General features: G+C 47.8%; 4 protein-coding genes and 1 pseudogene across 4 annotated transcripts; 2 read left to right on the forward strand and 3 right to left on the reverse strand.

The window, feature by feature from the left end:
• Positions 1 to 29,794: 29,794 nt before the first annotated feature.
• LOC147412670 (acrosin-like) lies at positions 29,795 to 33,324 on the reverse strand. The gene is made up of 5 exons (XM_086481140.1): positions 33,143 to 33,324; positions 31,694 to 31,894; positions 31,075 to 31,355; positions 30,657 to 30,796; positions 29,795 to 30,171 (listed from the first exon to the last, which is right to left on the reverse strand). Exons 1-5 carry the CDS (start codon positions 33,322 to 33,324, stop codon positions 29,824 to 29,826), a joined length of 1,152 nt encoding a protein of 383 aa, XP_086337266.1. The 3' UTR covers positions 29,795 to 29,823.
• A 133-nt stretch (positions 33,325 to 33,457) lies between these two features.
• LOC147412671 (DNA polymerase zeta catalytic subunit-like) lies at positions 33,458 to 71,316 on the forward strand (annotated as a pseudogene).
• A 258-nt stretch (positions 71,317 to 71,574) lies between these two features.
• On the reverse strand, positions 71,575 to 76,291 carry LOC147412672 (ubiquitin recognition factor in ER-associated degradation protein 1-like). Its single transcript, XM_086481141.1, has 12 exons — positions 76,246 to 76,291; positions 76,035 to 76,048; positions 75,825 to 75,858; positions 75,603 to 75,724; positions 75,174 to 75,304; positions 74,743 to 74,815; positions 74,135 to 74,203; positions 73,549 to 73,614; positions 73,187 to 73,234; positions 72,729 to 72,811; positions 72,047 to 72,128; positions 71,575 to 71,649 (listed from the first exon to the last, which is right to left on the reverse strand). The coding sequence occupies exons 1-12, from the start codon at positions 76,289 to 76,291 to the stop codon at positions 71,575 to 71,577; spliced, it is 843 nt and encodes a 280-aa protein (XP_086337267.1).
• Positions 76,292 to 76,402: 111 nt separating this feature from the next.
• LOC147412673 (ubiquitin recognition factor in ER-associated degradation protein 1-like) lies at positions 76,403 to 84,475 on the forward strand. Its single transcript, XM_086481143.1, has 14 exons — positions 76,403 to 76,415; positions 76,517 to 76,625; positions 77,640 to 77,773; positions 78,799 to 78,899; positions 78,963 to 79,155; positions 79,906 to 79,938; positions 80,693 to 80,814; positions 81,113 to 81,243; positions 81,602 to 81,674; positions 82,214 to 82,282; positions 82,803 to 82,868; positions 83,183 to 83,230; positions 83,626 to 83,708; positions 84,309 to 84,475. Exons 1-14 carry the CDS (start codon positions 76,403 to 76,405, stop codon positions 84,436 to 84,438), a joined length of 1,305 nt encoding a protein of 434 aa, XP_086337269.1. The 3' UTR covers positions 84,439 to 84,475.
• Positions 84,476 to 104,521: 20,046 nt separating this feature from the next.
• On the reverse strand, positions 104,522 to 109,543 carry LOC147412674 (acrosin-like). Its single transcript, XM_086481144.1, has 5 exons — positions 109,524 to 109,543; positions 106,421 to 106,621; positions 105,802 to 106,082; positions 105,384 to 105,523; positions 104,522 to 104,898 (listed from the first exon to the last, which is right to left on the reverse strand). The coding sequence occupies exons 1-5, from the start codon at positions 109,541 to 109,543 to the stop codon at positions 104,551 to 104,553; spliced, it is 990 nt and encodes a 329-aa protein (XP_086337270.1). The 3' UTR covers positions 104,522 to 104,550.
• Between the last annotated feature and the right edge of the window lie 31,090 nt (positions 109,544 to 140,633).

Consider the following 140,633-nt stretch of genomic DNA (forward strand, 5'->3'; position numbering starts at 1 on the left):
CGTTGGCTTTGCAATACGCAGCACCATGGACTCCACACGATACTGCACAACAGGGTGGATATAGTCACTGTAATTTCAGAAATGCAGAGTAAACACGGCTGTATCCAACTGTGCGAGTACACACTCCCATTTCCTGAATTTAAAGTACGGACAACCAGTTTTCCAAAATAAACAGCCATACTCTCACTTTTAAGGTACATTTTCTGTCCCATAGAGTGGAAACTTTCCATGGGTTTCCTCATCATTTGGCCCTAATAACTGAAAATCAAGTACTTCTAATTTTTACCTATGGAAAAATAAACACCCAACAGGCTGCAACAACATATACGGATGGCCATGCTGCAGTCAGGGAACAAGCGTTTACTGAACTCTATTTTTGTTGGACTTGCAGAATACTGAAGAAAACAAAGTCCAACATGCAGCTGGTGCCCATTTTCCCGGTCACCATTCCAGGAACGAGGCACTGCATTATTATTTCAACATCTGGGAAAACAGAGAAATGACATGAGAGCTGTGTAGGCTGGTAATTGTGCCTCCAAGCTTTTAACCATGAGGAGTAACTAGAACGTGCTTTGCAGCAAGAGAAGTAGGGGAAGAATCTAAGTTAGCCCATTTCAAAAGTCTGCTGTTTTGCTCTGGGTACCGTGCTTTCTCCCTGAGGATGCCACAAGTAGTATAGGAAGCATAAAAACCCCAAAAGTTTAAGAACTTTCACCTTGTTCGAGACATCACAAAATATTGCGTGTGGAGGTAGCAACATGAGACAAAACCAGCCCTATTTATTTATTATTCAATGCTTTAGTAAGGCTTTAAAAGCATTGATAGCCAGGTATTCACTGTGTCCATTCACAATAAAAAACAAAATAGCTGAAAATTACACACATGGGTGGCAAAGGACTGAAAATTCCAAATTTTCAAAGAACAACCCCATATAATCCTAAGATTCTGTTCTTTGTAAGCAATTAAATCCCTGCTGAAAGCCCTCTGCCTGACGCACTACATAGTCAAGTAGTGTACTGAACAGCTTCGGTGTAATTTCTTCAACTTTGACATTATCAATGAACTCAGAGAACCAACAGCTTTAACAAGACCCTGCTGCCTCACAAACAGGTTGGGGTTTGAAAGTGTAGCTCTGCATCAGCATAAGCTGCTGCTGCTGCCTTGCACTAATTTGTGTCCAGTGCTGAGCTCAGGTGCTCAGGGACTGGATCTGGCAAGAGCTAGGGGTTTGGGTTGGTTTTCTTTTGTCTTTTCTAGTTTTCAGCAAGTTCTTCAATCATCTGACCAAAAATCCGTATGTCTATGATCATCTCCCTGTTAGATTTGTTTAGTCTACTATGGAATAGTCAAGATAGCTTAATAAAATAAAAGAGAAGAGACGTTTAAAAAAGGTCTTGTAAAACTTAATAAGAGATACAAAACTATGGAAAAAATAAAATACCTGAAATCTGTTCTTAGTGCTATTCCGTTTAACCTCTTTTCCAGCTAAGGAGAAAAGGAGTATCTACATAAATGGCAGTGATGATTCTTCTGAGAGAAAAAAAAATTATCTGTGGTGACTGGGAACTGCTGCAACTGCTATTGTTGTGATCTGGAAAGGTTGAGTGGGAACAAAACCTAAGTGCACAGAAGGAAAGAGAAAAGAGCAGTCAGGACAGAACATGCAGCCTGTTTCTGCGCTCACCCCCACGCACGGCCATCTGAGAAAATGACAGGCAGGACAGGCTCTGCGGGCTGCAGCCGTGACCGCTCAAGCACACCTACACCAGCAGCATGCCAGCCCCCCCTCCCTGTCCCTAACTCTGCGTTTCTCCTCCCTCGCTCCAACAGCGGCACTCTTTGGGGATCGTGGTGAACCGGATCAGGGAGCTGAACTGGCAAATACCAACTGAACACCACCGGGGTTCTGCTGCCAGCGCCGCCCCCCGCCCAAAACACAGGGCCAGCACCAGCAAGACCGACAAGAACCTGCACTGGGTCACGAGGTGTCCCAGGCAACTGCAAAGGAGAAAGATGGTCACACTCTTGAATTGGGTTGGAGTGTTAAGGAACGGCAGCTTCAGACACTCCCGCTTCGGGCTGGCTCGAGACAATGCTGATCTGCTCAGGACAGCAGTTTCCAAGTTGTCTTTTTGTCCACGGAAGTTGGCAAAATGATCACTCCTGGTCAGCTCAGCTACAGTCTGTTACAACAGAAAGCAGAAGGAGGGTAGGAAAGAAAAAGGAGGGTAGGAAAGAAGATGACAACAGCAGCGCAGACCACATGAGTGAGAGCAGTTATCTCTCGTATCAGGTGCTGTTCAGGGCTCATGAGAAGCCATGAAAACATTCTAGTTGGTCCAGTCCCTCAGAATCCGGGCAAGGAAAGCCTTTGGTATTGCTGGAAACTGCTGGGGTCTCAAAGAAAGAGCAGTGTAAGTATCACTCTGTCCGCTCCCGCTCCCTCTCATGCTGCTATTGAAATAACAGAACCACACACGACTTCCATGACACAAGTCCCTAATAAAGCCAGAGCCCTTCTTGTCTTACCATCAGATCTCACCCAGAGGTCTGCTTCATAGCAAATGTCGCTCAGAACACACTCGATGCAGCTTTGCCTGCCCTGGAGGAAAATCATCCCCTCTTTCTAAGACGTTCTCAACTTACTGGTTATGGTTTTAAAAAGCATTCATTCTCAGACTCAGTCAGTAGAAGAGACTCACTGGCGTGATTACCTCTGGGGCGCTCACTCTTAAAAATAAACAGCTATTTTTAATCTCTGAGACTAACCATTCAGTCCATTATTACTGCTTTTGAATGGCCTTCCTCTACATTTCATGTCATGCAAAACAGTTTTCTGTGACCTCATGAAAACACACACACTAACTGAAAAGATACTGGAGAATGATAAATAAAGATAAATACATATTATATTTATATATATATATAAAAAATATAAAAATAAAAATAAATAAATTAATTAATTAATTAAAATAAAGACTGTTTTGCTTTTGTGAAGTGTAAGGAAAACCAGATCTTACCTGGGAGCCTCTTGTTCATACGTGTAAGAACCGAATGCCAGAAAGTCTCGCCGTCTCACGCATTCCATCAATCCAATCCAGTTTGTCTGACAACTGGAGATTCCCACGGACCCAGCTGACAGAATGAGCCACCGTTTTCCACGTGTGAAAGGCAAAGCCTCGTTATAAACAATCGGGAGAGCGTTCCTCTTTCTACTAATAACAACGTATTTTTATGACAGCTTGTTACAAACCAGCAAACAAAACTTCCCCCGGGACATTCTCATACGACTCTTTCAAAAACGTGGCACACACAAATATACACTTATGTATTCTAAAGACAGACACAGAACGTGCTACAGCAAACTGCTGTTAAGGCCCATCTCAACGACATACTTTGTACTATTTTCCCCACTCCCCCAAAGGACTACTGAAACAGAAACTCCAGTTTCTCTTCACCTGTTTACATGGGTTTTAAACTGAGTGGACTTTGGTAGAACAAAACCCTTCAATAATAACAATCAATACAACTGTTAATATAACACCTTCTGTATTAACAACACCTATCTCAGCTGGACACAGATTTAGAACTTCAGCACTAAACCAAGTTTCCACCTAGCTGGAAAGTATTTAAGTTGAACAGAAATCATCTGTATGTCATGAATGACGCTCAGCTCAGTACTCAGCTTTATGAGCTGTTCATGCCACACAACTCCAAACCACTCTAATGAAGAGTGAAGCCCGGTGTGATACGTGTCATTTAAAGGCTGTTTCTAAGCCGCTGTAGTTACGGTCTTAACATCTTGCACACGGTTTTGTTCTCCTTTTAAGCCGAGCTTCGTTGGCATGCACCGTGAAGTAAAACAGAAACCTGGCAGTTCATTAAAAGTCTTTCTGATGAATAGTACATACAAACTAAAAACCTTCCAGAACTTCAAAATGGTCCATCTATTCAGATACGTTGGAACTGGGACTGAGCATTTGTTTTGGTTTTGTGTACTTTAAACAGAAAAATACATGGCGATGAAATATTGAGAGTACAACTACACAACAGAGCACAGCACAACAGCAGAGTAAATAAACTCATGTTGCTGCATACAGACTGTTCCAGCACCTGAGCTAAATTGATTATTTCTCCCTATGCTGACTGTAGCTCACCCCTATTCCCATGTTAAGAATCTGGCCTTAAAAAGAATAAACAAACCGGATCAATAGATCCACCCATAGACATCTGCCTTATTATCAAACCAATCAGACAGCACTTGGAAAGTAAATAAAGGAAAACGTTGATGAGGAACATGAAAGCCCACGTTTTCAAAAGGGTAATTCATTAGATTCACCTAGAAAAACACAGAGGCTGCGTTAACCTGCGTGATGTCTTTCATAGTCACAGAAATCCCTACTTTTTAAACACCCTGACAACTCAATTAACTTTGTATTAGGATTCTTTGCTAAAAAAGTAAACATACATACGTATTTACAAACTATTTACAAGTCAGGAAAGAATATCCCTCATCAGTTGAAAAGAATAGGTGAAATTAAGTAAATCACAAAGGTCAGGTCTGAATTTGGTCAGAACAAGACTTCTAAGGACTCAATCATCTGAGTATCAAATGTATGGTCTTAAACAGCAAAGCAATGAGTAATTCTGACAGCTTAAAGTAAGTTCAAGTAGTTAATTTAGTAAAAGCGTCACACTTGACAAGTTGTGAAAACAGGTAACTTGTTCTCAAAAACCCTAAAGGAGTGAAAAGGAACATCACGTAACATGACTGAAAGGTAAGGGCTTCAGTATTTTACATTCCAGCGACACGCAAAATCCAGTCTCACCCAGTGGCAGAATGCTCTATTTGAAAAGGTGTACAAACAGAGAACAAACAGTTACAGAAGGTACATGAACTGTTCAACAAAGCCTACAATCATCAAAACCCCCCCAGTCAGTAAATACATTAACCTTTTAAAACTTTACCTCATTTCTCATCGTTCTCCAAACACTTAAAATATTTCGCCCAACAATATTCATTTCACTCATTGTATCTGACCCAAATTCATCCAGCTCAGCTGCAAATCGGTTCTTTTTCTTTTCATCTAAAGACATTAAAAGAGAACAGATTTAGACAAGTTACAGGACAGTCAAGGCCAGACCGAGCTATCCCTCTTCCAATTTGAGCTCTCTAGAAAAATAAGAATTCCTAAAGACTGTCACCGATTGCACAAGATTGTGTATTTACCAGTCTTCCACACGATCTCTAAATAACACTCCCCCAGGTTGTTCTGCTCTCGCACGTCCAAGACAACACGTACTTCAATTTCACTGAAGTGGTGTCCATGGCAAAGTGTTTTCCGTACCAAATATACTGGTTAAGCAATGCCCAACGTTACTTCAGAGCTAGCTGCATGCACATCAGTGCACAACATTAAAAAAAAAAAAAAAAAAAAAAAAAAGGTATTTCTGCCCTGTAGCATTTATAACTCAAGGCTTTGCTTGTAACGATCTTACCTAGTCGGAACGAGGCCAACAGAGAAGCAACAGAGAAGAGGTCCATCTGTAGAAACACTCTGCATTAATTTTTTCACTTTATTACAGGGCAACACCATTGGAGTGGTGCTGCAAAGCTAGTGAGCTCTCCTAAGAGCTCCAAGAGACAGAAAGCACAACCCTCCCCACGGACTCTACCTAAATCCCCAGTACTTGGGGTCAGCTATTTGCATACAGCTCAGACCAGCACAAGTCAGTAAGCTCTGAGATGACACAAGGAGCCTAACAGGGAACTGGTACTCAAATCTTTCTACTTCACAAGTAGGGTCAGTGCTCCGCGCTGCTGAGACTGAGCTAGAAGCAGCACTTCCCACCCAGACATTACCCCGCACTGATACAGAACCGAATCAGATTGATGCCGTGGATTGATATTTAATGTCCTTGGGTTTTTTAGGTTACGGGGGAAGATCTGATCAATTTACCTGCCCTCCAGGATGTTACAGACCTAGAGGTTAACCTGGTCGTCCAGTAGCTCACATGACCAAAGCAGTCATTCTAGAAAGATCCATGGCTGGCTGTAGGAGGAGGCTACCACTTTAACAGGCACTTCAGAACCACTTCAGATCCCCTCTCTAACACTCTTCTTTGCTTAGATATTTGTGTGAGCTGTTGTTTATTCTTTCCACGGTTTTCTTCAGTAGACTACAACTTCTCAGTACTTCTTCACAAGCTCCAAACACAACCTAACAAAAATATATCTTATCATCCCCCAGAGGAGCAAAGCACATCTTTGAGTCTCTTCTGAGCCTTCTCTGTTTTTTCAAAATAGTTTAAAATACATTGGAGCAGGAGTCGGGCACACTGCTTATCCCAGCTGTTTCACTTGTGTTGAAGTATTCCCAGTTTAGAATTCTCTGGTGCTCACTGCAATCACCAGACCTGACAAACGTAAACCTGCTGAAGGGCTACTCTGCATGCTAAGTGAGCTGTGAAATGCCCATAATAAAACGTAACTTCATCTGAACTATGCAAATTTTACTAAGTGTTGCCTGTTTCCCTTTGTTCTATGGCTGAAGATTCTTTAATCACTTACTGACTTAATAGTATGTCTCTCCTCAGACTCAGACAGAAGTCTGTAATGCCTGAGGGCAGCAGCTGCAGTCCATCAGCAGGAGCAACCAGAGTGCAGCTCTGTCAGCTGTACTGAATTTCACCCAGGTAAAATCCCGGTCCTTTATCCAAACAGTTAACTGTCACCATTTCACCCTCAAAAAATGGATACCAAAAAACCTTCAGCAACTGAACATCACAAAACGATTAAAACTTTTTGACAGGGTCCTATTAGGGGAGAGCCATAAACCTAAATTGTTTCCACTTCAGCAACTTGCAAACAAACCCTTTCCTTTTAAAGTAAACCTCTTAATGATCCAATTTGAATGTGTAACAACTTACACTGAGGTTTATGTTTGCTGTAAGCCATTAACATTTTTCCAATTAAATGCTTTTAAATGTTAAGGAAAGCATGTCTAACACAAACCTTTGTAAAATCAAACCATGGAAATGGAAAAGTAAGCAGCCTAGAATTCCAGAGCTTTTCTAAATCCAGCTTGTGACAGAGACCATCTCCCCAAGCAGGTGTGCAGAACAAGTAACTTCACTTTGGTTTTCTCAAACAGATCAATGATAGTCATTCAACACTGAGGAAGAGCTGAAAACTTGGTTTTAGTTTTGATTCCATTAATTTCTACTACATAGAAATGACTCAGGTATTCTTTCTTTTAATTGAGAACAACAGAATGAGTTAAAATATTTCCACAAAACAAGGAACAAAATCGGAAATACAAACTACTGGCTAAACCTATGTTAATGCAGGTTTATTAAATGCAATTCTTCTGTCACAGAACAGATTGACAGAACAGTCGAGGTCGGAAGGAACTTCTGGAGACCATCTAGTCCAACCTCCCTGCTCAAAGCCTACGACCTCTTCTAGTCTTTCAGCTGGCTTTGGATTTTTTTTCTTTGACTCCAGTTTCTACACAAACGTATTCTGACAAACGTTCAGGCCATCCAATCACAGCTAAACTTAAGCCCAACAACAAAGAAGCAGAAGAAAAATCAGTGAATGTAGGTTTTCTTCAAGGACATAAATATTATTAGCCTCACCAATTAACACGTGTACGCCCTGCAACTGAAGCATCCTGAATTGACAATAATTATAGCAGAAAGTCTAAAGTTTTACATTACTTACCTCAAAAAAGCAATTCCAAATCTAAGACTTTGCAGCTGTTTGGTTTAATATCCACGTACATCTGTTCTTTTACTCATTTTATGGACTCTATCAGCCTGGTTGGGCTCTACATTTTTCAGAATGCAAGATGTGTATAGACATGGTCCTGCTTTCTATCTCAATGAACAGTGAAACAGTAAAGGACTCGGACATTTCAGATCATCACTCTAAGGCGGGTTAAAAAGCGGCTGGGACGGCCAAGCACAGAGAGTGGTGGTGAAGGGAGTTCAATCCAGCCGGTGTCCCCCAGGGCTCAGGACTGGGACCCCTCTGGTGTAATATCTTTAGGGATGAGCTGGATAAGCTAAAAACTTAAGCCCATACACAACTCACAAATGAGACCGTGGGTTCTGCTGCTTCTCTCTGACAAATAAGTAACTCTCCTTGACAATTGTGCCTTAGAAAAACACAGGACTCCAATTATTGTTTCTAACATTTGCAGCACATTTATATAAAACAAACAAACAAAAAAAAAATTAAGGGTGGAACTCCTGCAGGTAGCCAGACATACACTGATTTTATAGGAATTGTGAGCATTCTGTATTTTTGAAAAACCAAGTTCTTGATGTTATGGAGCCAGACCAGCCAGATCATCTCCTGACAAACTTCCTTGCACCCAGCTGAAGGATTGCCCCTTGAAATTTTCATCCTGTCTCAAGGATTAAGAAACTGTTTTAAAACAAAGAAAAATCTAAGACATGATTTCCTACAACAACGGCAAGTTAACAAAAATATTTAAATGTGACATTTTTGACACATTAATCCTGTTATTGTGGCTGCTACTGGTCAATCGCTAGGGATCAAGGTCTCTGTTAACCCAGACAATTCCAGAACAGAAATATTTGTCTTCCCACTGGAAAAAGTGCAACCTCTTTCTAAAGAGATATTAATTATCATCATAATCTTCTACTGCATTTCTCACTTTTTTCGCCTTTCACTTAATGGAAAGGATGAGTTTTAACCGCATCCACAATTCCTTTTGTATCAGTTTATTTCACTTTTGGAAAAGATCACTCTACTTTCATCACATTCTTTACTAACACTAAAAAATGTTTGATTTTTTTTTTTTTTTTTAACAGATTTCTTAACTGCTTGAGCAAATTCTAATACAAAACTACAACCATGTCAACGGTTACAAACCCTCTCTGGAGTGAAGCCTTCTGTCTATGATTGGGCCTAAGCAGAAATACCACTGAGCCTCACGAGAGACCATTTCCAGAAGCCTTTTGAAAGCTAAATAGTCCAACATACAGGTTGGCAAGGAGAGACAATGATGCCCAGTGGCAACTGAGCTTACTTTAAATGTGACTGAAGCTCCTGAATGGAAAAAGAGCTCCTGACCTGACTGTGCAACCACAGAAAGCCAAAGAGCAGCAATTCTCCCTGCAGATGTGACCCACGCTTCAAGAATCCAGAGCTAAACTTGAACTAACTCACAACAGCAGAAACCACCTCAGATCAGATTTACTTCTGACTTAGGGACGCGTGTGCACAGCAGCTGCGTGCCAGAAAAACACCCCTTCATGCAGTTGGCGCCTTGTCCTGTCACACGGCTAGCCTCCAGCCTGAACCTGGAGATTTCCTTGCTCCAAACGCTGGCAGCTGCTAGAACATCGGCTGACGAACAATACTTTTCTCCTTGTAAAATACGTATTGTATCACGGTGATGCATTTTGTTGGTCAACTGAAAAGTCATCAAAAATAGAAAAAAAACCCCAACCCAACAGGTTAAAAAAAAAAGCAGTGCTTCCTTACATACAAAACACTCATACTTTTTCCATTTTGATCCTAGCTTGCAAATAATATCAGAGAATAAAAAGTTCCTTTATACTATGTATTAATAATCATGACAGACTAAACACTCAAATTACAGACTGCTTAAAACACAGTACTTTGGAAAAAAACATCATTGTAATCAGACGCTGTAAAACAGCTTCTGTCCTTTGGCACATGTAATCTTGTTTTCTTTTCATAACGGGATTTTTTAAGACATTACATAGAACTACATTTAGGTCTCACATTTCTGTTAAAACGGAGAGAACACCAGCACTACAAGGAGGAAAGACAAAGAACACCAACCACTTTTAAATGTACGGTAACAGTAATCACAACTAGGATTTGTGTCGAAGCTCACTAGAAGTCATTCCTTTTGTATAGATGACACTATCGCCCTTAATTACAAGTTTATTCCTTTAATTGGTTTTTTAAACAAGATTTCCCCAAACATTTTAACATCCCGTAACAAACCCACACCAATGAATGAAACACACACCTCAAAGTATAACCACAAGAGACTGCACTCACACCCAGTCACTTCACATAAAGAATATCAATACAAAAGTTGCAGAATTTTCCAATTATGACTTAATTGAAAAAAAAAAAAAGAAAAATTAGAGTTACATTAAATTTTAACATCCAAGATTTTGTTGAAAACTGGATCACAAGATTTGTAACAGCTATACTAGGGTGTATTCTGTCAAAAAGACTCCGGTTCTGAGTATGCATTTAAATATCCAATTTACAGATATTGAAGAGCAGGGCTGATATCCAGTACAGCAGAGCACATCTAACTCCATCACTTCCAGTTACTTTAAGGAATGGCTGGGATCTGTAACAGATCACCACGTAGTTGAAGAAATTAAGAAACCTTTGTAATAATGCATAGACGGAAAAAAGCTGACACTCCTTTATGAATGCAGATGAAACAAACTTCTAATTCCACCAGTTGGGTTTTTGCCTCTTTTCCTTTTCATGTATGTCTCTTCCCGTAATCCTCACATGAATACACTGCCTCTAGTACTAGCAGTACCCAGGTTTGATGAGCTGAAACAGCACAATTCTTCTGCAGAGCTTCAGTGTGTGCAGTATTTCAGGACACACAACTGGTAGAAAAATCCCCTGCCCTTCTTTAGTCACTCATCACAGCATCCATAGGCAGCTCACAAAATACTCTGAAACAGTAAACTGCTTTCAGCTCTAGAACAGCTCAAACCTCCATTAACGCTAAAAAAGAACCCTGTTATTTGAGGACAACAGACTGAGTCGACCTCCAGAAGAAAAAACCCCAACCAAAACACCACCCCAGCCCTCCTCAGCTCAGCAAATAAATCACATCAGGCTTCCCCCTCTGCTTCCCCCTTCCCTGCAATTCTAAGTGACTTTCTAGCACAAAGGCACTCACAAATAGCCACACTGTGCATTTGTCCAAACAAGCCCAATGAAATCACAACGGCTTCTGAAAGCAACATTTATGCCATCTGACGGCTGCTGCATCAAACCCTCGCCCTCGGAAACTCCTGTTCGCTATTGCACACCATGAAACATCTAGGATTATAAACATAAAAGAAAAAAATGCAAGCTACTGGATTTGAAAACTCATCCATCCACCTTCGAGGCAGGTGCAGATTCAACTGTATGATCAAGCTTCCAGTTTCAGCTGATGCTGCAAAGCAGCTGTAAAAATGGCCAAAATTTTGTACTACTCAGTTTTAAACATTACTTGTGCTTCTCCTGACCCTTCTATACCAAATTATCTCTCTTCAGATAATAAAAGCATTACGCTGCAATCTTAGTCACCAAGGTTTCTCCTAAACCCACTTCTTGCTGAAGGGTCTTTGGCCAACGCCACTCTGATTTACTGTTACTTTTCCATCACCATTTTGTCTCCACAACTTCATTGTCAAATGAATAAGCTTCGGCCTCTCGCCGTCAATGTTCTGCCATCAAAATACCAAGTCCCTGGTCATGAGGGTACTACAAGTAGAAAAATGGAACCGCTCAACCTTTAGAAACCACAGAATTCAAAACTTCGGCGACATTAAATGGTTTACTAGGAGACAGACGACTACTGACAGAAACCAGATTATTAACAAAACTAAAACATCGCATTGCTAGTGGTTTCCATAAGAGAATGACATTCTGAGAAAGCCAAAGACTAACTTGGCAAGAATCAGATGTTGCTAAGGTTTGCTTTCAACAAATCAAGCTCACGCAAAACAAGTAAGGTATTTATGGAAGCAACTGAAGAACACGGCAAACAAACAGGCTACAGAAAGCCCCCTGACACTAAAGAAGAGATGATCAGTTGAAGAAGTGACCTGTTTCTCACTCTGTTTGGGTTTCGCTCTGTTTTTCAAATCTGCCACGTAGGCACCTACATTAGGCAGCTCCACCTACCTTTCTCTGCCACCAAAAGTATTTTCTTGTGCACGCATCACCCTGCAGTCAGGCTTGAAGTCTGGCTGGTTTTAGTTTCTTTCTACGGATACACGGGGAAGATGAACACTAGATAGTTGGAATTCATTTTATTTACATTTCCACATCCCTTAACCTAAAAACAACCACACAAATTTTGACGAAAGCAGGCCACACAAAACGTGCTCACAAACCACAGCGCTCACGAGAACACTGTAGTTCTCCGCTCTGCTCAACACCCCTTGGACAGTTCTCAGCCAGGGGGACTTGTCCTCCTCCTCTCTTCTCCCACTGCACAGAGCAATAAACCTCACCTAACACTTCACCTGCTTCCACAAGTCTGGAGATAAGAAATTCCAGGGGATGAGTCAGCCCCGTGAACCAAAGCAAGCGAAACCAAAAGGGAGCAGCCTTAGATCACTGGTCCCTGTTGTTGCAACTCCCATGTCAGTATTTTCTGCAGCCCTGGCTCTCAGCACTCTCTTCCTCCAGCCACCCCCACCCTCCCCCTCAGCTCACCTCACATGCTCTACATCTCCCTTTCCGCTCCCAGCCTTCCTTTCAACACATCCTCCCCTCCTCCTGTTTGTCCACTCGGGCAATCCCTCCTACAAAATCCCACTTCAAAATAAGGACTAACAATATTGCCATGCCATCTGTTTCCATAACATATCACTCTTCCTACACCTTTTAACTCCTCCTTTTACAGAGAACAGAACTTTTTGGAGTGAGGACTATCCACCATTACACTGCCTAAAACAACTGGTTTCTGTTCTTAACTCTTTCATCTTTAATACAGCCGTGGTTAAAAATGACTATTTTTTTCCTTGATTAGGTTTCCAACTGCTGGTATAAGAACACAAGCTCACCAAAACCTGACATGCTGGCACAATCTGTAAATGCTTAGCAGAGCTTTATCCTGTTCTGCCCATCTATCCTATGGTGCGGGGTTTTGTTGGTGGGTTTGGGGTTTGTTATTTTTTTAAATGCATCAGACTCAAAACAGAAATCCCGACTGGAAAGGTACTAAATCCATCTCTGCATGGGAATCACAGGTTCACAAACATACATGTGAATGCACAAATTCCTTAAGAACCATACATTAAAAAAACATAATAAAGAATGACCTGAGTTACCATGGCAAGTTAAATTACTTTATGGACAACATATGCCACTTTTCTGAAGTAAAGAAAACATGGGACAATTTAAAACTGTATTTCTGATACAGAACACCTTCTTAGTCAAATGACGACTTACATTCAGTTATTTTAGATCATTCCTGTTTTCTGTTCAGGTAATACATACCATCAAAAATCAGAAAATACAGACCCAGGATTTATTACTTTTACTTTAGTCATCCCGTACCCAAGATATCTACATACAAGTTTTCTAAAAGCTACAAAACAAGCCTTGCTGTAATCAGAAATGAAATGGAGCGCCTACACGCTCAGCCCAGAGAACGGCATGTTAAAAAAGGAAGCGGTAACAACAAAACACACCCTGGAGAGCTCTAAACCGGATTTGACTGTTATGCAGCAGAGAGAGAAATGAAACTGAAGTGAGGAGAAGCAGCCTTGTGGTAATGCAACACAGAGGCCAGTCACTAGTGGTGCTCCAGAGGGCAATACTGAGGCCAATATTGTTAAACACCTTCATTAACGGCCTGGACAGCGAACAGGTGTACCCTCAGCAAGTCTGCAGATGACAAAATTAGGAGGAGTGCCTTACACACCAGAGGGTTGTGCTGACATTCAGCAGGACCTTGGCAGGCCGGAGAAATGGGCAGAGGGGAATCTCCTGAAGCCCTACAAGGGGAAATGCAAAGTCCTCAGCCGCGGAGGAATAACCCCAGCCCTCACTGCGGGCTGGAGGCAGACTGTCTGGAAAGCAGCTCTGCAGAACGGGACCCGGGGTCCTGGATGAACCAGCCAGCAACGCGCCTCGGCCACAAAGGCGGCCAACAGTGTCCCGGGCTGCATTAGGAAGAGCTCCAGCAGGTCGAGGGACGTGACCCTTCCCTCTGCTCAGCACTGGTGAGACACATCTGGAGTGCTGGGCCCAGGTCTAGGCTCCCCAGTACAAGGCAAACACGGACATACTGGAGCCCGATTAAGGGCTTGGAGCGTCGGACATACAAGGGAAGGCTGTGTGAGCCAGGATTTTGTAGCCTTAAGAAGAACTGGGGGCGGCGGGAAAGAATCTTATCAATGCCTTTAAAAACCCGATGGGAAGCAGTAAAAAAGAGTGGGTCTGACTCACCCAAGTGGTGCCCAGTGAATGGACAAGAGGCAACAGGCACAACTGGAAACACAAGAAACTTAAAAAGTAAGTTTTGGGTGGGTTTGGTTTCTTTCTTTCCTTTTTTTTTTTTTTTTTTTTTTTTTTTTTTTTCCCCCCTTTTCCTCTTGCTGTTTCTTTTGTTTTTCTGTGAGGGTGGTCAAACACTGGAACTTACCCAGACAGGTTGTGGCGTTTCTATCCCTGGAGCTGGTCTAGGTCACCCTGATGTGAGCAGGGTGCTTGGACTAACTAAACGACCTCTAGAGGTCCCTTCCAACCTGAACATTCATCTGAGGGTACAAAACCCACTTCTGTTGCAGGAAACAAACAGATAACACTCACAGCTGAACTGGGTTGGTTTTCCTGCTGCTATTTACATCTAACAGTAAAGGTAGTTAAGCCTCAGTACTACAAAGGTAATTCAAATAGCCCAAAAATCAAAATATTTGATACCAAGTATTTATAAAAACAGCTTAGTTTTACCTCAATATAAGAAACTGCCTTAATCTCTCTCGGTTTCCTACAGACAGTACACCAGGTTTCACTGCTTACAAATGTGAAGGCCACAAACTTGAATGTGTGTGTCCTCACAAAAGGCTACTCTTAATGAAAGATGGTTTTGGACCCTATATATAAGGGTTTGGACTCTAACCGTGAGGCTTTGGACCTTCAGAATCAGACTTTGGGCCTTAAAAATGATGCTCTGGGCCCTAGAAACAAGTTTTTGGACCTTAAAAGGGGGCTTTGGAACTTAGAAAGGAGGGTTTGTATCCTAGAAATGAGGCTTTGGGACCTAAAAAGGTGGCTTTGGGCCCTAAACCGTAGGTTTGGACCACAAAAATGAGAGTTTGGACACTTAAAGATACGACTTGGCCCTTCAGAAGGACTGGCAGGATCCTAAAAATGCTGCTTTGGAGCTCGAAAACGAGGCTTTGGAAATTAAAAATGCAGTTTGGCCTCTAAAAAGGAGAGTCTGCAACCTGAAACAGAGACTTTGGGTCATAAAAATGAGGTTTTGGTGTCCAAAAAGAGGATCTGGACCCTAAAATGAGGCTTTGATCCCTAGAAGCAAGGCTTCAAGTCGTAAAAAACAGTGTTTGGACCCTAAAAATGAGGCTGTGGGTACTCAAGAGGAGGGGCTGGACCTTCAAAGGAGCATTTGGCCCATAAACCAAGGGCTTGGATCCTACAGCTGAGGCTTTGGGCCCTGAAAAAGGGAATCTGGGCTCTGTCATCAGTTTTGGAAACTGAGACTTTGGACCCTAGAGAGTAGGGGTTGGACTCTAAAGGTACAGGTTTGGAATGTAAAGATGAGGCTTTCTACCCTAAAAGAGCGATTAAAACCCTACAAGTGAGTCAGTGGAGCCTAAAATGCAGCGATGAGCCCTAGAAGTGAAGGTCTGGACCCTAACAGTGAAGCTTTGGACCCTAAAAAAGAGGCTTTGAACCACAGAAATGAGGCTTTGGCATCTAAAAACAAGGCTTGGGGCCCTAACCGGGTTTGGACCCTCCCGATGAGGGTTTGGGCTTTAAATGTTCCCAGCCCGGTACGCCTGGTTCCTTTCTCCTTGCAGGTTGTATTCAGAGCTTTAATGCTATTTCTAAAAACAGCGACAGCAACCAGCAAACAGAAAACCAGCTGGGCAATTCCGCCCCCCAACGGGTTTTCTCCCCCGGGCCCTGGCCACCCTGCCAGGCGACATTCACCACCACCATCGGGGTGCAGGAGCGGGCCCGGGGCAAGGGCTTTCACAGGCCGCCCCTATTTTGAGGCTCCTGGCCGTGCAGCTCCTGGGCAGGGCTCAAGCAATGGCAGCAGTGCCCACAGCCGGTATTTCTGGTCTTTCTCCCTTTCTCTCAGGCTCTGGCTCCCTGGTTTCCAGCTGTTCCCTTTCTGCCCTGAAGCCTGTTGTGCCGCTTCTCTTCCTCTTCCTCACTCTGCCTCCTCGTCTCCATCTTTTCTAGCCTCCTCCCTGCCTGCCCCGGCCCCTCGTGCTCCCCCTGCTCCCCCAGCCCGGAGGCCATCGCTGCTCGGTCCCTCTCTGCCGCCCTGCCCCACACCTCCCCTCCCGCTGGCCCTCAGGCTCTGGGGGCTGTTTCCCGCCCTGCTCTCGGCCTGCGCAGGGGCAGGCAGCAGGCAAGGGGCGCCGGGGCATGCTGGGAGCTGTAGTCCTAGGGTAGGGGCTGCCGGGCGGCCATGTTTGTTCCCGGAGCATATTGGGAGTTGCAGGTCTGGGGCAGGAGCTGCCGGTGGCCATGTTGGTTCCCGGAGCATGCCGGGAGCTGTAGTTCTGGGGCAGGGGCTGCCGGGCGTCCATGTTGGTGCCGGGAGGTGCAGGCTCTGCTCCAGCCGTGGCCCAGCTGAGGTGAGTGCTGGGGCTGCCCCTGAGACGAGCGAGGCCCTTGGGCGGGCGAGGGGGTGTCTCCTGCCCGCTGGCTGCCCGGGGGTGGTGGGTGGGAGCTCCAAGCCGGAGTCGGAATCGGGCCGGCTGGGGCATGCCCAGGGGTGACCTGAGAGCTGGGAAGGGGAAGGAGAAGGGAGACAGACCCCCCATCACAGGCACTGGGCACCCCGACTCCCAGAGCCCCCCTGAGCCGCCCCAGCCCCGCTCCCCCCCTGCAGCTGCCCCGTCCCCAGCCCCTCCCCTGAGGCCAGTCCCGCAGCCCCAGGCTGCCCCACGGCCTGTCCTGGCAGCGGCGAGCGGGGCCTCGGGCAGGCCCAGGGCTCTGTTAACCCAGGGGCCTTCAGCAGCCGTGCGGGGAAGGAGCGGGGTCTGCAGGAGCTGCTGCAGCAGGAGGGGCTCCGGCCTGGGGCCGGCTGTGACAGTCAGGGTTCTTTCCCTCTGCCAGAGGCCGTGCCAGGGGCTCGGTTGTCTGTTCCTGCCCTGGGGATGTCGTCAGCTGCATCCAGCTCAGGCTGAAGCTGAGGAGATGGGCAAAAGGAAAAGCGGCTGGAGAAGGACACGAAGGGGATCCGGCTGCAAGCTGCCCCCAGCTGCAGACAAGAGACAGCGGGCCTCTCGGCGTGAGGAAGGGTCCCTGTGAGTAGTCCTCAGCAGAGCTGGTCACCAACATGCACCGCGGGGTCTGTGTGCGTAGCCAAAGCACGGTACAGCCGTGGAGTGTGTGTGTGTGTGTGTGCGCACGTGAGGCTGTGTATCTAGGAAGCTTCGTATTGTAAGAGCTGAGAGAGGCAGAGACAGAAGTATCTGAACAGTAAAATCCTCCCAGCAGCACCAAGAGCGGGAGCTGCAGTGAGTCCTGGGCCCTTGGGGCTGTGTCACCCTTCTTCTGCGTGCAGGTCCCTCCCTGTGCCTGTGCCTTCCCACCTTCCATCACTGACGTCACTGTTTTTCTTCCCTGTACCTTTCTTCTTCTGTCTATTCTTGTACCCTGCTCCCTGTTCATCCCTCTCTGGTTTCCAAGCCCCTCTCTTGTTCTGCTATTCTACCTGCCCCTTTGGTTTTTCTTGCTCTCCATCTGTCCTGCTCCCTGCCCGGCTTTTTTCCTTCCTGTGTCTCTGTCCTGCAGCGCACGGCTGTTTTTTCGGTTGCTGCCTCTTTGTCCCAATCTGCATCCCTCCTTGTTCACAATCTCTCTGGCTTCTTGCCTGAGCTGCTTTTTCTCTCTCTGCCTGTAAGTCCCAATCCTACCCCTGTCCTCCTCTTTCTCTCTCCCCTTCACAGAATCATAGAATGTGTTGGGCTGGAAGGGACCTCTGAAGGCCATCTAGTCCAACCCCCCTACAACAAGCAGGGACATCTCGAACGAGGTCAGGTTGCTCAGAGCCCCGTCAAGCCTGACCTTGGATGTCTCCAGGGATGGGGCTTCCACTCCCTCTCTGGGCAACCTGTCCCAGTGATCCACCACCCTCATATTAAAGAACTTTTTCCTAATGTCCAACCTAAATCTACCCTTTTCTAGCTCAAAACCATTACCCTTGTCCTATCGCGACAAACGCTTGTGAATTGTTCTTCTCCTGCCGCCTTCTAGGCCCCTTGCAGGTATAAGGTCCTCCCAGAGCCTTGTCTTCCCCAGGCTGAACAACCCCAACTCTCTCAGCCTGTCTTCATAGGAGAGGTGCTCCAGCCCCCTGATCATTTTCGTGGCCCTCCTCTGGACACGCTCCGACAGGTCCACGTCCTTCTTGTGCTGGGGGCTCCCGAGCTGGACGCAGCCCAGCAGGTGAGGTCTCCCCAGGGCAGAGCAGAGGGGCAGAATCCCCTCTCTCGATCTGCTGGCCACACTGCTTTTGATGCAGCCTGGGGTGCGATTGGCCCTCTGGGCTGCAGTTGCGCCCTGGTGGCTCACGTCCAGCTTCTCATCCACCAGCACCCCAAGTCCTGTTCCACAGGGCTGCTCTCTGGCCTGTCTTCTCCCAGCCTGTGTTGATAGCAGCAGTTGCCTCGGCCCAGGTGCAGGACCCTGCCCTTGGCCTTGTTGAACCTCCTGAGGTTCGCCTGGGCCCACCTCTCCAGCCTGTCCAGGCCCCTCTGGATGGCCTCCCGTCCCTCTGGCATATCGACTGCACCACCCGGCTCGGTGTCATCAGCAAACTTGCTGAGGGTGCACTCAGTGCCACTGTCAATATCATTGATGAAGACCTTAAACAACACTGGTCCCGGTACGGACCCCTGAGGGACACCACTTGTCACCGTTTTCCATCTGGACATTGAGCCATTGGCCACTACTCTCTGGATGCGTCCATCCAGCCAATTCCTTATCCACTGAACCGTCCACCCATCGAATCTGTATCTGCCCAACGTAGGGTGAAGGATGTTGGGGGGGACTGTGTCAAAGGCCTCGCACAAGTCCAGACAGACGACACCCGTAGCTCTTCCCTTGCCCACTGATGCAGTCACTCCGTTGTAGAAAGCCACTGGGTTGGTCAGGCAGGACTTGCCCCTGGCGAAGCCACGCTGGCTGTCTTGAATCACCTCCCTGTCCTCCATGGGCCTCAGCATAGCTTCTCGGAGGATCTGTTCCATGATCTTCCCGGGCACAGAGGGGAGGCTGACAGGTCGGTAGTTCCCAGGGTCCTCCTTTCTACCCTTTGTCAAAATGGGCGTCATGTTTCCCTTTCTCCAGTCACCAGGGACTTCACCTGACTGCCGTGACTTTTCAAATATCACGGAGAGTGGCTTGGCAACTGCATCAGCCAATTCCCTCAGGGTTCTGGGATGCATCTCGTCAGGTCCCGTGGACTTGTGTATGTTCAGGTTCCTCAGACGGTCACGAACCTTGTCTTCACTTACTGTGGGAGGGACTTGGTCTCCCTGGTGGCTGTCTTGTGGGCCATTAGCTTGAGAGCTGTGAGGAGAGGGGTTGCCAGTGAAAACTGTGGCAGAAAAGTTGCTGAGAACCTCAGCCTTCTCCTTGTCTGTTGTTACTGTTGTTACTGTTGCTGCTCATCGGGGGCTACACTTTCTTTGACCTTCCTTCTCTTTCTCTCTCTCTCCCTCTGTCCTGCTCACTGTCTCTGGGTGGGTTTTTTTCATTCTGTATCCCACTGTCCCTGTCCTTCTTCCTGTCCATCTCTTACTCATGCTGCCCCTCTCTGCTGCTCCCTGACCCCCTTTCTTTTTTTTTTTTTCTTCCTCATCTCTCCACAGGGCTCCTGATCCCTCTTGTTCTTTCTCCATCCCTCGGTGAGGCTCAAACTCCCTTGTCTTTCTCTCTGTTGTTTTTCTTGTCTGTCACTTTGTCTTGCTCCCTGTCCCATTGTTTCTTGCTTTGTCCCTCTGTCCTGCTCCCTGACCCTATTGCTTTTTCACTCGCTCTCTGTTCTGGTGCCTACCCCAGATTATTTCTCCATCTCTCTCCTTCTCCCTGCCCTTATTTTTCTTTCTCTGCCCTGCTCCCTCTTCCTGCCTCTCTTTATTTCTTAGTCCTTATTTTCTCTGTCCTGTTCACTGTCCTCTTTTTCGCTCTGTCTGTAAGTCCTATTCCCTGTCCCCGTCTTTCTCTGTCCCGTCTTCCTTCTTCCCACCCTCTTCCCTATCCCTCTGTGCTGCTCCCCGACCCTACTTTTTCTTCCTTCATCTCTCTGCAAGACTCCCTGTCCCTATTTTTCTTGATTTCTCTGTCTCTCTGGGCTTTTCCCTGCACCTTTCTTTCTCTCTTGGCTCCTCAGGCTTTTCCCTCATCTTATTTTTCTCTTTCTAGCCCTTCACCCCATCAGCTTAACTGGCCTGACCAGGTATCCCCGTGCTCTGGTATTTACCTAGCACTGTCCTAGGGGAGATCCGTGTCTTTAGGGCTAGGGATCATTTAGGAGCTGATCTCCTTAAGCAGATGGCAGAGGTAGGCGTAGTTAAAGCAGAGGTTGTTCCCAAGCTTGTGCTCTGTGCACCTCGTTGAAAGAGCAGGCTGTGGGCCTTATTTTTAAGGAAGGTTTCTTGTGTGATGGTTATTGCTCCTAGGGAGGCTGCAGAGGAGCGGTGTTGGGGTCTGCAGGGACGGGTGGGACCTGCTGTGATTCCTCATAAATGTGACCTGGACTTGTCTTAATGCACTTAAATGAAACCAGACCGACTGCCTGTGGGTTTCTTCCTCAGCTCCAATTCCAACCCGTGTGCTCAGCGCTAATAAAAAAGAGACCCGGAGCCATTTTCCGGATGCCGGTGGCTGCATGTCAGTGGAGAACGTTGCTTACTCAGGCAACGGTGCAGTTAGTCTGTGATCAGGTACTTGCGTGATGGGGCTTCCATCAATGTTCTCTGCTCTTGCCACTTAAGCCCTTCCTGTTCCCGGCAGTTTTTAAGATGTATTTCTTATTCTGGGCTTCAGCCTGGAGTTAGACTTAATGTTGAATGGCTGTTATAATGGGCTCTGGCAGATGTGAGAGGGAACCCTGCTTTGCTGCTGTTGTTTTCTAGCACACTCTGAACTTTGGCAAGCAAAAGGAAGAGGGGTTGGAAGAGCCTGTTCTTTGAGAGTAACGTGTTCCTGTAGCGTGCCCATCTCTGTACGGTGAAGGTTTCCTCCCTGCAGTGTGATTTGGCTGGGCTGTGAGGCTGCATTGGGGTAGCAGAGGTAAGAAGCGCCATCTTCAAAGGTAACGAGGCTGTAGCAAAGCACGTAGGAAAAGCTGGTTTCTTCCTAGAACGGTGCCTGACAAAAATAGTACCAGGTAAAGGCACCTGCAGTTGGCTTTGTTATGCAGTCTTCATACAGAGCTTCTGATCCTGATTGATTTCTGGGAAGCAAGAGAGCAGTGAGGAAAGAAAACTGGGCTTGTCTAAATGGCTTCTTCATCGTAGGCCGGGTTTGAGCCTTTGCACTAGAACAGGTCTTTGCTACAGTCTGTGAACACAGAAAAGGAGGTGTCTGTAAGGGAAGTTTCAGCAGAAGCGAGGCTCAATTTGCGCAATTGGGTCCTCTGTATGTGCTGCAAATCAGAGATGACTTGGCAGTGTTGCCGTCTCAAGCACGTGCTGGTGTGTTAATGCAGGCCATCGAGGGCTGTTCAGGGGCACTTCTGGACTGCAGGTCGCGTGCCTGAGGGGTACCGAGTCCCAGGATGAGCCAGCTCCTGCCAATGGGTTAAGCTGAGAGGGTTCCACAGAACGGAAACCATCTTTGTTGTGGACCCCACACGTCAGAGGTGCGGACATGTTGCTGATGTCCCCCAGCCTGGAGATGTGGGGAGTTTTGCCAGCAGTCCAGTAAGGATTCTGTTTTCTGCTGGAATGGGTTTCCAGATGGGTTTAACAAGTGTTTTCCTCTCCACTTGCTGTGGCTGTCTGCAGAAGGGCCCTCCTCTTTGTTTGGCTTTACCAGTGTAAGGGCTCTGGAGGAGAACTGCCTAAACCAGCTTTCTCTTCATGGAGATCACTAGCATTTGTGTAGAAAAATAGAGGTTCAGTCAGTCGAGCTTACAGCATAGTGCTGTGCTCAGGCCATGGAGCTCTGCCTGCTGGAGATCCATTTCATTTGGACTCACTCTTTTCTCAGCTGAGTCTGTCTGAGTCTTGCGGACTTGAGCCCCTTGGGATGGTGACGCTGTAGTTCGAGTGCTGAAGTGGCCGTGTTTGGTTTGCCGTCGCCTTGCCACAGCAAAGCCCCTTGCAGGATAATGGTCCCACAGAGAACTGGGGCCTGCAATCTTCTCAGTAGTCTCCTGTAGCCTTCACGCTGCCAGGGTGTTGATGCTGTTTCCTCTGCAGTAAAATTCACCCTGCTCCTGGGATCTTTCCTGCCCTCTCTGGACAGAGTAATCCCTGGTCATTCATGAACTGATCATGCTATAGCTTCCATATTAAAAGGTTCCACATTAACATAAGGTGGAACTTTTTCACTGTGAGGGTGGCGGAGCACTGGAACAGGCTGCCCAGAGAGGTTGTGGGGTCTCCTTCCCTGGAGACATTCAAACCCGCCTGGACACGTTCCTGTGTGACCTGCTCTAGGTGGTCCTGCTCTGGCAGGGGGGTTGGACTAGGTGATCTTTTGAGGTCCCTTCCAACCCCTGGCATTCTGTGGTTCTGTGATACCTCAACCTAGGCAGGTTATTTTCCTTCATTCCCATCTTTTTCTAAAGTGAACCTCACAGTTGTGATAATCATGAAAGAGCTGGATTTTTTTGCCCTTACACAAACAGGACTTTCTAGAATAGCCTCTTCATTTCCCTATTCTGTGTTGGCAGCTCTGAGCGTTTAATCCGATCTGCCCGAGTCTCGGGAGCCCCGAAGCAGTGTTCTGAAGCAGCCCTTGTTAGGGATTCCTTCAGAGGTGTTAAAATACAAGCTGCTCGCTCTGCTGTAAATCGGAGTGACGGAAAAGGCCACGCTGCTTTTGAGTCCTTTTTTCCCTTCACTTTTTGTATCACTCGGGTACACATGCGGCCTCACCGGAGGCCGACTGGAGCCGGTCCTCCTGGGAGCAGCAGGGCTGCAGTCGGGGACTCTCCCCTGGGGTCGGGACTTTGCCTTAGGAAACTCCCTGGGATTGAGAGCCCTAGGAAAACCTAGCAGGCGATGCAAAACCAAGGGGATCTCCCAAATCAGAGCTGCAGGAACATGGCCATGTCAGGACCTTGGTACAGCTCTTTTGTGGAATATCACTGTTCCTCAGACAGGATGAGTGTTTTGGTTTAGTAATCAGGCCACCTTCGGCAAGGTTGTGGGTGTCCCTTGCCACGTGGGGAAGGGAGCAGCTTGATGGGAGCCAGGGCCTCTCCGCTCTGCCTTTGGGGCTCGGTGCAGAAGAGATGGCACCTCTTCACAAGGGGCGGTGATGGGGGATGGGAAAGAAGGGCCCACGCAACCCTTGACAATTAACAAAAGTACTGTTTATTGGTGGGAGAGGTGGCAGGTGAGCCTGTGGAAGTGCCTAGCGTTTGTGTTCAGTTAAACAGGGCTTTGCCCTTGTGAACCCATTTTGGCTATGGCCAACGAGTGCCTTGTCTCTCAAGTGTTTTTCAGTAACTCCCAGAATGACCCCCATAATTTTACCTGACGCTGAAGTGAGACTGATAATTTGGAAACAAGCAATTCGTAGTGTTCAGTGCCTTCATTAGGATACTTTTAGTCCGTTAAAAAAAAACCCACCTAGTATCAAATTGGTGATGTAACAGCCTAAAAGCCCCAGGATGTAAGGCACCGCCAAAGCACGAAGGTGGGCATGGAAACGTCAAGTTTCCCAAAAGAGCCCCTTACTTGATGACAGAGACGAGGACGGGTGACAGGAGTGTAGATGCAGTCACCAAAGTGCCAAATAAGAGAGGCTGAAAGCACTTTTATTCTTTTGTCGTTGTTTGTCGTCCCGTGGTGAAGGGGCAGAGGCTGGGCCGCTGGTGGGGAGCCGTCCGGGCGCTCCTGCGACGCTGTTGGCAGCATGTCATGCAAAGGAGCCCGGGTGGCTGGGGTACTGCCAGGTGATGGCTGTGGCAGGTGCACCCACTGCCATGGTTCTTCTGGAGGTGGATCTACCTCCATGGCTCCAGCGTCGTCCTTTGGTGGGCTGCCATACCTGGGCCTCGTACCATGCCTTCAGCAGATAGACATGCCGGGGCCCCACGCTGTTCCCCTGTGTGCCCACTGCGGTGCACTGGACGATGATGCTTGTGTGAGCACGGGCGACGGCTCTCGTGGCATGAGAGGTGGTGGTGTTCCTCCTTCTCCTCCTCCTCCTCTGCCGATTGTCCTTCTTCAGGCTCCTGAGAGGTGTCTTCCTCTCTGGCCATTGCGGGAACCGTCTCTGTGCTGTCCCACGTGAAGGTGGGCAGCCACCCGCCTCGCCGCTCCGGCTGCTCCCTGGCAGGGAGGCCTGTCTGGGCTCCACGCCGTTCCCTGGTGGGCCTATGGACAGGCGCTGCATGGCCTCAACCAGGGAATCGATGTCGCTGGCGCTGACGGCAGGAGGGGTGATTTTGTTGTTGTTGTTCCTCCTCCGCTGCCTCTGCTTCTTCCTCTGGGGTTGCGGGAAGCCGCTCTGTGGCGTCCCATGGCAAGGTGGGCAGCCATCCGCCTCGCCGCTCCAGCTCCCCTTCCTTCCAAGCATGCTTGGCGTCCGAGGGCTGGCAGCGAAGTGTGGGCCAGCTGCAGGGGCCCCTGTCTTTATAGGGCCCGGAACAGGAGGCAGTGAGGTGGCCATTGTGACGTCAAGTGTGGCCATGGTGATGTCAGTTGTGACGCTGGCTGATGGGTGTGGCCAAATATGGTGGGCTTAGGCATGGGGGGCCCATGGCCTGAAAGGTGCCCAAGGACAGGAGAAGGAGGAGGGTGGTGGTGAGGGCTGAGGGCCCCTTTCCTGGGGCTCGCTCCAACATGCCCCAGGGAAAGGCTGCCCCTTGGGCCCAGGGACCGCCCTCCACCTCCCCTCATGGGCCGTGGGCCCCAGCCCCCTCCTCGTCCCGTGCCTGGGGGCAGACGATACGCAAGCGATGTGCCTGCAGAGAGGGGCTCCGCCAGGCAGCAAGACGTCACCCTTGAGGCACACTTTAGGGACTGACGCCCCTCTGTTGACAGGGGGACGAGAAGAAATAGGTCCATGGCCAAGAGCAGGGCTGGGGGAGGCTGGAGTCGTGTGCTGGGTCTTTTAGCCAGGGCCTGTGTCCTTGTTTTCCCCTCAGGCCATTCTGCTGGATGAGGGGTCTGGAGGAAGCACAGGGGTGGAGTCAACAGCAGGTCGTGGCTTGTCCCCATTTTTTCCCTGAGCTATCTGTGGTGGTGATCCTGAGAGCTGCAATGGGGAGGATGCAGCCAAAGCGCTTCTGTTTGCAGAGGGATCGTAACCACATGTTGGGAGGATCTGCTGCGTGCTGCAAGAGAGAAAGCCAAAGACAACAACTAAAGTGAGGAGAGAAGGCCTGTGGGAGAAGGGTGTGGAGTGTAAGGCATTCATGCTAGAGAGGGCAGATAGACAGAGTAGAAATTGAGGAAGAGGGAGAGGGAAATGTCAAAGTTATCGATGGCTATAGAATGCCCGAGACTTGGGCTCCCAGCGAGAGGCAGAGGGGCAGCAGTAGGGGCATCCTCGTGTCCTTTTACGAGTTCCTTGGGGCAAACATACTACTGGTATATGTCCAGGTTGGGAAAGGCTTTGCCTGTGTGGCCAAGTGATAGAACGGCTGTAGCTTTATACTAAAAACAAATAAAATATTTGCCATTCAACTTTCCTGCTTCAGGCGATGCTTAGAAAGAGACCAGAAGTACGATTTTGTCCACGCAGTATAAAATACAGTCTTCAAGGAGGAAGATGAAGTGATGAAGTTTGCCTTAAGGTGCTGTTTTGGTTTGGTCTGTCTGGTGGGGATGAGTAATTTCTTGGATGGGAAATGACTTTAACTTAAAAAATGGCACGTTAGCCCGTCAAAAAAGGAAAAGCCTAACAAGCCTCTTTTGCGTGCCAGTAAGGAGTAAAGTGCAACTACATTAGAGAGGTGGTGGTGTAGTTGGTGTGGTCACTGGTGATGTTCACAAACCACTGGGAGTGCAGTCTCGGTGCTGGTCTGGAAGCATGGGGCGTTCAACCCAAAGAAGCATCAGACAAAAAATCGGAGAAGGGATTAAGAAAAGGAGTACAAAGAAGGTGAAATAGTAATGCCTGATGATGTATGGAAAGCCAGCTGCAGATTTTCTTTCTTAATATTAGAAAAAAATGAGCAAACGTGAGACATTTGAAAGTAGAAGAAAAATATTGTCGTACACCATGTGTGGTGAACCTGTGAAAGGGCTCGGTCTGAATTACACAATTAAAGGCAAAGGGTATTCTTTGTAGAAGATGCTCTTCATTCCGAAACGGTTTTCTCTGAAAAATGAAAATGTTCATGTTTATTCTTGGTAAATATCTATTCCAGAACGTTTTGCCTTGTATTGCTTTTGTGTTGCCTTGTCACCTCTTCCCCGGGACTGGCAGTTCCCCGAGTCCCTGCTAGATGGCATGGCAAGCCACCACAATAATAATGATGGGATAAGGCAGATGTGCTGGTAAGTTCTGCACGGTAGCCGAGTCAGCTGCTCAGCCAACATTATTCCCTTCCCTTTTTCTTCCTATTTTTCATCATGTTTTCTCACTGACATGTGGGAGATCACAGCCAGCCTTCGAGTTTCTTAACAATTAAAGCAACGATAAGCAGAGGTGAAGTTTGTCTTTCTCCTCTGGGGATGAAAGGAGATGAAATAAATAGTGCTTGTAGCTGTATTTCAGAAAGCACCCTTGAGTTCTGATAGATGTTCCACCGCTTTTCCCCTCCTTCCCGCTGCAGAAACACTGCGATCCAAGCTCTAGCAGTGTGCCATTCCCTCCTTCAGACCCAACTGCAGGCGAAACTTTCTCCTGGGTCCCGTAAGAGCTTGTGAATCTATATCCACCGCCCTGCTGCACACCGCTCTGGCTTCACAAAGACCCTGCTGGGATGACGGCGTGACGTTTGAGTGCTGGCACGAACAACTGTAGATAGTTAGGGTCTGGCGGCCGGAAGATATCGCGCTGTACGGAAACATAGGGCCCCCCCTCCCGATAGCCAGTAGTGCCTGGTTTATAATGTAAGCAGATGGAAATGAGGTCATAAACCTAAGCTATATAACGCCGCATCACCCAGCAATAAACGCCATTTGCCGTCGACCACATTGGTGTCAGCGAGCTAATGGCCCGAGCGGCCCGGGGAAGGCCGCCGTGCCGTTCCTGAGCCAGGTCGCCACGCCATCAAAGGCAACAAGTGGTGCCGAAACCCAGGAACACTCGCCTGGAATCGGGTGAACGGCGGCCAGAGCGGCAGGGCCAGCCCGGCGGGGAGGACGCTCCCGGACCAACAAGGAGGATGGAAGCCCTTGTGAAGGTCGTATCACAATTACATAAGCAGTGGGGTGTTGATTGTAAACCTAAAGATTTTACCCTCGTGGTTGCGAGGCTTTTGCAAATTGGGGTCATTGACCAGCCGGTGGATATTCTCCACCCTGAAGTGTGGGATAAATGTACTAAAGCGTTAGCTGAGGAGACGATGTCTTCGGGTCGAGGGAAAAATCTTAAGTCGTGGGGGAAAGTTGTAAAAGCCCTGCAGAAGGCCATACAAGAGCAGGAGACCTGGAGGGCAGCAAAGAACTGTTTGTGGGCCACCCCAAAATTGGGAGTTGGGGCAGCCACACAGACTTTGCACCCCCCAGACGATGACTGTTCTGCTAAGCCTAAAAATCTGCAAGAGGGCGACACGTCCCCTCAATCCCCAAACCCCGACCCGCTTACTGAGGGACAAGAACGAGCTAAATCCTTCTGGGGTAGACTAGCCGAAGAGGCCAGAGGCGCCACGGAGAGATCGGGGTCTAATGAAGTCTGGGCTAAAGCACCGCCCTACGCGCCCCAAGATGGCGCCGAGCAAAGCGGGGAGGACGAGGTGAAGATGCCCATGGCGGGAACGGGGAAGAAGCGCTAGCACTAACAAGCGCACACAATAGGGAGGGGGAGGAGAACGACAGGGGAAGAGGGGGCTGGGGGCGACTGGAAAGAGGAGGGGGGCGTGAGTGACGGGCAGAAAGCCAATCAGGGCGGTCGCTGGAAAGAATGCCCTTATAGGGCAAACACCCCGCCGAGCAGAGGGAGGGGCGAGCCTAGAGGGAGGGAACGGCCCGCCCGCAAGGGAAGTGGGCGGGGCCGAAGCCTGACAAAAAGGCACTGCAAACCGGAAGTAACCAGTCAGTCGAGCTCCGACTCCGGGTCAGACACTAGCTGGGACGAGCGGCTCGTAACTGATTCAAACTCAGAGGAAGAAGAAATGAGAGTAGCTGCAGTTGAATGCCAAAACATCCCCATCCAAAGTAAAGAGTGATCGCGAAGGGAAAAAATTCTTCTTACTAATTGGAGGAAAATTAGGAACGCTAGCGTTCCCGGTCCGGGTGCCGGACGGGGGGCAGAGGGTCCACTCGCCAGTAAACCCTAAGGATATACAAGCGATTGTTAAGGCAATGGCGGATAAAGGGCTTAATTCTGCCATGGTCTCCACCCTCATAGATGGCGTTTTCGGGGGAGACGATATGCTCCCGTTCGACATAAAACAAACTTGTAGATTGATCTTTGATGGGGCAGGGCTGATCGTTTTTAAACAAGAATGGGAGGACAACTGTGCGAGGAAACTAGCCCAAGTAACCGGGGCGGATCACCCGCTCCATGGCTCCAGCCTGCAGCGGCTGATAGGTACAGACCCAACAATGATTACCCCCCAGGCGCAGGCCCAGGGCCTGCGGGCCCACGAAGTTCTGACAACTACTCGTGCGGCCAGAGAAGCCATTCGCACGGCCTCTAGAGTTATTGTCAAGCCATCGCCATGGTCCATGATAAAGCAAAATGAGCGTGAGAGTTTTACACAATTTGTGGATCGCCTCCAGGCAGCGGTCGATTCCTCGACCCTGCCTGCGGAAGCGAAAGGCCCGGTTGTTGCAGATCGTTTACGTCAGCAGTGTAATTCGGCAACCAAAGAAATCTTACAATCACTGCCAGTGGGGTCAAGTATCGCAGACATGATTAAGCATGTCGCAAAGGAAGAGCATCTAGCCCCGATTCAGGCGGCCGTTCGTACCGCAATAGCTAATGTGATGGCATGTTTTAAATGTTGAGGACGGGGAGAGCGATAGAGCGGCTTCGGTGGGCACCTGCCACCTAAGCAGGGTCAAACCACCCCAGCCAGGCCCTAAGCATGGGCTTGCGTGCCTTAACGCGTGCCCCCACGGCTGTCTGCGTGGCACGTCGTTGTCTCCTGTCCTCTTGTGAGCCTCGGGGGCCCGTCTTCTCCACCCCATGGGGGCTCCCAGCACCCTCCCCTCTGTCCAGGCACAGTTTCAGCCCTTTGGTGTGACGCTTCCCCTTTGGGCCCGACTTGTCTGCCCGCAGCCTCCTGCCACAGGGGCCTGCCGTGGAAGTCCTTGCCTTGCACAGGAGACTGAACTGGACTGAAGCATGGTCAGCTGTGACAACTGGTGACTTTAATTCAAGAACTAAGTCGAGCGCAGCAAGTGCGTGTCCGGAGAGGAGCATGGGCAGGACAGAGCAGGCCTCTGGCACTGAGGCTGCCTTTGCATCTCAGCAGGCATTGCCCCAGGAGGAAAGGGTGGTGCTACCCTGCAGGCTGCACTGGCTCCTGTTCCTCCTGCTGCTCAAGCCTTGATCCCCCTTAGGACCTGCAGGAGCTCCTGCAGCAGGTTAAAGAATTCCAGCAGCTTCTGCCGTGGAAACTGACAGGGCCTAAACCTGCCCGACTGGGTTGGGATTGGCCTTGGCCTCTGCACGGGGGTTGAGGTGAAGACTGGCTGTGGCGTTGGAGCAGCCGTTCCTGCTGGGCGCAGTCCCATCTGTGCCAGGATCCAATCGTAGAAGTGCTGCGTGGAGGTGTAGACTCCGGGCCGCTTGGCTCTGGCGCAGCCTTTCCCCCAGCTGGTCACCCCCACGAGCCAGAAGTAGTCAGCGTGGTTGTCTTGGCAGACAAGAGGACCACCGCTGTCACCCTGCAGCGGAGCGGAGGAGAGAGAGAGGGTTCCGGTGGTGTTGGGTGGCCCCGGGAGCACTGTGGCGGGCTCCTTCTCTCTCCCGGCACCTGCCAGAGCCGTACCCACTGCCCAGAAAGGCTCTGCTCAGGTGCTGGAGCCTGCAGGGCCTTGTCTGGAAGGGGCTGGTGGGCCTGCAAGGTCGGGCGCTCTCTCCTCTCTGCCCCAGTGGATAGTGGAGGTGGGATCGTGCCAGGGCTGGGATCCGGAGCTCTGGGCTGGGGCAAGAGCACTGGGTGGCCTTTCTGGGCAGAGTGCCGGGGCTCTGGGACAAGGCGGGCACTGGGCAAGGGCCTGCAGACGGGGAAGGGAGGCGAGCCCCGACAGCGGTGGGGACCCAGCGGCGGGAGGGCGACTTGCCGGGCGCAGCCCGCGCCGGGGGACGTTTGGGCGCTGGCGACAGGGCTGCCTGTGCTGCTGGGGGCTGGCGTGGAGCACGCTCCTACCTGGCAGGTGTCGATGCCGCCCCGGGGATAGCCGGCACACACGTTGTGGGGGTGGATGGCCCCTCTGTACCACTGGCTGCTGTTGCAGAGCTTGACATCGATGAGGCGGACCTGGGCTTCCTGCAGGACAGCGGTCGATCCTCCAGCTGTGAGCACAGAAAGGAGTTATCCGGCAGCAGCCCTTCTGTTCCCAGTTCTCCTCCCCTGTCTGGCTGAAGCCCTTCCCTAGGGCTTGCCTTTGCCCCTGCAGAGGCCTTGTGCCGGGCTTGCCCTTCCGTCTCGCCTTGGCTAACGGCTCGGGCGCCTCTCTTCGTGGCCGTACGTCCCCACAGCCCGACTCTGGCTTTTGCCGCCGTTGCTGCCATAAGCCCAGCCCGCCCTCCCCAGCGCGCCGAGCTTGCCCTCGGGACACGAGCACTGTTTGGGAACTCACATCTTGCCATGGTGGCACCCCAACCGCTGACATAGCAGTTCGTCAGCCCTGACACTCTCAGCGAGGTGTCCGGCACGCAGGCGAGCTGTACGTAGTAGCCGCACTGGACAGGCTGGTCCAGTTCCAGCAAGGCGATGTCGTTCCTCTCCGTGCCGTTACGGTAGTGTTCGTGAACCACCAGCCGCTGAATGTTGCGCACTTGGGTCTCAGGGCCTGGCTGAGCCAAGTGGGTGGCCCCGATCACCACGCGCCACATGGCCACATTCCTGGAAGGCAGGTGGAGAGAGGGCTCAGAGGGAGCGGAGCCCCGTGCTGCAGTAGCCTCCCAGTTCCCTGCCTTCTGCTTCCCAAGGCAGGGAGGAAAGCAGCGCTGCGGAGGGTGCCAGTGCCCCAGCACACCTTGGGCACCAGGAACATGGAACTGGAGGCTGCTAGGAAGCGGTGGCACGAGCCCAGCCTTCTGCGGAGCAGTCTCTCAGTTGGGCTCGCCAGTGCCCCGGCACCGAGCGCACTGCAAGGCACCGGGATGGCAGGAGCTCGTGGTGCTGCGGACAGGGCACCTGCTGGTGCTGTGGGGATAGCCCCCTTCCCTGGTCCTCCTTACCTGGCCCCGACGAAGCAGTGGGCTGCTGTGAGGACCCACTGCGGGCTGATGAGGGACCCTCCGCACACGTGGCCCGTGCCCGTTTTCCAGGGGTTCTGGATGCTGACGATCCAAGGCCAGGCCCCTGGCTGGGCACCCGTACCACCCACGACACGCGACATGCCATAGTGAGCCGCCATGGGCCGGAGCCCGCAGGTCCCGCTGTAAGAAGAAACTCATGAGTGTGCTGCTGGACGGCTGTGCTGCTGTTGAGGCTGAAGGTCAGCCGTCTTCCCTCCCCCCGAGGGGCTGCATGGACGGCAGGGCCAGGGAACCCCGTGGCTGTGCCTCCAGCCCTCTGTCCGCTTCAGCCCCGTAGATGGGTTGTGCCAGCGGCCTGGGTGCTGGAAAGGAGCTGAGGCTCCCACAGGGGGTTCGGGAAGCTGTGGGGTGGCCACGGGGCACAGGCGGGCCCCCTCCAGTGAAGCCCAGGAAGGGCTGCCCGAGCTCCCTCCCAGAGCCTCGGCCCACTTACCCACAGCTGGCCCACATGCCGTGCGCAGGCCGGCACACGGCCAGCAGGACGAGGAGGGCGAGCAATTTCATCGCTGCCGGCGGCACGTGTCAGCTGCAAGAACGAGGTCTTGTTGCCTCCAGCGCAGCCGCCGACGTACTGCCCGCAGCAGTCACGTTGCCTGAGGTGTCCTTGGCCCTGGGGCTGATGTCACAGAGCCGCCGTTTCTGGGTGTGGGGCACGGTGGTCTCTCGGAGGGGTTGGAGGTGGGGGTGTCAGCAACATGGGGGGTTTCCAAGCAGGAGGGGAGGCAGAAGCCGGGATCAGACTCCCCTGACTGACCCCTGCTGAACGAGGGCGCGCAGGCCCCATGGCAGGCAGCGGCGCCTGCCTCCGAGCGCTGCCTGCTCACAGCCAGCAGGAAAAGAACAAGCGTGGCATGACGGCCTCTTTGGGAAGTTCACTGCCACCCTGCTCTCCACAGCCGTTTGCCTCCAGGTCCTGCCCAAAACACGAACACCGGGGAAGATCACCGCTACAGGCAGTATGCGCCTGTTTGGGGGTGGAAGAGCCAACCCGGTCTCAGCCGTGGCCGGCAAGCAGCCATGTGCGACGGGGACGAGTCCCGCAGACCTGGATGCCTCCAGCGGCTGACGGCCAGAGAGCTTTTGACCAAACCCGGCGCAGAGCAGCCCCCTCGGAAAGCTTTGGCTCTCCCCAAGGGCCGCTGCTGCAGCCGGAGCGCACGGCAGCGTGGGCAGCTCTGGCCCGCCCGGCCTCCAGAGGGGGCGCCTGCAGACGGGGCCGCCCCGCGCAGCTCACGTACGGCAAGCGAAGAAAGCGTTTTTCCTTCTTTTTCTCTCTTTAGTGATGGAGGTTTTCTTTCCTTTTCTTTCCCCAGTCTGGCCCTGGTGTTTGGCTTTGGTTTTCGGCCTCGTTTTTCACAAAATTCTCACAGGATTTCCAAACCTTGAGTTCTTTCAGCCTTGTTTTTCCCAAGATTCAGGGCCTCTTGTTTTGTCTGATGGACCAAGGGGACTGTCAGCAAGAGTTCCTTTCTCAAAGCTTGGTCCTGTTTTTCCAGACCCCAGTCTTGTTTTTTCCCAAGATTCAGGGTCTGCTTCATCCGCCGGACCATGTGGTCTATCAGCAATGCACACCTTTCTAAGTGACTGTTCCTTTGAACAAGAAGAAAACCGCCAGACTGGTGAAAGGGAAACCTCCTGCCCCGGAAAGTACCACCAGAGCGTCTTGCTTGGTTAGACTAAGAGATGGGCAAGAACAAATCAGTCAGTGAAAACATGGTTTTGAGGAAAAGATCCAAAGAAATTGCGGCTTTCGGGGGCCAAGGTGAGGCAAAAGAATGCATCTTTCAGACCTAATACTGTGAACCATTCATAGGTTTCTTTTAAACTAGTCAATAAGGTGTATGGGTTTTGCCACTACTGGCTGGAAATCTTCAGCTATCTGATTTATTGCCCGCAGGTCTTGTACCAACCCTCAGGCTTCTTGACAGGCAGAATAGGAGTGTTATACTCTGAGGAGCATTCAGTTAATAACCCAAATGTTATAAATTCGCCTATAATACTTTGCACTCCTTGTCTGTCTGCCAATTTCAAAGGATATTGTTTTACCCTGACGGGTCATGCTCTTTCTTTCAGTTTAACAACAACCAATTCTGCATTTTTAGCCTTTCCAGGTATTCCCAAGGCCCATACTCCTGGGTATACCTGGTCTTTTATTTCTTGTACAATTTCTTCTTCTCTGATCTGGGGTACAGTGAGGGCCAAAGTTAAGATTTCAGTGTGGTTTTCCTTTGGTACTGTAAATTCAATTTCTCCATTGTTAACATTTATTTTGACATTCAATTGCTCTAGGAAGTTCCTTCTCAAAAGTGGTTTAGGGGCTTCAGGCAGGCAGAGGAATTGATGCACCCCTACACTTTTCCCAATTTTGAATTTTAATGGTTTCCGAAAGAAAGCCTTCTCAACCTGCCCAGTTGCTCCCATAATATTAACAGTTTGCCTACTCACAGGTAATAAAGTCTGATTTAACACTGAAAATGTGGCACGTGTACCTATTAAAAATTCTACAGGTTTCTCTTCTTTCCCTAGCTGAACTTTTACCAAGGGTTCCGCTAGGGAGGATTCCCCTGGTCCCAGTCAATCTTCTTCCATGTTGGCAGCTGTCACTGATTTGCCCAGTCTCGGCCATTCCTTTTCCAATGCCCCATTTGCTTACAACAAGCACACTGTTCCTTTAAGAGGGGTTGACTGCCTCTAGGTGGGGGCACTTGCACCACTTCTTACAACTCTCAGCCTTATTCAGAGGGGTTTCTGACCTCCTGCCCTGCGCAAAGCACCTGCTGTAGCACCAGCAAGTGTTTTGCCCATTATTCTCTCTTTCTGACTGTCTCTATTCCGATATACTCGCCAAGCAGTCTCCAGCAATACCGCACTAATCAATTCCTGGCTCCTGTTTGGTTGGGGTCCCAGCCGGGATTGGTAACTGGAACGTGATTATCCGCTGTTCCAGCAGAGTCCCAGCCAAGGTTAGAGCCTGTACTTGAGCTCTAGCTGCCCTCACAAGCATCTGTTTCTCCGACTCACTAAAACACCACATCCAACATCGCATCCACATCCTCCCAGTCAAGGTCCTGAGGTTTTTTACAATCTCTTCTCTGACCCCTGCCTCTGGTTCTTCGCCCCCTACAGCGCCACAGTCTCCTCCCTATCACCTTCTTTTTCGGTCGGAAGCAAATAATCCTCCAGCCTTTCATTCTGCAAGCCAATTTTGAAACCTCTCTGTCCAGTGCTACATACCGAACACCATCATTTTAATTTCTCTTCTTGCTTATTTTTATCTCTTTCTGTCACCAGAACCATAGGATCCTGGGACGCTGGGTTGATTCCACATTCCTTTTCGGTGTAGAAATAACATGAGTTGCAACAAAGTGTTATCTTTCAAAGTTCCGTTAAAAGGCCATTTTCCCCATCAACCAGTACATAAAGGGGCCTCCATTGGTTACAATATTTGCTCAGGGTCTTCTTATTTACCAACCCCCCAGTGGGCCCCCAATTTCCTCCCAATGCACTAATACGCACCCAAGGGGGCTTTTCTTTAAAATCCCCCCCATCCTCTAATTTTCCAATCTATTTTATCAGGGCTTATTGAGCCCTCACGATACTGAAAGAGTTCAACCCCTGACAATCCCTGACTAAGATACAGAAAAACTTTACTCGCATCTTTCCTGAGTTTTTCTTCCCCTGCAAGGATGGCTTTAGCTATTTGCTGAGCAAAGCTGATAAATAGGTAACATCTTGCCTGACATCAAGGAGACAAAGCTCCAGCCATCAAGGAGACACCTCTAGTACACAACTGCTTGTTACAAAAGGTTGCATCAGAAAAGGGGCCCGGGCTTGTGCTCCAGAAGGAGGATTCAACTAGAGGACAGCTGAGGAAGACTATGAACGCTGGGAACTCATCACCATAAGACTGCCCTTCTCAGGAAATCTGAGGGATATGTATGATTTTTGTGTACAGGGACTGATGTGTTTTGCTAGCCCGTTGGAGCACGGATGGAAGGAACCATCCCTCGTGCTGCCCGGCGCCGTAATACAGAAGCCCTGCTTAACAACACTGAAGTCGTTAGTGAGTTTTCTTGGATTCAGTTACATCACTGCTTCAGCAAATGCTTCCCAGGCTCTGGAGGTGAAGTGGCCTCACTAAAAACTCAGTTTGGGTAAACATCAAGATTTTAACTACGCAGAGGCAAATTAAGCTTCAAAACACACATTTAAAGAGATATACAGATGCACAATTCAGCAGAGCCTGTGATTCTGTGACTTTTCTGGACACAAATGGCACTAAAAACACGACTAAAACTTTCTTAAAACACACACTTAAAACAAAAAAATGGTCCAAGTTTCAGATGCTCCAATGCCTACAACTTCTACAGCCTAAACTTAAGAACATAATGGATGTAGAACAAGGCTTCAATTTTCCAAATTTGCCAGAAGTAGGGAGGCACAGAGAAGCTACTATAAGCTGTCTTAAAACAAGAATTTTCACCATAGTGAAAAAAAACCACTGAAACTCAAAATCCAAAACAGTCTGGGTTTTTGTATGGGTGTTTTTTGGTTTTTGGTTTTTTTTTGGTTGGCTGTTTTTGGTTGTGGTTTTTGGGTTTGGTTTGTTTGTTGGCTGGATTTTTAAATGACAGTCGAGGACATCAATATCAAGCACAATAAAACCCCCGCAAACCACTCCCTCTCCCATAGGGAGAAGTAGGATGAGTTAACGTCCTTTTGTTATCCCACAAATCTAACTCTTCTACAATCCTTTCCTCCATGTATCTAAAGTACAAAACGAGCTTGATCTTGTTTAAAAAGCAGTGACCATCAAGACAGAACACAAAGGCTTACAGCACCGTCAAGACTAAATGGTTTAAACTGTTTCCTCGGTTTCAAGTCGTGCCATTACCTTACAACTATGTACTGCACAGAAACAGTGCTTTCCACTTCTCTCACAGAGGAAAATAAGCTTTAGATTGGAAGGTAAAAAAGAAAGGGGGGCGGGGGGGGTGGGGTGGGTGTTTGAAGGGGGTAAGCAGAAGCCTCCGCTCTGACCACGGAGGCGAACATGAGGTTTATTACTCCTGACGCTGCTCCTGGATCCCACACTGCCACCAGGAAGGAGAACTGACCTGGGCAAGTCGAGTTTCAGATTGATTTCTGTCCGAGGGAAGGAACCGCAGGGAGATCCTGCCTACGTCAGCTCCCCAGCCACATCCCCCACGGCGCCACACGAGCCTCCCCAGCTCGCGCTCTCCGTTTTGAGATGAAAAACAGCTGAAAAGGAGCTACAAGGCGCTGGCCCAAGGGCACCTCCCACCTGTCATCTCTGCAGCCGCGTCAGAGGTTGGGGTCAGGCCCCAACCCCCGGCGGTGGCTGACGACCCTGTGCCTGATTGCGGCTTTGTCTGGGAGCCGCGCGTGCCTCCCGCCCGCTGCCCCGCGAGAGCGTTCATCGCCGCAGCGGGGACCGAACGCAGAAGCCGCCGGCGGGACGCTCGCAGCCCCGGGCCCGTTTTCCCGCAGGCGCCGTCACGGCGGGAGACGCGGCCCGGACGCGCCCGCCCTCCCCCCGGCAGCGGAGGGGCCGCCCCGACCCCCCCCGCCCCGGGCCGCCCTCGCCGCGCCGCGCCGGCGCCTGCGCTCTTGCGCCGCTCGCACTTGCGGTGAGAGGCCGGGGGAAGAGGCGCTGCCGGGGCCGCCTCGCCGTCCGGCGGCGGGGCCGGCGCTGCGGCTGCGCGACACCAGCCCCGGCCCGGGCCGAGGGAGCTGCAGCCCCGCGGGCGGGAGGCCTCTCCCGGCGGGAGCGCCGCTGCGGGGCCCCGGAGGGGAGCGAGGTAACGCGGCGTCCGCCTGCGGGGCCTCCGGTCCTGCTCTCTGCGTCCCTGCCGCCGGGACCGCTCCCCTTCCCTGGCCGCCCCGTGCCTTCGGAGAGCCGCCTGCCGGGGGCGGCCGCGACGGGGTGGAGGTGAGAGGGTTTCATCTCGGCGCTGCCGGGGAGGGAGGGAGGGAGGGAGGGAGGGAAGTGCTTGACGGCCGTAACTGCAGACCGTGGGGGCTGGGAGCTGAACTGGGAAGCCGCAGCTTTCGGGACTTGTCACCTTGGCGGTGGCGCCGTACTTCAGGTGACCTCGCCGGGAAGCGAGTGAGGGCAGAGCTGAATCGTTGGACTCGGAGATGCGGTTGTGTTTAACTGAAGCAAAATGACAGTAAATGTCCCTGATTGTGCTTTCTTGCAGCACACAGCGGGTCTTCCTTAGGAGAACTGTGGCTGTTGAAAGCTGTGGGAACGCAGCCAACAGTTTTGACTTCAGGTGGGCTCTTAAGTGGCAAATAAATGTGTTCCATGGCAAGACAATGTTCTAGCTTTTGGCTTTGTCGCTGAGGTAAAAATTTCAGCTGTTGAGTTGCAGCAGGCACAGTTCTCTGTAGCTTCAGTAATGCCAGTGTCAATAACACTTGCTGCTTGCTGTTGTGGGTTTTGAGGGGTGCTGGTGGTATTTTACTTAGTATGAAGGATTCAACATTGTTTTACTGTCTGCAGTCACAATTTAATGCTCTATTGACCTTTCACAGTGTGTTCAGAAGCGTTGTTAGCCTCACCTTCCTTCAGAGAAGTCCTCTCTGATGTCTCTGGTGTACCTACTGTTCTACAGTTTCCCAAACCTCAACCCAAATAAAAAGGCAGTACTAAGGAATTGATCCCTTCTGGGTGGAGTTTCTGAACAGTTTGGTGTAGGTGCCTCCAGCAAAGAAGATAAAAACAGTCATTTCAGTTTCTAGGTGCTTTGCCTGAAGTTTCTGCAAAGCTTTAAGCTCACTCACGTAAATCAGTGAGGCTTTAGAATTATCTCTTGTTTTGTTTTGTGGTTTTTTATTTTTTTAAAACACATCTTTTCCTGTGTCCCTTGAAACAACTCTCCTGGTAGAGGTGGAGGGAGAAGGACTGGGAAGAGTCATGCCTCAGGGGTGACGTAGCCAGGCACGCTGCTGGATGCAAACTCTAAGGGACTGGAGCCCGTGGATTGCAATTAGACAGCCAAAACTGCTGCAGCCCCCAAAGGTGTTCCTCGTGCTTCTGAGTGTGGCTGTGCTTGGGGCAGGAGTGTTCAACCTTCCTGTGAACCGCCAGTTGAGCCCTGTGTTTGAGGGTGCTGTAACATTGGGTAGTAGGATGACTTGGGGAACTCTTCTGCCCAGTTAGAATCCCACAACATTGCAATGGCAGTAACTTTTGTAATTATGTCTTTTCTTACGAGATGCTTGGTGGACGAGGAGAAGCTGAGCCTGGAAAGCTGTGGCTGAGCGACCCCGAGGCGATACTTATGGACTGGTCCCACGTGTGGGATTGGAGAAACGGGAGCAGGTCAGTTAAGAAACACCTCCATGTCAGGGGAACATCAAACAAGCTTTTTTTGGCAATGAAGGGGGAGAGAAATGGCTAGCTTCGTCTATCTAGAGACAGGCTGATTCAAAGTGTGAAAGTCTCCTCGAAAACAAAGAACCCTGAGGTAGTGGAGAACTTGCTGTGGTTCAGAAGGTTTGGTTAAAATTTAGGCACTCACGAATAAGAACCTCTAAATACCTGTAGCTTGTGCACGTAAATACAATGTAGGCAGAGCAATTTCTTGGAAAAGCTTTCCACCTCTACCGTGCTTTACCAGTTCAGGAGTCTCAGCAACTGGAGATCTTAAAAGCTCTGATTCTCAGATCAGAGTTCACGGTACAGGTTGCTGGGTGCGCGCTGTGTGTTTTATTCTGGCAGAAGAAAAGGCCTGTATGCTGTGACCCCTGGGGTACCTTGTGGGTGTAGCTATCAGTACACCTTCAAGGTGAAGAGTGTGTGTATGTCCAGAGAACCCAGTTATTTCCAGGCCCACCCACTTTCTTGGAGGATGGTGAGGACTGTGCAAGGACTGAGCTGTGAACGGAAGGAGTTTGCCATCAGCTGAAGTAAGGGTCTGCGGGGTTGTTTTGTGTTCAGGAAAGATAATTGGCCGCTGGTCTTCCAGATCCTCGAGCCCCTTGCTTCTGTCAGGAAAAAGGGCAGCTCTCTGGTACAAGACCAGTTGTGCTGGTGGGTTGCTGGGGAGGTGCTCAAACCAGAGCTTGCTTGCCAAGAGCACCGTCAGGTGGTGAAGAGGGAGACCCCCAGGTCCGAGTTGCCGGGGCCAGGAGCAGCAGTCAGTCTCTGCCCAGACTTTTGGAATGCCGTGGGGACAGGTTTACTCGTGCCAGGCTGGGGTCTGTTAGATACAGCCTACGCTCAGCCACGGGGAGTGGAATTTAGGGGTGGGATTACTGTGCAGCACAGGGGGGCACAAATTACTGTGTTTTCATCTCCCCCTTTAGCGTAAGACTAAGGGTGAGCGTGCGAGGGGAAACCTCTGGGCGTAGTCACGAGGGAGACTTGTGCGGGACTTGCAAAGTGGGGGTTTTATGTTGGTCCTACGCTAGCGTGGTACAAAGTGCCTACAACGGCGGGCACTGGTGCTGCGCTGCAGAAGGGAACGTCCTAACCACTGGCCCCGTGTTGCCCCCGAGACTTCCACATGTCACATCCCACTTCTTCATTGCCCCTTCTCTATGGGCTCAGGGTTACGGTCTTGCCGTGACTCAAGTGTGTTTCTGACCGTCGGAACAAATTTCTAACGGGTTTAATATTTAGGAAAATGAATGTAATACTTATTGTAGTTTACTCATGCGTTAATTACTGAGTTGGAAAAAAAGCCGTGTTCTTTGAGATGTGAGCCATGTTCAGCGTCCTTGTTGTGATCCCTTTTATACTCACGTTGTGTAATGCTGACCTTGGGAATGAAGGTATTTCTGCATATTTTTTTTACTTAGATCCTGAAAGTGAGGTGTTGATGTATACATTAGATATTAGGCAAGACAAAATCGTAATGAAATAGCACAGGAATGGTATCTGTCCTCTCACCCAGTTATTATGGTAGAGCAGATGTTTCTGTTGGGGTTTTTGTTGGTGGTGGTGCGTTGGTTTTTTTTGTATTTAGAATTATCTGTCTGTTCCCTGTTTAGACACAGAGGAATGCAAGATGTTAAAGCTGTTGTGACCTGATGCATCTACAGCTCCAAATGAAGTGGATGAGTGGGATTAATAGATACAATATTAAAACAGTGGAACCTATTTTATTGTAGTTCTAACTTTGCATACATACGAGATATGATGTAATAATATTTATGTAATGCATGAGTAACTATTCATTCTTACAAACTGTAGAGCCTGAGGTTGTCTGGCAGGTATCAGGCTTTCTGTGTGTGAGGTTAACTCCTTCAGGGTGATTTTCTTTGAAGAAAATGTTTAGGCTCTGCCATATCACGGATGCGGCATCACAAAGTAAACAGTGAAGTGGTTTAGTTCTCCAGCTATTAGAAACAGAGTAGGAAATCCCTGGCTTCTCAAGCCGTAAACTGTAATATTAGTTTGCATAATCCAGGCGTTTCTACCTCATCTTGGTTAGAGAAGACACTTGACTATAGTCTGCAAAGGAAGTGTGATTTGGCCATCTTCTATTTGTTTCCATGTGAAACTTTTTAATGGCTTTTTTTCCTTTCTATACCTTTAGTAATGATTGCTAATAAGCTTCAAGAACTTCTTATTACATCTGTGTTCTTTTTTTCTTTTTTTAAAAAGGAGAGAAATGTAATTGTGTCTCTTTTCAGAGGTGTTGGACCCAAGAAGTCATTGTCAGAAGTCACGTAGGTGACTTGAGAGAGGCGCCTGTCCAATTACTTGTTTGAGAGTTGAAATACAGAATGAAATAAAGTGTAATCGCTTGTGTCTACACTGACATTTTCTTTGAGGAGCAAGAAACATCAGAAACAACTTCTAACTTGCTGTACAAGACAGTGGAGTGTCCTTGGTGTTTGGCTCGCAGGCAGCGCGATGCTTGTCTTCCCTGGAGTTGGTAGGGATCAGAACGACCCTTTCTCACGGGGTCTGACGTGCGTGTCTTGCCTGCAGGAAGGCGCTCAGCTGCCGGGCTGCCTGCCTGCCAGCCACCCACCCTGTCTGTACAGGCTGCTGCTCCTGTGGCGTGGGGAGCTCCGCACGAGCCTCCGTCTGCGTCAGGCTGGGTGTCCAGGCTGGGCAGCTGCTGGGGAGTCAGGGTCAGCCCAGGCTCCTCGTTCCGCCTGCGGAGTGAAGGGGGGTGATGGGCAGGTGGAAGCGGCTGATGCAGATGTTCAGAAGCCGAACGTCCAGCAGCGCTGCAGCTCGTGGCTAGTGCCAGCTGTGGGCGCTGGCTCTGAAGCTGCCTACCTAGTCTTTCTGCCTCTTCTTCTGGAGGGGTTGTGCTCAGCGAGGTGTATGAACAAGGCCTGCCGGTGTTCTTCTCTCTGAGGGCTTTTGTGTGCTCCTGTGCTCAGCCATCGGTTTGTAAAGGTTTGCTGGTACAATCTAGGAAGTTTAAGTGGTTTGCGGTGTGGTGCTTGAGGGACGTGAAAACCTGACATTTAAGTGAAAATAGCGGAAGGATCAACTCCTCAAATGGACTGTGGTGGCACTAAGGTTTGACAACTTCTTTAGGTCTTTTGAAGGAGAAATCTCGTTGCATTTGGCAAGACTATGGGCGTCATCTCTTGATGTCCTGCACCTTTACATAGTAAGAGCATGAAAGGCAAGGAATCAAACTTTTGTTTGAACCCAAAAATGCGCCTACGATTTTCTGTTGTTCTGTAAAATACAGAGAGTAAAATTTTGACTACAATAGCAAAGTCAAGTGAAGCACCGCTAGAATTTATGTTTGAATGCATCTGAGCTGGTTGAGCTGTTTCATTCCATTTTAGCCCTTTGGTGCTTGAAGCAGACTGGCTTGTCTGTTGACACAGTGACTTGGAGGAGAGTGTGATTTCAGAAATGCTGTAGCGCTGCCGTGGTGGTAATACAATGATAGCAGAGTTGAATTTCATGCTTTGTGGTGTAAGGTTGTAGGTATTATTTGATGCGGTAGTCTTTGTATCTCTAAAGGAGTCTCATAATGTTGCTGCTTATATATAGAAACAATAGCTTTTAATTCACTAGGCAATGCTGAACTATGAAACAAGATTTGGTTACCTTCTAAGGCAGTATTTCTTTTCAACACACACAAAAAACGTTTGAGAAATTGCAAGGCCTGTTTATTAGAGTGAAATCGTAATGAAAATGGGGTTTTCTGTTTACTTACGGCCTCTTGTTTAGTTGGTGATTCTTGAATTGTCGTCCTTGTGGTGTATGGAGGTATCAAAGTTTTGATTTATTCCCTACTAGCTCTTGGCCATTTCAAGCTCTTGAGTCTTTCCTCAAGATTTCCCTGACTGCTTCAAAATGATTATGTGACTGTTCGGTTGGGCGTTTCTGTCAGGTGCTTATTCAGCTGCAGGAAGACAGAACCAAGCTGTAAATCCATCCAGAAAGAAATCAGGGTGAGACTAGAGGTCATGTTAGGGGAGACATTAACAAACGAGCCGACGTTGCTAAATTATTGCTTTGCTTCACAAGCCTGAGTGCAAAGCAGCTGAGGACACTAAGAGTAAACAGCATACAAGATCCCTGTTGGTGTGTGATGAGAGTTGTAAAACAGGTAGGTGAAGTGTTTTTAAAAATCAGAATTGTGATTTGGGTGTGATTTGAGGCTGCTACGTGACAAATGATACAGAAATAGGTACAGGTTTTACAATTGCTTTTGGAGGGTGTTAGCCTGAGAAATGTGTGTTCAGTTGACAGGAGGGCCTTTGGAGAAGGCAGATTAGGAATTTACCTAAGACAAAGCAACGTGTCATTTGAGGGGTATTATAACTCTGCTGCCGCCTTATGTATTTGTCTCTTTTTGAAGGGTTTTGTATTTTACATTATGAGATCACTGATCCAAGAATGAATCTTCTTTCAGGGCAGCACAAACACTCAGCCAAAGAAGAGGATGTTCCGAAGTCACTCTTGTGTGCTTTTGCTGACGAGTTTTGCTGAGGCTAGGTGTAATTCAGAGCAGGGGTTTGCAGTCGGCAAAATCTGAATGCATTTCAGGTAGGTGTCTAAGTTTGGTGGCTTCTGCTTGGTTTTCTGAGAGGGGAAAAAGCCGAGGCAAGTGCTCCAGCTCTAATCTGGCTCCCTTCCAGCAGCAGTAGCTCTGGCATGGCTCAGTGAGGGGGCCTGCTTCTCTTCTTTTCTCTGTTCTTCCCTCCCCTGTGCCCCTTCCCTCCCCTGGCTGGGCTGTATATCTGATGCCGTCCAAGTGTCTGTCTCTCCTCCAGTGCTGCTCACTGGAGAAGGAATGAGCTCCTGGCAGGAACTCGCTGCTTTCTACACTCAGCTCGGGATTAACTTTTCTCCCCTCGTTCTCGCTGCCGTTTCAGACGCCGTTTCCCGCACTGCTCGTGCCCCGTAGCCTCCTTGGTAAACTGTCCCAGTGCTCACGGCCCAGCATCGTTCCAGTTGCTGTCACTTCGCGTATTCCGTTTTTCAGAAGCGGGCACTTCTTGTCAACAGCCTTCCAGTCCCTTCTGCGGTTTCATAGGGAGGGTCTGAGGATGCAAAGCGGACACAGCCATTGTGGTGCGGCTTATGCCTCTGCCTTCCTTTCTCACACCCTCTCCCAAACTACCCCAGCGTCCAGCTCCTGACAGGGGCTTATTCTGTGGGCTGCAGCATGGCCTCGCAAATTTACGGCATCGTACAGTGTAGCTCCGCTTCCCGCACACCACTTGTGCGCCTTGCACGGGCAGGCTTCTCGTGCTTCTGAAGAGCTGTTTGGCAAATAGCCTCCTGTCCTTTTGTTTCTTTTATTCTCCAGAGGTTTATAGCTTCTGTGAGATGTGAATACGGCTGGAGTAGGACTGAGGAATTGAGAGACAGTGTATGTATTCTGACGTTGTTTTTGGTGTTTGAATTTTGTCAGGGATGAGGTGGGTGGTCATTAGCCTCTACCTTCCCTGGTTCTTAAAGGGATGTGTTTTCTAGTGTGTTGTGGGGGCGTTTTTGAAGAACCTTCTCCTTTTTTGAGGCGTTTGTTCCATACTTTGTATAGATTGGCTGCTGAGTTGTTTGAGCAATGAGAAGCTGCCTGAAGAGACTGCGAGATTCAGCTCTGCTGGCATGAAACTCGTTCAGTAGCAAATTTAGTACCCATATACAGCTTGCTTTAATTCTGTTTCTTGAGTAAACCTTAAAATACTGTGACAAAATCAATGTTCTAGAATCCAGATATTAGTTCCATAACCGTTCTTCTGTTTGCTACTGTAGATCACCTCTTGATCGAGTCACTGATTATATTTGTGCTTTTGTGGTTCGATTAAACAAATATACGTGTAACTGACACCGCATGCTTAGAACTCCATCAGCTGCAGGCTTCAAAGTGTTTCACAAAGTAGCTGCATCTATATTGGTTCGAATATATAACTTGGGACTGATTTTTCTGATCAGTGCCCCTGGAAGTAGGCTAACAGCTTATTTGTCTCAGCTACAACATCCAGTTCTGTCACATGCTTCTTAAGGGTGCTCTTTGGCTGCTTGCTGAAATATCTTCTTTTTCAGTGTGTAAAGTGAACCTCCTCAAAATAAGACGCTGGCCTGAAAACAGTTGTCTGTCTTATGTTGTCTCTCTCTGTGCAGCCTGTTTGTGTGTCCAGGTAAACACAGTTGCATCCAAACGGTGTGGAAAGGTTGCCAAGTAGCTGTCTTGAAGTTGATGACCCTGCAGCTGTAAAAGAAAAGTTACTGGAAGGTTTTGGCGCTGTTAGTGAAAACTGATTTAGATTTGGAAAGCAGAAGAAAAGAAAGCTATTAACTCCAGAGACCATGCCAGCTTGGGTTTGTTCCTCAGTGACAGGTTCTTTTCCTAAAAATTACTGAGAAAGTAGGAGCAGAGGCTGCTTATTTACATTCCAGCTGTGCTCTGTGCTGTTTGCTGCCTAAAGCAGTGTGGGCTACAGCAAGGCTGTATGTCCTGTTTCAGGTGCAATATCAAGATGCAGTACCCAGTGGGAATCTTGAAAGGGCTGTGGGATGTTGCACCTAATCCATAATGCTTGGCGTTACTCCTCAGGGGAGGTTTGCAATACAAGTTTTCTGAGTTGTGTATGGTGAGATGTACACTGAGTCTTTCCTTTTGTGTTTGAAACTGCCGAGGTGGGTTTCTGTGTAGCACAGTTCTGGTTAAGCAGTGGGAACTGGAAACTGAATCAGCCCTCGCTTCTGCAGGTCCTGCCTTCAGATCAGTAATGAACACATTTTTATTGCTGCCACCTCTATTATATTTATCATCCGGTTGAGGAGGTTGTTTTCTGGAGTTCTCGAAATGGCAGCTTTTGTATTTCCTTTACAAAAGCTGTATATTTCACCTAGCTAATATGTTACAAAAAACTTTCATCACAGATGAATCTTCCTTCGTGTTCTTGTGTGGTTTTATCCGATGACTGTTAAGCAAACAGTTTTGTGGCCTTCACATTTGTAAGCAGTGAAAGCTGGTGTACTGTCTGTAGGAAACTGAGAGATTAAGGCAGTTTCTTACATTGAGGTAAAACGAAGCTGTTTTATAAACACTTGGTATCAAATATTTTGATTTTTGGGCTGTTTGAATTACCTTTGTAGTACTGAGGCTTAACCACCTTTACTGTTAGATGTAAATAGCAGCAGGAAAACCAACCCAGTTCTGCTGTGAGTGTTATCTGTTTGTCTGTTTCCTGCAACAGAAGTGGGTTTTGTACCCTCAGATGAATGTTCAGGTTGGAAGGGACCTCTAGAGGTCGTTTAGTTAGTCCAAGCACCCTGCTCACATCAGGGTGACCTAGACCAGCTCCAGGGATGGAAACGCCACAACCTGTCTGGGTAAGTTCCAGTGTTTGACCACCCTCTCAGGAAAAGAAAAGAAACAGCAAGATGAAAAGGGGGGAAAAAAAAAAAAAAAAAAAAAAAAAAGGAAAGAAAGAAACCAAACCCACCCAAAACTTACTTTTTAAGTTTCTTGTGTCTCCAGTTGTGCCTGTTGCCTCTTGTCCTTTCACTGGGCACCACTTGGGTGAGTCAGACCCACTCTTTTTTACTGCTTCCCATCGGGTTTTTAAAGGCATTGATGAGATTCTTTCCCGCCGCCCCGAGTCCTTCTTGAGGCTACAAAATCCTGGCTCACACAGCCTTCCCTTGTATGTCCGACGCTCCAAGCCCTTAATCGGGCTCCGGTATGTCCGTGTTTGCCTTGTACTGGGGAGCCTAGACCTGGGCCCAGCACTCCAGATGTGTCTCACCAGTGCTGAGCAGAGGGAAGGGTCACGTCCCTCGACCTGCTGGAGCTCTTCCTAATGCACTGGGACACTGTTGGCCGCCTTTGTGGCCGAGGCGCGTTGCTGGCTGGTTCATCCAGGACCCCGGGTCCCGTTCTGCAGAGCTGCTTTCCAGACAGTCTGTCTCCAGCCCGCAGTGAGGGATGGGGTTATTCCTCCGCGGGTGAGGACTTTGCATTTCCCCTTGTAGGGCTTCAGGAGATTCCTCTCTGCCCATTTCTCCGGCCTGCCAAGGTCCTGCTGAATGTCAGCACAACCCTCTGGTGTGTAAGGCACTCCTCCCAATTTTGTCATCTGCAGACTTGCTGAGGGTACACCTGTTTGCTGTCCAGGCCGTTAATGAAGGTGTTCAACAATATTGGCCTCAGTATTGCCCTCTGGAGCACCACTAGTGACTGGCCTCTGTGTTGCATTACCACAAGGCTGCTTCTCCTCACTTCAGTTTCATTTCTCTCTCTGCTGCATAACAGTCAAATCTGGTTTAGAGCTCTCCAGGGTGTGTTTTGTTGTTACCGCTTCCTTTTTTAACATGCCGTCCTCTGGGCTGAGCGTGTAGGCGCTCCATTTCATTTCTGATTACAGCAAGGCTTGTTTTGTAGCTTTTAGAAAACTTGTATGTAGATATCTTGGGTACAGGATGACTAAAGTAAAAGTAATAAATCCTGGGTCTGTATTTTCTGATTTTTGATGGTATGTATTACCTGAACAGAAAACAGGAATGATCTAAAATAACTGAATGTAAGTCGTCATTTGACTAAGAAGGTGTTCTGTATCAGAAATACAGTTTTGAATTGTCCCATGTTTTCTTTACTTCAGAAAAGTGGCATATGTTGTGCCTAAAGTAATTTAACTTGCCATGGTAACTCAGGTCATTCTTTATTAGGTTTTTTTAATGTATGGTTCTTAAGGAATTTGTGCATTCACATGTATGTTTGTGAACCTGTGATTCCCATGCAGAGATGGATTTAGTACCTTTCCAGTCGGGATTTCTGTTTTGAGTCTGATGCATTTAAAAAGAAAACAAACCCCAAACCCACCAACAAAACCCCGCACCATAGGATAGATGGGGAGAACAGGATAAAGCTCTGCTAAGCATTTACAGATTGTGCCAGCATGTCAGGTTTTGGTGAGCTTGTGTTCTTATACCAGCAGTTGGAAACCTAATCAAGGAAAAAAATAGTCATTTTTAACCACGGCTATATTAAAGATGAAAGAGTTAAGAACAGAAACCAGTTTGTTTGGAAAGGGAGATGTAGAGCATGTGAGGTGAGGTGGGGGGGAGGGTGGGGGTGGCTGGAGGAAGAGAGTGCTGAGAGCCAGGGCTGCAGAAAATACTGACGTGGGAGTTGCAACAACAGGGACCAGTGATCTAAGGCTGCTCCCTTTTGGTTTCGCTTGCTTTGGTTCACGGGGCTGACTCATCCCCTGGAATTTCTTATCTCCAGACTTGTGGAAGCAGGTGAAGTGTTAGGTGAGGTTTATTGCTCTGTGCAGTGGGAGAAGAGAGGAGGAGGACAAAGTCCCCCTGGCTGAGAAGTGTCCAAGGGGTGTTGAGCAGAGCGGAGAACTACAGTGTTCTCGTGAGCGCTGTGGTTTGTGAGCACGTTTTGTGTGGCCTGCTTTCATCAAAATTTGTGTGGTTGTTTTTAGGTTAAGGGATGTGGAAATGTAAATAAAATGAATTCCAACTATCTAGTGTTCATCTTCCCCGTGTATCCGTAGAAAGAAACTAAAACCAGCCAGACTTCAAGCCTGACTGCAGGGTGATGCGTGCACAAGAAAATACTTTTGGTGGCAGAGAAAGGTAGGTGGAGCTGCCTAATGTAGGTGCCTACGTGGCAGATTTGAAAAACAGAGCGAAACCCAAACAGAGTGAGAAACAGGTCACTTCTTCAACTGATCATCTCTTCTTTAGTGTCAGGGGGCTTTCTGTAGCCTGTTTGTTTGCCGTGTTCTTCAGTTGCTTCCATAAATACCTTACTTGTTTTGCGTGAGCTTGATTTGTTGAAAGCAAACCTTAGCAACATCTGATTCTTGCCAAGTTAGTCTTTGGCTTTCTCAGAATGTCATTCTCTTATGGAAACCACTAGCAATGCGATGTTTTAGTTTTGTTAATAATCTGGTTTCTGTCAGTAGTCGTCTGTCTCCTAGTAAACCATTGAATGTCACTGAAGGTTTGAATTGTGTAGTTTCTAAAGGTTGAGCGGTTCCATTTTTCTACTTGTAGTACCCTCATGACCAGGGACTTGGTATTTTGATGGCAGAACATTGACGGCGAGAGGCCGAAGCTTATTCATTTGACAATGAAGTTGTGGAGATAAAATGATGATGGAAAAGTAACAGTAAATCAGAGTGGCGTTGTCCAAAGACCCTTCAGCAAGAAGTGGGTTTAGGAGAAACCTTGGTGACTAAGATTGCAGCGTAATGCTTTTATTATCTGAAGAGAGATAATTTGGTATACAAGGGTCAGGAGAAGCACAAGTAATGTTTAAAACGGAGTAGTACAAAACTTTGGCCGTTTTTACAGCTGCTTTGCAGCAGCCATCAGCTGAAACTGGAAGCTTGATCATACAGTTGAATCTGCACCTGCCTCGAAGGTGGATGGACGAGTTTTCCAATCCAGTAGCTTGCATTTTTTTCTTTTATGTTTATAATCCTAGATGTTTCATGGTGTGCAATAGCGAGCAGGAGTTTCCTAGGGCGAGGGTTTGATGCAGCAGCCGTCACATGGCATAAATGTTGCTTTCAGAAGCCGTTGTGATTTCATTGGGCTTGTTTGGACAAATGCACAGTGTGGCTATTTGTGAGTGCCTTTGTGCTAGAAAGTCACTTAGAATTGCAGGGAAGGGGGAAGCAGAGGGGGGAGCCTGATGTGATTTATTTGCTGAGCTGAGGAGGGCTGGGGTGGTGTTTTGGTTGGGGTTTTTTCTTCTGGAGGTCGACTCAGTCTATTGTCCTCAAATAACTGGGATCTTTGTTAGCACTAATGGAGGTTTGAGCTGTTCTAGAGCTGAAAGCAGTTTACTGTTTCAGAGTATTTTGTGAGCTGCCTATGGATACTGTGATGAGTGACTAAAGAAGGGCAGGGGATTTTTCTACCAGTTGTGTGTCCTGAAATACTACACACACTGAAGCTCTGCAGAAGAACTGTGCTGTTTCAGCTCATCAAACCAGGGTACTGCTAGTACTACAGGCAGTGTATTCATGTGAGGATTACAGGAAGAGACATACATGAAAAGGAAAAGAGGCAAAAACCCAACTGGTGGAATTAGAAGTTTGTTTCATCTGCATTCATGAAGGAGTGTCAGCTTTTTTCCATCTATGCATTATTACAAAGGCTTCTTAATTTCTTCAACTACATGGTGATCTGTTACAGATCCCAGCCATTCCTTGAAGTAACTAGAAGTGATGGAGTTAGATGTGCTCTGCTGTACTGGATATCAGGCCTGCTCTTCAATATCTGTAAACTGAATATTTAAATGCATACTCAGAACCAGAGTCTTTTTGACAGAATACACCCTAGTATAGCTGTTACAAATCTTGTGATCCAGTTTTCAACAAAAGCTTGGATGTTAAAATTTAATGTAACTCTAATTTTTCTTTTTTTTTTTTTTTCAATTAAGTCATAATTGGAAAATTCTGCAACTGTTGTATTGATATTCTTTATGTTCTTCTCCTTTTTGGGAGAGGAGGAACATGTGATAGGGAGAGCTGTCCGATAAATCTTTGGCTCTGTCAATACCAGAGTGACTGGGTGTGAGTGCAGTCTTTGTGGTTATACTTTGAGGTGTGTGTTTCATTCATTGGTGTGGGTTTGTTACAGAACGTTAAAATATTTGGGGAAATCTTGTTTAAAAAATCAATTAAAGGAATAAACTTGTAATTAAGGGCGATAGTGTCATCTATACAAAAGGAATGACTTCTAGTGAACTTCGACACAAATCCTAGTTGTGATTACTGTTACCGTGCTTTTAAAAGTGGTTGGTGTTCTTTGTCTTTCCTCCTTGTAGTGCTTGTGTTCTCTCCGTTTTAACAGAAATGTGAGACCTAAATGTAGTTCTATGTAATGTCTTAAAAAATCCCGTTATGAAAAGAAAACAAGATTACATGTGCCAAAGTACAGCAGCTGTTTTACAGCGTCTGATTACAATGATGTTTTTTTCCAAAGTACTGTGTTTTAAGCAGTCTCTAATTTGAGTGTTTAGTCTGTCATGATTATTAATACATAGTATAAAGGAACTTTTTATTCTCTGATATTATTTGCAAGCTAGGATCAAAATGGAAAAAGTATGAGGGTTTTGTATGTAAGGAAGCACTGCTTTTTTTTTTTAACCCTTTGAGTTGTTTTTTTTTTTCTATTTTTCATGACTTTTCAGTTGACCAACAAAATGCATCACCGTGATACAATACGTATTTTACAAGGAGAAAAGTATTGTTCGTCCGCCCATGTTCTAGCATCTGCCAGCGTTTGGAGCAAGGAAATCTCCAGGTTCAGGCTGGAGGCTAGCCATGTGACAGGACAAGGCGCCAACTGCATGAAGGGGTGTTTTTCTGGCAAGCAGCTGCTGTGCACACACGTCCCTAAGTCAGAAGTAAATCTGATCTGAGGTGGTTTCTGCTGTTGTGAGTTAGTTCAAGTTTAGCTCTGGATTCTTGAAGCGTGGGTCACATCTGCAGGGAGAATTGCTGCTCTTTGACTTTCTGTGGTTGCACAGTCAGGTCAGGAGCTCTTTTTCCATTCAGGAGCTTCAGTCACATTTAAAGTAAGCTCAGCTGCCACTGGGCATCATTGTGTCTCCTTGCCAACCTGTATGTTGGACTATTTAGCTTTCAAAAGGCTTCTGGAAATGGTCTCTCGTGAGGCTTAGTGGTATTTCTGCTTAGGCCCAATCATAGACAAAAGGCTTCACTCCAGAGAGGGTTTGTAATGGTTGACATGGTTGTAGTTTTGTATTAGAATTTGCTCAAGCAGTTAAAAAATTTCTTTAAAGAAAAGAAAAATAATCAAACATTTCTACTGTTAGTAGAGAATGTGATGAAAACGGAGTGATCTTTTCCAAAAGTGAAATAAACTGATACAAAAGGAATTGTGGATGCGGTTAAAACTCATCCTTTCCATTAAGTGAAAGGTGAAAAAAGTGAGAAATGCAGTAGAAGGTTATGATTATAATTAATATCTCTTTAGAAAGAGGTTGCACTTTTTCCAGTGGGAAGACAAATATTTCTGTTCTGGAATTATCTGGGTTAACAGAGACCTTGATCCCTAGCGATTGATCAGTAGCAGCCACGATAACAGGATTAATGTAACATTTTTGTTAACTTGCCGTTGTTGTAGGAAATCATGTCTTAGACTTTTCTTTGTTTTAAGACAGTTTCTTAATCCTTGAGACAGGATGAAAATTTCAAGGGGCAATCCTTCAGCTGGGTGCAAGGAAGTTTGTCAGGAGATGATCTGGCTGGTCTGGCTCCATAACATCAAGAAGTTGTTTTTTCAAAAGTACAGAACGCTCACAATTCCTATAAAATCAGTGTATGTCTGGCTACCTGCAGGAGTTCCACCCTTAATCTTTTTTTTTTTTTTTTTTAGTAGAAATGTGCTACAAATGTTTTTAGTTAGAAACAATAATTGGAGTCCTGTGTTTTTCTAAGGCACAATTGTCGAGGAGAGTTACTTATTTGTCGGAGAGAAGCAGCAGAACCCACGGTCTCATTTGTGAGTTGTGTATGGGCTTGAGTTTTTAGCTCTTCATGACCATGATTTTTAAGTGATTGCTGTTGTTCATGCAGTCGTAACTTAAGGGTTTTGTCTCCCCCCCAACTCCCCAGTTCCTGTCCTGGACAGAATTTTATGCATCAAGACCTGAAAACCTCCTAATAACAAGAGTAATCAAAAGGCTCGCCGTATCAAACCACTGCCCTTTTAAGCAATATCTCTGTGGTTCGGTACTTCTACTGGAGTTATTTTAGATTGGCTTGAACTCTTGCAAGAGGAGGATTCGTTCACGTTGGCCTTTCAAGACTGCGTTCAGATTGAAAGCTGAGAATCGTGTGCAGAACCTTTGCAAAGGCATTTGATTCTTTTCTTTCTTTTAATTCTACTCCTGCAAAGGAATTGTTTTCAGTGTTTATCGCACATACAGACTTCCCGACTGCCTTTCCGTCTGAGTGCCATGTATGCACTCAGGAAATGATTTTGTGCTTTAAAATATTTAAGCAATTGTGAATTTGGTATTATAGATGTGGAATCCAGAGTGAGGGATTGAATGACCTGTGCGAGGTCGCGGGGGATTCATCCTCCTTTTCTTGCCATTAGGTGCCTTAATCACAAGGTGCTTAATCACAACACCATCATTTAAGGTAACGGGATGCACCAGTGCTTCTGAGAAACCCTCACGAGATCTGTGCTTTTGTGCCATAACACTGGGTGCAGATTTGTACAGCTAAACTGACGAGCAATAGACTGGAAAGAGGCACTGTATGGACAAGTCCTAAACCCAAAGGCGTTATTAAAAGGTGGTATTGTGAGGGGAAGCAAAGATGTCTGTGTTCATCAGTTTCAGCTTGATTTCATTGAAGTGTATGCCTTTTTCATCATGTGTTAAGAACAATTGTGAGTATTCTGTACTGATAAATGATTTCCAAGACTCACAGCATAGCATTTTGTTTTCTGAAGATTAAAGTTTTGACTGTGCTGTGTATTCTAATGGTTTTGAACCGTATTCAGTTACAAGTCTGCATACGTGCTGGAGCACTTCCACTTTCTGAGAGAACTCTTGGAGGGATAGTCCCTGACATAGTTTACCTCACAGGGTTCCTTTCTTTAAAAAACAAAACAAAACAAAACAACAACAAAACCAAAGGAACAAACAAAACCCTGGTCAGGGAAACTTGGCAGACAATCACATTGGAAAATAATAAACAGGCCTCTGCCAGGAGGGTTTGAATTTGTTACATTCGTCTGGTTGGGACTCGTAGCTGCTTAGAAATCTCTGAATAGCAACAGTAGAGGCGGCAGAGGAGCAATTTTTCTACAGGCATAGGGTTGAAATGATTCTTATTTGGAAGTCTGCCTTTGTCATCAAAGAGTTAGAAATACAGCATTTTTTTTCTCTTAAAGTTTTTTTCTCTGAAGAAATGAATATGTAGTAATAAACAGAATTTGAAATTTGCGGGAGCATTCATTTTAGAACAGGACAGTGCAGAAACCCCCCGGTGACACTGATGAATGAGTTTCTGACCAAAGCCCTGACAAAAAATAAATAACCTTACTTGTGGTTTTAGATCTCAAGGTCTTCTGGTGGTTTCGATGGCAATTCTTTTCTGCTTTTCCTAGAAATAAAGGAATTCTTTGTCTCTTCAAGGGCTAGAGCCCCAGGGATTTGAATGGCCAGCTTCTCTGTAGAGTTGCACAAGCCTTACTCTTACTTTCTGTCAATAGGAGGTTTTCAGGTGGTTGTCCCAGCCCACAGTCATCACTATTAATACTATGCTGCGGCAGTCACCTGTGTGAGAAGTTCCCGTTGGTTTGTGCTTTGCTCTCAATGCACTTTGTGCTTATTTTCCTTTTGATATATTCAAGTTAATTGGCTAGGACTTGCAATCATCAGTCAAGTGTTGGCCTTAACTATGCAAAATACTTGTTAAGCACTGGTTTTTATTGCTGGTTACGGTCTGTTTGCTTCAGTTGTCCCAAGTGTTTGAATGACCGCTGGAAGAGTAAGTGTTGATGGTTCGGGTGTGAGAGCAGTCTGATGGTTAGGGTGTGAGAGGTCAGATTTTGGTTTTTCCATCAATTTCCTCTGAGGCTTTAGAAAATGCTCCTAATATCTAGAAAAATGTCAAATGAAGTAGAAGAGAAGTCGTAATTTATAATTTGGCACAGTGCTGCACTGGTAATCTGATGTAAATAATTTGAATCTACTTGATAACATTTTCACTTCTTGGTCTAATTACAAATGAAAAATAGATCCTTTTCTTCATCGTCCTGAACTTTGCTCTCGATACTTCCAGGTTCTCTTGTTCTGGGTGCCTGAACAAGTTTGTGTGTGTCAGTTCTTTCTTAAACTCCTTGTTAATAATCTCATCGTTACTGTTCAAAGGATTGAATGAAACCTTTCTCTGAAAAGGACCAGGAGCTGGGACAGTGAAATAATGAAACTGTCTAGAATAAAAGTGATGCCATTAGTACTGGGAATAAAATGCAAATACTTCCAACTCTGAAACACGAGAACGGGAATAGTTGTGTTCTGTGATACTGGTGTTCACAGAGAGTTTTCCAGACTCCGACTAGAGCCTCTAGTGAGAGATGGTTGCAGCTTTATAGTTCAACAGCCCAAAAGCATTTTACTAATTGATGATCTTTGTGGACTGTGAGTTAACTGCAGTGATAACTGTCCAACAGACCTCAGGGACAAAGAAATTGGAGGTATGATTTGTCGGTGTACTTCTGAAGTTGCACAACTTCTTGATCTTCTCCTGACACTGAAGGAAGTTGCATGAAGTTGTTGCATGGCTTCAGAAAGACAGCCTTTCTTTTCAACTCTTGGAAATGTCAGTGGTAGCTTCTGAGGAAGACTCTGAAGTGCTCTTTGAAGGTGTCTCTTCACTAAGCAATGAGCAGTAGGGCTGCCGCAAAGTGTATCACACCATGACGTTAACACCCTGCATGCTTTCAGATCTGGTCAAGTTTACTGAACAGTTTGGCATTCAAGTCCATTTCTTACTCAAGCTTGTCATGACGAGGCATGTAAGCTGACGTAATGTGCTGGTAAAAGCTCTTAGAGCATCTCGCTATGAAAAGTAGAATATACCACTAGAGGTACATGGCTGAGCAAAAGCAGTATTGAAGATGCAGAATCACTGGATAGTATTTTACAAGGTTAACCTGGGTCTTCAGATTCGGTTGTTAATCTTTGGAGTTCTCCATAGGGTAACCAGCTGCAAGGGTATCTAAACACACGGGAATAAGCAAAATCTGTTTTCAAAGAGATGGAGACAATCACTTCTCTGACGATGAAAAGGAAAATATCTTCAGTAGCTTCTAGTCCTCTTTTTATTCTTTTAGGGCTAGCCTCTACTATGGCAGTGGCTGTAGCATGGGAAAAGAATGGTTTGGGCAGATTACCGTATGTGTATTCTGCCATCAGCTGGAAAAAAGACCTAATAAATGCTTGTTTCTGTAAGCCCTTGGGTATAAAGCAATAAAGCCACTACAGAAAACCAACTAGTAGGGAATAAACTGGCTTCAAATGTTTACTTTGTAATAGGTTCATCAAAAGGTGTATTCACAATGCGTAAAACTGCCTCTCATAGCTAATCTGTAGTGTTATCCCCAAGTTTTACCTGTTACTGTGATAAGGAGACTTTGTCCTGTTCACTTCCATAGTCTACAGTGTCCTGGGAGGTAAATGGATTCTATTTTGTTTAGTTTTCTCCCCTCTCCATTGCACCTTCTTTTAGTGAATATTTAGTCCAAAAAGTCTCCAGTGTGCTTTATGGGTTTTGTTTTTTTCCGGATCTCTACTACCCCGGCTTTCGTACAGAAGCCCTTAGTCTCCATGGACCTTTGAGTAACGCAGTGAGATGTCTGTGTTTTCTTTGCATGTTGTTATTTCAGTTATCAGGTTGTACTGAGGAGCTTAAGGAAGTCCTATGGGTATCTTAAATGTGGGAAGTCCTCCGTTCTGTTGTTAAGTATGTAGCCTTTAAACAGATAACGGATCAAAAGCGAGGACTTACTTTGATCCGACTAAATGATGATGATGGATGTCATTATTTTCTCAGTGCATTGGAAATGCAAGTTCTCTTCCATTCTTGAAGCAGTCCTGTTGCTTTTGGGGATCCTTTCCACTCAAAGGCTTAATACAGTAAGATCTGAAATATTTGTAGTAAACTTGTGTAGATGTTTGATTCCTTTTTCTAAGCATGGTGATCAGTAGACCTGAATTTTCACAACCGGAATCAATGAAGTTCTGTTAGTGGAACCTTGTATGCAGGTTTGTGCAATATATGCTGTTCCTTGTCATCTTCAATTTAAGCAGGACTTTGTGTAAAGCCAAACTTCTTAGAATAATAGCAGCAATCCCAGGGGACATAAAAGAAAGTATCTTGGGAACAGAGCTAGACCTGTGGTTTTGATGTGTCATCCTAACTTTGTTTTCAAATGAGAACCAGTTCTGTAGTTGCAAGGAAACCTTCAACGCCAAAACCAAGTCAATCCTGTAAAATACTGCCTGCTTGAGCTGTCAGAGAGCTTTAAACAATAGCTCTGAGGTATGAACTGACCCATTCTTAAAACTGTGCCAATCTGAGTGCCAGTAGTGATCATAGAACCATGGAATCATTAGGCTGGAATAGACCTCTAAGATCATCAAGTCCAACCGTCGACCTAATACCACCATGCCCACTAAACCATGTCTGGAAGCACTACATCAACACGTTTTTGAACACCTCCAGGTATGGTAACTCCACCAGCTCCCTGGGCGGCCTGTTCCAATGCTTGATAACCCATTCGGTAAAGAAATTTATCCTGATGTCTGATCTAAACCTCCCCTGGTGCAATATAGAATCATTTTGGTTCGAAAAGACCTTTAAGGTCATCAAGTCCAACCATTCTCCTAACACTACCAAGCCCACCACTAAACCAGGTCCCTAAGCACCACACGTGTACGTCTTTTGAACACCTCCGGGGATGGTGACTCTACCACCACCCTGGGCAGCCTGGTGCAGTGTCTGACCACTCTTTCAGTAAAGACGTTTTTCCTAATATCCAATCTAAATCCGCTGGAGGCCATTCCCTCTTGTCCTGTCATTAGTCACTTGGGAGAAGAGACCAACACCGGCCTCACTACAACTTCCTTTCAGGTAGCTGTAGAGAGCAATGATGTCTCCCCTCAGGCTCCTCTTCACTAGGCTCAACACTCCCAGTTCCCTCAGGCGCTCCTCACAAGCCCTGTTTTCCAGACCCCTCACCTGGACCCGCTCCAGAACCTCAAGGTCTTTCCTACACTGTGGCGCCCAAAACTGGACACAGCTCTCAAGGTGTGGTCTGACCAGTGCTGAGAACAGGGGCACGCTCACTGCCCTGCTCCTGCTGGCCACACCATGGCTGACACAGGCCAGGATGCTGCTGGCCGCCTTGCCCACCTGGGCACACTGCCGGCTCACCTTCAGCCGGCTGCCGACCAGCACCCCCAGGGCCTTTTCTGCCGGGCAGCTTCCCAGCCACTCCTCCCCAGCCTGCAGCGCTGCGCCGGCTTGGTGTGACCCAGGTGCAGGACCCGGCACTTGCCCTTGCTGAAGCTCATCCAGTTGGCCTCGGCCCCTCGATCCAGCCTGTCCAGATCCCTCGGCAGGGCCTTCCTGCCCTCGAGCAGATCGACACTCCCACCCAACCTGGTGTCATCTGCAAGCTCCCTGCGGGAGCACTCGATCCCCTCACCCAGCTCATCCCTGAAGATGTTCCACCAGAGCGGTCCCAGTCCTGAGCCCTGGGGGACACCCCTTGTGACCGGCCGCCGGCTGGATTGAACTCCCTTCACCACCACTCTCTGTGCTTGGCCGTCCCAGCCGCTTTTTAACCCGCCTTAGAGTGATGATCTGAAATGTCCGAGTCCTTTCCTCTTTCACTGTTCATTGAGATAGAAAGTAGGACCGTGTCTATAGACATCTTGCATTCTGAAAAATGATTTTTCTTTTGCTTCTTTGTTGTTGGGCTTAAGGTTAGCTGTGATCGGATGGCCTGAAGGTTTGTCAGAATGTATTTGTTTAGAAACTGGAGTCAAAGAAAAAAAATCCAAAGCCAACTGAAAGACTAGACGAGGTCGTGGGCTTTGAGCAGGGAAGTTGGACTAGATGGTCTCCAGAAGTTCCTTCCGACCTCGACTGTTCTGTCAATCTGTTCTGTGACAGAAGAATTGCATTTAATAAACCTGCATTAACATAGGTTTAGCCAGTAGTTTGTATTTCCAATTTTGTTCCTTGTTTTGTGGAAATATTTTAACTCATTCTGTTGTTCTCAATTAAAAGAAAGAATACCTGAGTCATTTCTATGTAGTAGAAATTAATGGAATCAAAACTAAAACCAAGTTTTCAGCTCTTCCTCAGTGTTGAATGACTATCATTGATCTGTTTGACAAAACCAAAGTGAAGTTACTTGTTCTGCACCTGCTTGGGAGAGATGGTCTCTGTCACAAGCTGGATTTAGAAAAGCTCTGGAATTCTAGGCTGCTTACTTTTCCATTTCCGTGGTTTGATTTTACAAAGGTTTGTGTTAGACATGGTTTCCTTAACATTTAAAAGCATTTAATTGGAAAAATGTTAATGGCTTACAGCAAACATAAACCTCAGTGTAAGTTGTTACACATTCAAATTGGATCATTAAGAGGTTTACTTTAAAAGGAAAGGGTTTGTTTGCAAGTTGCTGAAGTGGAAACAATTTAGGTTTATGGCTCTCCCCTAATATGACCCTGTCAAAAAGTTTTAATCGTTTTGTGGTGTTCAGTTGCTGAAGGTTTTTGGTATCCATTTTTTGAGGGTGAAATGATGACAGTTAACTGTTTGGATAAAGGACCGGGATTTTACCTGGGTGAAATTCAGTACAGCTGACAGAGCTGCACTCTGGTTGCTCCTGCTGATGGACTGCAGCTGCTGCCCTCAGGCATTACAGACTTCTGTCTGAGTCTGAGGAGAGACATACTATTAAGTCAGTAAGTGATTAAAGAATCTTCAGCCATAGAACAAAGGGAAACAGGCAACACTTAGTAAAATTTGCATAGTTCAGATGAAGTTACGTTTTATTATGGGCATTTCACAGCTCACTTAGCATGCAGAGTAGCCCTTCAGCAGGTTTACGTTTGTCAGGTCTGGTGATTGCAGTGAGCACCAGAGAATTCTAAACTGGGAATACTTCAACACAAGTGAAACAGCTGGGATAAGCAGTGTGCCCGACTCCTGCTCCAATGTATTTTAAACTATTTTGAAAAAACAGAGAAGGCTCAGAAGAGACTCAAAGATGTGCTTTGCTCCTCTGGGGGATCATAAGATATATTTTTGTTAGGTTGTGTTTGGAGCTTGTGAAGAAGTGCTGAGAAGTTGTAGTCTACTGAAGAAAACCTTGGAGAGAACAAACAACAGCTCACAGAAATATCGTAGCAAAGAAGAGTTTTAGAGAGGGGATCTGAAGTGGTTTTGAAGTGCCTGTTAAAGTGGTAGCCTCCTCCTACATGGATCTTTCTAGAATGACTGCTTTGGTCATGTGAGCTACTGGACGACCAGGTTAACCTCTAGGTCTGTAACATCCTGGAGGGCAGGTAAATTGATCAGATCTTCCCCCGTAACCTAAAAAACCCAAGGACATTAAATATCAATCCACGGCATCAATCTGATTCGGTTCTGTATCAGTGCGGGGTAATGTCTGGGTGGGAAGTGCTGCTTCTAGCTCAGTCTCAGCAGCGCGGAGCACTGACCCTACTTGTGAAGTAGAAAGATTTGAGTACCAGTTCCCTGTTAGGCTCCTTGTGTCATCTCAGAGCTTACTGACTTGTGCTGCTCTGAGCTGTATGCAAATAGCTGACCCCAAGTACTGGGGATTTAGGTAGAGTCTGTGGGGAGGGTTGTGCTTTCTGTCTCTTGGAGCTCTTAGGAGAGCTCACTAGCTTTGCAGCACCACTCCAACGGTGTTGCCCTGTAATAAAGTGAAAAAATCAATGCAGAGTGTTTCTACAGATGGACCTCTTCTCTGTTACTGTTGCTGTTCTGTTGTAGGTATAATCACACACACAGAGAGAAAATTTTGCACTACCAATGAGATTCTGGTTTTCCGTGTTTTCTGCATTCTTAAATTCCTTGTGTATGCCCCTGCTGTGTGTGCCCTGTATCCATGAACTGAGTTTGATTTTCAGAAGTCATGTGTGTTAGGTTTTGTGTGTTGGAGGTGCTTCTGCTACCAAACCTTCTCTTGCTTCTCCTTGGGTTCAGTCATATGTAGATATCATTCAGGGTATCTACTATAACCATGAAACATCTTTGGCCATAAAATTGGAGTGGGCCTGCAGGACGTAGGTGTGATCTCCACAGCCCTGGTATTCATAGTATCAAAATGTTGCTGCTTGTGAGGCGCTTTTTTTCCATCCAAACCTGGAAAGGGAAATTGCTCTTTTTCCTCCTTAAAAATCTGAAACAATCAGGAGGATAAAAAGCACTTTTATAAAGTGTACGAAAGGTCTGCCAAATTTTGTTAAGGCTCTGTGATTTATTGCTAAGGTCAGGAAATGACAAATAGGTTTTCTTACCCATATTTGGATTGATCTGATGCACATTTCAGAGTCTGTCTTATGTTGTTTCACAGCAGTTCTGCAGAACTTCAGGCAATTTTTACTTCTGTCTTCAAGGGTCAATGTGCTTCATGGCTGCCCAAGGAACTACTTGCTCAGTTCCGATCGTCATTGCAATGCATTGTGTATCCACACTGCTGTATGCTCTGTCCAAAATACTCTGCTTTTTCTGAGTAGGGTACTGTGCAGGGGTGTCTGATAAATGAGTAGTGCAGAGTACACAAGCAGCAGCTGAAAAATGGGTGTGGATTTAGAATGGTGGGAAAATTGCTGCCAAGTGCTTTCTCTTCTGTGAAACTCCTAAGAAGGAGCAGGACTGGCGGATCAAATACTGCAGTGTGTGGTCTCATATTTAATTGCAACCTGTCTTGTCCCTTTTAAACAAGACCCCTGTAAACTCAGGAAAATACCACAACTGTAGCCTTAGGCTGACTGAAAAAAGACAGTTTCAGGAAACGTCTACCACACAGACTGTCCTCTCTTGTGTTGCAGTATTTCAAAGCATGAAAAAACCCAAGGGTGGCAAAAGAGGGTGTCTCTTCCTGTGCCATAGTCACCGCTCCCTTGCAGAGAGATTCCGAGTGCTGCTTCTGCCTCTCCGTTTGTGCCTTCCTATTCCCTTCTCTTTCCATCTGGGCTATCCAGAACTCACGCCTGCCTGCTGCCGCTGCGGTGGGTTTGCTTTTACTGGGCAGAAGGCACTGAGTTTTCTCTCCCATGGCCTCGTTCCGACTAGGTAAGATCGTTACAAGCAAAGCCTTGAGTTATAAATGCTACAGGGCAGAAATACCTTTTTTTTTTTTTTTTTTAATGTTGTGCACTGATGTGCATGCAGCTAGCTCTGAAGTAACGTTGGGCATTGCTTAACCAGTATATTTGGTACGGAAAATACGTTGCCATGGACACCACTTCAGTGAAATCGAATTAAGTGTTGTCTTGGACGTGCAAGAGCAGAAAACCCTGGGGGAGTGTTATTTAGAGATCGTGTGGAAGACTGGTAAATACACAATCTTGTGCAATCGGTGACAGTCTTTAGGAATTCTTATTTTTCTAGAGAGCTCAAATTGGAAGAGGGATAGCTCGGTCTGGCCTTGACTGTCCTGTAACTTGTCTAAATCTGTTCTCTTTTAATGTCTTTAGATGAAAAGGAAGAGAACCGATTTGCAGCTGAGCTGGATGAATTTGGGTCAGATACAATGAGTGAAATGAACATTGTTGGGCGAAATATTTTAAGTGTTTGGAGAACGATGAGAAATGAGGTAAAGTTTTAAAAGGTTAATGTATTTACTGACTGGGGGGGTTTTGATGATTGTAGGCTTTGTTGAACAGTTCATGTACCTTCTGTAACTGTTTGTTCTCTGTTTGTACACCTTTTCAAATAGAGCATTCTGCCACTGGGTGAGACTGGATTTTGCGTGTCGCTGGAATGTAAAATACTGAAGCCCTTACCTTTCAGTCATGTTACGTGATGATGTTCCTTTTCACTCCTTTAGGCGTTCTGAGAACAACTTACCCTTTTTTCGCAATTTGTCAAGTGTGGCACTTTTACTAAATTAACTACTTCAAATTATTTTAAGCTGTCAGACTTACTCATTGCTTTGCTGTTTAAGACTGGACATTTAATACTCAGATGATTGAGTCCTTAGAAGTCTTGTTCTGACCAAATTCAGACCTGACCTTTTGTGATTAACTTAATTTCACCTATTCTTTTCAACTGATGAGGGATATTCTTTCCTGACTTGCAAATAGTTCGGGACTTCTACGTATGTATGTTTACTTTTTTAGCAGAGAATCCTAATGCAAAGTTAATTGAGTTGTCACGGTGTTTAAAAAGTAGGGATTTCTGTGACTATGAAAGACATCACGCAGGTTAACGCAGCCTCTGTGTTTTTCTAGGTGAATCTAATGAATTACCCTTTTGAAAACGTGGGCTTTCATGTTCCTCATCAACGTTTTCCTTTATTTACTTTCCGAGTGCTGTCTGATTGGTTTGATAATAAGGCAGATGTCTACGGGTGGATCTATTGATCCGGTTTGTTTGTTCTTTTTAAGGCCTGATTCTTAACATGGGAATAGGGGTGAGCTACAGTCAGCATAGGGAGAAATAATCAGTTTAGCTCAGGTGCTGGAACAGTCTGTATGCAGCAACGTGAGCTTATTTACTCTGCTGTTGTGCTGTGCTCTGTTGTGTAGTTGTACCCTCAATATTTCATCGCCGTGTATTTTTCTGTTTAAAGTACACAAAACCAAAACAAATGCTCAGTCCCAGTTCCAACGTATCTGAATAGATGGACCATTTTGAAGTTCTGGAAGGTTTTTATTTTGTATGTACTATTCATCAGAAAGACTTTTAATGAACTGCCAGGTTTCTGTTTTACTTCACGGTGCATGCCAACGAAGCTCGGCTTAAAAGGAGAACAAAACCGTGTGCAAGATGTTAAGACCGTAAATACAGCGGCTTAGAAACAGCCTTTATATGACACGTATCACACCGGGCTTCACTCTTCGTTAGAGTGGTTTGGAGTTGTGTGGCATGAACAGCTCATAAAGCTGAGTACTGAGCTGAGCGTCATTCATGACATACAGATGATTTCTGTTCAACTTAAATACTTTCCAACTAGGTGGAAACTTGGTTTAGTGCTGAAGTTATAAATCTGTGTTCAGCTGAGATAGGTGTTGTTAATACAGAAGGTGTTATATTAACAGTTGTATTGATTGTTAGTATTGAAGGGTTTTGTTCCACCAAAGTCCACTCAGTTTAAAACCCATGTAAACAGGTGAAGAGAAACTGGAGTTTCTGTTTCAGTAGTCCTTTGGGGGAGTGGGGAAAATAGTACAAAGTATGTCGTTGAGATGGGCCTTAACAGCAGTTTGCTGTAGCACGTTCTGTGTCTGTCTTTAGAATACATAAGTGTATATTTGTGTGTGCCACGTTTTTGAAAGAGCCGTATGAGAATGTCCCGGGGGAAGTTTTGTTTGCTGGTTTGTAACAAGCTGTCATAAAAATACGTTGTTATTAGTAGAAAGAGCAACACTCTCCCGATTGTTTATAATGAGGCTTTGCCTTTCACACGTGGAAAACAGTGGCTCATTCTGTCAGCTGGGTCCGTGGGAATCTCCAGTTGTCAGACAAACTGGATTGGATTGATGGAATGCGTGAGACGGCGAGACTTTCTGGCATTCGGTTCTTACACGTATGAACAAGAGGCTCCCAGGTAAGATCTGGTTTTCCTTGCACTTCACAAAAGCAAAACAGTCTTTATACAATCATTCTCCAGTATCTTTTCAGTTAGTGTGTGTGTTTTCATGAGGTCACAGAAAACTGTTTTGCATGACATGAAATGTAGAGGAAGGCCATTCAAAAGCATTAATAATGGACTGAATGGTTAGTCTCAGAGATTAAAAATAGCTGTTTATTTTTAAGAGTGAGTGCCCCAGAGGTAATCACGCCAGTGAGTCTCTTCTACTGACTGAGTCTGAGAATGAATGCTTTTTAAAACCATAACCAGTAAGTTGAGAACGTCTTAGAAAGAGGGGATGATTTTCCTCCAGGGCAGGCAAAGCTGCTTCGAGTGTGTTCTGTGTGACATTTGCTGTGAAGCAGACCTCTGGGTGAGATCTGATGGTAAGACAAGAAGGGCTCTGGCTTTATTAAAGACATGTGTCATGCAAGTCGTGTGTGGTTCTGTTATTTCGATAGCAGCATCAGAGGGAGCGGACAGAGTGATACACTGCTCTTTCTTTGAGACCCCAGAAGTTTCCAGCAATACCAAAGGCTTTGCTTGCCCGAATTCTGAGGGACTGGAACAACTAGAATGTTTTCATGGCTTCTCATGAGCCCTGAACTGCACCTGATACAAGAGACAACTGCTCTCACTCATGTGGTCTGCGCTGCTGTTGTCATCTTCTTTCCTACCCTCCTTTTTCTTTCCTACCCTCCTTCTGCTTTCTGTTGTAACAGACTGTAGCTGAGCTGACCAGGAGTGATCATTTTGCCAACTTCCGTGGACAGAAAGACAACTTGGAAACTGCTGTCCTGAGCAGACCAGCATTGTCTTGAGCTTGCCCGAAGCGGGAGTGTCTGAAGCTGCCGTTCCTTAACACTCCAACCCAATTCAAGAGTGTGACCATCTTTCTCCTTTGCAGTTGCCTGGGACACCTCGTGACCCAGTGCAGGTTCTTGTCGGTCTTGCTGGTGCTGGCCCTGTGTTTTGGGCGGGGGGCGGCCCTGGCAGCAGAACCGCGGTGGTGTTCAGTTGGTACTTGCCAGTTCAGCTCCCTGATCCGGTTCACCACGATCCCCGAAGAGTGCCGCTGTTGGAGCGAGGGAGGAGAAACGCAGAGTTAGGGACAGAGAGGGGGACAGCTCATCACACACCTGAGCTCAGCACTGGACACAAATTAGTGCAAGGCAGCAGCAGCAGCTTATGCTGATGCAGAGCTACACTTTCAAACCCCAACCTGTTTGTGAGGCAGCAGGGTCTTGTTAAAGCTGTTGGTTCTCTGAGTTCATTGATAATGTCAAAGTAGAAGAAATTATACCGAAGCCGTTCAGTACACTACTTGACTATGTAGTGCGTCAGGCAGAGGGCTTTTGAGCAGGGATTTAATTGCTTACAAAGAACAGAATCTTAGGATTATATGGGGTTGTTCTTTGAAAATTTGGAATTTTCAGTCCTTTGCCACCCATGTGTGTAATTTTCAGCTATTTTGTTTTTTATTGTGAATGGACACAGTGAATACCTGGCTATCAATGCTTTTAAAGCCTTACTAAAGCATTGAATAATAAATAAATAGGGCTGGTTTTGTCTCATGTTGCTACCTCCACACGCAATATTTTGTGATGTCTCGAACAAGGTGAAAGTTCTTAAACTTTTGGGGTTTTTATGCTTCCTATACTACTTGTGGCATCCTCAGGGAGAAAGCACGATACCCAGAGCAAAACAGCAGACTTTTGAAATGGGCTAACTTAGATTCTTCCCCTACTTCTCTTGCTGCAAAGCACGTTCTAGTTACTCCTCGTGGTTAAAAGCTTGGAGGCACAATTACCAGCCTACACAGCTCTCATGTCATTTCTCTGTTTTCCCAGATGTTGAAATAATAATGCAGTGCCTCGTTCCTGGAATGGTGACCGGGAAAATGGTCACCAGCTGCATGTTGGACTTTGTTTTCTTCAGTATTCTGCAAGTCCAACAAAAATAGAGGTCAGTAAACGCTTGTTCCCTGACTGCAGCATGGCCATCCGTATATGTTGTTGCAGCCTGTTGGGTGTTTATTTTTCCATAGGTAAAAATTAGAAGTACTTGATTTTCAGTTATTAGGGCCAAATGATGAGGAAACCCATGGAAAGTTTCCACTCTATGGGACAGAAAATGTACCTTAAAAGTGAGAGTATGGCTGTTTATTTTGGAAAACTGGTTGTCCGTACTTTAAATTCAGGAAATGGGAGTGTGTACTCGCACAGTTGGATACAGCCGTGTTTACTCTGCATTTCTGAAATTACAGTGACTATATCCACCCTGTTGTGCAGTATCGTGTGGAGTCCATGGTGCTGCGTATTGCAAAGCCAACGAATTGTGTTCCTGGGACACCCAGCATCCAGCCGCGAGCTCAAACGAAAGCCCTGCAACGTGCTCCCTCAGTAACGGAGCCAGAATCCCGCTCCGACGGCAGTGCTGTTCTCGTGTGAGCCTTCCAGCCGTTAGAGCCTTCCGTTGGGATAGCACACAGCTACTGATTTTCAGCCTGCCTGGGACAGGTTGAAAGCTTAGGGAAGTAAGTGGTTAACATTTTCTCACAAACTTTGTTTCCCTGGAGACTTTAGCATCTTTTCCAAGGTACTGAGAACCCTTGGGTGTCATTGGAAACCACTGGCACGTACGAATAGCACCATTTTCAGCTACACAACAGAGATGATAAAAATCTACCGGGGGGTGTGTGTGTGTGTGTGTATGCACACACATATACCTATGGACATCAATATGTCTCTTTAATTAAACAGAGAATTAGACTCTGTTCTGTTAAAAAAGAAAAATCAACTCTGTATGTCCATGTGTGTAGAGCTGTCCCATTCTTGTGGCTTCAGAATAAGTTAGAATGTCACATAAATCCACTACCTCTTTTCAAAACTGGACTAGTATTATTCGGCTGTATGTTAATAAATTATTGTTGTTCTCTTTTAACCGTGGTAGTTCATTCTGGTCTTAACCATGCAAAATGGAAAGATAGAATGAGTTACTCTGTGTGGCCTCTCTTATGGAGCTTAACAGCAACTCTGTTAGTTGGAAAAAAGTCTCATGGGTCATTATAACATGTTCTTTATAATTGTAGGTAGGTAAGAAATTTTGACTGAGAGTATGTTTGTTTATAGCTGAGATTATAATTGTGGTTGTATCCTTGGTAGTGTTACCAGCATTTAATGTGAGTTGGTGGGTTTCCTTGCTCGGGCTGTAAATGAAAGAATTGTCTTCCTATTTCGTTTTCCTCTTTATTAGAGAGGATGCATTCAAATCTGGCCGTGCATCTCTCAGAGCACTTCTTGACTGGCTTTACCAGATTAGAGATGATACCCCAGTGTCACCCAGTGGAGGAGCTTTTGTCAAGCTGACGATATCAGGGCTCTGTGACGGGCACTTTCCCTTCCTGTTGGCCGAGCAGCTTAAGATCAAACGGATCTTGTAGTTTATATTTTGCTGCATTACGAGCAGAGAGAAGGGGGGGAGGTTCAGTCTCCCATTTCCCAATGTTTTTGATATTTGTCAGCTGGCTGAACTTCTGGCAGTTCAGGAAATATTTACACTTTATGCTTTCATGTACACTGAAGGCTCATTTCCTCAATAATTAAACTGTGTTTTACTTGTGCAGTTTGGGGATCAAACAGTAATTATCTGTGTGTAACACTTCCTTCTTCTTCTGCCTGTAGAGCAGAACGTTTTCCTAGGCAAAGAGTCGTGGTTCGGGAGATGAAACTCCCTGACCTGCTTTCTGTTGTTCTCATTTTGTATGAGGTGTCTGCTGGCTGCTTTGTAAGGAAGTAATAAATATGGCCTGGAGCTCTTTCAAATAATTAGCCAATCACCAGCATACACCTATTTGCCGTAAAAGAGAAACTTTAAGTAAAGAATATTTGTTCCTTTGGCATTTGCCAGTTTGAGAATGAACAGTTAACTCTTGAAGTCCCGTTTCAGGTAACAAGGGTATCTAACCAGTGGGTGAGTGGGGCTGATGGAAACAAAGAACAACAAGCTGTTTACCCTGCCCTCAAGAGCTTTACCTGCAGTCGGAGTTGCTTGTGGTAGTTGTGGGAAGAGCCAAACCGTTGGTGCCTGAGGCACCTTGCAAACTAATTTGTCCTCTGAAGAGCGATTATCTCAACAGTTCTGGGTTTTGCTTTTACTCCTCACTATTTAGGTTGGGCTTTTTAACGTGATTTTTCCTTGGTTCCCTTTGTGGCAGCCTTCCAGAAGAAAGGGTGTGCTGCCGGGAGTGCCGGAAGGGATCTTGAAGCCGAGGGTCGTGGTGAAACAGCCCGTGAAGGCTTATCAGCCTGCCAAGGCTGTAACTGGAATGGCTGAAGCTCGGCAGTCAGGTCTGGAATTTACAGCTGATGTTACCAGTGGTGACACCGGTGCTGATTGTTCTGGAAGAGTGCCCTGCACTGAGGTGAGCCTTGCGGGTAGAAATGCAGAAAAACTCTGGAAAAGACACTGTTAATAAAGGATAGTCAGCTAACACAGTAATATTATTTGAAACATGGTTAATGTAAATACCTTCACAAAAGCTGGTTTTATTTGTAGTACTGAAAATCAGCAACTTGGGATTTATTTGCGGTCTTTTTTTAAAAAAAAAAGTCCTATTTTTATTCTTCCCATAAAAATGCCATTTGGCACTGGCATTTCTGTAGAACTCTCTCCAGAAGTAGATTACAGTTGTAATAGCGGAAATAAAATAAAACATTGTGGCTGTTTCATAGTTTTCATGAAAGGAAGAATCAGAAGAATCCAAAAACTAGATCAAATGATCCTAAGCAGTCTTGTCGTGCTCCTTACCTTTCTAACATGCTAAAGAAGTTTAAACCAAATTTTCCTTTATTTTAATTCTTAGTAATTTGTGATCACTCTTTCTTTAATTCATGCTATTTTAGGGTAATGTAAGCACCTTTTTATTTATTATATGCATTAAAGCCTTAAATAAAATATATTGCATTAATATAGTAATTTTCATAAGCAAGGTTGGACTGTGTTTACCAAGAGCTAGTACTGGGTTTAGCAGTAAAGATTTTCAGTTTATTTTTAACTTTGTAGGTTGGGGATAACCCTGTGCACAAAGCCAGAGAACCGCTGGAGCGCGCTATAAAACTGGTGAAGGACACAAAAACCGGGGTGCTCCCTTGTGTATGGTGACAGGGACAGGCATCAATGGTCTGACTCTCACGGCGTTTTAAAACCGTAGTAGTTCTTCATAGATATATTTTTCTTTTGTCTCGGCAAGGGAAATTCTTGATACTGAAAAGGGTCTGTGGACCCTCTTTGGGAGGTTGCTTACTGTCTTGCAGGATATGCAAAGTAAATAATATTTATTTCCTTGGAGTTTCTTTTGGGACTCTTAGAAAGAGCTTTGAGGGTTTCCTTTCCTTTGAAAATTATGTAGAAGAGAAGAGGGGAGGATATTTTTTCAGGTGTGAATTAATGTAAGTCTTATTTATTGAATTAATACTTTTGTGCCTGCTTCTGATGATATTTTTTATTTTGGAAAATAGAGTCTTTATGATCCAGTAGGTATTGCATGTTGATACTCAGAGCAAGGCACTGTTTTTAAGCCTGAAAAGTGGACACAATTCAGAAGCGACCACCAGAGCATACAACGAGATGATCAGGCGGCCTGAAAGACATCAATACAAGTATCTCCCGTCTCTCAGTCTAGGATACACTCTGGGCACGTCCATCTCTGGTGCTGGACTTGGGTAAGTTTCCAGCCATGGGAAACAGAGCCTGTCTGGCTGTCCTTCCTTAATAACTTGAGAATCCAGCGAGTGATTTCAGCCAGATTTCATGAAAGACTTGAAATTTCAAATATACTAAGTTCATAGTAGCTTCAACTGATATGGGAATATAGAAAATATCCAGTACAGACTGGATCCCCTCCCAGTACAGACTGGGCCCTGTCCCGGTACAAACTGGAACAAACTTGACACCCTCCCAGTACAGACTGGGCCATGTCCCAGGACCAACTGGATGCCCTGATCCCCTCTCAGTACAGACTGGGCCCTGTCCTGGTACAAATTGGATCCCCTCCCACTACAAACTAGGCCCCGTCCCGGTACAAACTGGATCGCCTCCCAGTATAGACTGGGCCCTGTCCTTCTGCAAACATGGCCTTGCTGCGGCTCCCCAGGACCAGTGAACCCCAGTGCCGGTAGCCAGGCAGCGTGGGGTCTTCCCACGGCCCCCTAGGACCAGTAAACCCCAGTGCCAGTAGCCGGGCAGCGTGGGGCCTTCCCATGGCCCCCCAGGACCAGCCGTTCCAGACCCCTGGGTCTGACGCTCCCAAAACCCCTCCTGGCGGACGTGCCCGGTGGCCACTGAGGCACGGACCCATCTTAGGGGAAAGCTGAGCCCGATACCCCTTTACTCCGCAGGGACACCCCCTTGTACCCCCCCCGAGATACTATTTTTAGCAACAAACCTCTTTATCTCCCACTGAGCCGCTTGCTTTTGTCCCAAACTGATTTATACCCTCCTGCAAGGCCTCCTCACCGTGGTGTTCCCACAGCTTCTCGCCCACCAACGCTGGCTCCTTCCGCAGGTCGTTCCTGACTTGACTCCTACCCAAAAAGCTTCCCAGAAATTGTGGCAAAACAGAGAGAAAGGGAGGAAAATATCCAGCGTGGAGCTACCCGAGACTGTCATCGCTCAGGGTCTAAGAGAGGAGGACGTCGCCCTGTTGGGGTAGGTAGAACTCGTTGGGGTTGCTGCTAAGGTTTAGCTGAGAGCTGCTCTTTCTCTTGAAAAACACACGCAAAGAATTTTTCAGAATTCCCAGAACTTCATTCTCCACTGAAAATTCCGACGGTTTGACAGCGCCGGGGCTCAGTGTGAAGTGAATAAGCAGGGAAAGGGTGCGTGTGTTGCCAAAAACCAGTGTCTCCTCTCAACTGTGACGATCCACACGCTGCAATTGTTCTTCCTGACTGACCGAAGGTGCCACAAGTCAGGGCTTTCCTCCCGTTTCTTCCAGAGAATGGCTTTCTCCCAAAAAGGGGGTAAAGTGGCTGCCGGATTTCTCCTGGAAAAAGGAAAGAGGGGAAGGAAGATGGTTACCTCTGTGCTCGCTGCTGGGGCAGGATGAACGCTGAGCGACCATTGGAAGGAACAATTGTTCCATCAGAGCAGCCACTGACCGGAGATAGTTCACATCCTTAATCTGGGTAATCGCTGCTTTCTCCCCGAAACTAAAAGACGAGCGTTTTGGTGACCTTTCAGCCACGTGAAACAGGCTTCCATTAGCAAGCAAGGACACCGGAGGTGGCTTTCACCTCACTCCAATCACTTGGTGACTACTCCCACTTTTTAAGAGAAGGGTGCTGTGAAAAACCAAGTGTGGAGAGAGGAACCACAAACTCGGGCAATAGTCCTCATGTCCTAATTCCGTGCAAAACCGGGAGGGATCCAACTCGATTTACCTCTTGGTCTTTCTGAACCGGCGGGTGTGAGTTTCTGTCGAAGGTGATTTTGCCCATCTGGAAGTCGTGGTTGGGGATTTCTCTGGAAAAGCAGCATAAAAGTACGATGAAAGGAGAAATTTTGTACCTCCCATCCACCTGAACGCAGCGAGGCCTATTCTGTGTCGGTCAGTGTTGTACCATCGCTGGCTGCGAATTTTCATCCCCAACTATTTCTAGATGGAAACCACGGAATTATTTCCTAAAGGGGGGCATACGTGCCACGGAGGAGATCATCAGCTCCTGGACCTGCTGTAGGAGCTTGGTTTCCACGTTGCCTGTGGTCTCCACAGGGCCACGGACGTGCTTTTCCACCAGGGTTCAAGATTTCCCGCGACACCACGTTTCGCTTTAGGAAACGGGCAGGGCTCCCTCCAGCCCACCAGACTCGGCGAGCCTGCTGCCTCTCCCCACGTGTCTTCTCCAGAACCGGAGTTGACTGAGAGAGTTTTGGCAACGTCGACTTAGGATCTGCACCTTCAGCAGTCAGGGATGTCACAGTCAAGTCTAGCAGACCAGACTTGCTTTTCTAAATGCCAAATTAGGAGGAAAACACCTTGTTTATATTGCAGGAGCAGGAAAAAAAAACCTCCACTCAAATGCTGAACCTTCACTTGCTGACAAGGGAACGAGATGGACCAACCTTTGAACGGCTCCTGGTTCAGCTGCCGACGGCTCAGCACCTTCCTTCTTGCTGTCTAGTCTGTACCCAGGACCGGAGAATGCCTGTGTGCACAGAACGAGGTTTAATTTAATTGAAAGCAAGCTGCATGGGGCTGCTCTATTCTGTAAAAGCTTGCTATCCATTTTATTCAATTCTTTGGTTCAGCAGTTTTCTTTCTGGCGTGTCAAAGAAGCCGCTGACCCCTGGGGGTGTGGATGTTTTCATCGCCTAGTTCTCGCCTCCCCCTCGAACGACAGCAAGTCGTGCCCTTCCTGGCCGTGAGCAAAACAAAACACGGGCAGAGACTCGCCAGTGAAGTGAGGAGCTCCTCTAAGATCAAGTGTTTTGCAGTTTCTACGAGTATTTCGCAGTTGTTTGGAGCAGCTTTCCCTCACCCTTGCACAACATTGGGAAAACAGCCGAGATGGGGGACTTACGTGAAAGCCTGCGTCGCTCGCACGTCCACTGGGGTCTCCTTCAGCGTCCTGTGAGGGGAAAAAAGTGACTTCCTCGTGTTCCTGGTGCGGTGTGCAGAACACACAAGAACAGTTCCACGTATTTCTAACCAAACAAAACTTTAGAATAATTCTGTGCAAAATGAGAATAATTATCTTTCTGAAATCAACTGTTGGTACACAACCACCTCCTCAGTAACACAGGAAAAAGCATCCGGTAAGGAAAGGTCAGCCTTAAGAAATCGTTTCAGGCAAAAATAAACGATGTTGGAGCTCCCCGTTCCCTCACAAGCAAGGCTGGTTGTCTAGAGGATGCGTTTGTGGAGAGCAGAAGCTTAACTTACTGTGGTCTCTTCCTGTTGTGCGCTTCCCTCTGGTTCTTTGGGCCCCACGGGAGCAACAAAATCCACCTGTTTATAGAAGCAGCGTGAAAATAAGCATGAACGATATTTTTCTTTGGATCGTAAGGTTTAGAGCACTGTTTCTCCAAACTCCACCAACTATCACTCCGTTTTCATCAAGAAAGAACTGACGTCTGCCTGTTACATATTTTAACTCAAAAGTGAAAAGACTAAACCTCCCAGGAATGAGCCTTAGCACAGAAGTGGGACAGAGCCGTGAACCAGCACCCCGCAATTCTTTGAACCAAGAAAAGGCTGCTCTATCAAACTCAGATTCTAAAACACCTTGAGGACAAACACGGCCCCCGAGGCATGACAGTCACCTGAGGGGACATGAAGTGCAGCTCAGGACCACAGCCGTGGTCACAAAGGCACACGGGGTTCTCTCAAACGAGTCCTCTTCCCCGTCCCATCTGACTTGACCTTTCCTGCCCCATCCTCAGAGGTGCCCGGTGGGCGATGCTGTCACTGACTAAGATGCCCTCTCCTTTGGGGAGGACACAGGCTTTCCATGTCAGCTTGAACTTACCTCGAGATCACAGTCTGTGATGGACACGGCCTTCTCTGGTTTGGTCTCCACCACCTGAAGCTCATAGATCTGAAAGAGCAGTGAATATTTCAAGACGGCCCATGAAAGAGCTCAGCCTGTAGAAGAAAAGCATGGCAAAACCTTTCCCTTCAGACAGCTTCAAGAAAATTGAAGGAAGTGCTCCCCTTACTCGAGGACTGGATACTACAGGACCTCCACAGAACATGACAGCAAAGATTTTTTTGCCCTAGACAGAAGATTGCTGTATGGTGGAACGAGAGAACCTGCCTTTTACTGTACCTTGCTGCGCTCTGACTGTACCTTAATCTGCATTTCTGAAAGCAAATTACGAATGTAGGGTAAAACTGAAAAAGAGCTTGTAAGAACATCAGCAGCACAAATGTGTGTTTTCTCATGAGTCAACAACCAGCCTAAACATCATCTGTGTTGATTGTTTTAGCATCGACATCGAAGAGCTGAGCTGAGTCTGCAGCCCCCACGGATCCAGTGGGCACAACACTCACCCATAGAATCGCTTCTCAAGATGTAGCCGAGGTACTTGTGCAGTCACAACTGACTGTACGGTGTCTATATCTAATATACTGTACCTTTTCGTTGTACTTGATGGCAATAACATCCCCCGTAGTGAGACAAGGGTAGTTTCTCAAGGCGTTTTCTAATCTTGGGAGGATGTTAAGATGAAACGTTTGTCTTCGATGCAACATCAAAGCTTTAAAGCTACTGTGTCATTAAAACCCTGATCCTTGGTCCCTCAAAGGTGGTTTAGAACCTTTTAGTAAACCTTAGGGTGTTTAAGTTTTTCTAGAGAACACTCAAACCCATTGGACTTTCAAGATTCACGCTTCTGCCCTCCAGGTGACGCTTTGTGCCAGCAGTTGGCGTCATCTCTGTACGTAAGCCCTCCATCCTTCCAGGAGTTACTGGAGGAGTGTGAGCCACGCCTGAAGAGCGAGCTCTGCCTCGTCCTTCCATTCAGGAGAAAACTTGTGCCCCACTCCGTAGCCGGTAGGAAGGATACACAGCTTTGACGCTGGTGATGGAAAGAAAATCTGGGCTCTGGGGCTGAAATGTGGCGGAAGTACCCACGGGAAGGTGGACGCTTTCCACTTGTACCAGGCCTCCCGCTTCCAGCGACAAGTTCTGCATCATCTGCGAGAGTGAAAACAAGGACACGAACCACGATCAGCGAGATCTCTTTCCTTATTTTCGCTGGGGCCACCACCTGCCCTGAAACGCACCAGTCGGCCATGTTTTCTTTTCAGGAATAACGGCCTTCAGAAGCAGTCTGCTTCGCTTACGGAGTTAAACTGGGGGAGGGAAACCTGGCTGAAAGCTGTGAACGTGACTAGCGAAGACAGGCCCGGCCAGGACACCTCCCACCTCTTTAATACCAAACTGGCAACTCATTTGTCCTGCTCTTCGGGTTTGGACACGGGAGACCACTCACCCAGGGCGGAAGGTAGCAGACACCCTCCTCAGCCTCAGATTCCAGCACTCCACAGTGCGTTGCTCGGTCCGCCTTGGTGTTTGTCAGCCGGAACAGCATCGGGCAGGGCATGTCAAGTCGGACTGGGGAGAAAGGAGACAAAAACGTTACTTGTTGACAAGCCCCTACTGCGTTCTCTTGTGGAGAAGGTGCACGCAGGAAGATCTGGTTTGTAAGATTTACCTATTCTTCCCAGCCCAGTAAGGTCCAGTGATCTCTGCCCCGTTCACCATCCACACCGCACTATGCCTGTTCACAAACAGAACTACATGGATTTAATGAGGATTAATTTGGCATGCTGTCAGTCACTTACCGAGGAGCTGTTGTGAATCAGGCGGTCTCTCCACCTCAGGTTCAGAAGGATCTCTTAGTTTCTGGTAAGGGATCTCAAACCTTGGGAGGTGTCCCTGCTCAAAGGGCAGAGTCACTGGGCGTGCAGTCTGGTTGCAATTTAGGGAGAGCTCAAGTTGGGCTCATGCAAAGATCTGTGGCTGGTAAAAGGTCTCTCTGCCTCAAGGAACCACCTTGAGAGGTGACCCAGCTCAAGGGGAGATGACCGCCATGCAGCCACGCTGCCGAGCAGGGAGAGCCCAGAGCGGCTCACTTAGGCCGTCACATTGATGGGATGAAGTGGTTGGCTCGTAGTCCATCTGCAGACAATGGGAAAGGTCTGCATGAGACTCCTTGTGCCCACAACTTTCTTTGTGCCTTGATCAATGAGTCTGGGAAGAACCACCTGCTATTGATGTGTTAATCACGTGATGGATGATCCAAGCTCATGTGCATCGATACTCGCTGGGTCACCCTGTGTGGGTTCCCTAGAACCTTCCGACGTTCCAAATTTGCCCAAAAAAACCCATTTCTTTTCCCCAAAGGACTCTCCGAAAGCAAGTTCAAGAAGAACTCTTTGCATCTCAACTCTCACCAGCACATCGCCATTCTGGTGGATGAAAGCCTTGTCGTCAGCCCCAGCTGGGAAACCAGGTTGGTGCTGGGACTATCTATGGGGTCCCTCACTGGAGTGCAGGTCCCTCACAGTCTTTCTCACAGGTCCACTACTGGTCCCAGCTCTGCACAATATACCCCAAAGGAAACAGCCCAAATGACCAAGGACTCACTTTTGGCCAACATGTTATTATTTATTCTAAAAAGCATCATCTTCTAATGTACAGCATCCCAGTTGGTACTGGTAACAACTGCTCATAGACAGCCCAGCTCAGCTCAGGTGCCAGGAGTCAAATCCCAGTCCATCCACGGTTTGGCCACAAATTCCCCTGCTCACCCTGCTCCACCGGTCACGGCGGGGGTACAGAGCTGGCTCTGAAGCCCATGGCCAGAGCCCTGATGGGACCCAGGCGGATGAAGGCCTCTCCAGCCTCCCTGTGACTGCTGGCACAGCCCGAAAGTTGCTGCGTTTTCCAGTTCTCATTGTAAGGAAAGTGTCAACAGGAGTGACAGGCCTTGCCATGGCCCAGTTACCCCCATTGGCCATCCCCATGGCCACCACAGGGTTCCGGAATGTCTGTCTGTCACAGCCGGGGCGTTTGTGACGTCATGGCATGAGCTGGACTCATCTGCCCGCACGGCTGCCCCCCAACTCAGTGGTGTGTTTGCCACAGGCAGTGAAGGACCGAGACCTGGGGCTCTTCAGCCTGAAGAAGAAAAGACTGAGAGGGGACCTCATCAACGCTTGGAAATATCTCAAGGGTGGGTGTCAAGGGGATGGGGCCGGGCTCTTTTTGGTGGTGCCCAGTGACCGGGCAAGGGGCAACGGGCACAAACTGGAGCACAGGAAGTTCAACCTGAACGTTAAGGGTGACAAGAGCACTGGAACAGGCTGCCCAGGGAGGTTGTGGAGTCTCCTTCCCTGGAGATACTCAAAACGCTGCCTGGACACACTCCTGTGCAACCTGCTGTAAGGGGATTAGCAGAGGGGGTTGGACTAGATGATCTCCAGAGGTCTCTTCCAACCCCCACTGTGGTGTGATTCTGTGACAGCCTGCGACTGCACCAGTGCCGCCCCATCTCTGTTGCTGTGATGCAGCTGAGGTCTGGACGTCGCACAAAGTCACCGTCCCCCTCTGTGGGACCTCCCCCGAGGAAAAGGAAGCGCCGGGCTCGCGCGGAGGAAGGTGAGTGCAGAGCATCCCCCCTCCCCGGGCGCCTAGGGCCCGTAGAAGAGCGGCCGTCCCTCCTTCGCAGGGCAGCGGGGGCCAACAGCCCAACCCATGCCGGGCCTTTGCCAGTGGGGTTGGGAAACGGGAGCTGCGACATGTGCGGGGCGCCGGTCCCAGGGGTTGCTCGGCTGGAGGTGTTGCAAATCTGGAGAAGAAAAACTTCTCCACACACAGACCAGTAGAGACGTCGTTTATTAACGACGCGCAGCGGGGATGTGGGATCCTTCCCCAAGATGGCCGCCTGCACATTGCAATCAACAAATATTTATATATTAAATTCGTACATATTCAGTCATCATTGATATGTATCAATGATATATCGTTGAAATATCATCCATGCATATTCATCATCGTCCTCTCGATGATTGGTTCTTCTTCTCTCGCTCCTGATGCAAATGAGCGCGCAGCCTCTGTCGTAGTCTTCTGTTGTTCCCTTGTGAGTAGGGGGTATCATTTAGGTAGGTGGCCCATGAGTCAGAGGTCTCGACCGCTCCTCAAATTGACCATGTTTGGTCAAGGAACATGTCCTTGGCTCGTAGGCTCTTGGCTCGTACCTGCTTTGGTCATGATTCAAAGGTTATACACAATGGGCACCATCATAAATCCTGTCCAGCAGACATCTTGGACTACAACACACTGTCCTTGTTTCTAACCACTAACAGATCATTGGTTAATGAATACTGTAGCTCTGGGACTTTACAGGGGTATGCTAGCAGCATTGGTAATACAGATTTTATTTTATATTTGATCGTTTATCCCATTTGAGACTTATTTTCCCAAAGTAATCATTAGTTTCCCCTATTAATATCCACTAATTAGAATTCTTGATATTCAAATCAAGATGGGAACAGTAAAGGGATTTCTAAGCAGTATCCTAAAATCCTAAATCTGGTGCTTTCTGCACCAGAGGCGCCGCGCTGGCTTTGGCTGCCGCCGCTGCTCCTTGTGCCGCCGGTGAAGGGTTTGCTTTGCCGTTTCAGTGAGTCCCCCGGAGAGGCCGGAGCGGCCGCAGCAGCACGAGGAGCCTGGAGAAGGGCCGAGCGACCAGAGCAGCCCTCTACAGCTGTTGCCACGTCAGCAGGTGCGAGACCCCCCTGGCCGGGGGTGTCATCTCCCTCCGCCGACAGGGACATCAACCTGACAGCTCCTCAGCGCGGTTTCGGCTGAGCTTGGGAAGACCCCGGTGAGCGCCGCGACACCTCGCTCGGCGGCAGACACCTATTCACACACTCTCCTCTTTGTGTTCTTCCACCAGTTCTCGTCCCAGTCCTGCTGCTTCTCCACATTCGTGCTTCCTGGGCCTCACGCCAGCTCCAACGTGGAGAACGGCGGGAAGAGTACGTGCGGGCTTCATTTTGACTCACAACCTGTTGGAAGAACGTTTGTGGGTGACACCGAGTAGGACAGCTTTTGGGCAAGGCTGCGGGAACGTCGCTGAACTGCCCGCAGACATCCTGCTGGCTTTGTGGCCAGAGCTGGCAGAGTGTTTGGGGGTGGCTTTGAGGACAAAAGAGGACGGGTTTACCGCGTTAGTGCGTGGTTACAAAACCTGCCACGTGAGTCCTGGTTTAGGAGCGTTAGAAGAAGACATTCTTCTTTTTTAAAGTCTCCTGTTAAAACCTTAGGCCCATTAGGAGCCACGGGAATTTATGATTAAGGATGTTTTCCCTCCTTGCTGTACCTCACTAAGCTTGAGCAAAGAGAATCGATCACCCAACAGAATTTTCAAGCTGTCAGACTAATGCTACGTACTTTTGAGTTGGCGTTGATTTAAGAGCACTTATAAGCCCAAACAAACAAAATTGCCTTTAGGAAACATTTTCTTTCGTACTAAGTATTGCAAAACCTTGTCTTCTTGTTTTTTTTTTTTTCTGATTAAATTCTGAAATGTCCATGCGAGCAGGTCTATTTGTCAGGACTGGTTATCCTGAAATCTGGGGCTCAAAAAAGAAATTTGCAGGAGATTTTAGAATCTCCTTTTTTTGTTTTAGAAGAGATTTTAGAAAAAGGAATGATAAAATTGTATGTTATGTACTCTTTGGACGATCCTATTTTTCCTAACCTTATATTCTTCCTCATTTCTGCAGTAATTATGCCACGGTCTGCTATGGATCAACTCAGTAAGTGAATATTTTATTTGCATGAGCAAATGCATAAGCAAATACTGCAGTATTTTAATTACCTACTAAACTCTGACTTAAACAGAGACTATGAGACTAATTAGTTCAAAAATTGTGTTATGGAACTATTTTGTCTGTCAGAATTCATGGGGATTGTCTGTCTTCAAGTACAGACATCTGAAGTGTTGGGCTACCCGAGGCAGGAATCGTCCTTAGTAACTATTAAGAGCTCAATACAACGGTTACCGTTCATGTAGTAAATTCTTAATCATAACCTGCTGGTGCTGGACGCACTTGCCCGGAACCAATTTTGTTTTGAAGACGAAATAAGTGATAATTAACTTTGAAATGGGAAAAAAAGATAATCAAATCAATAGTATAAATGGCTTTTATTGGTCTTTTTAATCAAGGCGGATTTCCCCCACGCTCCGGTTTTAACCTGAATAGAATTTCCTTGAGGAAACAGTTTAGGCGGGACTTGATTTTCAAAGAGGCGGGGCCTGTTAAAGCCCATGAGGTAGGAGGTAACTGATAATAGCACAAGGACAGAAGAGCTCTCGGTGCGAGGACAGCATCTGTGCGTCCGCGTTCTCTCGAGGGTTCATAGTCTTGAGGAGCTGCAATGATGGCAGGAGGGGAATCCTCTGCTGTAGCCTGGCCCGTTCACTGGTTCATGTTCAATCTCCAAACTCAAAGTTCAGGAACGCAGTAGGGGCTTGTCAACAAGTAACGTTTTTGTCTACTTTCTCCCCAGTCCGACTTGACATGCCCTGCCCGATGCTGTTCCGGCTGACAAACACCAAGGCGGACCGAGCGACGCACTGTGGAGTGCTGGAATCTGAGGCTGAGGAGGGTGTCTGCTACCTTCCGCCCTGGGTGAGTGGTCTCCCGTGTCCAAACCCGAAGAGCAGGACAAATGAGTTGCCAGTTTGGTATTAAAGAGGTGGGAGGTGTCCTGGCCGGGCCTGTCTTCGCTAGTCACGTTCACAGCTTTCAGCCAGGTTTCCCTCCCCCAGTTTAACTCCGTAAGCGAAGCAGACTGCTTCTGAAGGCCATTATTCCTGAAAAGAAAACATGGCCGACTGGTGCATTTCAGGGAAGGTGGTGGCCCCAGCGAAAATAAGGAAAGAGATCTCGCTGATCGTGGTTCGTGTCCTTGTTTTCACTCTCGCAGATGATGCAGAACTTGTCGCTGGAAGCAGGAGGCCTGGTACAAGTGGAAAGCGTCCACCTTCCCGTGGGTACTTCCGCCACATTTCAGCCCCAGAGCCCAGATTTTCTTTCCATCACCAGCGTCAAAGCTGTGTATCCTTCCTACCGGCTACGGAGTGGGGCACAAGTTTTCTCCTGAATGGAAGAACGAGGCAGAGCTCGCTCTTCAGGCGCGGCTCACACTCCTCCAGTAACTCCTGGAAGGATGGAGGGCTTACGTACAGAGATGACGCCAACTGCTGGCACAAAGCGTCACCTGGAGGGCAGAAGCGTGAATCTTGAAAGTCCAATGGGTTTGAGTGTTCTCTAGAAAAACTTAAACACCCTAAGGTTTACTAAAAGGTTCTAAACCACCTTTGAGGGACCAAGGATCAGGGTTTTAATGACACAGTAGCTTTAAAGCTTTGATGTTGCATCGAAGACAAACGTTTCATCTTAACATCCTCCCAAGATTAGAAAACGCCTTGAGAAACTACCCTTGTCTCACTACGGGGGATGTTATTGCCATCAAGTACAACGAAAAGGTACAGTATATTAGATATAGACACCGTACAGTCAGTTGTGACTGCACAAGTACCTTGGCTACATCTTGAGAAGCGATTCTATGGGTGAGTGTTGTGCCCACTGGATCCGTTGGGGCTGCAGACTCAGCTCAGCTCTTCGATGTCGATGCTAAAACAATCAACACAGATGATGTTTAGGCTGGTTGTTGACTCATGAGAAAACACACATTTGTGCTGCTGATGTTCTTACAAGCTCTTTTTCAGTTTTACCCTACATTCGTAATTTGCTTTCAAAAATGCAGATTAAGGTACAGTCAGAGCGCAGCAAGGTACAGTAAAAGGCAGGTTCTCTCGTTCCACCATACAGCAATCTTGTGTCTAGGGCAAAAAAATCTTTGCTGTCATGTTCTGTGGAGGTCCTGTAGTATCCAGTCCTCGAGTAAGGGGAGCACTTCCTTCAGTTTTCTTGAAGCTGTCTGAAGGGAAAGGTTTTGCCATGCTTTTCTTCTACAGGCTGAGCTCTTTCATGGGCCATCTTGAAATATTCACTGCTCTTTCAGATCTATGAGCTTCAGGTGGTGGAGACCAAACCAGAGAAGGCCGTGTCCATCACAGACTGTGATCTCGAGGTAAGTTCAAGCTGACATGGAAAGCCTGTGTCCTCCCCAAAGGAGAGGGCATCTTAGTCAGTGACAGCATCGCCCACCGGGCACCTCTGAGGACGGGGCAGGAAAGGTCAAGTCAGATGGGACGGGGAAGAGGACTCGTTTGAGAGAACCCCGTGTGCCTTTGTGACCACGGCTGTGGTCCTGAGCTGCACTTCATGTCCCCTCAGGTGACTGTCATGCCTCGGGGGCCGTGTTTGTCCTCAAGGTGTTTTAGAATCTGAGTTTGATAGAGCAGCCTTTTCTTGGTTCAAAGAATTGCGGGGTGCTGGTTCACGGCTCTGTCCCACTTCTGTGCTAAGGCTCATTCCTGGGAGGTTTAGTCTTTTCACTTTTGAGTTAAAATATGTAACAGGCAGACGTCAGTTCTTTCTTGATGAAAACGGAGTGATAGTTGGTGGAGTTTGGAGAAACAGTGCTCTAAACCTTACGATCCAAAGAAAAATATCGTTCATGCTTATTTTCACGCTGCTTCTATAAACAGGTGGATTTTGTTGCTCCCGTGGGGCCCAAAGAACCAGAGGGAAGCGCACAACAGGAAGAGACCACAGTAAGTTAAGCTTCTGCTCTCCACAAACGCATCCTCTAGACAACCAGCCTTGCTTGTGAGGGAACGGGGAGCTCCAACATCGTTTTTTTTTGCCTGAAACGATTTCTTAAGGCTGACCTTTCCTTACCGGATGCTTTTTCCTGTGTTACTGAGGAGGTGGTTGTGTACCAACAGTTGATTTCAGAAAGATAATTATTCTCATTTTGCACAGAATTATTCTAAAGTTTTGTTTGGTCAGAAATACGTGGAACTGTTCTTGTGTGTTCTGCACATCGCACCAGGAACACGAGGAAGTCACTTTTTTCCCCTCACAGGACGCTGAAGGAGACCCCAGTGGACGTGCGAGCGACGCAGGCTTTCACGTAAGTCCCCCATCTCGGCTGTTTTCCCAGTGTTGTGCAAGGGTGAGGGAAAGCTGCTCCAAACAACTGCGAAATACTCGTAGAAACTGCAAAATACTCGTAGAAACTGCAAAATACTTGATCTTAGAGGGGCTCCTTCCTTCACTGGCGAGTCTCTGCCCGTGTTTTGTTTTGCTCACGGCCAGGAAGGGCACGACTTGCTGTCGTTCAAGGGGCAGGTGAGAACCAGGCGATGGAAACATCCACACCCCCAGGGGTCAGCGGCTTCTTTGACACACCAGAAAAAAAACTGCTGAACCAAAGAATTGAATAAAATGGATAGCAAGCTTTTACAGAATAGAGCAGCCCCATGCAGCTTGCTTTCAATTAAATTAAACCTCGTTCTGTGCACACAGGCATTCTCCGGTCCTGGGTACAGACTAGACAGCAAGAAGGAAGGTGCTGAGCCGTCGGCAGCTGAACCAGGAGCCGTTCAAAGGTTGGTCCATCTCGTTCCCTTGTCAGCAAGTGAAGGTTCAGCATTTGAGTGGAGGTTTTTTTTTCCTGCTCCTGCAATATAAACAAGGTGTTTTCCTCCTAATTTGGCGTTTAGAAAAGCAAGTCTGGTCTTCTAGACTTGACTGTGACATCCCTGACTGCTGAAGGTGCAGATCCTAAGTCGACGTTGCCAAAACTCTCTCAGTCAACTCCGGTTCTGGAGAAGACACGTGGGGAGAGGCAGCAGGCTCGCCGAGTCTGGTGGGCTGGAGGGAGCCCTGCCCGTTTCCTAAAGCGAAACGTGGTGTCGCGGGAAATCTTGAACCCTGGTGGAAAAGCACGTCCGTGGCCCTGTGGAGACCACAGGCAACGTGGAAACCAAGCTTCTACAGCAGGTCCAGGAGCTGATGATCTCCTCTGTGCCACGTATGCCCCCCTTTAGGAAATAATTCCGTGGTTTCCATCTAGAAATAGTTGGGGATGAAAATTCGCAGCCAGCGATGGTACAACACTGACCGACACAGAATAGGCCTCGCTGCGTTCAGGTGGATGGGAGGTACAAAATTTCTCCTTTCATCGTACTTTTATGCTGCTTTTCCAGAGAAATCCCCAACCACGACTTCCAGATGGGCAAAATCACCTTCGACAGAAACTCACACCCGCCGGTTCAGAAAGACCAAGAGGTAAATCGAGTTGGATCCCTCCCAGTTTTGCACGGAATTAGGACATGAGGACTATTGCCCGAGTTTGTGGTTCCTCTCTCCACACTTGGTTTTTCACAGCACCCTTCTCTTAAAAAGTGGCAGTAGTCACCAAGTGATTGGAGTGAGGTGAAAGCCACCTCCGGTGTCCTTGCTTGCTAATGGAAGCCTGTTTCACGTGGCTGAAAGGTCACCAAATGCTCGTCTTTTAGTTTCGGGGAGAAAGCAGCGATTACCCAGATTAAGGATGTGAACTATCTCCGGTCAGTGGCTGCTCTGATGGAACAATTGTTCCTTCCAATGGTCGCTCAGCGTTCATCCTGCCCCAGCAGCGAGCACAGAGGTAACCATCTTCCTTCCCCTCTTTCCTTTTTCCAGGAGAAATCCGGCAGCCACTTTACCCCCTTTTTGGGAGAAGGCCATTCTCTGGAAGAAACGGGAGGAAAGCCCTGACTTGTGGCACCTTCGGTCAGTCAGGAAGAACAATTGCAGCGTGTGGATCATCGCAGTTGAGAGGAGAGACTGGTTTTTGGCAACACACGCACCCTTTCCCAGCTTATTCGTTTCACACTGAGCCCCGGCGCTGTCAAACCGTCGGAATATTCAGTGGAGAATGAAGTTCTGGGAATTCTGAAAAATTCTTTGCGTGTGTTTTTCAAGAGAGAGAGCAGCTCTCAGCTAAACCTTAGCAGCAACCCCAACGAGTTCTACCTTCCCCAACAGGGCGACGTCCTCCTCTCTTAGACCCTGAGCGATGACAGTCTCGGGTAGCTCTACGCTGGATATTTTCCTCCCTTTCTCTCTGTTTTGCCACAATTTCTGGGAAGCTTTTTGGGTAGGAGTCAAGTCAGGAACGACCTGTGGAAGGAGCCAGCGTTGGTGGGCGAGAAGCTGTGGGAACACCACGGTGAGGAGGCCTTGCAGGAGGGTATAAATCAGTTTGGGACGAAAGCAAGCGGCTCAGTGGGAGATAAAGAGGTTTGTTGCTAAAAATAGTATCTCGGGGGGGGTACAAGGGGGTGTCCCTGCGGAGTAAAGGGGTCTCAGGCTCAGCTTTCCCCTCAGATGGGTCCGTGCCTCAGTGGCCACTGGGCACGTCCGCCAGGAGGGGTTTTGGGAGCGTCAGACCCAGGGGTCTGGAACGGCTGGTCCTGGGGGGCCATGGGAAGGCCCCACGCTGCCCGGCTACTGGCACTGGGGTTTACTGGTCCTAGGGGGCCGTGGGAAGGCCCCACGCTGCCTGGCTACCAGCACTGGGGTTCACTGGTCCTGAGGAGCCGCAGCAAGGCCATGTTTGCAGAGGACAGGGCCCAGTCTATACCGGGAGGCGATCCAGTTTGTACCGGGACGGGGCCTAGTCTGTAGCGGGAGGGGATCCAATTTGTACCAGGACAGGGCCCAGTCTGTACTGAGAGGGGATCAGGGCATCCTGTCGGTCCTGGGACAGGGCCCAGTCTGTACTGGGAGGGGATCCAGTCTGTACTGGATATTTTCTATATTCCCATATCAGTTGAAGCTACTATGAACTTAGTATATTTGAAATTTCAAGTCTTTCATGAAATCTGGCTGAAATCACTCGCTGGATTCTCAAGTTATTAAGGAAGGACAGCCAGACAGGCTCTTTTTCCCATGGCTGGAAACTTACCCAAGTCCAGCACCAGAGATGGACGTGCCCAGAGTGTATCCTAGACTGAGAGATGGGAGATACTTGTATTGATGTCTTTCAGGCCGCCTGATCATCTCGTTGCATGCTCTGGTGGTCGCTTCTGAATTGTGTCCACTTTTCAGGCTTAAAACCAGTGCCTTGCTCTGAGTATCAACATGCAATACCTACTGGATCATAAAGACTCTATTTTCCAAAATAAAAAATATCATCAGAAGCAGGCACAAAAGTATTAATTCAATAAATAAGACTTACATTAATTCACACCTGAAAAAATATCCTCCCCTCTTATCTTCTACATAATTTTCAAAGGAAAGGAAACCCTCAAAGCTCTTTCTAAGAGTCCCAAAAGAAACTCCAAGGAAATAAATATTATTTACTTTGCATATCCTGCAAGACAGTAAGCAACCTCCCAAAGAGGGTCCACAGACCCTTTTCAGTATCACGAATTTCCCTTGCCGAGACAAAAGAAAAATATATCTATGAAGAACTACTACGGTTTTAAAACGCCGTGAGAGTCAGACCATTGATGCCTGTCCCTGTCACCATACACAAGGGAGCACCCCGGTTTTTGTGTCCTTCACCAGTTTTATAGCGCGCTCCAGCGTTTCTCTGGCTTTGTGCACAGGGTTATCCCCAACCTACAAAGTTAAAAATAAACTGAAAATCTTTACTGCTAAACCCAGTACTAGCTCTTGGTAAACACAGTCCAACCTTGCTTATGAAAATTACTATATTGAGGCAATATATTTTATTTAAGGGTTTAATGCATATAATAAATAAAAAGGTGCTTACATTACCCCAAAATAGCATGAATTAAAGGAAGAGTGATCACAAATTACTAAGAATTAAAATAAAGGAAAATTTGGTTTAAAATTCTTTAGCATGTTAGAAGGGTAAGGAGCACGTCAAGACTGCTTAGGATCATTTGATCTAGTTTTTGGATTCTTCTGATTCTTCCTTTCATGAAAACTATGAAACAGCCACAATGTTTTATTTTATTTCCGCTATTACAACTGTAATCTACTTCTGGAGAGAGTTCTACAGAAATGCCAATGCCAAATGGCATTTTTATGGGAAGAATAAAAATAAGACTTTTTTTTTTTAAAAAAATATCGCAAATAAATCCCAAGTTGCTGATTTTCAGTACTACAAATAAAACCAGCTTTTGTGAAGGTATTTAGATTAACCACGTTTCAAATAATACTACTGTGATAGCTGACTATCCTTTATTCACAGTGTCTTTTCCACAGTTTTTCTGCATTTCTACCTGCAAGGCTCACCTCAGTGCGGGGCACTCTTCCAGAACAATCAGCACCGGTGTCACCACAGGTAACATCAGCTGTAAATTCCAGACCTGACTGCCGAGCTTCAGCCATTCCAGTTACAGCCTTGGCAGGCTGATAAGCCTTCACGGGCTGTTTCACCACGACCCTCGGCTTCAAGATCCCTTCCGGCACTCCCGGCAGCACACCCTTTCTTCTGGAAGGCTGCCACAAAGGGAACCAAGGAAAAATCACGTTAAAAAGCCCAACCTAAATAGTGAGGAGTAAAAGCAAAACCCAGAACTGTTGAGATAATCGCTCTTCAGAGGACAAATTAGTTTGCAAGGTGCCTCAGGCACCAACGGTTTGGCTCTTCCCACAACTACCACAAGCAACTCCGACTGCAGGTAAAGCTCTTGAGGGCAGGGTAAACAGCTTGTTGTTCTTTGTTTCCATCAGCCCCACTCACCCACTGGTTAGATACCCTTGTTACCTGAAACGGGACTTCAAGAGTTAACTGTTCATTCTCAAACTGGCAAATGCCAAAGGAACAAATATTCTTTACTTAAAGTTTCTCTTTTACGGCAAATAGGTGTATGCTGGTGATTGGCTAATTATTTGAAAGAGCTCCAGGCCATATTTATTACTTCCTTACAAAGCAGCCAGCAGACACCTCATACAAAATGAGAACAACAGAAAGCAGGTCAGGGAGTTTCATCTCCCGAACCACGACTCTTTGCCTAGGAAAACGTTCTGCTCTACAGGCAGAAGAAGAAGGAAGTGTTACACACAGATAGTTACTGTTTGATCCCCAAACTGCACAAGTAAAACACAGTTTAATTATTGATGAAATGAGCCTTCAGTGTACATGAAAGCATAAAGCGTAAATATTTCCTGAACTGCCAGAAGTTCAGCCAGCTGACAAATATCAAAAACATTGGGAAATGGGAGACTGAACCTCCCCCCCTTCTCTCTGCTCGTAATGCAGCAAAATATAAACTACAAGATCCGTTTGATCTTAAGCTGCTCGGCCAACAGGAAGGGAAAGTGCCCGTCACAGAGCCCTGATATCGTCAGCTTGACAAAAGCTCCTCCACTGGGTGACACTGGGGTATCATCTCTAATCTGGTAAAGCCAGTCAAGAAGTGCTCTGAGAGATGCACGGCCAGATTTGAATGCATCCTATCTAATAAAGAGGAAAACGAAATAGGAAGACAATTCTTTCATTTACAGCCCGAGCAAGGAAACCCACCAACTCACATTAAATGCTGGTAACACTACCAAGGATACAACCACAATTATAATCTCAGCTATAAACAAACATACTCTCATTCAAAATTTCTTACCTACCTATAATTATAAAGAACATGTTATAATGACCCATGAGACTTTTTTCCCATTAACAGAGTTGCTGTTAAGCTCCATAAGAGAGGCCACACAGAGTAACTCATTCTATCTTTCCATTTTGCATGGTTAAGACCAGAATGAACTACCACGGTTAAAAGAGAACAACAATAATTTATTAACATACAGCCGAATAATACTAGTCCAGTTTTGAAAAGAGGTAGTGGATTTATGTGACATTCTAACTTATTCTGAAGCCACAAGAATGGGACAGCTCTACACACATGGACATACAGAGTTGATTTTTCTTTTTTAACAGAACAGAGTCTAATTCTCTGTTTAATTAAAAAGACATATTGATGTCCATAGGTATATGTGTGTGCATACATACACACACACACACCTGGTACATTTTTATCATCTCTGTTGTGTAGCTGAAAATGGTACTATTCGTACGTGCCAGTGGTTTCCAATGACACCCAAGGGTTCTCAGTACCTTGGAAAAGATGCTAAAGTCTCCAGGGAAACAAAGTTTGTGAGAAAATGTTAACCACTTACTTCCCTAAGCTTTCAACCTGTCCCAGGCAGGCTGAAAATCAGTAGCTGTGTGCTATCCCAACGGAAGTCTCTAACGGCTGGAAGGCTCACACGAGAACAGCACTGCCGTCGGAGCGGGATTCTGGCTCTGTTGCTGAGGGAGCACGTTGCAGGGCTTTCCCTTGAGCTCGCGGCTGGATGCTGGGTGTCCCAGGAACACAATTCGTTGGCTTTGCAATACGCAGCACCATGGACTCCACACGATACTGCACAACAGGGTGGATATAGTCACTGTAATTTCAGAAATGCAGAGTAAACACGGCTGTATCCAACTGTGCGAGTACACACTCCCATTTCCTGAATTTAAAGTACGGACAACCAGTTTTCCAAAATAAACAGCCATACTCTCACTTTTAAGGTACATTTTCTGTCCCATAGAGTGGAACCTTTCCATGGGTTTCCTCATCATTTGGCCCTAATAACTGAAAATCAAGTACTTCTAATTTTTACCTATGGAAAAATAAACACCCAACAGGCTGCAACAACATATACGGATGGCCATGCTGCAGTCAGGGAACAAGCGTTTACTGAACTCTATTTTTGTTGGACTTGCAGAATACTGAAGAAAACAAAGTCCAACATGCAGCTGGTGACCATTTTCCCAGTCACCATTCCAGGAACGAGGCACTGCATTATTATTTCAACATCTGGGAAAACAGAGAAATGGCATGAGAGCTGTGTAGGCTGGTAATTGTGCCTCCAAGCTTTTAACCACGAGGAGTAACTAGAACGTGCTTTGCAGCAAGAGAAGTAGGGGAAGAATCTAAGTTAGCCCATTTCAAAAGTCTGCTGTTTTGCTCTGGGTATCGTGCTTTCTCCCTGAGGATGCCACAAGTAGTATAGGAAGCATAAAAACCCCAAAAGTTTAAGAACTTTCACCTTGTTCGAGACATCACAAAATATTGCGTGTGGAGGTAGCAACATGAGACAAAACCAGCCCTATTTATTTATTATTCAATGCTTTAGTAAGGCTTTAAAAGCATTGATAGCCAGGTATTCACTGTGTCCATTCACAATAAAAAACAAAATAGCTGAAAATTACACACATGGGTGGCAAAGGACTGAAAATTCCAAATTTTCAAAGAACAACCCCATATAATCCTAAGATTCTGTTCTTTGTAAGCAATTAAATCCCTGCTCAAAGACCTCTGCCTGACGCACTACATAGTCAAGTAGTGTACTGAACGGCTTCGGTATAATTTCTTCAACTTTGACATTATCAATGAACTCAGAGAACCAACAGCTTTAACAAGACCCTGCTGCCTCACAAACAGGTTGGGGTTTGAAAGTGTAGCTCTGCATCAGCATAAGCTGCTGCTGCTGCCTTGCACTAATTTGTGTCCAGTGCTGAGCTCAGGTGCTCAGGGACTGGATCTGGCAAGAGCTAGGGGTTTGGGTTGGTTTTCTTTTGTCTTTTCTAGTTTTCAGCAAGTTCTTCAATCATCTGACCAAAAATCCGTATGCCTATGACCATGTCCCTGTTAGATTTGTTTAGTCTACTATGGAATAGTCAAGATAGCTTAATAAAATAAAAGAGAAAAGACGTTTAAAAAAGGTCATGTAAAACTTAATAAGAGATACAAAATATGGAAAAAATAAAATACCTGAAATCTGTTCTTAGTGCTATTCCGTTTAACCTCTTTTCCAGCTAAGGAGAAAAGGAGTATCTACATAAATGGCAGTGATGATTCTTCTGAGAGAAAAAAAAATTATCTGTGGTGACTGGGAACTGCTGCAACTGCTATTGTTGTGATCTGGAAAGGCTGAGTGGGAACAAAACCCAAGTACACAGAAGGAAAGAGAAAAGAGCAGTCAGGACAGAACATGCAGCCTGTTTCTGTTCTCACCCCCACGCACGGCCATCTGAGAAAATGACAGGCAGGACAGGCTCTGCGGGCTGCAGCCGTGACCGCTCAAGCACACCTACGCCGGCAGCATGCCAGCCCCCCCTCCCTGTCCCTAACTCTGCGTTTCTCCTCTCTTCCTCCAACAGCGGCACTCTTCGAGGATCGTGGTGAACCGGATCAGGGAGCTGAACTGGCAAATACCAACTGAACACCACCGCGGTTCTGCTGCCAGGGCCGCCCCCCGCCCAAAACACAGGGCCAGCACCAGCAAGACCGACAAGAACCTGCACTGGGTCACGAGGTGTCCCAGGCAACTGCAAAGGAGAAAGATGGTCACACTCTTGAATTGGGTTGGAGTGCTAAGGAACGGCAGCTTCAGACACTCCCGCTTCGGGCTGGCTCGAGACAATGCTGGTCTGCTCAGGACAGCAGTTTCCAAGTTGTCTTTTTGTCCATGGAAGTTGGCAAATGATCACTCCTGGTCAGCTCAGCTACAGTCTGTTACAACAGAAAGCAGAAGGAGGGTAGGAAAGAAAAAGGAGGGTAGGAAAGAAGATGAAAACAGCAGCGCAGACCACATGAGTGAGAGTAGTTATCTCTCGTATCAGGTGCAGTTCAGGGCTCATGAGAAGCCATGAAAACATTCTAGTTGTTCCAGTCCCTCAGAATCTGGGCAAAGAAAGCCTTTGGTATCGCTGGAAACTTCTGGGGTCTCAAAGAAAGAGCAGTGTAAGTATCACTCTGTCCGCTCCCTCTGATGCTGCTATCGAAATAACAGAACCACACACGACTTCCATGAGACATGTGCAGGAGCGGGCCCGGGGCAAGGGCTTTCACAGGCCGCCCCTATTTTGAGGCTCCTGGCCGTGCAGCTCCTGGGCAGGGCTCAAGCAATGGCAGCAGTGCCCACAGCCGGTATTTTTGGTCTTTCTCCCTTTCTCTCAGGCTCTGGCTCCCTGGTTTCCAGCTGTTCCCTTTCTGCCCTGAAGCCTGTTGTGCCGCTTCTCTTCCTCTTCCTCACTCTGCCTCCTCGTCTCCATCTTTTCTAGCCTCCTCCCTGCCTGCCCCGGCCCCTCGTGCTCCCCCTGCTCCCCCAGCCCGGAGGCCATCGCTGCTCGGTCCCTCTCTGCCGCCCTGCCCCACACCTCCCCTCCCGCTGGCCCTCAGGCTCTGGGGGCTGTTTCCCACCCTGCTCTCTGCCTGCGCAGGGGCAGGCAGCAGGCAAGGGGCGCCGGGGCATGCTGGGAGCTGTAGTCCTAGGGTAGGGGCTGCCGGGCGGCCATGTTTGTTCCCGGAGCATATTGGGAGTTGCAGGTCTGGGGCAGGAGCTGCCGGTGGCCATGTTGGTTCCCGGAGCATGCCGGGAGCTGTAGTTCTGGGGCAGGGGCTGCCGGGCGTCCATGTTGGTGCCGGGAGGTGCAGGCTCTGCTCCAGCCGTGGCCCAGCTGAGGTGAGTGCTGGGGCTTCCCCTGAGACGAGCGAGGCCCTTGGGCGGGCGAGGGGGTGTCTCCTGCCCGCAGGCTGCCCGGGGGTGGTGGGTGGGAGCTCCAAGCCGGAGTCGGAGTCGGGCCGGCTGGGGCATGCCCAGGGGTGACCTGAGAGCTGGGAAGGGGAAGGAGAAGGGAGACAGACCCCCCATCACAGGCACTGGGCACCCCGACTCCCAGAGCCCCCCTGAGCCGCCCCAGCCCCGCTCCCCCCCTGCAGCTGCCCCGTCCCCAGCCCCTCCCCTGAGGCCAGTCCCGCAGCCCCAGGCTGCCCCACGGCCTGTCCTGGCAGCGGCGAGCGGGGCCTCGGGCAGGCCCAGGGCTCTGTTAACCCAGGGGCCTTCAGCAGCCGTGCGGGGAAGGAGCGGGGTCTGCAGGAGCTGCTGCAGCAGGAGGGGCTCCGGCCTGGGGCCGGCTGTGACAGTCAGGGTTCTTTCCCTCTGCCAGAGGCCGTGCCAGGGGCTCGGTTGTCTGTTCCTGCCCTGGGGATGTCGTCAGCTGCATCCAGCTCAGGCTGAAGCTGAGGAGATGGGCAAAAGGAAAAGCAGCCGGAGAAGGACACGAAGGGGATCCGGCTGCAAGCTGCCCCCAGCTGCAGACAAGAGACAGCGGGCCTCTCGGCGTGAGGAAGGGTCCCTGTGAGTAGTCCTCAGCAGAGCTGGTCACCAACATGCACCGCGGGGTCTGTGTGCGTAGCCAAAGCACGGTACAGCCGTGGAGTGTGTGTGTGTGAGTGTGCGCACGTGAGGCTGTGTATCTAGGAAGCTTCGTATTGTAAGAGCTGAGAGAGGCAGAGACAGAAGTGTCTGAACAGTAAAATCCTCCCAGCAGCACCAAGAGCGGGAGCTGCAGTGAGTCCTGGGCCCTTGGGGCTGTGTCACCCTTCTTCTGCGTGCAGGTCCCTCCCTGTGCCTGTGCCTTCCCACCTTCCATCACTGACGTCACTGTTTTTCTTCCCTGTACCTTTCTTCTTCTGTCTATTCTTGTACCCTGCTCCCTGTTCATCCCTCTCTGGTTTCCAAGCCCCTCTCTTGTTCTGCTATTCTACCTGCCCCTTTGGTTTTTCTTGCTCTCCATCTGTCCTGCTCCCTGCCCGGCTTTTTTCCTTCCTGTGTCTCTGTCCTGCAGCGCACGGCTGTTTTTTCGGTTGCTGCCTCTTTGTCCCAATCTGCATCCCTCCTTGTTCACAGTCTCTCTGGCTTCTTGCCTGAGCTGCTTTTTCTCTCTCTGCCTGTAAGTCCCAATCCTACCCCTGTCCTCCTCTTTCTCTCTCCCCTTCACAGAATCATAGAATGTGTTGGGCTGGAAGGGACCTCTAAAGGCCATCTAGTCCAACCCCCCTACAACAAGCAGGGACATCTCGAACGAGGTCAGGTTGCTCAGAGCCCCGTCAAGCCTGACCTTGGATGTCTCCAGGGATGGGGCTTCCACTCCCTCTCTGGGCAACCTGTCCCAGTGATCCACCACCCTCATATTAAAGAACTTTTTCCTAATGTCCAACCTAAATCTACCCTTTTCTAGCTCAAAACCATTACCCTTGTCCTGTCGCGACAAACGCTTGTGAATTGTTCTTCTCCTGCTGCCTTCTAGGCCCCTTGCAGGTATAAGGTCCTCCCAGAGCCTTGTCTTCCCCAGGCTGAACAACCCCAACTCTCTCAGCCTGTCTTCATAGGAGAGGTGCTCCAGCCCCCTGATCATTTTTGTGGCCCTCCTCTGGACACGCTCCGACAGGTCCACGTCCTTCTTGTGCTGGGGGCTCCCGAGCTGGACGCAGCCCTGCAGGTGAGGTCTCCCCAGGGCAGAGCAGAGGGGCAGAATCCCCTCTCTCGATCTGCTGGCCACACTGCTTTTGATGCAGCCTGGGGTGCGATTGGCCCTCTGGGCTGCAGTTGCGCCCTGGTGGCTCACGTCCAGCTTCTCATCCACCAGCACCCCAAGTCCTGTTCCACAGGGCTGCTCTCTGGCCTGTCTTCTCCCAGCCTGTGTTGATAGCAGCAGTTGCCTCGGCCCAGGTGCAGGACCCTGCCCTTGGCCTTGTTGAACCTCCTGAGGTTCGCCTGGGCCCACCTCTCCAGCCTGTCCAGGCCCCTCTGGATGGCCTCCCGTCCCTCTGGCATATCGACTGCACCACCCGGCTCGGTGTCATCAGCAAACTTGCTGAGGGTGCACTCAGTGCCACTGTCAATATCATTGATGAAGACATTAAACAACACTGGTCCCGGTACAGACCCCTGAGGGACACCACTTGTCACCGTTTTCCATCTGGACATTGAGCCATTGGCCACTACTCTCTGGATGTGTCCATCCAGCCAATTCCTTATCCACTGAACCGTCCACCCATCGAATCTGTATCTGCCCAACGTAGGGTGAAGGATGTTGGGGGGGACTGTGTCAAAGGCCTCGCACAAGTCCAGACAGACGACACCCGTAGCTCTTCCCTTGCCCACTGATGCAGTCACTCCGTTGTAGAAAGCCACTGGGTTGGTCAGGCAGGACTTGCCCCTGGTGAAGCCACGCTGACTGTCTTGAATCACCTCCCTGTCCTCCATGGGCCTCAGCATAGCTTCTCGGAGGATCTGTTCCATGATCTTCCCGGGCACAGAGGGGAGGCTGACAGGTCGGTAGTTCCCAGGGTCCTCCTTTCTACCCTTTCTCAAAATGGGCGTCATGTTTCCCTTTCTCCAGTCACCAGGGACTTCACCTGACTGCCGTGACTTTTCAAATATCACGGAGAGTGGCTTGGCAACTGCATCAGCCAATTCCCTCAGGGTTCTGGGATGCATCTCGTCAGGTCCTGTGGACTTGTGTATGTTCAGGTTCCTCAGACGGTCACGAACCTTGTCTTCACTTACTGTGGGAGGGACTTGGTCTCCCTGGTGGCTGTCTTGTGGGCCATTAGCTTGAGAGCTGTGAGGAGAGGGGTTGCCAGTGAAAACTGTGGCAGAAAAGTTGCTGAGAACCTCAGCCTTCTCCTTGTCTGCTGTTACTGTTGTTACTGTTGCTGCTCATCGGGGGCTACACTTTCTTTGACCTTCCTTCTCTTTCTCTCTCTCTCCCTCTGTCCTGCTCACTGTCTCAGGGTGTGCCTGGAGTTAGACTTAATGTTGAATGGCTGTTATAATGGGCTCTGGCAGATGTGAGAGGGAACCCTGCTTTGCTGCTGTTGTTTTCTAGCACACTCTGAACTTTGGCAAGCAAAAGGAAGAGGGGTTGGAAGAGCCTGTTCTTTGAGAGTAACGTGTTCCTGTAGCGTGCCCATCTCTGTACGGTGAAGGTTTCCTCCCTGCAGTGTGATTTGGCTGGGCTGTGAGGCTGCATTGGGGTAGCAGAGGTAAGAAGCGCCATCTTCAAAGGTAACGAGGCTGTAGCAAAGCACGTAGGAAAAGCTGGTTTCTTCCTAGAACGGTGCCTGACAAAAATAGTACCAGGTAAAGGCACCTGCAGTTGGCTTTGTTATGCAGTCTTCATACAGAGCTTCTGATCCTGATTGATTTCTGGGAAGCAAGAGAGCAGTGAGGAAAGAAAACTGGGCTTGTCTAAATGGCTTCTTCATCGTAGGCCGGGTTTGAGCCTTTGCACTAGAACAGGTCTTTGCTACAGTCTGTGAACACAGAAAAGGAGGTGTCTGTAAGGGAAGTTTCAGCAGAAGCGAGGCTCAATTTGCGCAATTGGGTCCTCTGTATGTGCTGCAAATCAGAGATGACTTGGCAGTGTTGCCGTCTCAAGCACGTGCTGGTGTGTTAATGCAGGCCATCGAGGGCTGTTCAGGGGCACTTCTGGACTGCAGGTCGCGTGCCTGAGGGGTACCGAGTCCCAGGATGAGCCAGCTCCTGCCAATGGGTTAAGCTGAGAGGGTTCCACAGAACGGAAACCATCTTTGTTGTGGACCCCACACGTCAGAGGTGCGGACATGTTGCTGATGTCCCCCAACCTGGAGATGTGGGGAGTTTTGCCAGCAGTCCAGTAAGGATTCTGTTTTCTGCTGGAATGGGTTTCCAGATGGGTTTAACAAGTGTTTTCCTCTCCGCTTGCTGTGGCTGTCTGCAGAAGGGCCCTCCTCTTTGTTTGGCTTTACCAGTGTAAGGGCTCTGGAGGAGAACTGCCTAAACCAGCTTTCTCTTCATGGAGATCACTAGCATTTGTGTAGAAAAATAGAGGTTCAGTCAGTCGAGCTTACAGCATAGTGCTGTGCTCAGGCCATGGAGCTCTGCCTGCTGGAGATCCATTTCATTTGGACTCACTCTTTTCTCAGCTGAGTCTGTCTGAGTCTTGCGGACTTGAGCCCCTTGGGATGGTGACGCTGTAGTTCGAGTGCTGAAGTGGCCGTGTTTGGTTTGCCGTCGCCTTGCCACAGCAAAGCCCCTTGCAGGATAATGGTCCCACAGAGAACTGGGGCCTGCAATCTTCTCAGTAGTCTCCTGTAGCCTTCACGCTGCCAGGGTGTTGATGCTGTTTCCTCTGTAGTAAAATTCACCCTGCTCCTGGGATCTTTCCTGCCCTCTCTGGACAGAGTAATCCCTGGTCATTCATGAACTGATCATGCTATAGCTTCCATATTAAAAGGTTCCACATTAACATAAGGTGGAACTTTTTCACTGTGAGGGTGGCGGAGCACTGGAACAGGCTGCCCAGAGAGGTTGTGGGGTCTCCTTCCCTGGAGACATTCAAACCCGCCTGGACATGTTCCTGTGTGACCTGCTCTAGGTGGTCCTGCTCTGGCAGGGGGGTTGGACTAGGTGATCTTTCGAGGTCCCTTCCAACCCCTGACATTCTGTGGTTCTGTGATACCTCAACCTAGGCAGGTTATTTTGCTTCATTCCCATCTTTTTCTAAAGTGAACCTCACAGTTGTGATAATCATGAAAGAGCTGGGGTTTTTTGCCCTTACACAAACAGGACTTTCTAGAATAGCCTCTTCATTTCCCTATTCTGTGTTGGCAGCTCTGAGCGTTTAATCCGATCTGCCCGAGTCTCGGGAGCCCCGAAGCAGTGTTCTGAAGCAGCCCTTGTTAGGGATTCCTTCAGAGGTGTTAAAATACGAGCTGCTCGCTCTGCTGTAAATCGGAGTGATGGAAAAGGCCACGCTGCTTTTGAGTCCTTTTTTCCCTTCACTTTTTGTATCACAGAGGAAACTCGGGTACACATGCGGCCTCACCGGAGGCCGACTGGAGCCGGTCCTCCTGGGAGCAGCAGGGCTGCAGTCGGGGACTCTCCCCTGGGGTCGGGACGTTGCCTGAGGAAACTCCCTGGGATTGAGAGCCCTCACCCACCCCCCCACCCCCCACCCCCCCCCACCTTTGGTGAGTGAACGCTGCTAGGAAAACCTAGCAGGCGATGCAAAACCAAGGGGATCTCCCAAATCAGAGCTGCAGGAACATGGCCATGTCAGGACCTTGGTACAGCTCTTTTGTGGAATATCACTGTTCCTCAGACAGGATGAGTGTTTTGGTTTAGTAATCAGGCCACCTTCGGCAAGGTTGTGGGTGTCCCTTGCCACGTGGGGAAGGGAGCAGCTTGATGGGAGCCAGGGCCTCTCCGCTCTGCCTTTGGGGCTCGGTGCAGAAGAGATGGCACCTCTTCACAAGGGGCGGTGATGGGGGATGGGAAAGAAGGGCCCACGCAACCCTTGACAATTAACAAAAGTACTGTTTATTGGTGGGAGAGGTGGCAGGTGAGCCTGTGGAAGTGCCTAGCGTTTGTGTTCAGTTAAACAGGGCTTTGCCCTTGTGAACCCATTTTGGCTATGGCCAACGAGTGCCTTGTCTCTCAAGTGTTTTTCAGTAACTCCCAGAATGACCCCCATAATTTTACCTGACGCTGAAGTGAGACTGATAATTTGGAAACAAGCAATTCATAGTGTTCAGTGCCTTCATTAGGATACTTTTAGTCCGTTAAAAAAAACCCACCTAGTATCAAATTGGTGATGTAACAGCCTAAAAGCCCCAGGATGTAAGGCACCGCCAAAGCACGAAGGTGGGCATGGAAACGTCAAGTTTCCCAAAAGAGCCCCTTACTTGATGACAGAGATGAGGACGGGTGACAGGAGTGTAGATGCAGTCACCAAAGTGCCAAATAAGAGAGGCTGAAAGCACTTTTATTCTTTTGTCGTCGTTTGTCGTCCCGTGGTGAAGGGGCAGAGGCTGGGCCGCTGGTGGGGAGCCGTCCGGGCGCTCCTGCGACGCTGTTGGCAGCATGTCATGCAAAGGAGCCCGGGTGGCTGGGGTACTGCCAGGTGATGGCTGTGGCAGGTGCACCCACTGCCATGGTTCTTCTGGAGGTGGATCTACCTCCATGGCTCCAGCGTCGTCCTTTGGTGGGCTGCCATACCTGGGCCTCGTACCATGCCTTCAGCAGATAGACATGCCGGGGCCCCACGCTGTTCCCCTGTGTGCCCACTGCGGTGCACTGGACGATGATGCTTGTGTGAGCACGGGCGACGGCTCTCGTGGCATGAGAGGTGGTGGTGTTCCTCCTTCTCCTCCTCCTCCTCTGCCAATTGTCCTTCTTCAGGCTCCTGAGAGGTGTCTTCCTCTCTGGCCATTGCGGGAACCGTCTCTGTGCTGTCCCACGTGAAGGTGGGCAGCCACCCGCCTCGCCGCTCCGGCTGCTCCCTGGCAGGGAGGCCTGTCTGGGCTCCACGCCGTTCCCTGGTGGGCCTATGGACAGGCGCTGCATGGCCTCAACCAGGGAATCGATGTCGCTGGCGCTGACGGCAGGAGGGGTGATTTTGTTGTTGTTGTTCCTCCTCCGCTGCCTCTGCTTCTTCCTCTGGGGTTGCGGGAAGCCGCTCTGTGGCGTCCCATGGCAAGGTGGGCAGCCATCCGCCTCGCCGCTCCAGCTCCCCTTCCTTCCAAGCATGCTTGGCGTCCGAGGGCTGGCAGCGAAGTGTGGGCCAGCTGCAGGGGCCCCTGTCTTTATAGGGCCCGGAACAGAAGGCAGTGAGGTGGCCATTGTGACGTCAAGTGTGGCCATGGTGATGTCAGTTGTGACGCTGGCTGATGGGTGTGGCCAAATATGGTGGGCTTAGGCATGGGGGGCCCATGGCCTGAAAGGTGCCCAAAGTCAGGATAAGGAGGGTGGTGGTGAGGGCTGAGGGCCCCTTTCCTGGGGCTCGCTCCAACATGCCCCAGGGAAAGGCTGCCCCTTGGGCCCAGGGACCGCCCTCCACCTCCCCTCATGGGCCGTGGGCCCCAGCCCCCTCCTCGTCCCGTGCCTGGGGGCAGACGATAGGCAAGCGATGTGCCTGCAGAGAGGGGCTCCGCCAGGCAGCAAGACGTCACCCTTGAGGCACACTTTAGGGACTGACGCCCCTCTGTTGACAGGGGGACGAGAAGAAATAGGTCCATGGCCAAGAGCAGGGCTGGGGGAGGCTGGAGTCGTGTGCTGGGTCTTTTAGCCAGGGCCTGTGTCCTTGTTTTCCCCTCAGGCCATTCTGCTGGATGAGGGGTCTGGAGGAAGCACAGGGGTGGAGTCAACAGCAGGTCGTGGCTTGTCCCCATTTTTTCCCTGAGCTATCTGTGGTGGTGATCCTGAGAGCTGCAATGGGGAGGATGCAGCCAAAGCGCTTCTGTTTGCAGAGGGATCGTAACCACATGTTGGGAGGATCTGCTGCGTGCTGCAAGAGAGAAAGCCAAAGACAACAACTAAAGTGAGGAGAGAAGGCCTGTGGGAGAAGGGTGTGGAGTGTAAGGCATTCATGCTAGAGAGGGCAGATAGACAGAGTAGAAATTGAGGAAGAGGGAGAGGGAAATGTCAAAGTTATCGATGGCTATAGAATGCCCGAGACTTGGGCTCCCAGCGAGAGGCAGAGGGGCAGCAGTAGGGGCATTCTCGTGTCCTTTTACGAGTTCCTTGGGGCAAACATACTACTGGTATATGTCCAGGTTGGGAAAGGCTTTGCCTGTGTGGCCAAGTGATAGAACGGCTGTAGCTTTATACTAAAACCAAATAAAATATTTGTCATTCAACTTTCCTGCTTCAGGCGATGCTTAGAAAGAGACCAGAAGTACGATTTTGTCCACGCAGTATAAAATACAATCTTCAAGGAGGAAGATGAAGTGATGAAGTTTGCCTTAAGGTGCTGTTTTGGTTTGGTCTGTCTGGTGGGGATGAGTAATTTCTTGGATGGGAAATGACTTTAACTTAAAAAATGGCACGTTAGCCCGTCAAAAAAGGAAAAGCCTAACAAGCCTCTTTTGCGTGCCAGTAAGGAGTAAAGTACAACTACATTAGAGAGGTGGTGGTGTAGTTGGTGTGGTCACTGGTGATGTTCACAAACCACTGGGAGTGCAGTCTCGGTGCTGGTCTGGAAGCATGGGGCGTTCAACCCAAAGAAGCATCAGACAAAAAATCGGAGAAGGGATTAAGAAAAGGAGTACAAAGAAGGTGAAATAGTAATGCCTGATGATGTATGGAAAGCCAGCTGCAGATTTTCTTTCTTAATATTAGAAAAAAATGAGCAAACGTGAGACATTTGAAAGCAGAAGAAAAATATTGTCGTACACCATGTGTGGTGAACCTGTGAAAGGGCTCGGTCTGAATTACACAATTAAAGGCAAAGGGTATTCTTTGTAGAAGATGCTCTTCATTCCGAAATGGTTTTCTCTGAAAAATGAAAATGTTCATGTTTATTCTTGGTAAATATCTATTCCAGAACGTTTTGCCTTGTATTGCTTTTGTGTTGCCTTGTCACCTCTTCCCCGGGACTGGCAGTTCCCCGAGTCCCTGCTAGATGGCATGGCAAGCCACCACAATAATAATGATGGGATAAGGCAGATGTGCTGGTAAGTTCTGCACGGTAGCCGAGTCAGCTGCTCAGCCAACATTATTCCCTTCCCTTTTACTTCCTATTTTTCATCATGTTTTCTCACTGACATGTGGGAGATCACAGCCAGCCTTCGAGTTTCTTAACAATTAAAGCAACGATAAGCAGAGGTAAAGTTTGTCTTTCTCCTCTGGGGATGAAAGGAGATGAAATAAATAGTGCTTGTAGCTGTATTTCAGAAAGCACCCTTGAGTTCTGATAGATGTTCCACCGCTTTTCCCCTCCTTCCCGCTGCAGAAACACTGCGATCCAAGCTCTAGCAGTGTGCCATTCCCTCCTTCAGACCCAACTGCAGGCGAAACTTTCTCCTGGGTCCCGTAAGAGCTTGTGAATCTATATCCACCGCCCTGCTGCACACCGCTCTGGCTTCACAAAGACCCTGCTGGGATGACGGCGTGACGTTTGAGTGCTGGCACGAACAACTGTAGATAGTTAGGGTCTGGCGGCCGGAAGATATCGCGCTGTACGGAAACATAGGGCCCCCCCTCCCGATAGCCAATAGTGCCTGGTTTATAATGTAAGCAGATGGAAATGAGGTCATAAACCTAAGCTATATAGCGCCGCATCACCCAGCAATAAACGCCATTTGCCGTCGACCACATTGGTGTCAGCGAGCTAATGGCCCGAGCGGCCCGGGGAAGGCCGCCGTGCCGTTCCTGAGCCAGGTCGCCACGCCATCAAAGGCAACAAGTGGTGCCGAAACCCAGGAACACTCGCCTGGAATCGGGTGAACGGCGGCCAGAGCGGCAGGACCAGCCCGGCGGGGAGGACGCTCCCGGACCAACAAGGAGGATGGAAGCCCTTGTGAAGGTCGTATCACAATTACATAAGCAGTGGGGTGTTGATTGTAAACCTAAAGATTTTACCCTCGTGGTTGCGAGGCTTTTGCAAATTGGGGTCATTGACCAGCCGGTGGATATTCTCCACCCTGAAGTGTGGGATAAATGTACTAAAGCGTTAGCTGAGGAGACGATGTCTTCGGGTCGAGGGAAAAATCTTAAGTCGTGGGGGAAAGTTGTAAAAGCCCTGCAGAAGGCCATACAAGAGCAGGAGACCTGGAGGGCAGCAAAGAACTGTTTGTGGGCCACCCCAAAATTGGGAGTTGGAGCAGCCACACAGACTTTGCACCCCCCAGACGATGACTGTTCTGCTAAGCCTAAAAATCTGCAAGAGGGCGACACGTCCCCTCAATCCCCAAACCCCGACCCGCTTACTGAGGGACAAGAACGAGCTAAATCCTTCTGGGGTAGACTAGCCGAAGAGGCCAGAGGCGCCACGGAGAGATCGGGGTCTAATGAAGTCTGGGCTAAAGCACCGCCCTACGCGCCCCAAGATGGCGCCGAGCAAAGCGGGGGAGGACGAGGTGAAGATGCCCATGGCGGGAACGGGGAAGAAGCGCTAGCACTAACAAGCGCACACAATAGGGAGGGGGAGGAGAACGACAGGGGAAGAGGGGGCTGGGGGCGACTGGAAAGAGGAGGGGGGCGTGAGTGACGGGCAGAAAGCCAATCAGGGCGGTCGCTGGAAAGAATGCCCTTATAGGGCAAACACCCCGCCGAGCAGAGGGAGGGGCGAGCCTAGAGGGAGGGAACGGCCCGCCCGCAAGGGAAGTGGGCGGGGCCGAAGCCTGACAAAAAGGCACTGCAAACCGGAAGTAACCAGTCAGTCGAGCTCCGACTCCGGGTCAGACACTAGCTGGGACGAGCGGCTCGTAACTGATTCAAACTCAGAGGAAGAAGAAATGAGAGTAGCTGCAGTTGAATGCCAAAACATCCCCATCCAAAGTAAAGAGTGATCGCGAAGGGAAAAAATTCTTCTTACTAATTGGAAGAAAATTAGGAACGCTAGCGTTCCCGGTCCGGGTGCCGGACGGGGGGCAGAGGGTCCACTCGCCAGTAAACCCTAAGGATATACAAGCGATTGTTAAGGCAATGGCGGATAAAGGGCTTAATTCTGCCATGGTCTCCACCCTCATAGATGGCGTTTTCGGGGGAGACGATATGCTCCCGTTCGACATAAAACAAACTTGTAGATTGATCTTTGATGGGGCAGGGCTGATCGTTTTTAAACAAGAATGGGAGGACAACTGTGCGAGGAAACTAGCCCAAGTAACCGGGGCGGATCACCCGCTCCATGGCTCCAGCCTGCAGCGGCTGATAGGTACAGACCCAACAATGATTAACCCCCAGGCGCAGGCCCAGGGCCTGCGGGCCCACGAAGTTCTGACAACTACTCGTGCGGCCAGAGAAGCCATTCGCACGGCCTCTAGAGTTATTGTCAAGCCATCGCCATGGTCCATGATAAAGCAAAATGAGAGTGAGAGTTTTACACAATTTGTGGATCGCCTCCAGGCAGCGGTCGATTCCTCGACCCTGCCTGCGGAAGCGAAAGGCCCGGTTGTTGCAGATCGTTTACGTCAGCAGTGTAATTCGGCAACCAAAGAAATCTTACGATCACTGCCAGTGGGGTCAAGTATCGCAGACATGATTAAGCATGTCGCAAAGGAAGAGCATCTAGCCCCGATTCAGGCGGCCGTTCGTACCGCAATAGCTAATGTGATGGCATGTTTTAAATGTTGAGGACGGGGAGAGCGATAGAGCGGCTTCGGTGGGCACCTGCCACCTAAGCAGGGTCAAACCACCCCAGCCAGGCCCTAAGCATGGGCTTGCGTGCCTTAACGCGTGCCCCCACGGCTGTCTGCGTGGCACGTCGTTGTCTCCTGTCCTCTTGTGAGCCTCGGGGGCCCGTCTTCTCCACCCCATGGGGGCTCCCAGCACCCTCCCCTCTGTCCAGGCACAGTTTCAGCCCTTTGGTGTGACGCTTCCCCTTTGGGCCCGACTTGTCTGCCCGCAGCCTCCTGCCACAGGGGCCTGCCGTGGAAGTCCTTGCCTTGCACAGGAGACTGAACTGGACTGAAGCATGGTCAGCTGTGACAACTGGTGACTTTAATTCAAGAACTAAGTCGAGCGCAGCAAGTGCGTGCCCAGAGAGGAGCATGGGCGGGACAGAGCAGGCCTCTGGCACTGAGGCTGCCTTTGCATCTCAGCAGGCATTGCCCCAGGAGGAAAGGGTGGTGCTACCCTGCAGGCTGCACTGGCTCCTGTTCCTCCTGCTGCTCAAGCCTTGATCCCCCTTAGGACCTGCAGGAGCTCCTGCAGCAGGTTAAAGAATTCCAGCAGCTTCTGCCGTGGAAACTGACAGGGCCTAAACCTGCCCGACTGGGTTGGGATTGGCCTTGGCCTCTGCACGGGGGTTGAGGTGAAGACTGGCTGTGGCGTTGGAGCAGCCGTTCCTGCTGGGCGCAGTCCCATCTGTGCCAGGATCCAATCGTAGAAGTGCTGCGTGGAGGTGTAGACTCCGGGCCGCTTGGCTCTGGCGCAGCCTTTCCCCCAGCTGGTCACCCCCACGAGCCAGAAGTAGTCAGCGTGGTTGTCTTGGCAGACAAGAGGACCACCGCTGTCACCCTGCAGCGGAGCGGAGGAGAGAGAGAGGGTTCCGGTGTTGTTGGGTGGCCCCGGGAGCACTGTGGCGGGCTCCTTCTCTCTCCCGGCACCTGCCAGAGCCGTACCCACTGCCCAGAAAGGCTCTGCTCAGGTGCTGGAGCCTGCAGGGCCTTGTCCAGGAGGGGCTGGTGGGCCTGCAAGGTCGGGCGCTCTCTCCTCTCTGCCCCAGTGGATCGTGGAGGTGGGATCGTGCCAGGACTGGGATCCGGAGCTCTGGGCTGGGGCAAGAGCACTGGGTGGCCTTTCTGGGCAGAGTGCCGGGGCTCTGGGACAAGGCGGGCGCTGGGCAAGGGCCTGCAGACGGGGAAGGGAGGCGAGCCCCGACAGCGGTGGGGACCCAGCGGCGGGAGGGTGACTTGCCGGGCGCAGCCCGCGCCGGGGGACGTTTGGGCGCTGGCGACAGGGCTGCCTGTGCTGCTGGGGGCTGGCGTGGAGCACGCTCCTACCTGGCAGGTGTCGATGCCGCCCCGCGGATAGCCGGCACACACGTTGTGGGGGTGGATGGCCCCTCTGTACCACTGGCTGCTGTTGCAGAGCTTGACATCGATGAGGCGGACCTGGGCTTCCTGCAGGACAGCGGTCGATCCTCCAGCTGTGAGCACAGAAAGGAGTTATCCGGCAGCAGCCCTTCTGTTCCCAGTTCTCCTCCCCTGTCTGGCTGAAGCCCTTCCCTAGGGCTTGCCTTTGCCCCTGCAGAGGCCTTGTGCCGGGCTTGCCCTTCCATCTCGCCTTGGCTAACGGCTCGGGCGCCTCTCTTCGTGGCCGTACGTCCCCACAGCCCGACTCTGGCTTTTGCCGCCGTTGCTGCCATAAGCCCAGCCCGCCCTCCCCAGCGCGCCGAGCTTGCCCTCGGGACACGAGCACTGTTTGGGAACTCACATCTTGCCATGGTGGCACCCCAACCGCTGACATAGCAGTTCGTCAGCCCTGACACTCTCAGCGAGGTGTCCGGCACGCAGGCGAGCTGTACGTAGTAGCCGCACTGGACAGGCTGGTCCAGTTCCAGCAAGGCGATGTCGTTCCTCTCCGTGCCGTTACGGTAGTGTTCGTGAACCACCAGCCGCTGAATGTTGCGCACTTGGGTCTCAGGGCCTGGCTGAGCCAAGTGGGTGGCCCCGATCACCACGCGCCACATGGCCACATTCCTGGAAGGCAGGTGGAGAGAGGGCTCAGAGGGAGCGGAGCCCCGTGCTGCAGTAGCCTCCCAGTTCCCTGCCTTCTGCTTCCCAAGGCAGGGAGGAAAGCAGCGCTGCGGAGGGTGCCAGTGCCCCAGCACACCTTGGGCACCAGGAACATGGAACTGGAGGCTGCTAGGAAGCGGTGGCACGAGCCCAGCCTTCTGCGGAGCAGTCTCTCAGTTGGGCTCGCCAGTGCCCCGGCACCGAGCGCACTGCAAGGCACCGGGATGGCAGGAGCTCGTGGTGCTGCAGACAGGGCGCCTGCTGGTGCTGTGGGGATAGCCCCCTTCCCTGGTCCTCCTTACCTGGCCCCGACGAAGCAGTGGGCTGCTGTGAGGACCCACTGCGGGCTGATGAGGGACCCTCCGCACACGTGGCCCGTGCCCGTTTTCCAGGGGTTCTGGATGCTGACGATCCAAGGCCAGGCCCCTGGCTGGGCACCCGTACCACCCACGACACGTGACATGCCATAGTGAGCCGCCATGGGCCGGAGCCCGCAGGTCCCGCTGTAAGAAGAAACTCATGAGTGTGCTGCTGGACGGCTGTGCTGCTGTTGAGGCTGAAGGTCAGCCGTCTTCCCTCCCCCCGAGGGGCTGCATGGACGGCAGGGCCAGGGAACCCCGTGGCTGTGCCTCCAGCCCTCTGTCCGCTTCAGCCCCGTAGATGGGTTGTGCCAGCGGCCTGGGTGCTGGAAAGGAGCTGAGGCTCCCACAGGGGGTTCGGGAAGCTGTGGGGTGGCCACGGGGCACAGGCGGGCCCCCTCCAGTGAAGCCCAGGAAGGGCTGCCCGAGCTCCCTCCCAGAGCCTCGGCCCACTTACCCACAGCTGGCCCACATGCCGTGCGCAGGCCGGCACACGGCCAGCAGGACGAGGAGGGCGAGCAATTTCATCGCTGCCGGCGGCACGTATCAGCTGCAAGAACGAGGTCTTGTTGCCTCCAGCGCAGCCGCCGACGTACTGCCCGCAGCAGTCACGCTGCCTGAGGTGTCCTTGGCCCTGGGGCTGATGTCACAGAGCCGCCGTTTCTGGGTGTGGGGCACGGTGGTCTCTCGGAGGGGTTGGAGGTGGGGGTGTCAGCAACATGGGGGGTTTCCAAGCAGGAGGGGAGGCAGAAGCCGGGATCAGACTCCCCTGACTGACCCCTGCTGAACGAGGGCGCGCAGGCCCCGTGGCAGGCAGCGGCGCCTGCCTCCGAGCGCTGCCTGCTCACAGCCAGCAGGAAAAGAACAAGCGTGGCATGACGGCCTCTTTGGGAAGTTCACTGCCACCCTGCTCTCCACAGCCGTTTGCCTCCAGGTCCTGCCCAAAACACGAACACCGGGGAAGATCACCGCTGCAGGCAGTATGCGCCTGTTTGGGGGTGGAAGAGCCAACCCGGTCTCAGCCGTGGCCGGCAAGCAGCCATGTGCGACGGGGACGAGTCCCGCAGACCTGGATGCCTCCAGCGGCTGACGGCCAGAGAGCTTTTGACCAAACCCGGCGCAGAGCAGCCCCCTCGGAAAGCTTTGGCTCTCCCCAAGGGCCGCTGCTGCAGCCGGAGCGCACGGCAGCGTGGGCAGCTCTGGCCCGCCCGGCCTCCAGAGGGGGCGCCTGCAGACGGGGCCGCCCCGCGCAGCTCACGTACGGCAAGCGAAGAAAGCGTTTTTCCTTCTTTTTCTCTCTTTAGTGATGGAGGTTTTCTTTCCTTTTCTTTCCCCAGTCTGGCCCTGGTGTTTGGCTTTGGTTTTCGGCCTCGTTTTTCACAAAATTCTCACAGGATTTCCAAACCTTGAGTTCTTTCAGCCTTGTTTTTCCCAAGATTCAGGGCCTCTTGTTTTGTCTGATGGACCAAGGGGACTGTCAGCAAGAGTTCCTTTCTCAAAGCTTGGTCCTGTTTTTCCAGACCCCAGTCCTGTTTTTTTTCCCAAGATTCAGGGTCTGCTTCATCCGCTGGACCATGTGGTCTATCAGCAATGCACACCTTACTAGTGACTGTTCCTTTGAACAAGAAGAAAACCGCCAGACTGGTGAAAGGGAAACATCCTGCCCCGGAAAGTACCACCAGAGCGTCTTGCTTGGTTAGACTAAGAGATGGGCAAGAACAAATCAGTCAGTGAAAACATGGTTTTGAGGAAAAGATCCAAAGAAATTGCGGCTTTCGGGGGCCAAGGTGAGGCAAAAGAATGCATCTTTCAGACCTAATACTGTGAACCATTCATAGGTTTCTTTTAAACTAGTCAATAAGGTGTATGGGTTTTGCCACTACCGGCTGGAAATCTTCAGCTCTCTGATTTATTGCCCGCAGGTCTTGTACCAACCCTCAGGCTTCTTGACAGGCAGAATAGGAGTGTTATACTCTGAGGAGCATTCAGTTAATAACCCAAATTTTATAAATTCGCCTATAATACTTTGCACTCCTTGTCTGTCTGCCAATTTCAAAGGATATTGTTTTACCCTGACGGGTCATGCTCTTTCTTTCAGTTTAACAACAACCAATTCTGCATTTTTAGCCTTTCCAGGTATTCCCAAGGCCCATACTCCTGGGTATACCTGGTCTTTTATTTCTTGTACAATTTCTTCTTCTCTAATCTGGGGTACAGTGAGGGCCAAAGTTAAGATTTCAGTGTGGTTTTCCTTTGGTACTGTAAATTCAATTTCTCCATTGTTAACATTTATTTTGACATTCAATTGCTCTAGGAAGTTCCTTCTCAAAAGTGGTTTAGGGGCTTCAGGCAGGCAGAGGAATTGATGAACCCCTACACTTTTCCCAATTTTGAATTTTAATGGTTTCCGAAAGAAAGCCTTCTCAACCTGCCCAGTTGCTCCCATAATATTAACAGTTTGCCTACTCACAGGTAATAAAGTCTGATTTAACACTGAAAATGTGGCACGTGTACCTATTAAAAATTCTACAGGTTTCTCTTCTTTCCCTAGCTGAACTTTTACCAAGGGTTCCGCTAGGGAGGATTCCCCTGGTCCCAGTCAATCTTCTTCCATGTTGGCAGCTGTCACTGATTTGCCCAGTCTCGGCCATTCCTTTTCCAATGCCCCATTTGCTTACAACAAGCACACTGTTCCTTTAAGAGGGGTTGACTGCCTCTAGGTGGGGGCACTTGCACCACTTCTTACAACTCTCAGCCTTATTCAGAGGGGTTTCTGACCTCCTGCCCTGCGCAAAGCACCTGCTGTAGCACCAGCAAGTGTTTTGCCCATTATTCTCTCTTTCTGACTGTCTCTATTCCGATATACTCGCCAAGCACTCTCCAGCAATACCGCACTAATCAATTCCTGGCTCCTGTTTGGTTGGGGTCCCAGCCGGGATTGGTAACTGGAACGTGATTATCCGCTGTTCCAGCAGAGTCCCAGCCAAGGTTAGAGCCTGTACTTGAGCTCTAGCTGCCCTCACAAGCATCTGTTTCTCCGACTCACTAAAACACCACATCCAACATCGCATCCACATCCTCCCAGTCAAGGTCCTGAGGTTTTTTACAATCTCTTCTCTGACCCCTGCCTCTGGTTCTTCGCCCCCTACAGCGCCACAGTCTCCTCCCTATCACCTTCTTTTTCGGTCGGAAGCAAATAATCCTCCAGCCTTTCATTCTGCAAGCCAATTTTGAAACCTCTCTGTCCAGTGCTACATACCGAACACCATCATTTTAATTTCTCTTCTTGCTTATTTTTATGTCTTTCTGTCACCAGAACCATAGGATCCTGGGACGCTGGGTTGATTCCACATTCCTTTTCGGTGTAGAAACAACATGAGTTGCAACAAAGTGTTATCTTTCAAAGTTCCGTTAAAAGGCCATTTTCCCCATCAACCAGTACATAAAGGGGCCTCCATTGGTTACAATATTTGCTCAGGGTCTTCTTATTTACCAAGCCCCCAGTGGGCCCCCAATTTCCTCCCAATGCACTAATACGCACCCAAGGGGGCTTTTCTTTAAAATCCCCCCCATCCTCTAATTTTCCAATCTATTTTATCAGGGCTTATTGAGCCCTCACGATACTGAAAGAGTTCAACCCCTGACAATCCCTGACTAAGATACAGAAAAACTTTACTCGCATCTTTCCTGAGTTTTTCTTCCCCTGCAAGGATGGCTTTAGCTATTTGCTGAGCAAAGCTGATAAATAGGTAACATCTTGCCTGACATCAAGGAGACAAAGCTCCAGCCATCAAGGAGACACCTCTAGTACACAACTGCTTGTTACAAAAGGTTGCATCAGAAAAGGGGCCCGGGCTTGTGCTCCAGAAGGAGGATTCAACTAGAGGACAGCTGAGGAAGACTATGAACGCTGGGAACTCATCACCATAAGACTGCCCTTCTCAGGAAATCTGAGGGATATGTATGATTTTTGTGTACAGGGACTGATGTGTTTTGCTAGCCCGTTGGAGCACGGATGGAAGGAGCCATCCCTCGTGCTGCCCGGCGCCGTAATACAGAAGCCCTGCTTAACAACACTGAAGTCGTTAGTGAGTTTTCTTGGATTCAGTTACATCACTGCTTCAGCAAATGCTTCCCAGGCTCTGGAGGTGAAGTGGCCTCACTAAAAACTCAGTTTGGGTAAACATCAAGATTTTAACTACGCAGAGGCAAATTAAGCTTCAAAACACACATTTAAAGAGATATACAGATGCACAATTCAGCAGAGCCTGTGATTCTGTGATTTTTCTGGACACAAATGGCACTAAAAACACGACTAAAACTTTCTTAAAACACACACTTAAAACAAAAAATGGTCCAAGTTTCAGATGCTCCAATGCCTACAACTTCTACAGCCTAAACTTAAGAACATAATGGATGTAGAACAAGGCTTCAATTTTCCAAATTTGCCAGAAGTAGGGAGGCACAGAGAAGCTACTATAAGCTGTCTTAAAACAAGAATTTTCACCATAGTGAAAAAAAACCACTGAAACTCAAAATCCAAAACAGTCTGGGTTTTTGTATGGGTGTTTTTTGGTTTTTGGTTTTTTTTTGGTTGGCTGTTTTTGGTTGTGGTTTTTGGGTTTGGTTTGTTTGTTGGCTGGATTTTTAAATGACAGTCGAGGACATCAATATCAAGCACAATAAAACCCCCGCAAACCACTCCCACTCCCATAGGGAGAAGTAGCATGAGTTAACCTCCTTTTGTTATCCCACAAATCTAACTCTTCTACAATCCTTTCCTCCATGTATCTAAAGTAGAAAACGAGCTTGATCTTGTTTAAAAAGCAGTGACCATCAAGACAGAACACAAAGGCTTACAGCACTGTCAAGACTAAACGGTTTAAACCGTTTTCTCGGTTTCAAGTCGAGCCATCACCTTACAACTATGTACTGCACAGAAACAGTGCTTTCCACTTCTCTCACAGAGGAAAATAAGCTTTAGATTGGAAGGTAAAAAAGAAAGGGGGGCGGGGGGGTGGGGTGGGGTGGGTGTTTGAGGTGGATAAGCAGAAGCCTCCGCTCTGACCACGGAGGCGAACATGAGGTTTATTACTCCTGACGCTGCTCCTGGATCCCACACTGCCACCAGGAAGGAGAACTGACCTGGGCAAGTCGAGTTTCAGATTGATTTCTGTCCGAGGGAAGGAACCGCAGGGAGATCCTGCCTACGTCAGCTCCCCAGCCACATCCCCCACGGCGCCACACGAGCCTCCCCAGCTCGCGCTCTCCGTTTTGAGATGAAAAACAGCTGAAAAGGAGCTACAAGGCGCTGGCCCAAGGGCACCTCCCACCTGTCATCTCTGCAGCCGCGTCAGAGGTTGGGGTCAGGCCCCAAGCCCCGGCGGTGGCTGACGACCCTGTGCCTGATTGCGGCTTTGTCTGGGAGCCGCGCGTGCCTCCCGCCCGCTGCCCCGCGAGAGCGTTCATCGCCGCAGCGGGGACCGAACGCAGAAGCCGCCGGCGGGACGCTCGCAGCCCCGGGCCCGTTTTCCCGCAGGCGCCGTCACGGCGGGAGACGCGGCCCGGACGCGCCCGCCCTCCCCCCGGCAGCGGAGGGGCCGCCCCGACCCCCCCCGCCCCGGGCCGCCCTCGCCGCGCCGCGCCGGCGCCTGCGCTCTTGCGCCGCTCGCACTTGCGGTGAGAGGCCGGGGGAAGAGGCGCTGCCGGGGCCGCCTCGCCGTCCGGCGGCGGGGCCGGCGCTGCGGCTGCGCGACACCAGCCCCGGCCCGGGCCGAGGGAGCTGCAGCCCCGCGGGCGGGAGGCCTCTCCCGGCGGGAGCGCCGCTGCGGGGCCCCGGAGGGGAGCGAGGTAACGCGGCGTCCGCCTGCGGGGCCTCCGGTCCTGCTCTCTGCGTCCCTGCCGCCGGGACCGCTCCCCTTCCCTGGCCGCCCCGTGCCTTCGGAGAGCCGCCTGCCGGGGGCGGCCGCGACGGGGTGGAGGTGAGAGGGTTTCATCTCGGCGCTGCGGGGGAGGGAGGGAGGGAAGTGCTTGACGGCCGTAACTGCAGACCGTGGGGGCTGGGAGCTGAACTGGGAAGCCGCAGCTTTCGGGACTTGTCACCTTGGCGGTGGCGCCGTACTTCAGGTGACCTCGCCGGGAAGCGAGTGAGGGCAGAGCTGAATCGTTGGACTCGGAGATGCGGTTGTGTTTAACTGAAGCAAAATGACAGTAAATGTCCCTGATTGTGCTTTCTTGCAGCACACAGCGGGTCTTCCTTAGGAGAACTGTGGCTGTTGAAAGCTGTGGGAACGGAGCCAACAGTTTTGACTTCAGGTGGGCTCTTAAGTGGCAAATAAATGTGTTCCATGGCAAGACAATGTTCTAGCTTTTGGCTTTGTCGCTGAGGTAAAAATTTCAGCTGTTGAGTTGCAGCAGGCACAGTTCTCTGTAGCTTCAGTAATGCCAGTGTCAATAACACTTGCTGCTTGCTGTTGTGGGTTTTGAGGGGTGCTGGTGGTATTTTACTTAGTATGAAGGATTCAACATTGTTTTACTGTCTGCAGTCACAATTTAATGCTCTATTGACCTTTCACAGTGTGTTCAGAAGCGTTGTTAGCCTCACCTTCCTTCAGAGAAGTCCTCTCTGATGTCTCTGGTGTACCTACTGTTCTACAGTTTCCCAAACCTCAACCCAAATAAAAAGGCAGTACTAAGGAATTGATCCCTTCTGGGTGGAGTTTCTGAACAGTTTGGTGTAGGTGCCTCCAGCAAAGAAGATAAAAACAGTCATTTCAGTTTCTAGGTGCTTTGCCTGAAGTTTCTGCAAAGCTTTAAGCTCACTCACGTAAATCAGTGAGGCTTTAGAATTATCTCTTGTTTTGTTTTGTGGTTTTTTATTTTTTTAAAACACATCTTTTCCTGTGTCCCTTGAAACAACTCTCCTGGTAGAGGTGGAGGGAGAAGGACTGGGAACAGTCATGCCTCAGGGGTGACGTAGCCAGGCACGCTGCTGGATGCAAACTCTAACGGACTGGAGCCCGTGGATTGCAATTAGACAGCCAAAACTGCTGCAGCCCCCAAAGGTGTTCCTCGTGCTTCTGAGTGTGGCTGTGCTTGGGGCAGGAGTGTTCAACCTTCCTGTGAGCCGCCAGTTGAGCCCTGTGTTTGAGGGTGCTGTAACATTGGGTAGTAGGATGACTTGGGGAACTCTTCTGCCCAGTTAGAATCCCACAACATTGCAATGGCAGTAACTTTTGTAATTATGTCTTTTCTTACGAGGTGCTTGGTGGACGAGGAGAAGCTGAGCCTGGAAAGCTGTGGCTGAGCGACCCCGAGGCGATACTTATGGACTGGTCCGACGTGTGGGATTGGAGAAACGGGAGCAGGTCAGTTAAGAAACACCTCCATGTCAGGGGAACATCAAACAAGCTTTTTTTGGCAATGAAGGGGGAGAGAAATGGCTAGCTTCGTCTATCTAGAGACAGGCTGATTCAAAGTGTGAAAGTCTCCTCGAAAACAAAGAACCCTGAGGTAGTGGAGAACTTGCTGTGGTTCAGAAGGTTTGGTTAAAATTTAGGCACTCACGAATAAGAACCTCTAAATACCTGTAGCTTGTGCACATAAATACAATGTAGGCAGCGCAATTTCTTGGAAAAGCTTTCCACCTCTACCGTGCTTTACCAGTTCAGGAGTCTCAGCAACTGGAGATCTTAAAAGCTCTGATTCTCAGATCAGAGTTCACGGTACAGGTTGCTGGGTGCGCGCTGTGTGTTTTATTCTGGCAGAAGAAAAGGCCTGTATGCTGTGACCCCTGGGGTACCTTGTGGGTGCAGCTATCAGTACACCTTCAAGGTGAAGAGTGTGTGTATGTCCAGAGAACCCAGTTATTTCCAGGCCCACCCACTTTCCTGGAGGATGGTGAGGACTGTGCAAGGACTGAGCTGTGAACGGAAGGAGTTTGCCATCAGCTGAAGTAAGGGTCTGCGGGGTTGTTTTGTGTTCAGGAAAGATAATTGGCCGCTGGTCTTCCAGATCCTCGAGCCCCTTGCTTCTGTCAGGAAAAAGGGCAGCTCTCTGGTACAAGACCAGTTGTGCTGGTGGGTTGCTGGGGAGGTGCTCAAACCAGAGCTTGCTTGCCAAGAGCACCGTCAGGTGGTGAAGAGGGAGACCCCCAGGTCCGAGTTGCCGGGGCCAGGAGCAGCAGTCAGTCTCTGCCCAGACTTTTGGAATGCCGTGGGGACAGGTTTACTCGTGCCAGGCTGGGGTCTGTTAGATACAGCCTACGCTCAGCCACGGGGAGTGGAATTTAGGGGTGGGATTACTGTGCAGCACAGGGGGGCACAAATTACTGTGTTTTCAACTCCCCCTTTAGCGTAAGACTAAGGGTGAGCGTGCGAGGGGAAACCTCTGGGCGTAGTCACGAGGGAGACTTGTGCGGGACTTGCAAAGTGGGGGTTTTATGTTGGTCCTACGCTAGCGTGGTACAAAGTGCCTACAACGGCGGGCACTGGTGCTGCGCTGCAGAAGGGAACGTCCTAACCACTGGCCCCGTGTTGCCCCCGAGACTTCCACATGTCACATCCCACTTCTTCATTGCCCCTTCTCTATGGGCTCAGGGTTACGGTCTTGCCGTGACTCAAGTGTGTTTCTGACCGTCGGAACAAATTTCTAACGGGTTTAATATTTAGGAAAATGAATGTAATACTTATTGTAGTTTACTCATGCGTTAATTACTGAGTTGGAAAAAAAGCCGTGTTCTTTGAGATGTGAGCCATGTTCAGCGTCCTTGTTGTGATCCCTTTTATACTCACGTTGTGTAATGCTGACCTTGGGAATGAAGGTATTTCTGCATGTTTTTTTTACTTACATCCTGAAAGTGAGGTGTTGATGTATACATTAGATATTAGGCAAGACAAAATCGTAATGAAATAGCACAGGAATGGTATCTGTCCTCTCACCCAGTTATTATGGTAGAGCAGATGTTTCTGTTGGGGTTTTTGTTGTTGGTGGTGCGTTGGTTTTTTTATATTTAGAATTATCTGTCTGTTCCCTGTTTAGACACAGAGGAATGCAAGATGTTAAAGCTGTTGTGACCTGATGCATCTACAGCTCCAAATGAAGTGGATGAGTGGGATTAATAGATACAATATTAAAACAGAGGAACCTATTTTATTGTAGTTCTAACTTTGCATACATATGAGATACGATGTAATAATATTTATGTAATGCATGAGTAACTATTCATTCTTAAAAACTGTAGAGCCTGAGGTTGTCTGGCAGGTATCAGGCTTTCTGTGTGTGAGGTTAACTCCTTCAGGCTGATTTTCTTTGAAGAAAATGTTTAGGCTCTGCCATATCACGGATGCGGCATCACAAAGTAAACAGTGAAGTGGTTTAGTTCTCCAGCTATTAGAAACACAGTAGGAAATCCCTGGCTTCTCAAGCTGTAAACTGTAATATTAGTTTGCATAATCCAGGCGTTTCTACCTCATCTTGGTTAGAGAAGACACTTGACTATAGTCTGCAAAGGAAGTGTGATTTGGCCATCTTCTATTTGTTTCCATGTGAAACTTTTTAATGGCTTTTTTTCCTTTCTATACCTTTAGTAATGATTGCTAATAAGCTTCAAGAACTTCTTATTACATCTGTGTTCTTTTTTTCTTTTTTTAAAAAGGAGATAAATGTAATTGTGTCTCTTTTCAGAGGTGTTGGACCCAAACAGTCATTGTCAGAAGTCACGTAGGTGACTTGAGAGAGGCGCCTGTCCAATTACTTGTTTGAGAGTTGAAATACAGAATGAAATAAAGTGTAATCGCTTGTGTCTACACTGACATTTTCTTTGAGGAGCAAGAAACATCAGAAACAACTTCTAACTTGCTGTACAAGACAGCGGAGTGTCCTTGGTGTTTGGCTCGCAGGCAGCGCGATGCTTGTCTTCCCTGGAGTTGGTAGGGATCAGAACGACCCTTTCTCACGGGGTCTGACGTGCGTGTCTTGCCTGCAGAAAGGCGCTCAGCTGCCGGGCTGCCTGCCTGCCAGCCACCCACCCTGTCTGTACAGGCTGCTGCTCCTGTGGCGTGGGGAGCTCTGCACGAGCCTCCGTCTGCATCAGGCTGGGTGTCCAGGCTGGGCAGCTGCTGGGGAGTCAGGGTCAGCCCAGGCTCCTCGTTCCACCTGCGGAGCGAAGGGGGGTGATGGGCAGGTGGAAGCGGCTGATGCAGATGTTCAGAAGCCGAACGTCCAGCAGCGCTGCAGCTCGTGGCTAGTGCCAGCTGTGGGCGCTAGCTCTGAAGCTGCCTACCTAGTCTTTCTGCCTCTTCTTCTGGAGGGGTTGTGCTCAGCGAGGTGTATGAACAAGGCCTGCCGGTGTTCTTCTCTCTGAGGGCTTTTGTGTGCTCCTGTGCTCAGCCATCGGTTTGTAAAGGTTTGCTGGTACAATCTAGGAAGTTTAAGTGGTTTGCGGTGTGGTGCTTGAGGGACGTGAAAACCTGACATTTAAGTGAAAATAGCGGAAGGATCAACTCCTCGAATGGACTGTGGTGGCACTAAGGTTTGACAACTTCTTTAGGTCTTTTGAAGGAGAAATCTCGTTGCGTTTGGTAAGACTATGGGCGTCATCTCTTGATGTCCTGCATCTTTATATAGTAAGAGCTTGAAAGGCAAGGATTCAAACTTTTGTTTGAACCCAAAAATGCGCCTACGATTTTCTGTTGTTCTGTAAAATACAGAGAGTAAAATTTTGACTACAATAGCAAAGTCAAGTGAAGCACCGCTAGAATTTATGTTTGAATGCATCTGAGCTGGTTGAGCTGTTTTATTCCATTTTAGCCCTTTGGTGCTTGAAGCAGACTGGCTTGTCTGTTGACACAGTGACTTGGAGGAGAGTGTAATTTCAGAAATGCTGTAGCGCTGCCGTGGTGGTAATACAATGATAGCAGAGTTGAATTTCATGCTTTGTGGTGTAAGGTTGTAGGTATTATTTGATGTGGTAGTCTTTGTATCTGTAAAGGAGTCTCATAATGTTGCTGCTTATATATAGAAAGAATAGCTTTTAATTGACTAGGCAATGCTGAACTATGAAACAAGATTTCGTTACCTTCTAAGGCAGTATTTCTTTTCAACACACAAGAAAAACCTTTGAGAAATTGCAAGGCCTGTCTTTTAGAGTGAAATCATAATGAAAATGGGGTTTTCTGTTTACTTACGGCCTCTTGTTTAGTTGGTGATTCTTGAATTGTCGTCCTTGTGGTGTACGGAGGTATCAAAGTTTTGATTTATTCCCTACTAGCTCTTGGCCATTTCAAGCTCTTGAGCCTTTTCTCGAGATTTCCCTGACTGCTTCAAAATGATTATGTGACTGTTCGGTTGGGCGTTTCTGTCAGGTGCTTATTCAGCTGCAGGAAGACAGAACCAAGCTGTAAATCCATCCAGAAAGAAATCAGGGTGAGACTAGAGGTCATGTTAGGGGAGACATTAACAAACGAGCCGACGTTGCTAAATTATTGCTTTGCTTCACAAGCCTGAGTGCAAAGCAGCTGAGGACACTAAGAGTAAACAGCATACAAGATCCCTGTTGGTGTGTGATGAGAGTTGTAAAACAGGTAGGTGAAGTGTTTTTAAAAATCAGAATTGTGATTTGGGTGTGATTTGAGGCTGCTACGTGACAAATGATACAGAAATAGGTACAGGTTTTACAATTGCTTTTGGAGGGTGTTAGCCTGAGAAATGTGTGTTCAGTTGACAGGAGGGCCTTTGGAGAGGGCAGATTAGGAATTTACCTAAGACAAAGCAACGTGTCATTTGAGGGGTATTATAACTCTGCTGCCACCTTATGTATTTGTCTCTTTTTGAAGGGTTTTGTATTTTACATTATGAGATCACTGATCCAAGAATGAATCTTCTTTCAGGGCAGCACAAACACTCAGCCAAAGAAGAGGATGTTCCGAAGTCACTCTTGTGTGCTTTTGCTGACGAGTTTTGCTGAGGCTAGGTGTAATTCAGAGCAGGGGTTTGCAGTCGGCAAAATCTGAATGCATTTCAGGTAGGTGTCTAAGTTTGGTGGCTTCTGCTTGGTTTTCTGAGAGGGGAAAAAGCCGAGGCAAGTGCTCCAGCTCTAATCTGGCTCCCTTCCAGCAGCAGTAGCTCTGGCATGGCTCAGTGAGGGGGCCTGCTTCTCTTCTTTCCTCTGTTCTTCCCTCCCCTGTGCCCCTTCCCTCCCCTGGCTGGGCTGTATATCTGATGCCGTCCAAGTGTCTGTCTCTCCTCCAGTGCTGCTCACTGGAGAAGGAATGAGCTCCTGGCAGGAACTCGCTGCTTTCTACACTCAGCTCGGGATTAACTTTTCTCCCCTCGTTCTCGCTGTTGTTCCGGACGCCGTTTCCCGCACTGCTCGTGCCCCGTAGCCTCCTTGGTTCACTGTCCCAGTGCTCACGGCCCAGCATCGTTCCAGTTGCTGTCACTTCGCGTATTCCGTTTTTCAGAAGCGGGCACTTCTTGTCAACAGCCTTCCAGTCCCTTCTGCGGTTTCATAGGGAGGGTCTGAGGATGCAAAGCGGACACAGCCATTGTGGTGCGGCTTATGCCTCTGCCTTCCTTTCTCACACCCTCTCCCAAACTACCCCAGCGTCCAGCTCCTGACAGGGGGTTATTCTGTGGGCTGCAGCATGGCCTCGCAAATTTACGGCATCGTACAGTGTAGCTCCGCTTCCAGCACACCACTTGTGCGCCTTGCACGGGCAGGCTTCTCGTGCTTCTGAAGAGCTGTTTGGAAAATAGCCTCCTGTCCTTTTGTTTCTTTTATTCTCCAGAGGTTTATAGCTTCTGTGAGATGTGAATACGGCTGGAGTAGGACTGAGGAATTGAGAGACAGTGTATTTATTCTGAGGTTGTTTTGGTGTTTGAATTTTGTCAGGGATGAGATGGGAGGTCATTAGCCTCTACCTTCCCTGGTTCTTAAAGGGATGTGTTTTCTAGTGTGTTGTGGGGGCGTTTTTGAAGAACCCTCTCCTTTTTTGAGGCGTTTGTTCCATACTTTGTATAGATTGGCTGCTGAGTTGTTTGAGCAGTGAGAAGCTGCCTGAAGAGACTGCGAGATTCAGCTCTGCTGGCATGAAGCTCGTTCAGTAGCAAATTTAGTACCCATATACAGCTTGCTTTAATTCTGTTTCTTGAGTAAACCTTAAAATACTGTGACAAAATCAATGTTCTAGAATCCAGATATTATTTCCATAACCGTTCTTCTGTTTGCTACTGTAGATCACCTCTTGATCGAGTCACTGAATATATTTGTGCTTTTGTGGTTCGATTAAACAAATATACGTGTAACTGACACCGCATGCTTAGAACTCCATCAGCTGCAGGCTTCAAAGTGTTTCACAAAGTAGCTGCATCTATATTGGGTCGAATATATAACTTGGGACTGATTTTTCTGATCAGTGCCCCTGGAAGTAGGCTAACAGCTTATCTGTCTCAGCTACAACGTCCAGTTCTGTCACATGCTTCTTATGGGTGCTCTTTGGCTGCTTGCTGAAATATCTTCTTTTTCAGTGTGTAAAGTGAACCTCCTCAAAATAAGACGCTGGCCTGAAAACAGTTGTCTGTCTTATGTTGTCTCTCTCTGTGCAGCCTGTTTGTGTGTCCAGGTAAACACAGTTGCATCCAAATGGTGTGGAAAGGTTGCCAAGTAGCTGTCTTGAAGTTTATGACCCTGCAGCTGTAAAAGTTACTGGAAGGTTTTGGCGCTGTTAGTGAAAACTGATTTAGATTTGGAAAGCAGAAGAAAAGAAAGCTATTAACTCCAGAGACCATGCCAGCTTGGGTTTGTTCCTCAGTGACAGGTTCTTTTCCTAAAAATTACAGAGAAAGTAGGAGCAGAGGCTGCTTATTTACATTCCAGCTGTGCCTCTGTGCTGTTTGCTGCCTAAAGCAGTGTGGGCTACAGCAAGGCTGTATGTCCTGTTTCAGGTGCAATATCAAGATGCAGTACCCAGTGGGAATCTTGAAAGGGCTGTGGGATGTTGCACCTAATCCGTAATGCTTGGCGTTACTCCTCAGGGGAGGTTTGCAATACAAGTTTTCTGAGTTGTGTATGGTGAGATGTACACTGAGTCTTTCCTTTTGTGTTTGAAACTGCCGAGGTGGGTTTCTGTGTAGCACAGTTCTGGTTAAGCAGTGGGAACTGGAAACTGATTCAGTCCTCGCTTCTGCCGGTCCTGCCTTCAGATCAGTAATGAACACATTTTTATTGCTGCCACCCCTATTATATTTGTCATCCAGTTGAGGAGGTTGTTTTCTGGAGTTCTCGAAATGGCAGCTTTTGTATTTCCTTTACAAAAGCTGTATATTTAACCTAGCTAAAATGTTACAAAAAACTTTCATCACAGATGAATCTTCCTTCGTGTTGTTGTGTGGTTTTATCCGATGACTGTTAAGCAAACAGTTTTGTGGCCTTCACATTTGTAAGCAGTGAAAGCTGGTGTACTGTCTGTAGGAAACCGAGAGAGATTAAGGCAGTTTCTTACATTGAGGTAAAACGAAGCTGTTTTATAAACACTTGGTATCAAATATTTTGATTTTTGGGCTGTTTGAATTACCTTTGTAGTACTGAGGCTTAACCACCTTTACTGTTAGATGTAAATAGCAGCAGGAAAACCAACCCAGTTCAGCTGTGAGTGTTATCTGTTTGTCTGTTTCCTGCAACAGAAGTGGGTTTTGTACCCTCAGATGAATGTTCAGGTTGGAAGGGACCTCTAGAGGTCGTTTAGTTAGTCCAAGCATCCTGCTCACATCAGGGTGACCTAGACCAGCTCCAGGGATGGAAACGCCACAACCTGTCTGGGTAAGTTCCAGTGTTTGACCACCCTCACAGGAAAACAAAAGAAACAGCAAGAGGAAAAGGGGAAAAAAAAAAAAAAAAAAAAAAAAAAAGGAAAGAAAGAAACCAAACCCACCCAAAACTTACTTTTTAAGTTTCTTGTGTTTCCAGTTGTGCCTGTTGCCTCTTGTCCATTCACTGGGCACCACTTGGGTGAGTCAGACCCACTCTTTTTTGCTGCTTCCCATCAGGTTTTTAAAGGCATTGATAAGATTCTTTCCCGCCGCCCCCAGTTCTTCTTAAGGCTACAAAATCCTGGCTCACACAGCCTTCCCTTGTATGTCCGACGCTCCAAGCCCTTAATCGGGCTCCAGTATGTCCGTGTTTGCCTTGTACTGGGGAGCCTAGACCTGGGCCCAGCACTCCAGATGTGTCTCACCAGTGCTGAGCAGAGGGAAGGGTCATGTCCCTCAACCTGCTGGAGCTCTTCCTAATGCAGCCCGGGACACTGTTGGCCGCCTTTGTGGCCGAGGCGCGTTGCTGGCTGGTTCATCCAGGACCCCGGGTCCCGTTCTGCAGAGCTGCTTTCCAGACAGTCTGCCTCCAGCCCGCAGTGAGGGATGGGGTTATTCCTCCGCGGGTGAGGACTTTGCATTTCCCCTTGTAGGGCTTCAGGAGATTCCTCTCGGCCCATTTCTCCGGCCTGCCAAGGTCCTGCTGAATGTCAGCACAACCCTCTGGTGTGTAAGGCACTCCTCCCAATTTTGTCATCTGCAGACTTGCTGAGGGTACACCTGTTCGCTGTCCAGGCCGTTGATGAAGGTGTTCAACAATATTGGCCTCAGTATTGCCCTCTGGAGCACCACTAGTGACTGGCCTCTGTGTTGCATTACCACAAGGCTGCTTCTCCTCACTTCGGTTTCATTTCTCTCTCTGCTGCATAACAGTCAAATCTGGTTTAGAGCTCTCCAGGGTGTGTTTTGTTGTTACCGCTTCCTTTTTTAACATGCCGTCCTCTGGGCTGAGCGTGTAGGCGCTCCATTTCATTTCTGATTACAGCAAGGCTTGTTTTGTAGCTTTTAGAAAACTTGTATGTAGATATCTTGGGTACGGGATGACTAAAGTAAAAGTAATAAATCCTGGGTCTGTATTTTCTGATTTTTGATGGTATGTATTACCTGAACAGAAAACACAGGAATGATCTAAAATAACTGAATGTAAGTCGTCATTTGACTAAGAAGGTGTTCTGTATCAGAAATACAGTTTTAAATTGTCCCATGTTTTCTTTACTTCAGAAAAGTGGCATATGTTGTGCCTAAAGTAATTTAACTTGCCATGGTAACTCAGGTCATTCTTTATTATGTTTTTTTTAATGTATGGTTCTTAAGGAATTTGTGCATTCATATGTATGTTTGTGAACCTGTGATTCCCATGCAGAGTTGGATTTAGTACCTTTCCAGTCGGGATTTCTGTTTTGAGTCTGATGCATTTAAAAAAAAACAAACCCGAAACCCACCAACAGAATCCTGCACCATAAGATAGATGGGGAGAACAGGATAAAGCTCTGCTAAGCATTTACAGATTGTGCCAGCATGTCAGGTTTTGGTGAGCTTGTGTTCTTATACCAGCAGTTGGAAACCTAATCAAGGAAAAAAATAGTCATTTTTAACCACGGCTATATTAAAGGTGAAAGAGTTAAGAACAGAAACCGGTTGTTTTAGGCAGTGTAATGGTGGATAGTCCTCACTCCAAAAAGTTCTGTTCTCTGTAAAAGGAGGAGTTAAAAGGTGTAGGAAGAGTGATATGTTATGGAAACAGATGGCATGGCAATATTGTTAGTCCTTATTTTGAAGTGGGTTTTTGTAGGAGGGATTGCCCGAGTGGACAAACAGGAGGAGGGGAGGATGTGTTGAAAGGAAGGCTGGGAGCGGAAAGGGAGATGTAGAGCATGTGAGGTGAGCTGAGGGGGAGGGTGGGGGTGGCTGGAGGAAGAGAGTGCTGAGAGCCAGGGCTGCAGAAAATACTGACGTGGGAGTTGCAACAACAGGGACCAGTGATCTAAGGCTGCTCCCTTTTGGTTTCGCTTGCTTTGGTTCACGGGGCTGACTCATCCCCTGGAATTTCTTATCTCCAGACTTGTGGAAGTAGGTGAAGTGTTAGGTGAGGTTTATTGCTCTGTGCAGTGGGAGAAGAGAGGAGGAGGACAAAGTCCCCCTGGCTGAGAACTGTCCAAGGGGTGTTGAGCAGAGCGGAGAACTACAGTGTTCTCGTGAGCGCTGTGGTTTGTGAGCACGTTTTGTGTGGCCTGCTTTCATCAAAATTTGTGTGGTTGTTTTTAGGTTAAGGGATGTGGAAATGTAAATAAAATGAATTCCAACTATCTAGTGTTCATCTTCCCCGTGTATCCGTAGAAAGAAACTAAAACCAGCCAGACTTCAAGCCTGACTGCAGGGTGATGCGTGCACAAGAAAATACTTTTGGTGGCAGAGAAAGGTAGGTGGAGCTGCCTAATGTAGGTGCCTACGTGGCAGATTTGAAAAACAGAGCGAAACCCAAACAGAGTGAGAAACAGGTCACTTCTTCAACTGATCATCTCTTCTTTAGTGTCAGGGGGCTTTCTGTAGCCTGTTTGTTTGCCGTGTTCTTCAGTTGCTTCCATAAATACCTTACTTGTTTTGCGTGAGCTTGATTTGTTGAAAGCAAACCTTAGCAACATCTGATTCTTGCCAAGTTAGTCTTTGGCTTTCTCAGAATGTCATTCTCTTATGGAAACCACTAGCAATGCGATGTTTCAGTTTTATTAATAATCTGGTTTCTGTCAGTAGTCGTCTGTCTCCTAGTAAACCATTGAATGTCACTGAAGGTTTGAATTCTATAGTTTCTAAAGGTTGAGCAGTTCCATTTTTCTACTTGTAGTACCCTCATGACCAGGGACTTGGTATTTTGATGGCAGAACATTGACGGTGAGAGGCCGAAGCTTATTCATTTGACAATGAAGTTGTGGAGATAAAATGATGATGGAAAAGTAACAGTAAATCAGAGTGGCGTTGTCCAAAGACCCTTCAGCAAGAAGTGGGTTTAGGAGAAACCTTGGTGACTAAGATTGCAGCGTAATGCTTTTATTATCTGAAGAGAGATAATTTGGTATACAAGGGTCAGGAGAAGCACAAGTAATGTTTAAAACTGAGTAGTACAAAACTTTGGCCGTTTTTACAGCTGCTTTGCAGCAGCCATCAGCTGAAACTGGAAGCTTGATCATACAGTTGAATCTGCACCTGCCTCGAAGGTGGATGGACGAGTTTTCCAATCCAGTAGCTTGCATTTTTTTCTTTTATGTTTATAATCCTAGATGTTTCATGGTGTGCAATAGCGAGCAGGAGTTTCCTAGGGCGAGGGTTTGATGCAGCAGTCGTCACATGGCATAAATGTTGCTTTCAGAAGCCGTTCTGATTTCATTGGGCTTGTTTGGACAAATGCACAGTGTGGCTATTTGTGAGTGCCTTTGTGCTAGAAAGTCACTTAGAATTGCAGGGAAGGGGGAAGCAGAGGGGGGAGCCTGATGTGATTTATTTGCTGAGCTGAGGAGGGCTGGGGTGGTGTTTTGGTTGGGGTTTTTTCTTCTGGAGGTCGACTCAGTCTATTGTCCTCAAATAACTGGGATCTTTGTTAGCACTAATGGAGGTTTGAGCTGTTCTAGAGCTGAAAGCAGTTTACTGTTTCAGAGTATTTTGTGAGCTGCCTATGGATACTGTGATGAGTGACTAAAGAAGGGCAGGGGATTTTTCTACCAGTTGTGTGTCCTGAAATACTGCACACACTGAAGCTTTGCAGAAGAATTGTGCTGTTTCAGCTCATCAAACCTGGGTACTGCTAGTACTAGAGGCAGTGTATTCATGTGAGGATTACGGGAAGAGACATACATGAAAAGGAAAAGAGGCAAAAACCCAACTGGTGGAATTAGAAGTTTGTTTCATCTGCATTCATGAAGGAGTGTCAGCTTTTTTCCATCTATGCATTATTACAAAGGTTTCTTAATTTCTTCAACTACGTGGTGATCTGTTACAGATCCCAGCCATTCCTTGAAGTAACTAGAAGTGATGGAGTTAGATGTGCTCTGCTGTACTGGATATCAGCCCTGCTCTTCAATATCTGTAAATTGAATATTTAAATGCATACTCAGAACCAGAGTCTTTTTGACAGAATACAGCCTAGTATAGCTGTTACAAATCTTGTGATCCAGTTTTCAACAAAATCTTGGATGTTAAAATTTAATGTAACTCTAATTTTTCTTTTTTTTTTTTTTTTCAATTAAGTCATAATTGGAAAATTCTGCAACTGTTGTATTGATATTCTTTATTTTCTTCTCCTTTTTGGGAGAGGAGGAACATGTGATAGGGAGAGCTGTCCGATAAATCTTTGGCTCTGTCAATACCAGAGTGACTGGGTGTGAGTGCAGTCTCTTGTGGTTATACTTTGAGGTGTGTGTTTCATTCATTGGTGTGGGTTTGTTACAGAACGTTAAAATATTTGGGGAAATCTTGTTTAAAAAATCAATTAAAGGAATAAACTTGTAATTAAGGGCGATAGTGTCATCTATACAAAAGGAATGACTTCTAGTGAACTTCGACACAAATCCTAGTTGTGATTACTGTTACCGTACATTTAAAAGTGGTTGGTGTTCTTTGTCTTTCCTCCTTGTAGTGCTGGTGTTCTCTCCGTTTTAACAGAAATGTGAGACCTAAATGTAGTTCTATGTAATGTCTTAAAAAATCCCGTTATGAAAAGAAAACAAGATTACATGTGCCAAAGTACAGCAGCTGTTTTACGGCGTCTGATTACAATGATGTTTTTTTCCAAAGTACTGTGTTTTAAGCAGTCTGTAATTTGAGTGTTTAGTCTGTCATGATTATTAATACATAGTATAAAGGAACGTTTTATTCTCTGATATTATTTGCAAGCTAGGATCAAAATGGAAAAAGTATGAGGGTTTTGTATGTAAGGAAGCACTGCTTTTTTTTTTTAACCTGTTGGGTTGGGTTTTTTTTTCTATTTTTGATGACTTTTCAGTTGACCAACAAAATGCATCACCGTGATACAATACGTATTTTACAAGGAGAAAAGTATTGTTCGTCAGCCGATGTTCTAGCAGCTGCCAGCGTTTGGAGCAAGGAAATCTCCAGGTTCAGGCTGGAGGCTAGCCGTGTGACAGGACAAGGCGCCAACTGCATGAAGGGGTGTTTTTCTGGCAAGCAGCTGCTGTGCACACACGTCCCTAAGTCAGAAGTAAATCTGATCTGAGGTGGTTTCTGCTGTTGTGAGTTAGTTCAAGTTTAGCTCTGGATTCTTGAAGCGTGGGTCACATCTGCAGGGAGAATTGCTGCTCTTTGACTTTCTGTGGTTGCACAGTCAGGTCAGGAGCTCTTTTTCCATTCAGGAGCTTCAGTCACATTTAAAGTAAGCTCAGCTGCCACTGGGCATCATTGTCTCTCCTTGCCAACCTGTATGTTGGACTATTTAGCTTTCAAAAGGCTTCTAGAAATGGTCTCTCGTGAGGCTTAGTGGTATTTCTGCTTAGGCCCAATCATAGACAAAAGGCTTCACTCCAGAGAGGGTTTGTAACGGTTGACATGGTTGTAGTTTTGTATTAGAATTTGCTCAAGCAGTTAAAAAAATTCTTTAAAGAAAAGAAAAATAATCAAACATTTCTACTGTTAGTAGAGAATGTGATGAAAACGGAGTGATCTTTTCCAAAAGTGAAATAAACTGATACAAAAGGAATTGTGGATGCGGTTAAAACTCATCCTTTCCATTAAGTGAAAGGTGAAAGAAGTGAGAAATGCAGTAGAAGGTTATGATGATATTTAATATCTCTTTAGAAAGAGGTTGCACTTTTTCCAGTGGGAAAACAAATATTTCTGTTCTGGAATTGTCTGGGTTAACAGAGACCTTGATCCCTAGCGATTGACCAGTAGCAGCCACGATAACAGGATTAATGTGTCAAAAATGTCACATTTAAATATTTTTGTTAACTTGCCGTTGTTGTAGGAAATCATGTCTTAGACTTTTCTTTGTTTTAAGACAGTTTCTTAATCCTTGAGACAGGATGAAAATTTCAAGGGGCAATCCTTCAGCTGGGTGCAAGGAAGTTTGTCAGGAGATGATCTGGCTGGCCTGGCTCCATAACATCAAGAACTTGGTTTTTCAAAAGTACAGAACGCTCACAATTCCTATAAAATCAGTGTATGTCTGGCTACCTGCAGGAGTTCCACCCTTAATCCTTTTTTTTGTTGTTTTATAGAAATGTGCTACAAATGTTTTTAGTTAGAAACAATAATTGGAGTCCTGTGTTTTTCTAAGGCACAATTGTCGAGGAGAGTTACTTATTTGTCGGAGAGAAGCAGCAGAACCCACGATCTCATTTGTGAGTTGTGTATGGGCTTGAGTTTTTAGCTCTTCATGACCATGATTTTTAAGTGATTGCTGTTGTTCATGCAGTCGTAACTTAAGGGTTTTGTCTCCCCCCCAACTCCCCAGTTCCTGTCCTGGACAGAATTTTATGCATCAAGACCTGAAAACCTCCTAATAACAAGAGTAATCAAAAGGCTCGCCGTATCAAACCACTGCCCTTTTAAGCAATATCTCTGTGGTTCGGTACTTCTACTGGAGTTATTTTAGATTGGCTTGAACTCTTGCAAGAGGAGGATTCGTTCACGTTGGCCTTTCAAGACTGCGTTCAGATTGAAAGTTGAGAATCGTGTGCAGAACCTTTGCAAAGGCATTTGATTTTTTTCTTTCTTTTAATTCTACTCCTGCAAAGGAATTGTTTTCAGTGTTTATCGCACATACAGACTTCCCGACTGCCTTTCCGTCTGAGTGCCATGTATGCACTCAGGAAATGATTTTGTGCTTTAAAATATTTAAGCAATTGTGAATTTGGTATTATAGATGTGGAATCCAGAGTGAGGGATTGAATGACCTGTGCGAGGTCGCGGGGGATTCATCCTCCTTTTCTTGCCTTTAGGTGCCTTAATGACAAGACCATCATTTAAGGTAACGGGATGCACCAGTGCTTCTGAGAAACCCTCACAAATCTGTGCCTTTGTACCATAACACTGGGTGCAGATTTGTACAGCTAAACTGACGAGCCATAGACTGGAAAGAGGCACTGTATGGACAAGTCCTAAACCCAAAGGCGTTATTAAAAGGTGGTATTGTGAGGGGAAGCAAAGATGTCTGTGTTCATCAGTTTCAGCTTGATTTCATTGAAGTGTATGCCTTTTTCATCATGTGTTAAGAACAATTGTGAGTATTCTGTACTGATAAATGATTTCCAAGACTCACAGCATAGCATTTTGTTTTCTGAAGATTAAAGTTTTGACTGTGCTGTGTCTTCTAATGGTTTTGAACCGTATTCAGTTACAAGTCTGCATACGTGCTGGAGCACTTCCACTTTCTGAGAGAACTCTTGGAGGGATAGTCCCTGACATAGTTTACCTCACAGGGTTCCTTTCTTTAAAAAACAAAACAAAACCAACAACAAAAACAAAGGAACAAACAAAACCCTGGTCAGGGAAACTTGGCAGACAATCACATTGGAAAATAATAAACAGGCCTCTGCCAGGAGGGTTTGAATTTGTTACATTCGTCTGGTTGGGACTCGTAGCTGCTTAGAAATCTCTGAATAGCAACAGTAGAGGCGGCGGAGGAGCAATTTTTCTACAGGCATAGGGTTGAAATGATTCTTATTTGGAAGTCTGCCTTTGTCATCAAAGAGTTTGAAATACAGCATTTTTTTTGCTCTTAAAGTTTTTTCTCTGAAGAAATGAATATGTAGTAATAAACAGAATTTGAAATTTGCGGGAGCATTCATTTTAGAACAGGACAGTGCAGAAACCCCCCGGTGACACTGATGAATGAGTTTCTGACCAAAGCCCTGACAAAAAATAAATAACCTTACTTGTGGTTTTAGATCTCAAGGTCTTCTGGTGGTTTCGATGGCAATTCTTTTCTGTTTTTCCTAGAAATAAAGGAATTCTTTGTCTCTTCAAGGGCTAGAGCCCCAGGGTTGTGAATGGCCAGCTTCTCTGTAGAGTTGCACAAGCCTTACTCTTACTTTCTGTCAATAGGAGGTTTTCAGGTGGTTGTCCCAGCCCACAGCCATCACTATTAATACTATGCTGCGGCAGTCACCTGTGTGAGAAGTTCCCGTTGGTTTGTGCTTTGCTCTCAATGCACTTTGTGCTTATTTTCCTTTTGATATATTCAAGTTAATTGGCTAGGACTTGCAATCATCAGTCAAGTGTTGGCCTTAACTATGCAAAATACTTGTTAAGCACTGATTTTTATTGCTGGTTACGGTCTGTTTGCTGCAGTTGTCCCAAGTGTTTGAATGACCGCTGGAAGAGTAAGTGTTGATGGTTCGGGTGTGAGAGCAGTCTGATGGTTAGGGTGTGAGAGGTCAGATTTTGGTTTTTCCATCAATTTCCTCTGAGGCTTTGGAAAATGCTCCTAATATCTAGAAAAATGTCAAATGAAGTAGAAGAGAAGTCCTAATTTATAATTTGGCACAGTGCTGCACTGGTAATCTGATCTAAATAATTTGAATCTACTTTATAACATTTTCACTTCTTGGTCTAATTACAAATGAGAAATAGATCCTTTTCTTCATCGTCCTGAACTTTGCTCTCGATACTTCCAGGTTCTTTTGTTCTGGGTGCCTGAACAAGTTTGTGTGTGTCAGTTCTTTCTTAAACTCCTTGTTAATAATCTCATCGTTACTGTTCAAAGGACTGAATGAAACCTTTCTCTGAAAAGGACCAGGAGCTGGGACAGTGAAATAATGAAACTGTCTAGAATAAAAGTGATGCCATTAGTACTGGAAATAAAATGCAAATACTTCCAACTCTGAAACACGAGAACGGGAATAGTTGTGTTCTGTCATACAGGTATTCACAGAGAATTTTCCAGACTCCAACTAGAGCCTCTACTGAGAGCTGATTGCATCATTATAGTTCAACAGCCCAAAAGCATTTTACTAATTGATGATCTTTGTGGACTGTGAGTTAACTGCAGCGATAACTGTCCAACAGACCTCAGGGACAAAGAAATTGGAGGTATGATTTGTCGGTGTACTTCTGAAGTTGCACAACTTCTTGATCTGTCTCCTGACACTGAAGGAAGTTGCATGAAGTTGTTGCATGGCTTCAGAAAGACAGCCTTTCTTTTCAACTCTTGGAAATGTCAGTGGTAGCTTCTGAGGAAGACTCTGAAGTGCTCTTTGAAGGTGTCTCTTCACTAAACAATGAGCAGTAGGGCTGCCGCAAAGTGTATCACACTGTGACGTTAACACCCTGCATGCTTTCAGATCTGGTCAAGTTTAATGACTTCAGGAAAAGTCATAGCTTGGCATTCAAGTCCATTTCTTACTCAAGCTTGTCATGACAAGGCATGTAAGCTGACGTAATGTGCTGGTAAAAGCTCTTAGAGCATCTCGCTATGAAAAGTAGAATATACCACTAGAGGTACATGGCTGAGCAAAAGCAGTATTGAAGATGCAGAATCACTGGATAGTATTTTACAAGGTTAACCTGGGTCTTCAGATTCGGTTGTTAATCTTTGGAGTTCTCCATAGGGTAACCAGCTGCAAGGGTATCTAAACACACGGGTATAAAGTAAAATCTGTTTTCAAAGAGATGGAGACAATCACTGCTCTGACGATGAAAAGGAAAATATCTTCAGTAGCTTCTAGTCCTCTTTTTATTCTTTTAGGGCTAGCCTCTACTATGGCAGTGGCTGTAGCATGGGAAAAGAATGGTTTGGGCAGATTACCGTATGTGTATTCTGCCATCAGCTGGAAAAAAGACCTAATAAATGCTTGTTTCTGTAAGCCCTTGGGTATAAAGCAATAAAGCCACTACAGAAAACCAACTAGTAGGGAATAAACTGGCTTCAAATGTTTACTTTGTAATAGGTTCATCAAAAGGTGTATTCACAATGCGTAAAACTGCCTCTCATAGCTAATCTGTAGTGTTATCCCCAAGTTTTACCTGTTACTGTGATAAGGAGACTTTGTCCTGTTCACTTCCATAGTCTACAGTGTCCTGGGAGGTAAATGGATTCTATTTTGTTTAGTTTTCTCCCCTCTCCATTGCACCTTCTTTTAGTGAATATGTAGTCCAAAAAGTCTCCAGTGTGCTTTATGGGTTTTGTTTTTTTCCGGATCTCTACTACCCCGGCTTTCGTAGAGAAGCCCTTAGTCCCCATGGACCTTTGAGTAACGCAGTGAGATGTCTGTGTTTTCTTTGCATGTTGTTATTTCAGTTATCAGGTTGTACTGAGGAGCTTAAGGAAGTCCTATGGGTATCTTAAATGTGGGAAGTCCTCCGTTCTGTTATTAAGTATGTAGCCTTTAAACAGATAACGGATCAAAAGCGAGGACTTACTTTGATCCGACTAAATGATGATGATGGATGTTATTATTTTCTCAGTGCATTGGAAATGCAAGTTCTCTTCCATTCTTGAAGCAGTCCTGTTGCTTTTGAGGATCCTTTCCACTCAAAGGCTTAATACAGTAAGATTTGAAATATTTGTAGTAAACTTGTGTAGATGTTTGATTCCTTTTTCTAAGCATGGTGATCAGTAGACATGAATTTTCACAACCGGAATCAATGAAGTTCTGTTAGTGGAACTTTGTGTGCAGGTTTGTGCAATATATGCTGTTCCTTGCCATCTTCAATTTAAGCAGGACTTTGTGTAAAGCCAAACTTCTTAGAATAATAGCAGCAATCCCAGGGGACATAAAAGAAAGTATCTTGGGAACAGAGCTAGACCTGTGGTTTTGATGTGTCATCCTAACTTTGTTTTCAAATGAGAACCAGTTCTGTAGTTGCAAGGAAACCTTCAACACCAAAACCAAGTCAATCCTGTAAAATACTGCCTGCTTGAGCTGTCAGAGAGCTTTAAACAATAGCTCTGAGGTATGAACTGACCCATTCTTAAAACTGTGCCAATCTGAGTGCCAGTAGTGATCATAGAACCATGGAATCATTAGGCTGGAATAGACCTCTAAGATCATCAAGTCCAACCGTCGACCTAATACCACCATGCCCACTAAACCATGTCTGGAAGCACTACATCAACACTTTTTTGAACACCTCCAGGGATGGTAACTCCACCAGCTCCCTGGGCGGCCTGTTCCAATGCTTGATAACCCATTCGGTAAAGAAATTTATCCTGATGTCTGATCTAAACCTCCCCTGGTGCAACATAGAATCATTTTGGTTCGAAAAGACCTTTAAGGTCATCAAGTCCAACCATTCTCCTAACACTACCAAGCCCACCACTAAACCAGGTCCCTAAGCACCACACGTGTACGTCTTTTGAACACCTCCGGGGATGGTGACTCTACCACCACCCTGGGCAGCCTGGTGCAGTGTCTGACCACTCTTTCAGTAAAGACGTTTTTCCTAATATCCAATCTAAATCCGCTTGAGGCCATTCCCTCTTGTCCTGTCATTAGTCACTTGGGAGAAGAGACCAACACCGGCCTCACTACAACTTCCTTTCAGGTAGCTGTAGAGAGCAATGATGTCTCCCCTCAGCCTCCTCTTCACTAGGCTCAACACTCCCATTCCCTCAGGCGCTCCTCACAAGACCTGTTTTCCAGACCCCTCACCTGGACCCGCTCCAGAACCTCAAGGTCTTTCCTACACCGTGGCGCCCAAAACTGGACACGGCTCTCAAGGTGTGGTCTGACCAGTGCTGAGAACAGGGGCACGCTCACTGCCCTGCTCCTGCTGGCCACACCATGGCTGACACAGGCCAGGATGCTGCTGGCCGCCTTGCCCACCTGGGCACACTGCCGGCTCACCTTCAGCCGGCTGCCGACCAGCACCCCCAGGGCCTTTTCTGCCGGGCAGCTTCCCAGCCACTCCTCCCCAGCCTGCAGCGCTGCGTGGCCTTGGTGTGACCCAGGTGCAGGACCCGGCACTTGCCCTTGCTGAAGCTCATCCAGTTGGCCTCGGCCCCTTGATCCAGCCTGTCCAGATCCCTCGGCAGGGCCTTCCTGCCCTCGAGCAGATCGACACTCCCACCCAACCTGGTGTCATCTGCAAGCTCCCTGCGGGAGCACTCGATCCCCTCACCCAGCTCATCCCTGCAGATGTTACACCAGAGCGGTCCCAGTCCTGAGCCCTGGGGGACACCCCTTGTGACCGGCCGCCGGCTGGATTGAACTCCCTTCACCACCACTCTCTGTGCTTGGCCGTCCCAGCCGCTTTTTAACCCGCCTTAGAGTGATGATCTGAAATGTCCGAGTCCTTTACTGTTTCACTGTTCATTGAGACAGAAAGCAGGACCGTGTCTATACACATCTTGCATTCTGAAAAATGTAGAGCCCAGACAGGCTGATAGCGTCAATAAAATGAGTAAAAGAACAGATGTACGAGGATATTAAACTGAACAGCTGCAAAGTCTTAGATTTGGAATTGCTTTTTCTTAGGTATGTATTGTAAAACTGTAGCCTTACTGCTGTAATTATTGTCAATTCAGGATGCTTCAGTTGCAGGGCGTACACATGTTAATTGGTGGAGATTACTAATATTTATGTCCTTGAAGAAAAACTGCCTTCACTGATTTTTCACTTCTTTAGGGGTTTTGAGAACAACTTAGCTGTTTTCGCAATTTGTCAAGTGTGGCGCTTTTCCTAAATTAAATACTTGAACTTACTTTAAGCTGTCAGACTTACTCATTGCTTTGCTCTTTAAGACCGTGCATTTAATACTCAGATGGTTGAGTTCTTAGAAGTCTTGTTCTGACCAAATTCAGACCTGACCTTTGTGATTTACAATTCTGCCTTTTCTTTTCAACTGATGGGGGATATACTTTCCTGACTTGTAAATAGTTTGGGACTTCTACGTATGTATGTTTACTTTTTTAGCAGAGAATCCTAATACAAAGTTAATAAATTGAGTTGTCAGGGTGTTTAAAAAGTAGGGATTTCTGTGACTATGAAAGACATCACGCAGGTTAACGCAGCCTCTGTGTTTTTCTAGGTGAATCTAATGAATTACCCTTTTGAAAACGTGGTCTTTCATGTTCCTCATCAACGTTTTCCTTTATTTACTTTCCGAGTGCTGTCTGATTGGTTTGATAATAAGGCAGAGGTCTACGGGTGGATCTATTGATCCGGTTTGTTTGTTCTTTTTAAGGCCAGATTCTTAACATGGGAATAGGGGTGAGCTACAGTCAGCATAGGGAGAAATAATCAGTTTAGCTCAGGTGCTGGAACAGTCTGTATGCAGCAACATGAGTTTATTTACTCTGCTGTTGTGCTGTGCTCTGTTGTGTAGTTGTACCCTCAATATTTCATCGCCATGTATTTTTCTGTTTAAAGCACACAAAACCAAAACAAATGCTCAGTCCCAGTTCCAACGTATCTGAATAGATGGACCATTTTGAAGTTCTGGAAGGTTTTTATTTTGTATGTACTATTCATCAGAAAGACTTTTAATGAACTGCCAGGTTTCTGTTTTACTTCACGGTGCATGCCAACGAAGCTCGGCTTAAAAGGAGAACAAAACCGTGTGCAAGATGTTACGACCGTAACTACAGCGGCTTAGAAACAGCCTTTATATGACACGTATCACACCGGGCTTCACTCTTCGTTAGAGTGATTTGGAGTTGTGTGGGATGAACAGCTCATAAAGCTGAGTACTGAGCTGAGCGTCATTCATGACATACAGATGATTTCTGTTCAACTTAAATACTTTCCAGCTAGGTGGAAACTTGGTTTAGTGCTGAAGTTCTAAATCTGTGTTCAGCTGAGATAGGTGTTGTTAATACAGAAGGTGTTATATTAACAGTTGTATTGATTGTTAATATTGAAGGGTTTTGTTCCACCAAAGTCCACTCAGTTTAAAACCCATGTAAACAGGTGAAGAGAAACTGGAGTTTCTGTTTCAGTAGTCCTTTGGGGGAGTGGGGAAAATAGTACAAAGTATGTCGTTGAGATGGGCCTTAACAGCAGTTTGCTGTAGCACGTTCTGTGTCTGTCTTTAGAATACATAAGTGTATATTTGTGTGTGCCACGTTTTTGAAAGAGTCGTATGAGAATGTCCCGGGGGAAGTTTTGTTTGCTGGTTTGTAACAAGCTGTCATAAAAAATACGTTGTTATTAGTAGAAAGAGGAACACTCTCCCGATTGTTTATAACGAGGCTTTGCCTTTCACACGTGGAAAACGGTGGCTCATTCTGTCAGCTGGGTCCGTGGGAATCTCCAGTTGTCAGACAAACTGGATTGGATTGATGGAATGCGTGAGACGGCGAGACTTTCTGGCATTCGGTTCTTACACGTATGAACAAGAGGCTCCCAGGTAAGATCTGGTTTTCCTTGCACTTGACAAAAGCAAAACAGTCTTTATACAATCATTCTCCAGTATCTTTTCAGTTAGTGTGTGTGTTTTCATGAGGTCACAGAAAACTGTTTTGCATGACATGAAATGTAGAGGAAGGCCATTCAAAAGCAGTAATAATGGACTGAATGGTTAGTCTCAGAGATTAAAAATAGCTGTTTATTTTTAAGAGTGAGTGCCCCAGAGGTAATCACGCCAGTGAGTCCCTTCTACTGACTGAGTCTGAGAATGAATGCTTTTTAAAACCATAACCAGTAAGTTGAGAACGTCTTAGAAAGAGGGGATGATTTTCCTCCAGGGCAGGCAAAGCTGCATCGAGTGTGTTCTGAGTGACATTTTCTGTGAAGCAGACCTCTGGGTGAGATCTGATGGTAAGACAAGAAGGGCTCTGGCTTTATTAAGGACATGTGTCATGGAAGTCGTGTGTGGTTCTGTTATTTCAATAGCAGCATGAGAGGGAGCGGGAGCGGACAGAGTGATACTTACACTGCTCTTTCTTTGAGACCCCAGCAGTTTCCAGCAATACCAAAGGCTTTCCTTGCCCGGATTCTGAGGGACTGGACCAACTAGAATGTTTTCATGGCTTCTCATGAGCCCTGAACTGCACCTGATACGAGAGACAACTACTCTCACTCATGTGGTCTGCGCTGCTGTTGTCATCTTCTTTCCTACCCTCCTTTTTCTTTCCTACCCTCCTTCTGCTTTCTGTTGTAACAGACTGTAGCTGAGCTGACCAGGAGTGATCATTTTGCCAACTTCCGTGGACAAAAAGACAACTTGGAAACTGCTGTCCTGAGCAGACCAGCATTGTCTCGAGCCAGCCTGAAGCGGGAGTGTCTGAAGCTGCCGTTCCTTAACACTCCAACCCAATTCAAGAGTGTTACCATCTTTCTCCTTTGCAGTTGCCTGGGACACCTCGTGACCCAGTGCAGGTTCTTGTCGGTCTTGCTGGTGCTGGCCCTGTGTTTTGGGCGTGGGGCGGCCCTGGCAGCAGAACCCCGGTGGTGTTCAGTTGGTATTTGCCAGTTCAGCTCCCTGATCCGGTTCACCACGATCCCCGAAGAGTGCCGCTGTTGGAGCGAGGGAGGAGAAACGCAGAGTTAGGGACAGGGAGGGGGGGCTGGCGTGCTGCCGACGTAGGGGTGCTTGAGCGGTCACGGCTGCAGCCCGCAGAGCCTGTCCTGCCTGTCATTTTCTCAGATGGCCGTGCGTGGGGGTGAGCACAGAAACAGGCTGCATGTTCTGTCCTGACTGCTCTTTTCTCTTTCCTTCTGTGCACTTGGGTTTTGTTCCCACTCAAACTTTCCAGATCACAACAATAGCAGTTGCAGCAGTTCCCAGTCACCACAGATATTTTTTTTTTTCTCTCAGAAGAATCATCACTGCCATTTATGTAGATACTCCTTTTCTCCTTAGCTGGAAAAGAGGTTAAACGGAATAGCACTAAGAACAGATTTCAGGTATTTTATTTTTTCCATAGTTTTGTATCTCTTATTAAGTTTTACAAGACCTTTTTTAAACGTCTCTTCTCTTTTATTTTATTAAGCTATCTTGACTATTCCATAGTAGACTAAACAAATCTAACAGGGAGATGATCATAGACATACGGATTATTGGTCAGATGATTGAAGAACTTGCTGAAAACTAGAAAAGACAAAAGAAAACCAACCCAAACCCCTAGCTCTTGCCAGATCCAGTCCCTGAGCACCTGAGCTCAGCACTGGACACAAATTAGTGCAAGGCAGCAGCAGCAGCTTATGCTGATGCAGAGCTACACTTTCAAACCCCAACCTGATTTTGAGGTAGCAGGGTCTTGTTAAAGCTGTTGGTTCTCTGAGTTCATTGATAATGTCTAAGTTGAGGAAATTATACCGAAGCCGTTCAGTACACTACTTGACTATGTAGTGCGTCAGGCAGAGGTCTTTGAGCAGGGATTTAATTGCTTACAAAGAACAGAATCTTAGGATGATATGGGGTTGTTCTTTGAAAATTTGGGATTTTCAGTCCTTTGCCACCCATGTGTTTAATTTTCAGCTATTTTGTTTTTTATTGTGAATGGACACAGTGAATACCTGGCTATCAATGCTTTTAAAGCCTTACTAAAGCATTGAATAATAAATAAATAGGGCTGGTTTTTTCTCATGTTGCTACCTCCACATGCAATATTTTGTGATGTCTCGAACAAGGTGAAAGTTCTTAAACTTTTGGGGTTTTATGCTTCCTATACTACTTGTGGCATCCTCAGGGAGAAAGTACGACACCCAGAGCAAAACAACAGACTTTTGAAATGGGCTAACTTACATTGTTCCTCTACTTCTCTTGCTGCAAAGCACGTTCTAGTTACTCCTCCTGGTTAAAAGCTTGGAGGCACAATTACCAGCTTACACAGCTCTCATGTCATTTCTCTGTTTTCCCAGATGTTGAAATAATAATGCAGTGCCTCATTCCTGGAATGATGACCAGGAAAATGGTCACCAGCTGCATGTTGGACTTTGTTTTCTTCAGTATTCTGCAAGTCCAACAAAAATAGAGTTCAGTAAACACTTGTTCCCTGACTGCAGCATGGCCATCCGTATATGTTGTTGCAGCCTGTTGGGTGTTTATTTTTCCATAGGTAAAAATTAGAAGTACTTGATTTTCAGTTATTAGGGCCAAATGATGAGGAAACCCATGGAAAGTTTCCACTCTATGGGACAGAAAATGTACCTTAAAAGTGAGAGTATGGCTGTTTATTTTGGAAAACTGGTTGTCCGTACTTTAAATTCAGGAAATGGGAGTGTGTACTCGCACAGTTGGATACAGCCGTGTTTACTCTGCATTTCTGAAATTACAGTGACTATATTGAACCTGTTGTGCAGTATCGTGTGGAGTCCATGGTGCTGCGTATTGCAAAGCCAACGAATTGTGTTCCTGGGACACCCAGCATCCAGCCGCGAGCTCAAACGAAAGCCCTGCAACGTGCTCCCTCAGTAACGGAGCCAGAATCCCGCTCCGACGGCAGTGCTGTTCTCGTGTGAGCCTTCCAGCCGTTAGAGCCTTCCGTTGGGATAGCACACAGCTACTGATTTTCAGCCTGCCTGGGACAGGTTGAAAGCTTAGGGAAGTAAGTGGTTAACATTTTCTCACAAACTTTGTTTCCCTGGAGACTTTAGCATCTTTTCCAAGGTACTGAGAACCCTTGGGTGTCATTGGAAACCACTGGCACGTACGAACAGCACCATTTTCTGCTACACAACAGAGATGATAAAAATCTACCGGAGGGGGGGGGGTGTATGCACACACATATACCTATGCACATCAATATGTCTTTTTAATTAAACAGAGAATTAGACTCTGTTCTGTTAAAAAAGAAAAATCAACTCTGTATGTCCATGTGTGTAGAGCTGTCCCATTCTTGTGGCTTCAGAATAAGTTAGAATGTCACATAAATCCACTACCTCTTTTCAAAACTGGACTAGTGTTATTCGGCTGTATGTTAATAAATTATTGTGGTTCTCTTTTAACCGTGGTAGTTCATTCTGGTCTTAACCATGCAAAATGGAAAGATAGAATGAGTTACTCTGTGTGGCCTCTCTTATGGAGCTTAACAGCAACTCTGTTAATGGGAAAAAAATCTCATGGGTCATTATAACATGTTCTTTATAATTGTAGGTAGGTAAGAAATTTTGAATGAGAGTATGTTTGTTTATAGCTGAGATTATAATTGTGGTTGTATCCTTGGTAGTGTTACCAGCATTTAATGTGAGTTGGTGGGTTTCCTTGCTCGGGCTGTAAATGAAAGAATTGTCTTCCTATTTCGTTTTCCTCTTTATTAGATAGGATGCATTCAAATCTGGCCGTGCATCTCTCAGAGCACTTCTTGACTGGCTTTACCAGATTAGAGATGATACCCCAGTGTCACCCAGTGGAGGAGCTTTTGTCAAGCTGGGGCTCTGTGACGGGCACTTTCCCTTCCTGTTGGCCGAGCAGCTTAAGATCAAACGGATCTTGTAGTTTATATTTTGCTGCATTACGAGCAGAGAGAAGGGGGGGAGGTTAAGTCTCCCATTTCCCAATGTTTTTGATATTTGTCAGCTGGCTGAACTTCTGGCAGTTCAGGAAATATTTACACTTTATGCTTTCATGTACACTGAAGGCTCATTTCCTCAATAATTAAACTGTGTTTTACTTGTGCAGTTTGGGGATCAAACAGTAACTATCTGTGTGTAACACTTCCTTCTTCTTCTGCCTGTAGAGCAGAACGTTTTCCTAGGCAAAGAGTCGTGGTTCGGGAGATGAAACTCCCTGACCTGCTTTCTGTTGTTCTCATTTTGTATGAGGTGTCTGCTGGCTGCTTTGTAAGGAAGTAATAAATATGGCCTGGAGCTCTTTCAAATAATTAGCCAATCACCAGCATACACCTATTTGCCGTAAAAGAGAAACTTTAAGAATATTTGTTCCTTTGGCATTAGCCAGTTTGAGAATGAACAGTTAACTCTTGAAGTCCCGTTTCAGGTAACAAGGGTATCTAACCAGTGGGTGAGTGGGGCTGATGGAAACAAAGAACAACAAGCTGTTTACCCTGCCCTCAAGAGCTTTACCTGCAGTCGGAGTTGCTTGTGGTAGTTGTGGGAAGAGCCAAACCGTTGGTGCCTGAGGCACCTTGCAAACTAATTTGTCCTCTGAAGAGCGATTATCTCAACAGTTCTGGGTTTTGCTTTTACTCCTCACTATTTAGGTTGGGCTTTTTAACGTGATTTTTCCTTGGTTCCCTTTGTGGCAGCCTTCCAGAAGAAAGGGTGTGCTGCCGGGAGTGCCGGAAGGGATCTTGAAGCCGAGGGTCGTGGTGAAACAGCCCGTGAAGGCTTATCAGCCTGCCAAGGCTGTAACTGGAATGGCTGAAGCTCGGCAGTCGGGTCTGGAATTTACAGCTGATGTTACCTGTGGTGACACCGGTGCTGATTGTTCTGGA

Source organism: Leptosomus discolor, unplaced genomic scaffold (genome assembly GCF_034619465.1).
Source record: "Leptosomus discolor isolate bLepDis1 unplaced genomic scaffold, bLepDis1.hap2 HAP2_SCAFFOLD_45, whole genome shotgun sequence".
Lineage (NCBI taxonomy): Eukaryota > Metazoa > Chordata > Aves > Leptosomiformes > Leptosomidae > Leptosomus > Leptosomus discolor.

Coding starts and splice junctions, on each gene's coding strand:
- LOC147412670 (XM_086481140.1), bottom strand. CDS start 33,324: ATGGTCCGGCGGATGAAGCAGACCCTGAATCTTGGGAAAAAACAAGAC. Junction 31,356..31,693: donor CACTGCTTCGTCGGGGCCAG/GTAAGGAGGACC, acceptor CCTGCCTTCCAG/GAATGTGGCCATGTGGCGCG. Junction 30,797..31,074: donor AAGATGTGAGTTCCCAAACA/GTGCTCGTGTCC, acceptor TCACAGCTGGAG/GATCGACCGCTGTCCTGCAG.
- LOC147412672 (XM_086481141.1), bottom strand. CDS start 76,291: ATGGACTACGAGCCAACCACTTCATCCCATCAATGTGACGGCCTAA. Junction 75,305..75,602: donor TCTGCTACCTTCCGCCCTGG/GTGAGTGGTCTC, acceptor TCACTCTCGCAG/ATGATGCAGAACTTGTCGCT. Junction 73,615..74,134: donor TCACAGACTGTGATCTCGAG/GTAAGTTCAAGC, acceptor TTCTATAAACAG/GTGGATTTTGTTGCTCCCGT.
- LOC147412674 (XM_086481144.1), bottom strand. CDS start 109,543: ATGTTGGATGTGGTGTTTTA. Junction 106,622..109,523: donor ATGTTGGATGTGGTGTTTTA/GTGAGTCGGAGA, acceptor TTCTTCTTACAG/CGGGACCTGCGGGCTCCGGC. Junction 104,899..105,383: donor GCGGCATCGACACCTGCCAG/GTAGGAGCGTGC, acceptor GCTCCGCTGCAG/GGTGACAGCGGTGGTCCTCT.
- LOC147412673 (XM_086481143.1), top strand. Junction 81,244..81,601: donor ATCACCAGCGTCAAAGCTGT/GTATCCTTCCTA, acceptor CATCCTCCCAAG/ATTAGAAAACGCCTTGAGAA. Junction 81,675..82,213: donor CCATCAAGTACAACGAAAAG/GTACAGTATATT, acceptor CTGCTCTTTCAG/ATCTATGAGCTTCAGGTGGT.